The following is a 144,179-nucleotide window of genomic DNA, read 5'->3' as shown; positions in this document are numbered from 1 at the left end:
CCACAATTCTAATTATCTCAAGTTCTTTTTAAGTTGTGATTATTTCCTTTTTATGAATTTTAAAGTGCACATAATGTATCCCAGGATAGTTAGGTTATCATGAAGATTCATTTGACACACAAACACGCTTCTTACGTCCCCCCATTCAAAAAAACATTAATATGTACCTACGAGTCAATAGCGTTAGACGTGGGTTCGCCATCTGGACGACAAAAACGAAAAAAGTGAGCTCTGCGCATGCGTGGAATTTGGGCAACAGATCGGCAACGAACATCAAAATACATTTCCTAATACCTGTAAACTCATATTTTTAGACCAAAACTTACAACCTTAATAGAAATCAAAACTCATAACTCAAGAGAATTTTTCAATTTGCAAATAAAAAAATCGCATTGGTGATAACACTGAAAATAACAAATTGATGTGCTTTAAAAGAAGTAAAATTCTCAGATATCAATAACATTTGTGTGTTTGTTACTACATCTATAGCAACTGGTATGACGGTGTTACGAAACCATTCACTTAAAAAGGGTTCCGTGGTAATTTACCTCTCAACTACATAGATTTCACCAGTTGCTACGGATGTAAAATGGTATCCGACATTATCTTCCGTATCCGACAACCCCCGCCATAAATCTACATTTAGGCATTGAAAGATACAGCTTGCAATAAAGCTTCCATTGCAAAAAATTTTTTGTTTAACCTAGCATAGAACTTATCTATGGATATTCGTTGAGGTCAATACTTGTGAACTGGTGTAATTATCACGATAGTTGTAGTTGCTCGCGTAAAATAATAAGTTATTGTCTCGCAGCGCTTAGAGGCTATGCGGTTACAACAATGTATAGAAATTCTGGGAGATATGATTTATGCCTTGGCATGCCAAATATTGAGATTAAAAGCTCAAAACGCAGAATTATAGCAAAAATACTGAAAAACTCAAATTGCATGTCCTTATATCCCTTACAAATAGTTATTTTTTGTCTAATTGTATCATGTTTGACTCTTTAAAGTTCATTTCCCGTGTTTCTACAGCTGGGCAACGCATTCAGTTTAATTCATATAGGGTAACCATATTTGAAAACGATAAAATTCCACGACAAATCTGAAATAATAAAAAAAATCTATATATTTAATTTGGGTGAAGTCGAGAATTAAGAGCTAAGTCCTATGACACCATAAGAAGATAAAGAAACAGAAAACTTGGTTTGGTTTAAAGAGTTTTTAGGACATAACAATAGCTCATCGTGTAAAATTGAAAAATTTCCTTTCGTTACGACAGAATTTACTCATAAATGATTTTACTGGCCCTATAAAAAAAAAGATATCTATCGATTGTAATTACAGTTTTAATCGTTCTCAAGGGAAAAAAAACGAGGAAAAAAATTATACCAATTAGTTACTTCTTAATGAAAACGTTTGTAGAAGTAAGTTACCTTTCACTTTATGCGCTCAGTTAAATTGTAGGCTATTATGCTTTAACGAATACCAGGTATCAAAAATTAAACTCTTAAAAACCTGCTGAATCCAAAATAGCGACTTTCTGTTATGATATCTTCAACCTTAAGCATTTCTAGAGGAGAAATAACCCCGATTTTTTTTTCCCCATCTTCGACTGGACTGCGTGACTCGGGTCTGTCTGTCTCTCTCTCTCTCTCTCTCTCTCTATCTATCTATCTCTCTCTCGAAGTCTCCCGCGGGGCGAGGAGAAAGGAGAGAGGCCATTCGCTTTTGGAGAGGACTGTCAACGTCCATATATCACCCGCGGTGTAAACAGCCTTCGGACACGGTTCCCAAGGATACACACAAATCGTCCATTTCCCCTTCTCCCCCAACCTTCTTTCGCCTTCTCCGCAACGGTGCGTTATTCCAAATACCCTGAACATTGTCCAACATCCCCTCCCCGACCGAACTTCATTTGTCGGGTCGGAATCACCCCTTTTGAAAACATTCCACGGTGGTCCTGGTCCCCTGGCTTGATTTACACTTCAGGCGGTGTCGAGTTCGTCCGCCCGCCGTGAAACTGCAGCGGTCCTCTGGCGCGACCTAACCTCAAAACCACATCACGAACAGTTCCGAAGTTTACCGAAGTAAAACGTAAGCTTAAGTTCGTTCAGTGTAACCAATAATAGGTGTGTGTGTGTGTGTGTGTGTGTATATATATATATATATATATATATATATATACTAGATAATGCCCGGCATGCGTTGCAATGCCTCAATCAATTTTTTTTTGTAATTTTTTAAACGTATACTAAGCATCTCTCTTTATCTCTCTAATTCTCTATCTCTCTATGTATATCTCTATAACTCTCTCTATCTTTCTATTTATATCTCTATCTCTCTATATATCTTTCTAGCGGACCCGACAAACATTGTCCTGCCCAAATGTACTTTTTGTGAGATATGGATATGGCGGTAAGTATTTCTACGCTGGACATTTTGTATCTTCTCATTATGCCCTCTTGGGCACGCCACTGCCGTTAACAAAAACCTTTCCCGTGGTTACGCAGAAGGCAACAACAATGCAAAAGCCCGTTGCCATGGAGGCTAATTATCAACAATGCTTAGTTTTTTTGCTTTTAAAGCGTGTTTTTTTAGTTTTTCTTAACTCAGAATCAAGATAAAATATCCAATTGTGAATCTAAACCATCCTCGAATCCCCGTGAACTCACACACAAAATTTCATCAAAATCGCGTACAAACAGACAGACAGTAAAAGTACTATTTTATTATAGTAAGATAGATAGATTATTCTTACATGTTCGCATCCATGCAGTATATGAAAAATCAGCATGCATAGCCCCACACCTATAACTATACGTATCTGCTGCCCACGACTTTTTCCGCATGGAATTTTGTATTATCTTGCACCATTTAGAAATTTAAACATTATAACATAACAGTTGATACAGTTGAAGTAGTTTTCTTATGTTCAAAAATGATAACTTTCTCACCTCTATTTCAGTCTTTGCAATAAAAATATGTTACTACCTAAATTTTGAGTAAATATGTTTCTACTTTCAAATGTAATGACGGGAAGACACTTCATAAAATGTCTTTGTAAACCACATTTACTGTTTTTTCCGTCTTGAGCTAGAATGTAAAGATTGTCCGCATTACTGACCCGCGAGCAAGCTACATACATTTCAGAGAGAGAGAGAGAGTGAGAGAAAGACACCTATTGAATGTCTATCCAACTAATTTTTTTATGACAGCATATTTTCATTAAATAAATCATGAAATCATTCAACGATAAAAGCTGTTTATTTAATTAAGCGGACGGGTTCGCTCCAAGGAGAAAATTGACGCGGGGAGACCTCGTGGACATAGAGAAATGACACACACTCACTATTTGTGTGGCTATGAAACATGATTTTTTTTCTGCAATTTAAAATGTAATATACAAAAAGGGTATTGAAAATTGAAACAAATATGGCGACACTATAAACTGTCAGGATCTTTATTTTTTTCTTACTCTCTACTTAGTTCCTTACAATAGCAAAACTTAATGGCTTCTAATAATGCGTTGCAATTTTTGCTTTTAAAGCGTGTTTTCTTAGTTTTTCTTAATTCAGAATCGAGATAAAATATCCAATTGTGAATCTAAACCATCCTCACTATTTGTGTGGCTATGAAACATGATTTTTTTCTGCAATTTAAATTGTAATATACAAAAAGGGTATTGAAAATTGAAACAAATATGGCGACACTATAAATTGTCAGGATCTTTATTTTTTTCTTACTCTCTACTTAGTTCCTTACAATAGCAAAACTTAATGGCTTCTAATAATGCGTTACAATTTTTGCTTTCAAAGCGTGTTTTTTTAGTTTTTCTTAACTCAGAATCGAGATAAAATATCCAATTGTGAATCTAAACCATCCTCGAATCCCCGTGAACTCACACACAAAATTTCATCAAAATCGGTCCAGCCGTCTAGGAGGAGTTCAGTGACATACACACGCACACAAGAAATATATATATATATATATATATATATATATTACCGGGAGGTTAGGTTATCGTTACTAAAATTTCAGTTTGGTTAGGTTATGCTGGTTTTATTTAAAATACTCAATGACCATAAAATATATGTATTTTTTTTGACGTGAGAACGTCTAATAAATCTATGAACGCCGGCTGCACGCACGAAAAAGTGTCCCGTTACGCACATTATCTGGTTTCGCTGTGTCCCGTTACGAATACTTTATATTGCTCTTTGCTAACCTGAACATCCTAGCATTGCGACCGAGTCCGTGGCGTAGTTCTGTTTTCATGCATTTCAATGTAACATTTTCATTGCTCTTTGCTAACCCGTTCCTCCTAGCATTGCTGCAGAGTCCGTGGCGCAAATATATTATTTTTGACTGCATCTTGGTGTTGGGTAAGCCATTTTCCTTCACACCATCCTTGAAACACTCCCATTCGTTTCCTACTTTTCCTATCATCGTCCTATCCGTAACAGAATAACACATATTGGAAGAAGTTAAATAGCAAACATGTATAAAAGTTATAGTTAAAATAATCTCTTCGTTAAAGTTATAAACATATTTGAATTAATGAGTGCAAATAAAAGTAAATGTATCAATTAAATTGTATATTTCATTTCACTCCTTCATTGTATCCATACAAAATAGTGATGATTCAATAAATATCATTCAATTTTATTAATAAAAGTATGCAATCATTTCATCAATGTTTTGTTATGACGTCACGTTAAACTATCGTCCGTAAACTGACTTTACAGACAACCAATTTTTTTTTCCTGGGAGGTTAGGTTATCGTTACTAAAATAAAAGTTTGGTTAGGTTATGCTAGTTTGATTTAAAATACTAATGACCATAAAATATATGTATATATATTTTTAACTAGTTTTCTGAACAGTTCGGTCGTGGTTTCTCATCACTGTGATTTTTAAACTTTTACCTAACCTCACAGAAAAAAAAATTTGAACATATTTTTGCGTGACTTTTTTTTTGTAACTGGCCTATCTTATTCTAACATAACATAACCTATTCCAACATAAACTAAATTATCTTAACCTAAAAGTCCTACCCAAAGTTTATTATTATAAAAATGAATGTGATAGTATTTAGTTTTTGGTAGAAATTTCTTCTTAAACATAACAAATATTTCAAAAACAACTATGTTAATAGCTACTTTTGAGAACTAGTAAGCAAAATTTACTATGTAGTAAAATAAAAGCGGTGATAATTTTCGTCTTTCAATGCTATTCGTTTACATAACTTTTTTGTACAAATAAAATTTTATGTTAGTAAATGTTTTCTAGCACTAAAAATTTAGTTTCATGTAACAAATTATTACTTAAAATAGGAAAGATATAATTATTTAGTAATGTCTTAATTTAATATTTTAAGAGTTACCAAAATTAATACATATGTAGTTGTACCAGATATTTGTAACCAACATTTTATCATATTTAATATACTGCCGGTCTTAAACGTTTAGTGGAACCTATTACGTTTAAATAAGCAAAAAAAAAATAGTCGAAGATACACGAATGCGGAATATTCGGACGTTTGACACGGGGTCACAGAACATCGGGTTTCTTATATTGGAAATAAACGACTCTTTGCTATAAAGCAGCTGTGATTAAAAGCCCAGTGAAGACTTAGAAACAAATATTTTAATCACGGTAAATTACAACAAAAATGTTTCACCAAGTCAATTTTACACACCAGAATGCACGCCGAAGTGCTTATTTCAAAATAAATAAAAAGTAAACAAATTAATACAATACACAAAGAACAATTTAAAATTGTATTCGAAATGTTGTTAAAATAACCTTATTTAAAAAAAATTCACACAAATTTATATTATTTTTAATTTAGTTCACCTTTCCTTACATATACTATACCAATCCTAGAGTCATTTTATAGTAGTAAACCTTTACTCTTTAAATGTTAAAAACAGTTATCTACTTGAAAGTATCTACTTACAAAAACTATTTTCATAATTTTGTCTTAGTTTATGGATCCCCGTACAGACCACCCCCCCCCCCCCCCTTTTATTTTTTGTGAGATGCGGGTTGCAATGTGGCGTGCAGGCGAATGCTGGACAAGAGGGCTCGTCCAGGGGAAGATTTGGGCTGGGCCGGAAAGTTGGACATCTTGGGTCCTCAGACATTGTTTCCACCGCCCTTGGGATCCCAGGTCGTTCACCCGGCCGGACACCGTTAGTTCCCGAGAGGACCAGACCACCGACGAAGCTACCCCCCCCCCCCTCCCCCCCCTAGGGTAGTTCGACCTAGCGCGACATCCTTGAGGAATAACCACACCGTTGAAAGTTTTCAGGAAAAATTGGTTGTCTGTAAAGTCGGTTCACGGACGATAGTTTAACGTGTTAACGTCATAACTAAACATTGATGAAATGATTCCATACTTTTATGAATAAAATTGAATCATTTTTCTTGAATTATCACTATGTTAAAAGGATACAAAGAAGGAGTGAAATGAAATCTACAATTTGATTGACAAATTTACTTTTATTTGCACTCATTAATTCAAATATGTTTATTACTTTAACGAACAGATTATTTTAACTATAACTTTTATACTTGTTTGCTATTTAACTTCTTCCAATCTGTGCTATTCTGTTAAGGATAGGACGATGGTAGGAAAAGTAGGAAACGAATGGGAGTGTTTCAAGTTTGATGTGCCTCGAAAAAGTCAAATCGATGGTTGTTCCAATCGAGTGGAAGAGAGATAGAATGCGGCGCAAGCGTACAATGAGTGTAACGGGACAATGAGTCATCATTTTTCGTGCGTGCAGCCGGCGTTCATCGATTTAATTGACGTCGCGTCAAAAAGAAAAATAAAGGAGCGACGTGTGACATCTAACATCGGTAACCAGCAAATTCACGTGTTCTCATGTTGCAAATACAATCATAATACGAAACACGGGGCACTAAATTTAACGTAGAATTCTTCAATATAATTCCTAGCGTGATAAATATATACGCAAATTGTGTTTTCAACTACATTTATGGATGCGAATCACGCGTAGTTTCTGCACCCGCCGCTAGAATTCGCTGCCGCAGCAGCAACGTCGACTATCGAATCATTTGGTTTGCAGACCGAATTGGTTAACTGTATGATTAAACGGTTCCGATAAAAGCGAAGAGGACTGGAAAAAAATAATTACGAAACCCCGGCTTTGGATCTGTTTTCCCGACAAGGGATTTTATTTAAATACTACTCATAATGTTAAAATACATTAAATAGTTCATAATTTAAAGTTGTCCTTTGTCTTTGTGAACTTTAGTTCGCGCCATCCGCTACAGATGGCAGAACCATGGTTGTTACACATAAACAAATTATTAACATGATTCCTACTTTAAATATTGTTTCATAATGTACAATATTTATGTTCGAAAATTATTCATTACCAGATCGGTAATTCCGTAGGGCCAAAAGTGTGTTATTTGTCTTTGTGATTTTTAAGGATTTTTTTCAATGAGAAACATTATTGATTAAAAGTAATTTCACAGACCAACGCATTTGCTGATTTTCACTTGTTATCAAAGAGCAACTTCAAGAATGGACAACCGAATATTGTCCAAAGTTGCTGTTCTTCTGTATTTGCTGTTCTTGTTGCAGGTCTCGTGTTTGTCAGACCTTTTGTGTTCGTCTGTCCTGTAAATTTTTTCCTGGATAAATTCCTTATAAGGAATTCTCTGTGCTGTGTAGGTGCATTTAACATTTAAAAATAGCTAATAAATGAATTGTTGTTCGTATTCTTCTTTGTTGTCAAGTCTAGTTCATTTTTTTTTCTATGGCAATAGGTGTGAACCAGCAGTGTCGTGTGTCCATTAATTATTTTAAATCAGTACTATTAATTAGAGGCGGCAAGTGAGAGGACACGAAAAGATATGAAAAGAGTCTTAGACTACTCTACATTCAGACAAATTGTTTGTCAGGATCTCAGCCACGCATAATTGGCTCTAAAACGAACTGATCCAGACGTTAAGACAATTGAAACATGTACATGGCTTCCTTCAAAAACCGGCTGAAAAGTATCTTTGGAACACCTACTTCGCACAGTTACTCCGCAACTTCGGTATCTAGACTGCATGAATCCGTGTGTGTGTGTGTGTGTGTGTGTGATGGTTATTAGTGCAATCCCTCTTTTTACCTCATTTATAGGGACCTGCAAAATTCGCAGATTCATTTCGTGATATGCTACAATTCAAATATATATACCTTAGCGCTGCTTCTACCACTGATCCACGGTTAAACTGGATTAATGAGAGCCAATTAGAGACCCTCGCTCAAAGAAGTGTCGAATCACAGACACTCAGTCGAGACGACTCACAAGTCAGCAGCCAATGAACAGGTGGCATTTGCCCGAGTGTGTAGAGTGTAGTAGAGTCTATCCTGGAGGTCATTGAACCCGCGAATTTTTCAGGTCTCTACTCCTTAAGATAGGCAAAGTGCGTTGTTATTCCTTAATTTACCTACAACGGTTTTATGCGTTTACCTTATTTATAGAGACCTGAAAAATTCGCGGATTCATTTCGTGATAGTCTAGAATCCAAAAAGTTTGCCTTTTTACTGCATCAGTGATTGGGCCACAGTTTATCTGAATGATACTCGGCCAATGAAAAACCTTAAACAAAAGAAGTATCGAATCACTAGCGTCCCAGTTAACAGGTGTCCCGAGTCAGTAGCCAATGAACAGATGTAATTTTCCCGAGTGCATAGAGGATCATGGAGTATATCCTACAGGTCATTGAAATCGAGAATTTTTCCGGTCTCTACTAATTTACAGTAGTATGTAACCAGATTTTTGGATGGATTATGTCAAGATTTAACTCTCGTCTCTCAACATTTAACAATTTGAATTTACTAACCGGAATATTACACATTATAGTGTAAGCTCTTTCTTATGCCAGATTGTTTATTTCCAATAGCCTATGCAATGGAAGTTAATTTACAATCTTAAACACAAAACGCTCTTTTATACATGGCTAGAAGGCTAAAACTTATTATATAGGCTTTGGGTGATTACTTCACAGATAAACGTCGTATCTTTAATGTCACCGAGACTTGGTAGCTCAAATAATAATTATTATTATCAAGCACTCTTAGTTAAATTTTCCGTAGGTTTACGGAAAATAACTGCTGGAAAATATTCTGCAGAAACCTATATACATGTTTATAAATTTTTAATTCATAAAAAATTCCATAAATTGTTTAAGTGAGTTTTGGAAATATGAAAAATACATAGTATGTCTATATTCTTTATCAGACAAGTGCTTTGTATAAACCAATCAAGCAAAAAACATTTCTGAGGTGGTTTGGATGTTTACTTGAACAAAGAAAGAAACTAATTAAAATGTCAACCATTATTCTGCAAACTCGTGGATACTGAATTGCGAAAAGTTTGTGTTTATATAAAATTGTCTCCGCAAACAAGCAATTTTATGTTACGTTAACAGCAATATAACATACCATTTGAATAGTGCGTCAAAAAAACTAATAACCAATCCGGTTGCTGAACTTAACTGGATCGAAAAAAGATTTTTCATATCACAGTTAGCTCAATATTATCTCTAACATACAAATTACTCCAATTTTTGATAATGAACAAATAGCTGTTAAAATACACAGAAAAAAAAATTGTAAAACAGGACACTAAAAGAAAATGCATAGATATAGGTACAGTTCCAAAGTGGTAATAATTACAAGTCTGTAGTTCAGAAATGTGTTCCTTTTCTTTATGCAGTTGAAATAAAATATTAAAAGTAAAGTTTCAGTAAGCCTCTATAAAGATTTAACGTATTATATATATATATATATATATATATATATATATATATATAATTGAACTAACAGTACCAATATTTTTGTTAAGTTTATTGTATCATAGACATGCCTGTGAAACCCTACTTACCCACGCGGTAAAACAAAGCAAAAATCAGTTCATATACAAGAATTTTATTTATGTAATAGACATAACCTATAGGTTTTACTTAAATAGCAGCAATAAAAAAAGAACAGATGAACGCGCATTAGGCTGGATTTAAAATTAAAAAAAAATAACAGCAATAAATAGTAGGTAGAAACAGGAAAAATTCGCGAATTCAATGACCTACAGGTTAGACTCCAAGATCCTCTATGCACTCGGACAAATTACTTCTGCTCATTGGCTACTGACTCGTGACACGTATTAACTAGAATGCTTTTGATTCGATACTTCTTTCGTTGAGGATTTTTCATTGGCTCTGATTCCTTCAGACAACCTGTGGCCCAATCACTGAAACAACAAAAGGTTAAACACGTTTTCATTCTAGCCTATCGCGAAATGAGACCGCGAATTTTTCCGGTCTCTAATAGTAGGTCATGTAGCCTACATGACATATGACGCCATGTTGTCGCACGCACGGGGGAGAAGTGGTGCGAATGGGACGGAAGTTACACATTGTTCTTGTTACGGACTCAAGGCGCAACAGCCAACGAGAGCAGAGTATAAATGTAATTTTGGCGGTAGTCAAAAACTGGTAAAATTTCATATTTTGGAAGGAGATATAATTTTTCCCAATGTAATTCTTATTTTAAAAAAATTATCCATATTATTTAGATAAGCGACACATGATAAATATATGTAAAAAATATAATTTTTTTATATTCCTTAAATGTTATTTTCATTTTTTTTTGTTTACGTTATCACAACCTAAAAAAAAATTTGTGAGTTGAAAATTTGTTTACATAACTAAATTCATTTGGCTTAGAAAATTAACAAATATTTCAGTTGCGAATCGATTTCCCGCTTACTTTCTGAGCCTTTCTGGCTCAGGTGTCACCGAAACCACAGATTCTCGGGAAAGTCACAGATCGATGGATCGATCGAAAGGATCGATGGAAGTCAAACGACCGGTCGCACACGCACCGCAAACCAAACGAGCTTCCGGCTGTGTGACGAAGCGACCGCTCGTGCCGCGAGCAAACACGACTTGAAAAAGCAGCCCGTGTTGGGGGGGGGGGGGGGTAGTGCGGGTGAGCTCTGAGTTAAGCCCTTTGGCGGCGCGTCCCGCGTTTACACAGTTGTTGTCGGCGGCGGGAGTCCAAAAAAAATATATGAAAAAAGAAGAAAAATCTCCAGCTTTCGGAAGTGATAATCGACCACTTTAGATAAGACCTGGTGTGAACTGTGCTCGCGAGCAAACATTCGATTAGTTGTGTAAACATCGAGAAAGATACTGCCGATTATTTTTTTTTCCTGCTGTGCGCTTTGAATTTTAAATGGAAGAGAGGGTTGTCACCACATTTAAATTTAAAATCAATTTTTTAAAAAAATATAGGGCCTATATTGACTCTTCACATGCTTATGCGACTAAACAGTTGGTATCCTTTTTTTTCCAACTGCCACATGCATATAAATTATTTGATTTTTGTATATTTTTTTCTGTTTATGGAACAGAAATTTCAATGTAAAATCACAGGTTTTTGTAAAATTGTACATTTACATGGAAACAAAGGTATCACCGCAGAATAGTGTTCTCAGTAATTTTGGGTTTTGGATTCTCACCTGGAATTTATGTTTTGTGTTTTCCCAGTACCTCCAATAGTTCAAGTTATTTGTAAAGCTTTCTCTGAATATCTTTTCAGTCTTAGCTATTGAATATTAAATTATATTTTCCATGGTATCAATAAATTATGCTTGAATGAATCATCAATTATCATACAAAAGTAGGCGCTGTTTTTCGTAAGAAATATACAGTATCATCTCGAAAAACATATTTCATATATGCAAATACAACCACAGTCACGTTTTGTACAAAGTTACAATATCTTTCTGTCATTATTAATCTCTTGGCAAGTGGTTTCTCAAAGGAATATTTTGTAAAGTTCCAGACAATTATTTTTTCTTCTTCGTACAGGACACAATCTATAAAGTTTTTTGTACTAAAAGGCGGGTTAAAAGGTTCGATTCGCGGCTGGGTCGTTTAAGTTACAGTTAGCAAGAATCGGGACTACTTGTAAAAGTTCTTTTGCATGACATAAATTAACTTTCGCAGCTGAATGCAGTCAAAGACTGTTTGAGCCATGTGGTCTCGTACCACGTAGTCTCGTAGCTAATTGAAGCCTTGTAGACTTGTAGTCATGTAGTCTCATAACCTCGTAGCCTCGTCGTCTTGTAGTCCTGTAGCCTCGTATTCTCGTAGCCTTTGAGCCTTGGAGCTATTTTTAGCCTCGTAAACTTGTAGCTTCGTAGCCAAGTAGCCTTTGTTGCCATGTAGCCTCATGAATTTGCAGTCTTGTAAGTCTCATAGACTTGTAGCTTTGTAGCCAAGAAGTCTGTATCCCTGTAGTCTAGTAGTCTCGTAACCTCGTAGTCTCGTAGTCTAGTAGCCTTGTAGCTTCATAGACCTGTACTCTCGTACGCTCGTAGCTTTGCAGCCTTGTAGTCTTACAGCTTCGTAGCCAAGTCACCTTGAAACTAAATGTCGCTGGAGCAGTTAGGCTTAAGACTTTTGGAGTCAATGACTTTTAGAGTCAAAGACTGCTGTACTCAAAGACTTTTGAACCAATGCAGTTTTGGAGCCAAAGACTTTTTTTGGAGCCAAAAACTTTTGGTGCCTAAGACTTTGGGAGTCAAAGAATTTCGATAGGTAAATGATCTTTCATTTCATTATTTCGTTCAAACGAGACATTCTGCTTCTTAACGAACTTACTAATTAAAATAATTTTTGTAATTTATATGAAATGAGAATTTTAGTAGTATTAAACTTTCAGTAAAGAAAATTTAAATTTCTTGAATGGCTGGACATTTTGAAAACAATATTTTTTTTTTTAAATTATTTTTTTCAAAAGTTGCACTTTACGCCCTTTCACATTTTATTTAATGCGTGATTCAGAAAATTGCAGATTGGTCAACAGTCTCGTTTCAGCTCGTAATTTTTATTTTAATTGAGATAGGTAGCCATTTGTTTGTAATAATATTATTGATTTTTAGATTTGGTTGTAGGCATGTTAAAAATAAATTAGGAGCTCTCCGAATGTGACTTTAGACATGATATTCATCAGTAGGGGCATGCATTTTTCACGAAAAGATCTGAACGCCTATTAGACTGCAACAAGGTATACCCGCACCTGTGGTTTCTTCCTTGTGGTTGGCGGCCGTCTGCGAGAGAAGTCGTTGCCTTATTTGACCGAGCCACTCAGGACGCGTTTGCTTCCGCACTGGATTATCGTGATTGGTGTTGTTACGAAATACGTGTACCTGAAAGAAACTCACCCAATCACGAAAAGAAACTCACCCAATCACGAAACACAGACGATGCTACAGTGTTTTAACTTTCAGCTAGTCTCGAAACCTTTTCGCGAAATCTGCATGCCCCTATTCATCAGTGTTTTTATGAATGTATTTTTTTAAGAAATTTTAATATTGTTATAGTTTAGTCTCGGGCGCCATGATGGATTTCGTGGTGGCGTGTCGTCTTGTGCAGCACTTCGCGGTCCGTGATAAAAATTAAATCCCCTACTTTTTCACGCCGGCGACATTTCGTTTTTTTAAGATCGCAACAGTCGATGACCTTCTGTTGCGACACGCGAAACGTTCACAGCTTTTGGTAATATATATTTAATGTACATACGTCATTACTGTTTTACACTGGTTGTGATAGAAAATTTGACGAAAAATGAAAAGAAAAAAAATATGATCGAGTGTTTTAGTACCCGCCAGTGATGGGCAAACATCTAATCTAACCTCGGTAACGAGAAAATTCACGTGTTCTCGTGTTGTATCTACATGTCGCTAATAAACTTAAAATGCAAAACTCGGACACAAAATTGAAGGTGTTATTTTTTTTTTAATAATGCCCAGCGAGATAAACAAAACTTATAAATAAAATATTTGCGTTCAAAATCCTAAAATTTTTGGATGCGAATCACACTCATACTTTCTGGCCCACCACTAGAATTCGCTGCTTGCATCGTAAACGTTGCTTGCCACTATGCAGACAGCAGAGAGCAGCACGAAACAACCGAAAATTTTAAGCTATTAGTAGGGACCGGAAAAATTCGCGGGTTCAATGTCCTGCAGGATGAACTCCATAGTTCTACATACACTCTGTAAAATGTCACCCAATCATTGGCTGCTGTCCTGTGAGACGTCCCAACGTAGCAGCATGTGATTTGATAAAGCTTTTCTCGGGCGTTTCTCATTGGCCCAGAGTCATCCAGGTGAGTTGTGAGCCAATAGCAGAGGCAGCACTGAGGTATAACTATTTGTATTTTAGCCTATCACGAAATGAATCCGGAAATTTTTCCGGTCTCTAGTTATTAGAAACGGCTCCGATGAAACCCAGGCTTTGGACCTGATTTTCGACACGAAGTTTTATAAAAATACTGCTCTTCTTGTTAAAATTAACTAAACATTTTATATTTTAAAGTTATCGCACACGTCGGAAGTTATACTTCTATGGCATTACTAAAATATAAACCTGAAACATTTTATAACACACAGAAACAAATTATGAGTTCGTACATTTGGTTTCGTCCGCACGACTGAAATCAGTCTTTAAATTGTTTCCTACAGTGAAATCTTAACCTTATTAAGCTGATTCAACTTTATTATTTAATTTATCCCTGTTATGAAATTATTTAAAAAATCCAATGACGAGATTTGAAGCGTGTCTATTGAAAGTTAAGAAGCTGGCGCTCTACTTCTGTGCTAATAGGCCTGTTAGGAAATTAGGCCAACATGTAGATAAGTATTATTGCATTCTAATGCCAGTTAGAGATAAAAGTTTTTTTTAAACTTGGAATTACTTTATAGTACGAATACTTTTGTTTACCAAATATATTTAAGGGTAGTTTCACTGTCAAAGTTTCATTTGGCAAATCAATAAGTTTGGTATGTACCTTAATGTTCCCGTAAGTGACCATGTACGAGTTGATGTTGTTACACGTTGGTCCTCCATCTATGCGTCACATTTCCGTTCGTCGACTTCCACTCCGTTTCCACGTAATTTCTCCTAAAAATGCCGCATACTGAGAGCTATGATGCTTACACAAAAAAAAAATACACTTGTAACAACCCATTATCAGCTTATGCCAGACACTAAATCTAGACACCACAGATATTTCCGTGGCAGGAATACAATCCGAAAACGGACAGAATAGTCAAACACAGTGGGCCGACAATGACGACACAGTTGCAACAAGAATAAGGCATAACAAAAAAAAAAAACTTATTTCTTCTCATGATGAGGCTTGGTTGTGAATTCATTCATTTTGTCAATTATTTTGCATGTAATAGGAAACGAAACTCGCAGGACAAAATCTTTTTAAAAGTATTTTTATTTTGAAGTTACGTCATGTATATAATATTTTGTACATGTAACTGAGAAAACACATCAAATAAAATATAATGACTTTGTAATGTACCTACGTATTACTCATGATAAAAAAATATTTAATGCCAAAAATAAGAATTTACTGAAGACAATTCATAAATTATTTTCATTTAGATATGTAATATGAAAATCCTAAATGTATAAAATACCAAAATCATCCCTGCAATAAAAATATCCCATTTCGTTTGGCAACAAAAAATTCTGTTTTGATATCCTATTGTCACGGTAATTTGTATTTGTCAGTTGCAATACATATATTGATTGCAATAAAAATATTTTAATGTACCGTTTTGTGTATAATTTTACGTACTATTAAAGGCAGGAATTGAAATACCAATAGGTGGTCAATATCGAACAAATTTAATCGTTGATTGTCACCCTTAAATTAATAGTTGTCTATATATTGCAATTTATGTTTAAGTTGCATTTGTTAAATTTTCTGCAGTATACATATATATGTATATCTAAACATTTACATCATCATTTCTATCTACTAACTTAGGCTGTAAGTTCATCACGAAAAAAATAAGTTGAAAACCTCCAATACGTCTTATGTTCTTAAGTTCTTACCAAGCCTGGTAGATATTAGTCTTCGAATTTGGAACTGAACATTTTTCATGTAAATTATAGAGAAATTATTTATTATGGAACACTGAACGTATGGATTATTTTTAAATCGAATACGTTCAACAGCCAATGTGAATTTTGTCGCTGTCGTAAAATGAATTCAATTAAATAATTGGGAGTAGTAATACGTCACAATGATATGTGAAAAAATAAAGCAAAGAAATAATTACTTTAGTGCTACAAGTTTGGCTGCGTTTGTATAAAATTGTTGAATTAAGCATAACCCAAACGTTAAGTGTTCTATCTTAAATACCTTCTCTACTATTTACAACAAAATTATTGTTCATCTCGAACTTCAAAGGCGTAAGCATTTTAGACTATAAGTTTTCAACTTATTTCGTCGTTATGAACCTGCAACAGATGTTTTTCGGTTGAATATAGACATATATAAGTATATAAAGAGAGTGAAATGGAAAAGGGAGGGGCGTGAGAGAAGGCTACAGTAGTAACTATCAATGTTTTAAATTTTTTGCTGTCCAAATTTAAATAAAGTTTTTTCTTAAATACTCGCTCTTCCTTCCAAAGTTCTACGTAGTAACAAGGATACGGGAGAGAGAAATTTTATTGTGTCCCGTAACACTCGAAAAAAAAAGTTATGTCAAGGCAGCTAAAATTTTAAAAGCTTTCTCGGGTCATAATTTACGGCATGTATAAACAATTACTATGCAAAACACTTCAATAGGGCTTGCATCTGCCATGCGGGTGATGTACAGCGGAAGGAAAGATTGCGGGAAGGGGAAGGGGGGGTAAAATGTGATAATCATCCGATGATTAGTTCTTTTTAGCACTACCACTCAGCTGTCACGGCACTCTTCCATGCCTGACCAGGAAAGAAAACAAAAGAATAGCGCTTTGAACCCATCAAGAATACTGTTGTTCCATTACATCCCCCGACAGCTGATCTTTTTTTCTTCTTGCTTGTAAACTAGCTGTCAAAACTCGCGTCCTTGGGAGGAAAATAATATATATACCCTTAAGTCGTGTTCATAAATTAATTACTGCTCGGTACAACATCAGCGTCTCCTGTTTTTTTTTTTGGACATAGACGTTGATCGTAAGTTGATAGTATAACAAGGGAGGAGGGGAAAAAAAGAAAGGAGAGTCAAATGGCCAGTTATTTCCCATTCCATGACTCAACAGAAACATTTCTGGTGAGTCTTTATTGTGCTCTGAAATAAATTAATATTAAAAATAAGGTTTAGTTTCGTGTTGTTTATCGTGTAGTTTCACTTACCGCATTTCTGTACCTCTTGGCCAAAACGAGCCCGAGTCCAAATTTGACCAAATATGCTTTATTGCGGGATACATCTTAAAAGTTCATTTTCAGTGGAGTCGTATAATTTTAACTCACTCACAAATGGTTCTACAGCCTTTAGAAAAACGTTTTAAGAATTCAAGTCTAATATTTCTGTTAAGCGAGACAAACATATGATACCTGTTGATGTTGGGAAATGTCCCTTATTCGGAAGAAATATATAATTTGATCCATCTTTCTGACAATACGAAAAAAAAATATTTGATGGGAAACATGAAATCATTTAAAGATCAGTTTATTTACTCTCCCGTTTAACTTGCCTAATTGTGACTAAAGCTCATTCAGTTCTTAGGTACTGATTTGTGTTGATAGCGAAATCTTAGTACAGGATGTATCATTAAAGGCGTTCAATAGTGAAACCCAGAAGATCGTATACCCTAAAAAAACAAACACTTTTGAGTTAAGGAATCATGTAGCCTGCTGAGACGTTTTAAGGATGTATATCTGTAAACATGTCTTACACTATATTATAGCCTACTATAACTTTTGGCTCCAAGCTTTTGATAAATAATAACCAGTATATGGCTGTTGTACCAGACGTTGGAAGAAGTGGGTGTGTACATGTATGCATAAAGAAATCAATTCCATGTGTATAAATATTTATATAAACGTTCCATTACCATATTCCTTGTCAAATTTTGAATATATATGTGTGTGTATGTGTGTGTTTGTGTATCAACCTAGGAGGCTTAAGCACTATAGTCACTTTTGGGCAAAATGAACTTAAATATTTCACATGTTTTTTGTTAGAAAATAGTTCAGTAAATATGTGAGGCACTATTTAAAATTCTTCAAACTGCTCTCTTGAAAATGTATATTTTTTTTTTAGCGACGTAGAGTCTTATGCCTCCGTGTTACATATTATATAGGTATTAAAATTGATAATTTTTTTATAAAAGAAATATCAAAGAATAAACTTTCGTGTAATTTCAAGAGAGATCTCGCATACATACTTTTTTTTACGCGCGAATGCATTTTATTTATTTTTCTTGTGCCCGCTATCTCATTCTTGGCCGTCGCATATTAGCGCTATCGCACGCCCTTACTCGCAATGCCGCGAACATATTTAAGGGTCGTGCGGTTTCAAGCCACTGTTGTTTATTACGACACCAAGCTTTATTTTCCTTCAGACATAGTTTACGCCACGGACACTACCACTCCGGGACGCCTCAGTAGCGAGGGGGAGCAGAACCTCCCCGAAATGTGGTCCTGACACAAGGGGGGAAAGTGTGTGTGAAGTCCACGCGCGACAGAAGTTAAACTTCATGCTTATTGGATATAGACAAATATTAATAATTATTAGAGACATTAATAAATCCGCGGGTTCATTTCGTGTTACGCTAAAATTCAAATAATTATACTTTAGTGATGCTTCTGTCATTGGTTCACTGTTAATCTGGAGGAATGAGGGCCAATTAGAGATACTCGCTCATAGAAGTGTCGAATCACAGGCCACACAGTCGAGACGACTCACAAGTCAGCAGCCAATGAACAGTTAGCATTTGCCCGAGTGTGTAGAGGAAATTGGAGTCTATCCTGGAGGTCATTGAACCCGCGAATTTTTCCGGTCTCTAGTTATTAGTAATTATTTCTATCGAACTAGAGAAAATAATTGATAGTATTAAGGATGCGGATACGATCTCAAATAATAATAAAAAAGAATTGTGGTAGCATCAATGGTTTGCCATTACGAATACTGAGGTGTAGACAAAACACAAGCAGCGTTACGAGAATTCCGTAGCATCACCGCTGCGTCATTTCTACCTCTACCCTGTCGGTATACCCTTCTGGCCTTTACAATTAGCATACAGCATTATACGCTTAGAAAATATTTCCCTTCCCCCCTTTTTCCGTAGTCCCATTTAACCGCTAGCGCATGCGTTGGAGTGGCGTCGCCGCTGACGCACTCTCCTCCTCTATCGGTTCCCCCACCACGTACCTAATTATTCCCCTCATGGGATCGGAATTTTCGTAACGCTCGAAAATTGTATCCCCTCCGAGCAAAGAAGTTTCACTTCAAAATTTCTCTAGAAGTCACTTTTCCAAAGGATGATTACACCTTCACCTTTTTCCTGCTCCTGTTGAAACAGTGGCCCCGATGATATTCTCTCCAAGTTGTGTGATTCGAAGTCTCGTCCCTTGGCGGTTATAACAGAGGAAGCAAAGGAAAGACCTTTCTTTTCTTCTTTTATTATGTACGCCAGCAATAAGTTCAGCAAAAAAAACGTTTCCCCCTCCCCTTTTTTCCTGTTCCTCCAGGAGCGTCGCAAAAGAAGAATGCACCGTTCCATGACTCTACCTGACGTAACACTTCTTGGAAGACGAGACTTTGTTCTGGTGGTAATTGGGGGCACCAAGCCACCGATTCGCTTATTTTCCCTTGCAACGCTGTGACGTCATTATTCAATTTCCCGAGCGATTTCAACATTCAAGTCATTTTTGCATCTGGTCGTTCAGTAACAAAGCGAAGTCAAAATTGATTATAAGTTTATAACTAATCGACAAATCAAACCCGAACTGCAAGAAACTCATGCAATGGCCGTTGCCACGGAGATGCAGAAGGTATCAACAAAGCAGAAGCCATTTACCGATAATACAGCACTCCAGATCTATCCCACAGGAGCCGTGAATTATTTTCGGGATAAAAAGTCTACTATGTCACTCTCCGGCCCATTAACTATCTCTACCTATGCAAAAAATCATGTCGATCCGTTGCTCCGTTGCTGCAGGAACGAAAGACAAATCAATAAAAAAACTTTTGAATTTATAATATTAAGAATGGATACGTCAGAATTCGTCCGACACACTTTACATGCAGGTTTTATCACAAAAAAAGTTTCTGTTTAAAGTGCTTTCCAAGGGTGGTATACGTCTATATAGTTGGAATAGAACAACACTTCGATTGCAAATAATAGAGACATTTTTCAAGATGGAGAACAAAGCGTCTGAATAATTGTTAATTGAGCAAATTTATACAACCCCTGCAGAATTTGTCACGAACGCAAACTGATTTCATCGAAATCAATGTTGAAACAAACACGTCAGAAAAATGTTTGGGAAAAAACTGTGTTACCATTGTATACATTTTTTTTAAAATTTATTTTATAGTTTTAATGCTTACATTGCTATGAACTAAGACCCAAGTCACTCACATTTAAAAACCATAAAGACCATAATATAAAACAATTTCAATTATTTACAAATCAGAACACATTATACTGCATACAATTCCCGCGTACAGTAGTTATAAAAAGATTATGATCTAACTTAAAACAATTCTTAGAACACCAGTCTCAATTGCCTATCTATTACTAACAACGATTCAGATAAAGTTTATTAACAGAGTAAACTTATTCACGAACATTTTCATTTTGGAATCATCCAAAAATTTAGCCTTCATTTCTAATTTATTTTAGGTAACCATACAGCCTCGAAACAGCAGTCACGTATTTTTTAAGTTGAGCACAAAAACGTTGACATAAATATTCTGTGTTTGTACCAGTCAGGCATAATTTAAGTTCTTCAAACAGTGTTGTTTTCGATGTGCCAGGTATTTGTTATTCACATTGTGTTGCCCTCAAAGTTTTCGACATTTGTTTTTCACATAGTGTAGTTCTCCATGTATCAGGATTTGTTCTTCAAATAGCATTGCTCTCAACATTACTGGCAATGTTTCTTTACATAGCGATGTAAATGTATCAGACATTACTTCACAAGTGTTGTTTTTAATATGTGGCACATTTGTTCTTCACATAATATTGTTCGCCTTGCTATACATAGCATTGTTATCGATGTGCTTGGTTTTTTTTTCTTTCAATAATTTTTGTCCACACATGTCAGGTTTTTGTCTTCACATAATCAATAATACAAATATCAGAAATTTGTTCTTCACTCAGTGTTGTTCTCGACATGCCCAGCATTTGAAATACAAATAGTATTATCCACACATGACTGGCATTTGAACTTTACATGGTTTTACTATCCAAGTATCAGGCATTTGATTTTCACATAGATTTGTCTTAATGTAAATGGAAATTGTTCTTCACATAGCATAGTTTTCAATAGCGGTATTTTATCTTTAAAAGTATTGTTCACAATGTATCATACATTTGTTCTTCAGAATATAGCGGTTGACCATGTGCAAGTATTAGTTATCAGGCATTTGTTCTTCACTCACAGTGTCGAGTGCGGTGTTGCAGGCGCATGTTCCCCACGTGTCGGGAGTCCTTCACGGGAGTGCGGCCCGAGCAGCGGTACGCGGTGCTCATGGACACAGTGCCGGGCTCTTGTTCTCTGTTCACAGTGTCGCTGTCTAATTCTTCACTCACAGTGTCGAGTGCGGTGTTGAAGGCGCATGTTCCCCACGTGTCGGGTGTCCTTCAAGGGAGTGCGGCCCGAGCAGCGGTGCGCGGTGCTCATGGAAATAGTGCCGGGCACTTGTTCTCTGTTCACAGTGTCGCTGTCTAATTCTTCACTCACAGTGTCGAGTGCGCTGTTGCAGGCGCATGTTCCCCACGTGTCGGGAGTCCTTCACGGGAGTGTGACCCGAGCAGCGGTACGCGGTGCTCATGGACACATTGCCGGGCACTTGTTTCTGTTCACAGTGTCGCTGCCTAGTTCTTCACTCACAGTATCGAGTGCGGTGTTGCAGGCGCATGTTCCCCACGTGTCGGGAGTCCTTCACGGGAGTGCGGCCCGAGCAGTAGTATGCGGGGCTCATGGACACACTGCCGGGCACTTGTTCTCTGTTCACAGTGTCGCTGACTAGTTCTTCACTCACAGTGTCGAAGCGGTGCTGCAGGCGCATGTTCCCCACGTGTCGAGTGTCCTTCACGGGAGTGCGGCCCGAGCAGCGGTACGTGGTGCTCATGGACATAGTGCCTAGCTCTTGTTCTCTGTTCACAGTGTCGCTGTCTAGTTCTTCATTCACAGTGTCGAGTGTGGTGTTGCAGGCGCATGTTCCCCACGTGTCGGGTGTCCTTCACGGAGTGCAGCCCGCTCAGCGGTGCGCGGTGCTCATGGACATAGTGCCTAGCTCTTGTTCTCTGTTCACAGTGTCGCTGCCTAGTTGTTCACTCACAGTGTCGAGTGCGGTGTTGCAGGCGCATGTTCCCCACGTGTCGGGAGTCCTTCACGGGAGTGCGGCCCGAGCAGCGGTACGCGGTGCTCATGGACACAGTGCCGGGCACTTGTTCTCTGTTCACAGTGTCGCTGCCTAGTTGTTCACTCACAGTGTCGAAGCGGTGCTGCAGGCGCATGTTCCCCACGTGTCGAGTGTCCTTCAAGGGAGTGCGGCCCGAGCAGCGGTAAGCGGTGCTCATGGACTCAGTGCCGGGCACTTGTTCTCTGTTCACAGTGTCGCTGCCTAGTTGTTCACTCACAGTGTCGAGTGCGGTGTTGCAGGCGCATGTTCCCCATGTGTCAGGTGTCCTTCACGGGAGTGCGGCCCGAGCAGCGGTACGCGGTGCTCATGGACACAGTGCCGGGCACTTGTTCTCTGTTCACAGTGTCGCTGCCTAGTTGTTCACTCACAGTGTCGAGTGCGGTGTTGCAGGCGCATGTTCCCCACGTGTCGGGAGTCCGTCTCGGGAGTGCGGCCAGAACAGCGGTACGCGATGCTCATGGACACATTGCCGGGCACTTGTTCTCTGTTCACAGTGTCTTTGCCTAGTTGTTCACTCACAGTATCGAGTGCAGTGTTGCAGGCGCATGTTCCCCACGTGTCGGGAGTCCGTCTCGGGAGTGCGGCCAGAGCAGCGGTACGCGATGCTCATGGACACATTGCCGGGCACTTGTTCTCTGTTCACAGTGTCGCTGCCTAGTTCTTCACTCACATTATCGAGTGCGGTGTTGCAGGCGCATGTTCACCACGTGTCGGGTGTCATTCACGGGAGTGCGGCCCGAGCAGCGGTACGCGGTGCTCATGGACACATTGCCGGGCACTTGTTCTCAGTTCAAAGTGTCGCTGCCTAGTTCTGCACTCACAGTATCGAGTGCGGTGTTGCAGGCGCATGTTCCCCATGTGTCGTGAGTCCTTCACGGGAGTGCGGCCCGGGCAGCGGTACGCGGTGCTCATGGACATAGTGCCTAGCTCTTGTTCTCTGTTCACAGTGTCGCTGCCTAGTTCTTCACTCACAGTATCGAGTGCGGTGTTGCAGGCGCATGTTCCCCACGTGTCGTGAGTCCTTCACGGGAGTGCGGCCCGGGCAGCGGTACGCGGTGCTCATGGACACATGGCCGGGCACTTGTTCTCTGTTCACAGTGTCGCTGCCTTGTTCTTCACTCACAGTGTCGAGTGCGGTGTTGCAGGCGCATGTTCCCCACGTTTCGGGTGTCCTTCACAGGAGTGCGGCCCGGGCAGCGGTACGCGGTGCTCATGGACATAGTGCCGGGCTCTTGTTCTCTGTTCACAGTGTCTTTTCCTAGTGGTTCACTCACAGTATCGAGTGCGGTGTTGCAGGCGCATGTTCCCCACGTGTCGGGAGTCCTTCACGGGAGTGCGGCCCGAGCTGCGGAACGCGGTGCTCATGGACACATGGCCGGGCACTTGTTCTCTGTTCACAGTGTCGCTGTCTAGTTCTTCACTCACATTATCGAGTGCGGTGTTGCAGGCGCATGTTCACCACGTGTCGGGTGTCCTTCACGGGAGTGCGGCCCGAGCAGCGGTACGCGGTGCTCATGGACACATTGCCGGGCACTTGTTCTCTGTTCACAGTGTCGCTGCCTAGTTGTTCACTCACAGTATCGAGTGCGGTGTTGCAGGCGCATGTTCCCCACGTGTCGGGAGTCCTTCACGGGAGTGCGGCCCGAGCTGCGGAACGCGGTGCTCATGGACACATGGCCGGGCACTTGTTCTCAGTTCACAGTGTCGCTGCCTAGTTGTTCACTCACAGTGTCGAGTGCGGTGTTGCAGGCGAATGTTCCCCACGTGTCGGGTGTCCTTCACGGGAGTGCGGCCCGAGCAGCGGTACGCAGTGCTCATGGACACAGTGCCGGGCATTTGTTCTCTGTTCACAGTGTCGCTGCCTAGTTGTTCACTCACAGTGTCGAGTGCGGTGTTGCAGGCGAATGTTCACCACGTGTCGGGTGTCCTTCACGGGAGTGCGGCCCGAGCAGCGGTACGCGGTGCTCATGGACATAGTGCTGGGCACTTGTTCTCTGTTCACAGTGTCGCTGCCTAGTTCTTCACTCACAGTGTCGAGTGCGGTGTTGCAGGTGCATGTTCCCCACGTTTTCTTTGTCTTTCACAGGAGTGCGGCCCGGGCAGCGGTACGCGGTGCTCATGGACACAGTGCCGGGCATTTGTTCTCTGTTCACAGTGTCGCTGCCTAGTTGTTCACTCACAGTGTCGAGTGCGGTGTTGCAGGCGCATGTTCCCCACGTGTCGGGTGTCCTTCACGGGAGTGCGGCCCGAGCAGCGGTACGTGGTGCTCATGGACATAGTGCCGGGCACTTGTCCTCTGTTCACAGTGTCGCTGCCTAGTTGTTCACTCACAGTGGTGAGTGCGGTGTTGCAGGCGCATGTTCCCCACGTGTCGGGTGTCCTTCACGGGAGTGCGGTCCGAGCAGCGGTACGCGGTGCTCATGGACACAGTGCCGGGCATTTGTTCTCTGTTCACAGTGTCGCTGCCTAGTGGTTCACTCACAGTGTCGAGTGCGGTGTTGCAGGCGCATGTTCCCCACGTGTCGGGTGTCCTTCACGGGAGTGCGGCCCGAGCAGCGGTACGCGGTGCTCATGGACACAGTGCCGGGCATTTGTTCTCTGTTCACAGTGTCGCTGCCTAGTTGTTCACTCACAGTGTCGAGTGCGGTGTTGCAGGCGCATGTTCCCCACGTGTCGGGTGTCCTTCACGGGAGTGCGGCCCGAGCAGCGGTACGCGGTGCTCATGGACATAGTGCCAAGCACTTGTTCTCTGTTCACAGTGTCGCTGCCTAGTTGTTCACTCACAGTGTCGAGTGCGGTGTTGCAGGCGCATGTTCCCCACGTGTCGGGTGTCCTTCACGGGAGTGCGGCCCGAGCAGCGGTACGCGGTGCTCATGGACACAGTGCCGGGCATTTGTTCTCTGTTCACAGTGTCGCTGCCTAGTTGTTCACTCACAGTGTCGAGTGCGGTGTTGCAGGCGCATGTTCACCACGTGTCGGGTGTCCTTCACGGGAGTGCGGCCCGAGCAGCGGTACGCGGTGCTCATGGACATAGTGCTGGGCACTTGTTCTCTGTTCACAGTGTCGCTGCCTAGTTCTTCTCTCACAGTGTCGAGTGCGGTGTTGCAGGTGCATGTTCCCCACGTTTTCTTTGTCTTTCACAGGAGTGCGGCCCGGGCAGCGGTACGCGGTGCTCATGGACACAGTGCCGGGCATTTGTTCTCTGTTCACAGTGTCGCTGCCTAGTTGTTCACTCACAGTGTCGAGTGCGGTGTTGCAGGCGCATGTTCCCCACGTGTCGGGTGTCCTTCACGGGAGTGCGGCCCGAGCAGCGGTACGTGGTGCTCATGGACATAGTGCCGGGCACTTGTTCTCTGTTCACAGTGTCGCTGCCTAGTTGTTCACTCACAGTGTCGAGTGCGGTGTTGCAGGCGCATGTTCCCCACGTGTCGGGTGTCCTTCACGGGAGTGCGGCCCGAGCAGCGGTACGCGGTGCTCATGGACACAGTGCCGGGCATTTGTTCTCTGTTCACAGTGTCGCTGCCTAGTTGTTCACTCACAGTGTCGAGTGCGGTGTTGCAGGCGCATGTTCCCCACGTGTCGGGTGTCCTTCACGGGAGTGCGGCCCGAGCAGCGGTACGCGGTGCTCATGGACACAGTGCCGGGCATTTGTTCTCTGTTCACAGTGTCGCTGCCTAGTTGTTCACTCACAGTGTCGAGTGCGGTGTTGCAGGCGCATGTTCCCCACGTGTCGGGTGTCCTTCACGGGAGTGCGGCCCGAGCAGCGGTACGCGGTGCTCATGGACATAGTGCCGGTGGACAACAAGAGGTACCGCTACGCCTACCACCGTTCCTCTTGGCTGGTGGCGGGCAAGGCGGACCCGCCGGCGCCTTGCCGGCTCTACATGCACCCGGACTCGCCCTTCACGGGGGAGCAGCTCAGGAAGCAGGTCGTGTCCTTCGAGAAGGTCAAGCTCACCAACAACGAGATGGACAAGAACGGCCAGGTAATAGTTACTTAATTTACTATATATAAAATAATATTTTTTTGAACCTTTTGAAACTCTTACACTGACTGACTGAGTGTGTACGCACAGCTTAAACCGGTGTGTCTAGAAGCATGCAATTTTTTAAAGGATTTCTTTCGTTATTGTTGTGTATTATGAAAGGATTTAGGAAAATTCTGAACTTATGTATATTTAAAAGGGATGAATATTTGTATGGAAGTTGTAATTTTTACGTTAGAAGTATGGATATAGGTGTTAAGGCTATATTAATAAATATAAATCTGTTGTATCAGCTTTTTTGTTAATTTTTTATTAAATTATGAGAATTTGAAATCTCTTCGGGCACACGGCTAGTTAACGTGTAATTAATATGTTTAACGAGTGTTGAATGCGACATCTTTATGCATAAAGTATTTTATTGTTTTCAAACATCAGTTATTAGCGAGCCAAAATGTGATTTACTAAACGGACAGAGAATGAGGGTAAATCACACGACATATGCATATAGCTGTGCTACTATGTTTTACATGTTTTGCTGCGCTGACTTAAAAAAAAAAAGTTTCGCCATGCTCTTTTCGGATGTTATTTTCAAATTACCTATTTTCGTTTTTTTTTACTTTATATTCTACAAATTTATCACCATCTATTACTAACAAATTTTGAGATAAGTTTGTAATGACATACTTATAGCTGTTTTGTAAATCCATTACCTATATTCCATTTTTTATCGAAATTGTATAGGAGTAAATACAGCTTAGAATAAAAAACAATATAACTACCAAACATCCATACTTTCATATTAAATTAACAGTAGTATGAAAATTTGTTCAGGCGACAAAACCCACCTACACACAAATATTTATTTGAATATATTATATTTTAATTTATTTATTTGCTAATCGAGTTCTACAATTTTAATGGGCGTAAATCCTGTCTCACAGAATGGCTCTTGTGAGTCACGTTTTACTATAAAAAATGGGATTAATTGCATAACATTAAAAAAAAGATAGAAATAAACTTGTATCGCAAATTGTTAAAGTTCTTAAGTGGCATTATTATGAATATTTATTTCTAAAACCTTAAACTAGTTTAGAAATATTTTTCTTTTGAAACATTCAGAATGTTTGGATGCCTAGGCTGTAAAGTTTCAAATTTTCGTGCTGTTTTATTCTATTAATAATAGTGTCATCTGAAATTTTCGCTAAAACATTTAACATATTTGACTATGTTTGTTGGCGTGATGAGTTAGGCCTATATCAGTAACAACTTTTCTCAAAATGCACCGACTTAAATAAAAATTGCTTCGAAATTTTAAAATGCTGTAGCGAATTTACTTCGGTGAACAGAAAAGGACCAGAAATAATGTGTTACAGGTGAAGCTAAGAGTGTGTGACGGATAAAATGAAACTTGTCAAACCATGTGCCATGGCATTTGAGCCCATTTAAATAATAAATAGACTCGGAGAATGTAATTTTTTGTATCTTTACTCTCAGTAAAAATTTTTCTTACCTCTTGAGGGGAAATAAAAATAAAAATAGATTGAGACTTTAAGTATTCGCCAGAGATGTTTAACATCTAACTTCGGAAACGAACGTGAAATTTCACTTGTTCCCGTGTCGCAAATAGCTACTCTTATGAAACAGAAAACTTGGACAAAAATTTTTAAGTAGAATTATTTAAGATAATGCCGTGCGTGTTAAATATATATGCAAATTATGTTTTTAACATTTCTTGACGCTAGTCACACGTAGTTTCCGCATCGCCCGCTAGAACTCGCTTCCGGAGCAGCTACGTCGACTATAAATAATTTGTTTAACATACCGATCATTTAAATTATTTACGGAATCAGCTTCGATAAAAGGAAAAAAAGGACATGAAAAAAAAACTAAATCCTCACCTTTGGATATGATATTCGACAGTAAATTTTATTTAAATACTGCCTTTCTTGAACCTTTGGCTTTGTGATCTTTGGTTAGCGCCAACCGTCACCGATCGCAGCACCGTGGTTGCACATTTCCGTTCCATGTGACTTCCGTTATCAATATAACTGTTACGGGAAAAAAATTAGAGATAGCAGCACCATCGCACAAAAATTTAACCGCCTTTCTAATTTTCTCAAATACAGATACAATTTATGTTGCGATTGTTTCTTCTTATGAACGTTTAAGTGTACAATATGTATTCCAGGATAGTTTCGCTATCTTGAAGTCTCATTTGGCACACCAACACGCTTGGTACGTCCCCCGATGATCACGAAAGTGACTATGTACGAGTTAATGGAGCCAGACGTGGGTCCGCCATCTGGAGGAAATCAACAAAAAAAGTGAGCTCTGCGCATGCGCAGAATTCAGCCAACCGTACGACAACGAACAGGACACCAAAATTCGTTCCTTAAAAATAAGGGGTTGGCAGTAGTGTCCAATTGTGCACTAGGAATACGGTTAGGGAACAGGTGTAGCATATTCAACACTTAGAACCTTATTTTTTTGTATCTTGGAATACTGGCCTAAGTACGTGTTCATCAAATGTCTGATAGAAATTTGAAAGGAAGATTGTAGGAACTGTTGTGTGTTATCAACACAGAGATGAAGGCGTGTTATATGTTAACAAAACCTTTGAAAAGATTTTTAATTGTTAATTAGCTCACTATTTATTTGTCTTATAATTTATCTGCGTTCTTCGGGATACTGGTTATTAATCCCGAACTTTCTGACCAAACAGATTCATGCAGGCACACTAAATAACTTGTCTTTTATACTTCCTGCATTGAGGTCACCGTAGTTATTGACAAACTTAGAATTGTAAAAAAAAAATCAATTTGCAGCCTTTAAACACTGCAGCCAATGCACAGACGACATTTGCTAAGAACTAAAGCCAACATTTCATTGAACCCATAAAACACATAGGCCTATATAGCATGCAGTACAAAATGATTGTGCCTATTAGAATGCTTAGTATAATAATGATCGAAAACATGTAATACTTATTAATCCAAGCCTGTAATAAATTTGTCAAAATTACTACTTAATAGAAAATAACGCCTTTTGAATATATTTAAATAAAAATAGCATAAATATAATTAGAATTATTTTCTGAATTGTTAGTCGTTTACACATATTTTTAACTTATTATATTTTTTAAAACATATCAGTATATTATGACAACAAAATATAAAACGGACAAAAGATACATTATTTTAAAACCATTAAATTTACTAGTAACTATAACTTTTAGGTTAGTAAAGATTGTCTCTAACTGTAAAATTGTTGTGTATGTATATCTTTCACTTATTGGAAAGTAAAATTGATTGTTTTTCAATATTTAGTAAAATATAAAATGAATATTAATTTGAAAAATAAAATTACTGTTAAAATTGATTAAATTTATTTTTTGTTATTTTTGACCAAAATTTTACAACCAATATATTATCTTCTTTAATCTTAAACTGAATTAAGTTTTTGGTTTTTCGGAAGAGACAAATTTGTAAAAGCTGTTTTTACACATCGTTCAAGTTTTCTCAAGTGCCTCTAATTACCAAAAGCATTTTGAAGCCTCTGCACTCTTCAATAAGAGTTTCGTTTCATAGTATGGTGTTTAGCATATATACGCAGAAACGAGTGTTGTTAGGTTAAAAAAAAAACACTGCTTTGTGTATAGTGGTTAAAGATTTCGGCTCAAAATTATAGAGTAAAAAATACCACAGAGAAGCGTCACCGACACAAAAGACTGCACACCATTTCTGTGCGTGGCCCGTAGAGGCGAAGAAGCGTGCGGTGTGAGCGCCAATGTCGCCCTTGACGCTCAGCCGGGCGGCTCCCTCAAATGTGTTGAAACCAAGATGGCGTCTTTTTTTTTTAACGACGGAGCGGCGCCTGAGAACTTAGCACGGCGGCGGCGGCGGTATTATGATATTGAAAATGACGCGGGGTGCTCTTTCTTGCCTCTTTACGAGCGGCCTTATTTTGTCTTCCGCGACAAACGACGAGGGAAGTATAAAAAAAACATAAAAGGGTGTGTTTTTAAGGCGAGAGAGAGAGAGAGAGTGGCGATGGTGCTGGTTGGGGGGGGGGGGGGGGGGGAGGCTATTAAGCGGGCGCCATAGAAGAAAAAATATATATCGGATGAAGGCAGACAGAGGAAGACTGTCGCACATGTACCGTTCTGGAGGGGGGGTTTTTCCGGCGTCGCTGTTGGAAGCTGAAGAGAGTTAAAGAGGGGAAAGAATTGAGTCTTCAGATAGGACGCCGCCGTCTTCAGTACAACCCTCTTACTCCACCTCCCACTTCGGCCTTCTCCCTTGTAGTCCCCTTGAAGGTTGAAGACTCTTGCTGCGGGTCGGTGCTCGCCGAAAAGGGAAGGCGAACGCTTGTTCCGTTTCGCGCGTCCGTGCGCGCATGCAGCGGTGCCTGAATCCTCCGTCTCTTGCCACGCCGGCTCTCAAAGAGCGCCGCGGCGCAAGAACTGCGTGGGTCCTCGCCAGAACAGTCAGACAACACAGTACTTATTTCTCTCTCCCCCAAGACTACAAATAGGTTGATCGGGGAATCCACACAGTCTTTCAATATCTTTCGAATTCATTTTCTGGAATGACTACCCCACGTACTGCCAATACTAGTCATTTTTGACGTGATAACGTCTTATAAATCCATGAACGCCGGCTGCACGCACGAAGAAGGATGACTCATTTGTCACGTTCCGCCTGAGCCGAGCGTGCAAGAACCGGCCAACCATCGTGCGAGAAAATCTTCTGTAATATCAAAAAGGTTAAGACGGGATTTTTAAATAATTTTTCGTGATTATAATTAAAACAAATTATTTATTAAATTTGAAATTTCACGAAATGTGTAACATATAATGGCTTGTACAAATACATTCAATTTTTTTCCATACTTATCTCCTGAAGTGGTTTTTTAACGTCTATATATAAATTGAATGGATAGAGAGGACCAAGTGGAATTAATTTCATTGCTACTGGCTACTTACTTTAATGGTAAAAAATCAGAAAAATCTTATTTAATTAAACTAAGACTATAATAATTCTAAAAAAAAAAAATTAAAAGTCTGGGTAGAGTAAAATCAACTTAAACCATATCAATAAGTAGCCAGAAGCATTGTTTTATTATATTTTATTTTGCTTATCCACATTGCACAACTTAAAAAGATCAATTTTGACATTTGATTACTAAAAAAAATGCTTTATACGTATATTTTTCATTTTTTTTAAAGTTAAGCTAATAATGACCTTGATCATGATATACCTCTAACAAAGCCAAAATTAACCAGTGGTAATTTTTTATGGCCTTATGGGTGCATACCACGCTGTCATGGATTTGTAAAACTAGTTTTGATATCGTTACAATTTTTTATTATTCATTCCAAATATTTACATAACAAAGCATTAAAAAAAATTTATTTTCTTATTTACTTATTTTTATAACAAGGTATTAATTCAAAGGCTTCCTCGTGTAAATTACGGAGAGAGAAAAAAACGGAATAGGCTATTCCAAGTGAATACCGTCATAGGTATTGCTCAATAGTTACACTGGGCTGCTAGTATCTACTTATCAGGTAAAACCATTGTCTTCAGTCATACAAAAGAAACCAAACGGAAATACAATGCTAATGACTGGCATTAAATTATCTGTGTTAAATATCTAAAATTTATTTTTTTTAAAAAGTTTTCAAAATTACTCATATCACTTCCCCCCCCCCCCCCCCCCCCCCCCCCCCCCTTTTGGCGGTTCTTATTGTAAAGAAGAAAAAACCTGTAACTGATGAAATTGAGATTGAAATTTCACGCTTAAAAGCTCTCGAATTCTATTTGTGTTCACACATCTGTCTTTAAAAAAAAATCAAGGGCAGTTTTCAAAAGGCGCGTTCACACCCGAGACCCTGTGTTCCGTTCTGGCGAACAGCTGGGGTCAGGTATACTTCCCAATGCATGTCAAACGGCCGGCCGTCTGGAAGAGAAGCCATTGGCTTATTCGGTTTGACCAGTCAGGATGCGTTTGCAAATTGCTGTGATTCCGTGTGCCGACAGTTGCCGTGCACCTGTATGAAAACCGAACAATCACGAAACGCAGACAAAGCTAAATTTGTTTTAACAAAAAAAAAAAAAAAAAAAAAATCAAAGCAGTCATGAGGATTGCCGACAGAAGTGAAAACTTTTTCGCAATTTTTACGAAACTTTTTTATCATACAACAAATTTGTTTTATCACGTTAGTAAAATAACTCCTAAACAACTATAAAACACTCATTGCATAGTAATTGTAGGTATTAAAAAAATTGATGTTTTTAATTTTTAGGTTATATTGCTACAAAGACTCCGTTTTCTTCGATATTCAAACTATATATCTATATGAGAATATTAATATATTTTACACTCACTTTTTACTGCACAGTAATCGTATACTTAAGATTTTAAAGCGCAACAAGTTATACTAATAGGAACAGATATAGTGTTATCGTTAACACGTCACGTGACCATGTCGACGACGACTTACATGAATTTACTCCCTATCCAAACCTTCCCATAGAAGTTTTCACTTCAAAAAATGCGCGAGTCTTTCAGTACTCGCCAGTGATGTGTAACATCTAACCTTGGTAACGAGCAAATTCACATTGTTCTCATGTTGCAAATACATTTAATAACACGAAACTCGGATACAAAATTTAAAGTAGGATTTTTCGACGCGAACCACACGTATTTCATACACTCGCCGCTAGTATTTGCTGCCGTAGCAGCTTTTTTTTCCTCGAATAATTCCTTCTGCAGACACAAAATTTTAACCATGCAATGAAACGGCTCCGATTAAAGAAAAAAAAAATCTTCAAAAAATATTGAGCCCCAGCTTTGGATCTGATTTTCGAGGAGGTATTATTATAAACATACGGCCCATCTGGTTAAAATTGAATAAGCAGTTATACTTTAAAGTTCCCCTTTGTCTTTGTGAACTTTTATTCGCGCCATCCGCCACAGATGGCAGCACCGTGGTTACACATTTCCGTTACATGCGGCTTATGTAGAATTTACGAAATCATATCTACGAAATGTCGCATAACGGGAGCGAAGTTGTTTACAAATCAACAATTTTCGAAAGCTTTTCGCGAGAAAAAAAAATGCCCCTGAGAATGGGGGCTAAGCACAGTTTTGCTGGTACAGTGTAAGTTTTCCTGAGACGTGATTCACATTTGCAAAGTGGAAAGATGCTGAAAGTTGTAAATATGCCATATTCACAGCACTATGAACCTGAATAATTTTTATTTTGTCTTTGGACTCGAATGAACGCTATGAGAAAAGATTATTTTATGTGCTTTGTTTTTGCAAAGGAGTGTAATATCTTTGCTTACTAGTAACGTAGAATGTTTTAAAATGAAAAATGGAAGTTTGGATCGTTAATAGTTAGCTCGGAATAAAAAAAAATTCTGTATGAGATAATTAATGAATTGTATGCCAAGAACTAGGTGATTTAAATTGGAATGAAATCACCAACCTGGTATAATAAATGAAGAAAGAGTGTCGAGATGTCGATATGATTGGCATTAATGTATTGGTACATGAAGTTTCATAAAGGTATGTGTGTTACAAATATGAATGATTGTAACTAGATATTATCCCAGTGGTAGAGAAATAGAGGACTCATGGCTCCAACAGAGTTATAAATTAGCCGGCAAAAACTTTTAAATTTTGATATTTTTCAAGGCAACGTTAGATACTAATATTTAAATATTGCTTTAAATTACATTCTGCAGTGATCATATTTCATTTATGTCAAAGTTTATATACACAGTCGATAGTAATATAGAGGTCAAATATTAAAATTTATCTAAGTAATAAAATCTTTCATACAAATTTATGACACTCATCGTTACACTCGCAATATTTGTATTTAAAAAAAAATATCAATTATACTGTAAGGGTTAGCTTCCCCGCAAAGTACTTAGCGGCTGTATAGGTTGGTGACACCTAGGTTAGTTATGCATAGATAAACGGAGGCTTCAAAGCGATAGCGGGCTCCAACTACACTCAGTGACGTAACCAGAAGGGGGCAGTCGAGTCTTGTAACCAAGACGCTAAACTGGCATAGTAATTTTTACTATAGATATTTACTTGAATATCGTAGTGTTAGAACACAAAAAACAAAACAAAAAAACCATTATCCTAGGGTTGATGAACTGAATTATTTGTATTTAAAGATACACGCATGTATATCGTCCAATAGTTAAAAACGCGTATTTTTCATGTACTATCCAACTTGCGATGTATTGAAAATGAAATGGCTGCAAATGAATCTACTTATTTGCCATCTAAGTTAAATGCAAAAATATTTGGAATAGTGTAATAAATATATGATGGCAACGTGAGGTGTTATCGGGTAAGGCTTTGGTTTGGTGGGCTTGAAAAAAAAAATTTGGTTAGCCAATATAAGTTCTTGACCCGGGTGGAAACTAGTCTTAGTTATGTAAGTTCCTGACTACTCTTCGTCAAAGTCTTGATACTCGCGTAAATAAAACTATGGTTTTGATTATGTAAAACTTCTATATAATTTTAATCGTTAGTACTTCTGAATATATTTTTAACGATTTTTTTTTTTTTTGTAAAATGTGGCAAGTACGTTTCACATTACCTGTTTCCGTATGTAACCGAGGCTATAATTTAAAAAACAATTTATTTAAAGGTTTGTCCACTGTTACTTGCATTTATTCAAAAGTATTTTCACTCTGATTTTAAATTTAAATATTTTACCCTCACGAAAGAGATTTACGCATATTAAGTAATGGCCAGGACTTTTATTGCTGCGCTCCATAATACGTAGAATTTAAACATTAAAACCCAGTGCCTATTTAGCTGCCTCATTTTTACTGTTTTAAGTGCTGGCTAACTTGTTCCAGATAATTTTTCGACTTGTGAGAAAACCCGTTAAAACGCAGCGAACAAATTTAATGTCGTTACGAAATTAGAACTTGCAAGCAACGCAGAAAAGGAACACTTCTTGAATTTCTTGTCAGCCTCATAGTACATTTAGTGCTAATTAGAGAGTTGTCTGCGTGCTCAACTTGTGAATAAGTTTTTTTCTTCGCAGTATATAATTTACATCGTTAGTTGCAGGAATTGCGTGCGGAAAAAAAGTCGCGGTGTAATTAGGGAACGGTATGGGCTTAATTAGAAGATAGTGGAAGTTTTTTACACCTAAATACAGCAGCAAATGTGCCAAGTACGATAAAAAAAAGCAGTAGTTCTCAAAGAACGTGTTGTTCACACGTCACACAAAATTCCCCAAACATTTCTATAAAATAATATTCATTTACTATGTGACATCCCTTATAGCACTGGAAGATAGTTTCTCATTTTACAAATTGTAAAGTTTTTGAATTGGTTACGCTGTGAAAGTTATGTAATATTCTTAAAGTTGTACTAGACTGTTTACAATTTTATTGGTGTTTAAGTTAGCATAACTAAATTTATATGCACAATTTAAACGTTACTACAAACGTATTTTTATATAACTTTCTAAAAAAATTTCACACTATTATTAAAACTTTCTTACTGGATACACATACTATGTTATTCAAACAATTAGGACTTCAGCTAAGGCTTTAACATTTCTTGTAAATTCCTAGAACCTAAATATTAATTTTTGTGTGTAAAATGTATTTCTTACACTGGAAAATTACTCATATTAATTGTAAATTATCAATTATATTCATTAAGTGTTTTACAAATAAAAAGTAGCAGTTATGTTAATATACAACCTTTTTTGTTTCGTGTTAACACAAATATATTTTGTGTTTGTCATGTTTTTAATTTATGTACAATTATTATATGTTTTGAGAAAAAATTACATTTTATTATTCAAACACAATAATACATTTACAAAATTTTTTTTGAACTAATAAACATTGTATATTAAGCTTACTTGGTTTATAAAATCTTGATCGTGCGAAAAAATCAATACCGACTCCAAGAAAAATCAGAAAGTATAAGTTCTAAACCTTCTGTTATCAAGACCACTTCCTTTCTTCATTTTAAAGGGATAGTTTCAAACATTATTTCGCATCTGTAAGAGTGTATTTTCCGTGTTTTAAATTGAATTAACTATTAAGTTGGTAGTTTATAGATGTTATTGTATCTTCAATAACATTGAAAGTCGCACGATATTTCAATTTAAACATGAATAGAGATCATGAAATCACGTGTTGTATGATTTAATAATTCTCATTCGTATGTTTGATGCCTTTAGGCTCATCACTCATAGATGTATAAAAATTCTGTTTTTCCCAAATTCTGAAAATCTCACGTATCTAATTAAAATAAATTGTATTGATTTACAAAAACATATCCTTAAAATATATCTACAAATGCTACGTACAAACCTTTAATTCCAAACCGTATACCACACTATAAACGATCTACATTTGTGCAAGAATTGAAATAAAATTTGTCCTTTAAATATTTAAAAATCAAAACATTAAATAACCACTTGTTCAACATGAAAATCGTTTAATACACAACTATGGTAATATTAAGTAATTTTTGAAACTGAAAAAAAGATTGCCTTTATAGAAACATAATAATTTGGGATAATATCCCCTTGAGGATTACGCAGATACATATTGTTGCGAACGCGGGAGTAAGGCGTAGAGCGGCTGGTTGTAAACATCTAGAAAAATGATAATGCTAATTTTTGCCATCCAACTTAGACTTAGAATCTGCATCTTGAATTCCCGACGTCTTATATTACGTTTAACGCCAACAGGATTATTCTAAACCCCGGGTGTAATGGATGCCGCAAACGAGCGTAATAACGAAGACCGTGGTTACGAAAGACCTTAAATTAAACAAGTTATGAAAGTCGCCTGTTTGAGGTTACGACCTAGGTAAGTGCATTGTCTCAGTCTGTTCACCCAAAACGTTTTAAAACTACTCCTTTTTTTCCCTTCAAATGAAGGCGTAAATAATGTAATGTTTGTTTTGAAATGTCGAATAGTAACGTACCATCAAATATGAGCGGGACAGATATGGACAAAGCGGAACTTCATTAAAATTTAAGAGAAAAATTCTATATATATATATATATATATATATATATATATATATATATATATATATATATATATATATATATACACAATTACGGTCATCACTGACTCGCTGACTCCGTAACGCCAAAGAGATATGTACACCTTGGAGACAGGCGTATTATGAAGCACAAATGATAGCCTACTCCATAGAGATATGTATAAAATAGAAAATGTAAGTGTAACAATAAGTAACATTTGAAATACAGCTACATAAGTGGAACACGCCTTGATTATTGAATTTAAGTGTTTGTTATATTCATAATTTTTCAATGCGAAGCCTGAGATGCACATAAAGTTCTGCCATTCCCGATTACACCCGAACAATTCACCTTCGGCCAACCTCGGGTTTAATTATTAATATTTATATTTCTCTGTTTATTATAATGTAGCTATACTAACCTAACTAACCGTCCATAGTGTTTTAAAGTGTTTTAATGTAACTAACCTACCCCGACCACTTTTAATATTTGAATTCATTTTTCCTGCGCAAAAATAAAACAAATCCCGAAGTTGGCCGAAGGTGAATTGTTCGGGTGAAATCGGGAATGGCAGAACTTTATGTGCATCTTAGGTCTCCCTTTTTCAATGGGTGCCTTAGGTGCCTTACGAAACACTATGGTTACAATTACAGTAGAACCACTCATATGCGACCATTACGGGATCGGGCCATGGTCGGAACGACCAAAAGATCGGATAACCGTATAGGAGCAAAAAAACGCCTTTCCCAGGTATACAGTCTGTACAGCAACACAACTTTATTTGAAAAAATTTTGCTGTATACATTTCAAACATTTACTGTTGCTAAATTATAAATGAGAAGATGAATACAATGTAGGCCTACCTAAGCATACCTTATTTTAAGAATTCAGTAACGGATTTTTGTTTCAGATTTGTCAATCTTGATTTTGCGGAAGTGTTGCGATTATTTCTTGTTATGACCATGTCTTGGAATTCCGGCCTTGGTGCTAATTTATTGAGATCTGTCAAATTAGGGCACTACCTATACGATTGGTGGCTTCCAGCGTTTCGGCGTTATGTGACGTAATAACGGCTGACATCTCAAACACATACTCCTATAGCTTTTTAGAGCATACGGCGTACCGATATAAGTTTTGAACTTAGCCGAAATTTATTGGTTGTATTCTTACTATACTCATGCTGTATGTCTTTTCTACTTCTTCGGACATGTTTTTTTTTTGTTCTTTTGGCTGGAGGCTGTAGCTAGAAAACGGGAAAAGTATAGTTAATTTTTTGCATACAATACTTTTCTTTACCGTCGATATTTTTTTCTTACTAATTCTTTTTTTCAGAGACTCTTATGTAATGTAATCCTCAGCATGCGTCTTATTGAACTATCCTAATACAATATTTTATATGTTTTTATATAGTATTTTTTATAAAATGAGTTGGAACTTAACACAAATTCTGACAGCATGGCGCGGTTACACCAACTTTCATTGCCTTTAAGGTAAAATATTTCTTTACACACAATCATGCAAAGTTATTTCCGACCGTTTCGCTGTTTCACTAATCATCTGTTTCGGAATTTTCGTGTTTCACGTTTACTATTATTTTTTTACTTACGTTTCTGAAATATACGTGCAAAATAATTTTTTTTTGTTAAAAAAAAATAAACTTCAAAGTTTCTTAGGAAAAACATTGTTGAAGAATCAATGTATTGATAATTCTTTCGAAGCTGTTCACAAGTCAGTATCGATACATTACATTCGATGGCGTGTCCTATATGTAGACTTTCTCGGAAGAAATCTACCTCACAGCTGCCTCGAGATGAGGGTGAGTTGGGGGGGGGGGGGGAAGGGAATAATAACTGCGCATCTCCGCAAACTGGGACTATTAAAGAGAGGTTATGACCACGTGGCGTCACAATGGGAGCCTCCACACGACGCCGATAGAGGGTTCGGAGCTGGCTCGCTTCCAAAAAAAAAAAAAAAAAAAGTCCGCGCACGCTTTTACGACACTCGGAAACCAGGCGATATTCCGGGGCTTAGCGCGCTGTTCCGAGACGTCCGTGCAAAGGTAGCGAACAACATGCAACCGTATCCCAACTCGCGGGCCCGCATTCCAGAACGTACGTATTCCAAACCGAATCCCGCGGCAAGGGAACAAATCGGCGACCGTTTCAATGAACGGCGCCCCTGCGCGAGGCTATAAAAAACTGGTTCCAACGCATTCTAGCGGACCATCGATACAATTAAGACGGTAAGGATCCTAGGATTAGCAACACCGTCGCACTATTGAAATGGTGTTGTTATAATTTTTGACGCGATAACGTCTTATAAATCGATGAACGCCGGCTGCACGCACGAAAAATTGTCACGTTCCGCCTTGAGCCGAGCGTGCAAGAGCCGGCCAACCACCGCTGACATGCAGCCTCGCTCGGGGCACCGTTTATTAAAACGGTAGCCTATCTGTTACCTTACTGGTGATTCGGTTTGGTCGTGTTCTGGAATACGGACCCGCGAGTTAGGTTACGGTTGTGTTCCAACAAGGCAGTGCTTATTCGCTACCTTACCTGCGCGTCTTGGAATACCGTTATATTATTCTTTTTCTACAAGAATAAAAAAGTTTAAAAAATTTGTTGTGTTTAGAGCCACAAAAAAATTGTGAGAATGTCTACACCCATGTATTCTGTAGGTATGTACTTTAGTTAAATCTTATTTTTCTCGAGATACTCATGAACAAAATGGTTTTGAATACCAATGCTTGCTTTGATTGACAAACATGTAATTTTCTGTCAGTTTTTGAGCAGACTGGCTATATAGATTTACAGAACGGGAATACAGTCTCCATGCCCGATTAGTATAAATGTAATGATTTTCTTCCCTCCAAGACAGTTAAACGTGCCATTAAGTGAGATCAGAAAGAAATTGTAGTGGATCGAAAAACGCAAATCTAACAAACGAAAGTTTCTCTGCACGTACAGACAGTAGAACATTCGTGTTAACATACCAGAATACGACATCCACCGATACCTATGTGTGTCCCGTTATAAACAGGATAAGCATGAAATTGTGCTGCTGTGGACTAATGAGTTTTTGAAGGTTTCTTCAACACCGAAAGTTGATCTTTGTTCGTCATCAAAGTCGGTAAAGAAGTGAACTTGGTATCCGTCAATTTTACGAAGTGTCCCGTATAATTTGACAACAATTTTCTTTCGTAAGTTCAAAGTGAAATTTTAAAATTTCGCTGAGGGCCGAAAAGTAGTTTTGTTTCGGAATGAAGTATTTTTAGAAGAGTTAAAAATGGTTAAAGCGCGTGTTTTCAGAGTAATTTTTTAAGGCGTAAAACAACCGGTGCAAATATCTTGAAAGTAGTGAAGGGACTTTCATTTCAGCTTTACCTTCATTTCTCGGCCGTATGATGTCACGGTCGCCGCTCAAACTTCTCAGTTGTTCTATGGACGACGAGGAGACTTCGCGCCGGTTAAGAGAGGCGACACCGCGCTGGAAGCGCCAGCGAGCGTCGCCCTTATCATCCCCGACCCCCTTGTGGTTACGAGGGGCATCGAGGATTCCGGAGACGGCGCCCGAGGAAGAGGTTCCGCTAGAACTTCTGCCGGGACGGGTTGGAGTGGAAGCGGGCAGTGTCAAGAGGTCGAACCACGAGGATGGGCAACGAGGGGGGGGGGGGGAAAGGGGCAAAAAGGCAATCCCGTCAGTCGAGAAGGCAGAGGGGGTGTAATTCCAGTAGTACCGCAACAAAAGCGGGGCCTCGGCGCAACTTCTGCCTCAACACCGGGTCCGGACTAAGTTATCGCACCCCCTCCTCCCCCCCTTCTCCACCCTTTCCCCTTCTTCACCCCGGGGCTAATAAATAGTCCCTGCGACTCCGGGCGTGGGCGCCTCAGCGCAACAACGACGCAAGAGTCTCGCAATCCAAGCCAAGAGCCTCGTGTCACACGGTACTGCACTTACACGCACAAGTCTGAACGGGTTTCGTTCAACAGGTAAACATTTCTTTTTGACGTGAATACGTCTTTAAAATTGCTTCCAAAGTGGAAGGCAATTAAAAAAAAAAAAAGAATGATAACAAAATCGGGGGGATACAGTCTGGTGATGCAGCTAAACATCTGTCATCTCCATCCAAAATTTAATTACACCATTGGATAGCTATAGGATCAAAGAATTTGTTACGCTGAGGACGCATCGCGCGCGGTGGAGGGGGAAGCGCTGCTATTTTGAGGTCATTTTGCTGCGTTTCGAGATTTCCATTTGGTATAACTTTTGAATTGAGTTTCAATCTTGAACTCTCGTAAAAATCTATCGCTTTCACGTATAAAACATTAGTGTAAAATAGTTACAGTGAATATATATATGGTGTTAAAATTAAAAATATATATAATCAAAAATATATAATGTCGGCCTATACGCGATTTCTTAGTGCCCAAACACGATTATAACATAGTACATAAAATAGCGTATTTTATATTTTGTATATAAAATATTACCTGTTACGTACACATATTTACGTACAACACACGGCCGTGTCCATGACACAGCCACACCCCATATATATATTTTTTTAATTTGATGATGAGGAAATTCTTCAACAGAGGTATCGCTTGCTCAAATAAACAGGATCCACAACACGTTCGTTCGATGACGGTAGACAATCGGTTTTGAAAGTTGATCACACTTTGTACCTAACTTTAACCGTTCACTTTCGCGTTTTGTTAAACGTGCTTACGTAAACCTGTTCATCTGAAGTTTGTTCGGCATTCCGTGTACCACTTGCAAAATTCGCGGTTATCATTTACCTAAATTTTTTCTTCTACTTTCAGGACAGAAGATTTTAGATTTGCTGTAATTTTATTTAAAGATATCGGTGCTACTGAAGAGTATTAATTTAAAAAAAAATATATTAACACATTAAAAAAATACTCGGTGGAAACAGTCGAGTTTTATTGCATTGTACAGTAAAACTGTGGGGATTTCCTAAAGTAGATGCTCGTGCAAAAAAAAAAAAGACAACAACCGAGTATGGTATTTTTCGAGCTTTTAAGTATTATAAAGTTCGTGAACCCTACCTGAGCCACTCTTTACCATAATTAATAGTATTTTTTCATGTAGGTAGCTAAACTAAAGTTACCAACCGTTGGAACGATGTAACAGTAGTCTATTTTAAATGTGGCAAACCTAACCTGCCCAATTGTCTACAATGGTTAACTACAGGTAAACGACCTGATATTGCGACGTGGTTCTAAAGTATCATAAAATAGAATGGAAGAACTGGGGAAAAAAATTGGAACGAATTTTTTATTTTATTTTTTGTGTGTTCCCCTATCTAGAATATTACCAAACTTCGTATTACGCACCTGCATAAATCTGGTAATTCTGCGGACAGTTTATCACATTGAAACGACTTCGTCGACTAAATCTTAAAACTATATTCCGTGAAACTTACAAGAGTGAGCCGTGGAAAAAAAGTCATAGTTTTACAGTAAACGGTTAGGCAATAATTTGTATCCGCACAGAAAATTATTATATTTTTTTTTTTATTTTTTTCTCCTTACTCTAAATGTTATAACACAAGCAGCAGCGTGTTTTCATTAGGAACTAGTTTTACAAATAATTATAATAATAAATTAGAAGCAAATGTAAAGCTCACACCACTGTACATATAAGAGATTTCGCCAATAGCCCCACTGGGATATAAACTGTTTGAAGACTGTAGAAATCGAGAAAAGTTAGTAATTGTTCACTTGTACCTACTTGTAGTAGTGTATAATTTATGTAATACATTTATTTTGTAAGAGAACTTGTGTTTTCTTTATTGAACCTGTTACTTTTATTGTATTTTTAATAAAATTTATTTTTGAATTAACATGAATAGAAGCAAGGACAGAAATCCATCGATTCAATATTCATAGTTTCAGAATAGTTTCAATAGTTTCAGAGTAGATTCATAGTTGCAGTTGTTCTAGCCAGCAAGTATCAACATCCTTAAAACAAAAGTAGATACTCAGACTCGTTTCCAGGTCACTGAACGTACGAAAAAAACAACAACAGAATTTAAGGCATTCCGGCCCGAACGAACTCGACTGGTGTTTACTGCACGGGTGGCTTCACCTCTTTCCCCCACTCCCTTCCTAGGGGAAAAAAAATGAACGTCACATGCAGAATATTTTGTAAGGCAAAGAGTTACGCTCCCACATGAGACCTAGCTACGTGCTATAGTCTCTCAGGAGTCTGCGTAAAATATAGCCTGTTTATTTTACATAGTTTTTTTTTTACCTGCCTACTTTCCTCTTATCCTCTCGCTCTCTCGCTCTCTCTCTCTCTCTCTCTCTCTATCTCATCTCTTTCTCCTCGCCTACAGCGACCAACTCCGTTATAAACCCATCCGAGGATGCGTATATGTGTGGTCCTTTCCCCCCCCCCCCCCTTACACCTGGGCCATTCAACAAAAGTGGAGTTTATTTTATGAGCCCGTGGGCGATAATTCTTCGTCGCTTGAAGTCGCTGTATTCTTCGAGTTGGTAGGGAGTAGGGTTTTTTTAGGAAGGGAGGAATTGGTGGATAAAAAACCCCGGGGGGGGGGGAAGTGAGAGAGAGCAAAAGAGGCGCCTACACCTGGCCATCCCAATCAAAAAAAAAATTCGTAGCCAGCACCTGCTACCGACGTAAACACATACATAATAAATATATCAAAACACTTGTACATAACGTTCTCACTTTTAGGGCAAGCGCAATTGGCTACACAATCTGTAGCCCAGTAGTAGGCTATATAAATGTTCCTCCGGCTACAGGTGCCAGGGCGTGGATTGTGGATTGTGTACGCCATCTTGGATCCTGATGTCACGGCGGCCATCTTGGATGACGTTGACCTTGACCCCGGCGGCCATATTGTACCCGCCATCTCGGATCCGCTATCTGGGATTCCGTCATCTCAGATTCCGTCATTTTGATTTTTTAGAACTTCACGCCATTTCGAATTATGACATCACATTGCAATTTTAATTAGGTACGACCATCATCTTGAAAATCCGTAATTAGTGTAAAAATAGGAGAGTTTTAAAATTTATAAATAATTAATTATTAGAATTTTAAAAAAAATTTAATTAAAAATGTACTAACATCATGGAGTCCTCGGTTCAAACCCCATGAGGGCAAAAATAGCCATGGATACTTTCCCCATGGTAGCCACTGGCAGACTGACCTCCCACCCCTAATGCCAAGGTATATATATATAGTTTGCTAGTGTGACGTTACATCCGCCATCTTGTTTTCGTCTGCTAGGATGCAGTAATAATTTAACTAAAAATTAGAGAAAAATTCAAAAATTCATAAAAAAATTTTACTTAAAATATTAATTTCAATAAGTATGGTGAAAAGTTCTAATACCAGTCTCCAGTAAACCGTTTATGACATATATTGTCCGTCATCTTAGAAATTTATAATTATTAAGATAGAAATTCGGAAAAAAATTCTAAAAATCACCACAAAAATCAGTCATTAATATACTGATTGAATCGATGGATTTCTGGCCTTGCTTCTATTCATGTTAATTAAAAAAACAATTTTATTTAAAATACACTAAAAGTAACTGGTTCAATAAATGAAACTACACAAGTTCTCTTACAAACAAAAAAATTATTACCTAAATTCTACACTACTACAACTACAAATAACAAATGACTAACTTTTCTCGATTTACACAGTCTTCAAACAGTTTATATCCTGGTGGGGCTATTGGTGAAATCTCGTGTAGCATGTTGTTTAGTCTTCCGATGAGATAGGTTACACTTGCCAATTGCAGTATATTTGTATGACATTCACGGCCAATATGTTTACTGCTTGCGTAGATTCGTACATTTTGCCTGCATCATACACCTTTGGTTAGAATCCTAGCATCGTGCCTATGGTACCAGGTTTTGTAAAGTCGAACATGTGCACCGCATGTTAAGAGTGTTTTATTGGGAGTTTGAATTTGCACGCAGTCGAAAGTCTACATCCTGTGGTAAAGTTTCCTTGATGTAATTTGCATTGTCGTCAATTTCGTAAGAGCCAACAGATAACTGTATTTCTTCAGCTATCCCATCACTTTTCGAGATGGATATCTTGCAGTTATCTTCGTTGATATTCGGTATGGCATTAAACGTTTGAATATCTACGAGTACAACACACCATTTACCATCTTAATCCAGAGGTCTGCAGCTCCAATGAGTGACCTGTCAATATAAATGTAATTGACATTACTCTTTTATTTTCATAACTGTACAATCTTTAAAAACAAAATATACTAGCTACAATTATCATTATTTTTTAGTTATAGAGCGAAGGAACAGGTGACCACAGACTATTTGGTTAGGCAACTGTTCGGTTTCGTAATTATAGCACAGCGTTGTCCCACTCAAGTAATGTCATAATTCTGGCGGAGGTCACAAATTACAGAAACTATCGTAGTATTCGGCCTTTTTTCCCCCTACTTTATGAATGCTACCCAGTGCGTTCTATGACCTGTCTACGCATCTAAATTAATAATGGCATACTCGCTGAGTCTTTGGCTTGCTAGGTAACGTGTCTCGCATAAACACGCTTCGGAAATTACGTATTTTCAGTTTCCGAGCGTATTTTCAGTTTCCGAGCGTACTTGATTAGATCTATATTGGTGAGCGGACGTATCGGCAAAGAACTCAGAATTTTTTCACTCTTTTTTGTTTCTGATGCCTCGACCTAATTTGTGAGGCTGCAAGTAGAGTCCTGCAACTTTCTTTTTACCCACGGTTAAAAATAAAATCATTTAGTGAATAGACGTGAACTAAGAAAATAGAATAATAACCCACTGCAAAAATAAGAAAAGACTTAGGAGCGACTGGGAGAGTTAGGCTGAAAATGTGTGATTCGAAAATCGCCCGAGAGAACGGCCATATAGGCAGGTCTGGCAACTTGCTATCCTTTGCCTTGGTGTGTCTATGTCGCTTAGTGAAAATCTCGCAGCGGCCTGCAAACTAACGGCGCTAGTAGTAGCTGGGCCCATCATTAACATTGTGTCAAACGGACATTTCGTCCATGATTTCACCAATAATGTTCGCAGGCTTTCACGGCCATTGTCTGAAGTAGCTTGGCTTCTGGGTTGTAGCCGTGTCCTTGTCAAATAATTCACCGACGTTTCGGTCGACATTGCCGTCGCCATCATCAGGGAGAAGTTACCTACTGAGTAGGTACCTGCAGTAGGTAACTGCTCGCTGATGATGGCGACTGCAATGTCGACCGAAACGTCGGTGAATTATTTGACAAGGACACGGCTACAACCCAGAAGCCAGGCTACATGATTTCACTAGCTGAAGTATCCGGCGTTGACCCGGGGCCAAAACACATCATAAGGAACATCACTAGCGAGCTTCAAGTCTGCAGGACACACGCTTGAAAAACCGGAGCAATTTTTTTTTATTTATAAAGTCGCATTGATTACACAATCTCGGTGCATCAAGGCTACGCATCAGGAAAAATACCGAGACGCTAATATTCAGCTTCATCTTGTGGGAAGTCAGGTAGTAAGTAACCCCTGGGCCAAGACGTGACGGAACGCAACAAAAACGATGTAGCGCGTTACAAATTCGAGGCAGTGCCGTGCGTTGACGGAAGTTCCCAACTAAACTGTTATTAGCGCCTTTGGTTCGCTAAGCGGACGGAGAAAGAAGTTAAGTTGCCAGACACATCCACGTGATCGTGCCTGAGATGGACGGGAAGCTTTTATTTCACAGACGAGAGAGCCACACCCGAAGTTCCCCGGAGTTCTTTCTCGCTTTTTTTATCCCCCGTTCTATCTCATTGTATAAACCGGTGTGGCATTAAATTTTGCGGTCGATTAGGATAGGTTAGCTACATTATAAATACTTTAAAAAACATTATGGATGGTTGGTTGTATTAGGTAAGTATAGCTACATTAAAAATACTGTAAAATCATTTTATGTTTGCTTAGCAAATAACCTTTTTAATATGTAGCTATCCAGGGCTAGGAAACCGTTTACATGATTTCACAGTATCTTTAAATCCTAACCAAATCAACCGTCCACAATGTTTGAAAGTATTTATAATGTAGCTTACTTAACCTTTTACAATGAACAAAAAAATAACGAAGATGCACGATCGGGCGTTTGGCTCTCTCGTCTGTGAAAAGGCTTCCCGAGATGTACACAAAGCGATTATACGGGCTTTCTTTTTTTTTTTTTCCAGCTGACGAGTAGCTAATAAACGCTTCCAGTGTAAACGAGCCCGTAAGACGGGAAACACCTGTCCTGACATGATGACGTCCCTCAGCGACGTAACAGAGCCAATAATGGCTCAATCGCTAACCCTTTTTTTTTTCACGTCTCCCAACCTTCCGACCAGGGTGATAGATACAACATTCGATAGGAAAAAAAGGAGGGAGGGTGGAGAATTGGGATAAGAGAAACAAAACAGATGAAGATAGGACGTGGCAAAAGAACGTACGTAATATTCACTGATTCCTAGTCAGGTCCCAGAATAATCCTCTTTCTAGCATCTTCGTATTTCTATGTGTCCGTTGGGTAAGGCCAATTCTTACAATGCGTGAAAACTTAACAAAACGGCAACAAACGTGTTTGAAATAACAAAAAAAAATTAATCCTTTTTTTTTTAGGTCCGAGAGCAAAACAGATCAGGATTTATATACGTATTTAATTAATTATATATATATATATATATATATGAGCGAGACTTTCAGTAATTACCAGAGATGTGTATCTATAGGCTACGTCTAATCTCGGTAACAAGAAAATTCATGTGTTCTCAAGTTGTAAATAAACTTAAAATACTTAACTTGGACACAAAATGTTACGTAGAATTCTTTAGAATAATGCCGATCATGATAAATAAATCATGATAAATACTTGCATTGTGTTTTCAACTACATTTATGGCCACGAATCACGCGTAGTTTCCGCACCCGCCGCTAGAATTCGCTGCTGGAGCAACTACGTCGACTATTTAATCGTTCGATTAGCAGACCGAAATATTAAACTATGTGATGAAACGGCTCCGATAAAAGCTAAAAAAAACTTGAAAAAAAATTGGTTGTCTGTAAAGTTGGTTCTGACGATAGTTTAACGTGACGTCATAACAAAACATTGATGAAATGATTGCATACGTTTATGAATAAAATTGAATCATTTTTATTGAATTATAACTATTTTGTTTGGATACAAAGAAGGAGTGAAATGAAATCTACAATTTAATTAATAAATTGACTTTTATTTGAATTCAAATATGTTTATTACTTTAACGAACAAATTATTTTAACTATAACTTTTATATATGTTTGCTATTTAACTTCTTCCAATCTGTGTTATTCTGTTAAGGATAGGACGATGATAGGAAAAGTAGGAAACGAATGGGAGTGTTTCAAGTTTAAAGTGCCTCGAAAAAGTCAAATCGATGGTTGTTCCAATCGAGTAGAAGAGAGATAGATGCGGCACAAGCGTACTATGAGCGTAACGGGACACAGTTTAACGGGACAATGTGCGTTACGGGACAGCGATTTATTAGACGTTGTTACCTCAAAATACCTAAACCCGGCTTTGGATCTGGTTTTCATCCAGGGATTTTATTTAAATACTGCCAATCTTGTTAAAATTGACTAAACAGATATTACTATAAAGTTTCCCCGTGGCTTTGCGAAATTTGGTTTGCGCCATCCGCCACAATAGCAGCACCGTGGTTGTTACACATTTCCGTTCCATGTGACTTCCGTTCTATTCACGAAGTTACTCCAACTAAATGCTGTATAAGGTGATCTAAGAATTTACATACCAATAAACCACACAGTAATTATATGACAGTAGATATTTTTATACGTGAAACAATTTTTGTCGTAAGTATTTAAATTGTAAACATACATGGCTACCACCGCGGCCAAATACTCGGCTTCTATTGGTCGCACGGAGTAAAAAGTCCGCATGCGAGCCATTTTATAACTGAACTAAGTCACAGGTGGATTAGTTAAGTTTTTCTTCTATGGGGAGGGGGTTGAGTTTTTATTAGTATAGAAGATCCTAGCTAAAAAAAAAATTGACATTTTTAATAGGTACCTATTAAATTACTGGCCTAAAATCTTTCCTATTCACCTTTACCCCCCCCCCCCCCAGGAGTCTTAGTTTAACGATAATGTTGGTTGATTTAGGTCAGACACCTAAAAAATAGTAAATTAGTGAAAATATATGAATTCTAGCAAAACATAACTTTTTTTAAATATAACTCATAAAAAGCCAATAGTGGAAGTTCCGGCAACAATTCAGAGAGTAAAGAAATGGGTAACTCTCAGGAGTGGGGCACTCGATGAAGGAGAGGGTGAAAGGTAATATTGAGCACCCCACTCTTAAATCTCCGGCAAGATAGAAGCACAATTTCTAAGAAGACCTATTGACTGTCAGATCCGGAACGGATACCGACGTATAATTACCTACATAGATGTTTGGATATACTCTAATCACGAAATTATGTATAGATAATATTTTAGCCTTCATAAACACATTACTTCAGTCTAAAATTCCAATTAAATCATTGATAATTGTGAATTAAGATTTATTTTTGATGCATAACTTCACGTGATCCAAAACTGTGCGTAATCTAGAGTGAGAATTTCCTAGCCCTTTATTTCCATTTTGACGTTTAACTTTAATGCTGGGTTTATAAAGAACCCAAGTCGCAAGACGTTACAAACTCGTAAAAAAATATTTTTAAAATGTATAAAACAAATTTCTACCTCGGCGATCTTTCGATAATTGATTTTTAACATGAAAACAAAATAATTTATCAATAATTAGATTTAAGTGTAATTTTCTTTCACCGTGCGAAAATGCAAAAAAAAAAAAAAGAAGTGATAAACGTGATGTGCATAATAAACAGAGCACCGCAGGCTTGAATGCGCGTAACGTTGCGTCTTTTAACAGTTTACGAAACAATGATCTCCCAAAATGGTCGTCGGAAAACGCAAGCAAAAACGCAGGAAGTTTAGAAGTTGAACAATACTTGCTTTGCGTTATTTGCGCCGTACGTAGTTTATAAACGGGTCCTTTAAAATTGGGGTTGCTGATAATTTTGTTCCTTGCGTTCTTGCACTGTTACGCGGTTTATAAACCAGGCCTTAACGCCCGCGAATTTCCACGAGCGTAGTCGTAAGCTTCGAGTTGAGTGCGGTGACTGATCGGGGTTAAGTGAGTCTCAGGGCTTCGGTGAACCACGGGGGTATGTGGGCTCAGCTGTAGTGAGTAGTGGGAGAGAGGAAGTCCGAGGCCACTAACAAGATAGCTTGGGAGCATTAAGTCCAGTGCGTGCGCTTTTTTTTCCCTCCCGCATGAAGAAGGCCGCACTCAAATAAATAACTGTACGACAGGGCAAAAGTGTACCAAGTCTCAATTAGGCAAAAATTTTATTTTACCAAGGGGCCCGCCTAGTCAGGGGTGGTTTTGTGTTAGTAAAGCGGGATGATAAGGGTGAAGATCGCTAGTGCTTCCAGCGCGGTGACGCCCTTAAGCGTAAGACATGCAGAAACTATGAAATATCAGTGGTAGCCATAACATTATAGGTATGCCTGATAAATTAAGATAAAGTTGTAATGTAAAACCCTCGCGTTCTTTCACGTGTCTCCAGTGGTTTTATGCCTGAAAATTTTATTTTTAAAAACACGTTTTTTATAGCTATTTTTTTTTAACTCTTCTCAAAACACAGTTGAAAAAAAGAAATACGGTGACAGAATTACTCAAACGCCGTCAGTATATTCTTAAATCCTTTTAGTAAACAGATGCCGCTCTGATATCTTGAGTAGTTTTCAAATCGCACTGCATATTTCTGAAGCTCTGCACACCGTAGGTGTGCCCGGGTAGGCGGAACCCTTAAAACTTCCTCTTCTATCGCACTATAACATCGCAACGAACACAAAAATATCTCGAAAGCATTTTAGCAAGTATAAAATCAGTGTAAGTTCAAAGCTGATGTTGAACCAGACAAACTTTAGTCCATTTTTATAGTGTAATGTACATACCTGTTCGTTTTGGGAAAATTCCCCCACGTTGAAGTCATAAATCATAAGTTTCTTTTTACAGGTTGTTAGGTCCATGGAAAACACAGTGTCGTTGGAAAATTATATATTTTTAAAATTCGCAATATATTGTGACATAGCCTCGTTTGGTTCTTTGATACAGATAATGGAAATAAAAAAATAACTAACACCTGCTTTTATAACTGATTATAGTGTTGGTTGAGGAGGAGGAGGGAAAATATTAAAAGCCAGCTAAACACCTGCCGTAGCAAAGAAAAAAAGTCATCTTACAAAGTAGAACACTTTTGCAAACATTCCCTAAGTATATGTTTTGGCTCTATATTTATTAAATAGACGAAATGTGAAAAGCACATGAGCATTGGACTTAATGAGGCACACTTAATAGTACAGGATGTCCATAAAAGAATATCCCAGTTTCAATGGTAGATATTATAACAGTTTGATTTCGTATTTTTACAACAAATCTTAGACCACATTGAAGGTAAACTAACCTAGTTTTTATTAAAAATGTTTGATGTGTGCAACTTTAGATACAGGCACAAATTCAACCTATGTAGTCCAATTCTTCCTAAACTTAGGTTAACAAGTCCGGAGTAATGGAAGAAATAGGCTCTTGGATTCTGTGTCTCAACTCTGGTAAATAATTAGGTAACGGCGGAACGTAGACACGATCTTTTATAAAGCACCAAAAAAAATAATCGTATGCTGTTATGTCAGGTGAACGTGGAGGCCAGCGAATAAAGAGCTCTATCGTCTCGACCATTACGACCAGTCCAATGGTCAGGAAATTCGACGTTCAACCACTCTCGTACAAATACATTCCAATGGGGAACGCACGTTGAACTGAAATTACAGATTCACTCTTGGCAAATTGCAGAACACAAAACGCTTTACGCTCAAGAGCCGCCATTTTGTGTAGGTGGCGCTGCAAGCGAGAAAACAACAAAGCATTACTCGCGCATGCGCGAAACTGTTCGAGTTACTCTTTAATTGTGACCTTGAACCAACACTCTACAATGCCTACAGTGGATACTATCAAAATTTATAACTCAGGATTTTTTTGTGGAATTTCTGTATATCTACTGTAAATTCGCCTTTATCACGTCTGAAACAGTTTAACTTGAAAAACTGTAGTTTTGCCACATTTCATTGTTTCCTCAGTGCATTATGTAACAAAATTTGCAGGTTAATAAGAAGGAAACTGACGTTTACTGCAAAAATAGTGGCGGAAATATCCGTCGTACGATGCGTCCTCGTGTAGTTCCTGCAGACAATAAAACATAGAAAAAAAGATAATATTCAAATAATTGAAGACTTGTCTTCAAATACATTAAATAAAACAGGTGGAAAAACTAATTGTTAGTCACAACTCGATTAGTAAAATTCAATACAATTTTAATCATTTAAAATCTAAAAAAAATCTCAGTGTATGTTCGTTATAAGATCTTGTGCCCATATGTTTTCGTTGTTTAACACACGCTACAGAAACAAATCTATTTTCATTAAACAATTTTCATGACAATCGAATATTCTTGGTCATTCACCTGGTCAGACTGAATAATGTTTGGGAGTTTAATTTTTTTTTAGTAAGTTGATATTACATTTTGCCAGCCTAGGTTAAATGTCATGAATGGCAATGACAAGAAAGAAAGCAGTTCCTTTTGGGAGTAGGATTTTATGGTGAATTTGACGTGTTATGCGTGGCTGAATGTGTTTCGGTAAGTATTTGTTGTTTAATATATATATTTGATATTATCTTGCGAGATTTATTGATGAGGCAGGTTAAAAAAAAATGTTTGGTTGGACAGGAAAAACTTAAGAAAATTGCTGAAAATCAGTGTGTGTAAACCCAAATCGGAGTATGGACTTAATCGTTGCACAACATACGTTGCGAATATCCCATGAATTTAAAATGTTATTAAGTTAGCACTCGTCTGTGAACAATATGTAGATGCAGTTATTGATGCTGTGAAATAATTAAAAAAAATAGTTTTGTTGCAGTAGGCCATTTTTAGGTGTTGAAAGCAAAAATTGTTTCCAAACGGTTGCAAAAATTATTTGGTCTATAATCATGTAAAAATAAAAGTTCTGTCGTCACTAATACAATGTTAAAAATTTTCACTTTAAATATACTAAGGACACTAAATAAATTTATACCAAGATTTTTGTCAATTTACGAATGCCTTCGAGAATTCCATGGTACACACAATTTTTTTTTTAGGGATAAACATACCTACTTAAATGTACTTAAGTCTAAAATTAAACCCTTCTTTCATCCACAACAAAGTAGATATTTCTTTCGTCAATGCAGAACAGTTTTGTGAGGTCGATGCTGTCAAAATATTTTGCAGTTTCATGACTTATTTTTTCGCGTTTTTAGTTTGATCTCGGCAGTAGAAGGTGAAGCAAAATTTTCAGTGAATATAAACTGTAATGTTTTTGACGGATAACCGTTTTGAGCATATTTCAGTCGACAGTCATTTGCAGAACGGCTGGGACTTGGAGTGCTTAATTGATACCCGCATACTTCATGCCATCAGGCAATGTTAATTATGTTCTTGTACATACGTTCATGCCTCTCATTAGACGCATATAGTTAGTGCCATTTTCAACTTGGCACATAACATCCTTCAATTATTGTTACTCCAGGGCGAACTTTAAGAATTTATAACAAAAGTTATACAGAACAATGGTCACAAATAATTCGGGAACTTTCGTCAAACAATTATACTGACTCCAGTGCGAACTTTAAGAATTGATAACAAAATTTATACAGAACAATGGTCACAAATAATTCGGGAACTTTCGTCAAACAATTATACTGACTCCAGTGCGAACTTTAAGAATTGATAACAAAATTTATACAGAACAATGGTCACAAATAATTCGGGGACTTTCGTCAAACAATTATACTTACTCCAGTGCGAACTTTAAGACTTTATAACAAAATTTATACAGAACAATGGTCAAAAATAATTCGGGGACTTCCGTCAAACAATTAACCTAATTGACTTTCGTTTGCACGATTTTTTAAAGAATCATTTTGAATAATTGAAATAATTTGAAAACACTGTCAGGTATACAACAAGTGCATGGCAACCGAGCTAGAGCAGTTAACAAAACGAAAGTACGCAGAAAATCTTTCCTGTAGTACTTTTGAAAAAAGATTCCATTGGAATCTAGTTGGCAAGAAAATATTGTTACTTTGTACAATTAATGACTGTTGTTATTTTTCCATACGTACAATACGTTTTTGTAGATAAAACTGAGTATTTATTACTAAAATTGGTGCACAATTTTATATAATAATTGATGTTTAATTCAAGAATATTTTTTAAACAATTGAAAAGATATTTGACTATCAAATAATTTGACTTTATTTTGTCTTATTATGCACTGATAATACTAGAAAGTTATCAAGGGAATGTTTTAAAAATAACTTCTAATACTAAATGTACTGGGACAACACAGAGAATAAACTACCGGAAAAAATCCTAACCAACTATTACAGCGAACACTGGTACAGTTGTTTTCACGTAAATGTAAAAATTTATAAATATCTTTATTTTTACATGAACCTTTGTTCCATCTACAAAAAAAATGTGAATTATAGTAAAAAAAAATAGTTTTTTTTTATTCAATCAATTGACTTTTGAAAATATATTTGTCTGTGGTTATGAAAAAAAAATCTGCTATCTCTTCAAGACAAATTTTCCACTGAGTGCAGACTGAAATTAAACGATCCTTTGATTACGTCTGCGTCAGTAAAGGACAAATTAATTACTATTCGGAAATACCACATAAAATTAAGTTTCTCCTGCAAGAGCAAACAATGAAACAGTTTCCAAGCGTCCAGTTACTACGAAACGCAGTGAACGAAAAATCCTGTGTCCGTACGAAACCCTGAGACCGCTCGCTGCGTGGGTTGAAGCCAGAGATTATGACAAGAAAATAAAGAAAAGGAAGTTTTTTTTTAAAAAAAAAGAAGGCGGGTGGTGTTTATCACACCCTGGAAAAAACAGGGGAGTGACCTCAAGTAAGCAACGAAGATGTCGCTGAATAATATAAAACTCGCTGGGAATTCCAGTCGTTCTTCATCCCAACCTGTATGGTGGCAGAGGGACAAATTTCTTCGGGTATTTATCTCTGCTTGTCATCTGAGTGTATGTGTGTTTGTGTGTGTAGGTGTGTGTGTGTGGTTGAGTTAGAATTATCTTTGTTCGTGTGCGCCATGCCATGTTGAACTCGTCTCTCTCTCTCTCTCTCTCTCTCTCTCTCTTGTTATCTCCGAATCAATGACAATAGCCAAGTAACGTTTTGTTTTATGTCACCACTATAACTTGCCCCCTCCCCTCCACAATCGTTCCTCCACCACCAAAACACTTTTTCTCTCTCGTCCACTCCATCATCCATAAGCATGGAACCCCGCTGTAACATTCTCCTTCGTAAAATTTTCCTGCTTTAATAATTTCACTTCATTTTCTCTCCATTTTTCTTTTTAACTGGTAAAGTATCGGGCTTTGCACTGATGGATAAAATATCTTACATTGAAAATTTTCATTTAAGAATCACCACAAAATTATCGTACTTCTACTGCGAATTAGAATATTTAAACAAGTTTTCGTCCATGTGATAACAAAGATAATTACAAAATAAGAATGGGTTAAGATCTCAAAATTATGACCACGTACCAGATTTATAAAAATATACACACGGTATATAAGAAAGCATATTTTGAACGTACTTACGCATTACGTACCAGGAAACACAGTTTTTTTAAAATATATTTAACGGTTTAATCAGCGTCGCCAAGAATGCAACTAATTTCGTATTCCCCCCCCCCCCCCCCAGTGTTTAGTCCAAAATATTGTTAGACATAAAAAATAAAAAAGTAAAAAAAAGTCCATCTGTAATGATGAAGATGCGTTATAGTAAAATGATATTTTTTTAAATCTGTACAAGCATTTTCATGTTTGCTTCTAACACTCTCTGTATTTATTACGTTGGCTTAGGTAAGGTAAAAGCACCTATTATGAGACCTTTCCTAATATGAGACCCTACACTTTCTCAGCCGGGAGCTCCTCAACTCTAGCGGACAATACACTAACTCGGTGTAGGGAACGTTTTATTGCGTGTGTATTGTTTTCATTAGCGAGCGAATGTGCAGACAAGCGTGGTTACCGATTTTGTGTTTTACGAGCTATCGAGTTTTCCACCGAGATAACAGAAACGGCTTACATATAAATCAAGGTAAGGTTACTTGTTATAACATTCATACATGCTGATTGCTATATAGATGAGTGGTTATGTGCATGCTAGTGAGATTGTGTTTCGTGCACTTTTTGTATCTGCAACACAAAGACTTTTGTTGCGTATTGATGGCTCCTATTATGAGACCTACAGAGTACCCTTTTATGGGATACTATCTCATATTAGGAACCGGGTCTCATATTAAGAGCTTCCTGCTAAATAAAGTGTTATGCATTTAAACATGAGAGTATCATTTAACTATCGCCTTGTTACAACAGAATGATGATTTATTATGTTATAATGTAATTAAATTGCTTCATATCTAATGTATAGCAATATAATTCTCTTTATTAACAAACTGTAATGACATATTTCATAAGTAATGCTGGACTTAGGATATTAATTCATAGGCATAGATTAACAGTTTTCTTTGCTTAAAATGACATTGAATTTAACTTTATTATTACCTTTCATATTAATGTTTTGCTTTTAGAGGGATCCTAGCCGAAATCCGAAAAGGAAGAAATGGACAAGGAGCAGATGATCCTAGCTGTCAAAGCTGTACAAACAGGTACTATGGGTTACAAGTCAGCAGCGAAACATTTTGGGGTACCAAAAAGCACAGCGGAAAGGTATATGAAAAATACTGAATTGCGTACTGATGATTTGGTAAATGTGCCATTAGGAAGAAGGCCTACATTAAGTTGTAAACTAGAAAATGAACTCGTACCGTACTGCATTGAGATGGATAAAAGGTTTTATGGGTTGAGGAAATGTGATATTAAAAGGATGGCCTTCCAACTAGCCATTGCTAATGGTATCAAACACCCATTCTCAGAAAAAATAAATCAGCTGGTAAGAAGTGAATGGGGTCTTTCTTAAAGCGTCATCCACAGTTGTCATTAAGAGTTCCCCAAGGCATTTTTCACGCCAGAGTAAAAGGTTTCAGTCCTGAAAATGTGAAAACATTTTTTGAGCTCTATGTAACTGAATTTGACAAAATTAAAGGCCGTCCTCACAGGTTGTACAATGTTGACGAGACTGGGGTAACTGTGGTACAGCACAGAGCTGAGAAGGTAATATCCCTGAAAGGAAAACGAGAAGTAGCTGCACTGACATCAGCTGAGAGAGGGTCACTCATAACAGTCGTTACTTGCATGAATGCAGTTGGTTCTTTTGTCCCTCCATTGATAGTGTGGCCAAGGAATAATATGAAAATAGAACTCATGGATGGGGCACCAGCTGGTTATATTTGGGGATGCCACCCTTCTGGATGGATTCAGGGGGATTTGTTCACAAAGTGGTTTGATCATTTTTTGAATATACAAAGCCACCACTTGAAGACCCTGTTCTTATTCTCGATGGCCACTACTCACACACCAGAAATGTTGATGTGATACGATTGGCTAGAGAGAACCACGTATCAATCTTTTGTATCCCTCCTCACAGTTCACACAAAATTCAGCCACTGGATGTAGGCTTCATGAAACCACTGAAAACCTATTATGCCTCAGAAATACAGGCTTCTTTAAGAAACAACCCTTACCGTATTGTAACACCACTCTTGGTTGCAAAGTTGTTCAGTGCAGCATATCAACGAGCTGCAACAATGGAAATAGCAGTCAATGCATTCCGCTAAACAGGATTTTACCCATTCAACAGTGATGGGTTTCGTGATTGTGACTTTGTAATTCACAGTTGTCACGAAATTCCTGATAGATATGTTCATACCAGTGCAACTATCATCGCCACTTCGAATGACACATAAACTGGTGCAGGACCATCTAATTCTCACCCTGTTCTGCCTATGGATCACCCACATTTTTTTGGCACAGGGCCTTCTGATGCTAGTCCTGCTCAAACAATGGACATCACACCTATCTCTCCTAAAGACATTAAGCCAATTCCTAGTCTTTCAGCAAATTTATAAAGCCGAAGATGTGGCAAAGCATCTGTAATAACCTCATCGCCTTACAAATCCGATCTCCTGAAGAGTTTGGAAAGAGCTACAACAGCAAAAAATAAAAAAAAGAAGCTGCAGGGAAATGTCATAAAACCCTGACAAAAACCTTCTGCCAACACACAAAAGTCAAGATCACGATGTTGTACAAGAAGATTAATGGAACAATCCAGCAGCGACGAGTCGGATGATGATTTCGACATCTTATCAGATAGCTCTGGTGAAGAAGACAACTATGCTGAATGCCTCTTCTGTGGATGCATATTTTCAGATGACAAACATGGCGAACAGTGGATACAGTGTACTGTCTGCTGTCGTTGGGCTCATGAACATTGTGGTGCCACTGACAGTCACTTTGTGTGTCCTCATTGCCAAAAGAGGATAAAGAAATAATGTGTCCCATATTAGGAACCCTTTTTTTTCCTTTGGAAAAGTGCAGTGTCATCCGTTTTTTGCAGAGGACATAAATTTATTATTTTTAAACAATATGTATGTATTGCATTTTATAGTTAAACATATCAAGTAATTTATCATACGTTAAATGTTAATTTATGTTCACTTAATAAAAATATATGAATTTTATTTAAAAGGGGTCCCATAATAGGTGCCTTTACCTTACTACTTAACGCTCCTATAACATATTCACTCACTTTAAGCTGAAGTTCCTCGTTTCCTTCAGAAATTTACTAACCGGTTTCCATTGAATAGGTCCTACAGCTAAGGAAAACATGTTGGTTTCGAAAAAAAATTCAAACGGTAGTTAACAAAATTTTTTTCTTATAGTAATTAATATATATTTTCTATTGAAATCATTTAACATTGGTTTTTCACGACTCGCTCTTGCAAGTGAAAAAAAATATATATATATCACATGTTTGGACACACGCAGTAATAATCCTGCCCTGTAGATCTTTCTTTTTTTTTTTTCGGATAATCGCTACGCCTATTTTTTTTCCTTGGGTCGCATTTGTAAGAATATTCTGTGGATGTGCGAATTTTCCAGTATTGACGACTCAAATGACATAATGTCAAACCTTGCCTGAGACAGTTTAAGTGCTGTTATCAGATTACGGTTTGTGTGTATTAAAGCAGCATTGGTTTCTCAGTAGCGATACGACTGTTACAATGAACTTTAATAAAGGATACACAAATTGACTTATTCCAGTTTTCCTGAGACTTCGCAATTATTTTGCTAGCCCCATGAAAATATTTTATCTAAGCCATTCTCTGAAAATATCTCATTTAAGCCAAATTTTTTTCTAGGTTGGAAAATATTTATTTTTGTATGAATAGTCAAAGTTACTCGAATAAAACTATTTGCTGATGTCTTACAAAAAAATATTTCTCCAAAGTTAATTTAACATATTGGATTTTATTTTTGAATATTTATCAATATTTGGTTATTCATGATTGTGTAACAAAAATTTGTATTTCCGGTATCTAATAATTTGGTGCAGAGTGGAAATTTTATGACTTTAGAAAACATGCCTATAACTGAATGGCTATGACTTATTTTAATTGTTCTTTTTATACAGTACTTTGATTAATTGGCCTGTCTACTGTTCTCAGCTTGAGGTTGAGTTCTGGAGCATCATGTGTAGAGCCACTGAATTTTCGCGCATTCATTTAGTCGCAAGCTAGAATGCAAACCTCCACACTGTCGCACTGTGTTCATGATTGTACCGCAGTTATCTGGACACGCCCCTCTACGACCGTGAGCCAACGATGTCCAGCTAGGAGAGAAGTAAGCGAATCAGGTAGTGCCAAATAACAAGGATAAAAATGTTCTCGCTAAGAAATCAACCAATGGGAAAGCAAACATGGGTCGAAATTGACATTCGAAAGTTTTAAAATAGATCAGAGTGAAAAGATTGATATTTTGGCTAAGTCCGAGGTTTTGATATAATTTTTATCTTAAGTACTTGCAATATTTTAATCTGCAGATGTGATTTACTATTACGAAATACTTGTCCCGAATTCACACGGATGTTACTAATGTGATGATATTTAGATTTAATAAGTACTTATAAGTATCAGGTGTGTAGTTTTCTTCTCTTCAAAAAATATATACATACGAACCCGCTGTCCTCATACCTAAATAAAGCATTTGTTTTTTAAACAATGTTGACAGATATTTTTCTCATAAGACAATACAAACATAATTGGTTTGAACATTCCTTTAGGCCTTTTTAAGACCTACAAATCTGTATTATATAAAAGTCATTGCAAACCATGTAAGCGCCCTAAAAGCGTTATTTCATGACTCGACTACAGAAAATCGAGATTACCCTAATATCATTAAATTAAACCTTTTTCGATGAAATTCTCTAAATGATGGTGGAAACCACATCAAAAGTAATTATGTTGTTTAAAAGAATAAATCAAAAAGACAGACAAGACACGGATAGCGAAATTGTTTCATACTATTTAGAGAATTTTTTTTGAGGATATAAGTTAGTAAAATATTTTTTTAACACTATAAATAAGACTATGTACATATTCTAGCGTACTTCCGAAAAACATACAAGCGTAATAAGATGATAAACTGATAAACCAGGTAAACACAGAGTTGTTCGCTAAAATAAAGCTTTACGTTTTGTCTGATTTTCAGCACACAGTTAGGTCCTTTCCCTTGTGGTCTACTGGAGTCGTTCAGACGTGAATAAGATTTTGATATATATATATACCTATATGTATATATATGTATAGTATTAGCTTCCCTGACATGTTACTTCATTTATAAATAAATAAACTTAACCTCAGAAAAAACACTAACCTACAAAAATCTAATAACGGCTTTTCATTAAGAACACAACCTATTGCAATTTTCTTAATTATGTCTAAGTATGTTATGTAAGATGCGATCGTATGTATACATTATTTTGTCGTAACTTTGTAAAAAAATGAATTTTATCTCTTTATGAGTTAACTGCAGTAACGTTTATACTTAAAATTATTTAAAGCGTGTACTGAAATTCAAAGAACATAAACGTTTTCCAAAATGGCGATGTTTCTTTGCCAGGAATTAAGTGAGAAATACAAAGATTAGTTTAATTGCATACTTCACTTGAACAGCCCTCATTATATCACTATTGGGGACAAGCCCATACTCCAGGAGATTTCAGACATTGTCCTGCTTTTACATTTCCCAAAACAACATAAAGTAAAACTAAAATTGTTACTAAGAAATATTAAGTAACTCTTTCACAAAACAGGATGTCCATAAAAGAAAGTCCCAGTTCCAATGGAATATTATAACAGTAAAATGTATACTATTTAAAACAAATTATACATCACACTGTGCGTAAACTGAGTTATTCTTACGAATGTTCAGTATGTAGTTTAGTTATACGGCATACATTCATCCTAAAGTCCAACTCTTCCCACACTTTGGTTAACACGTCCGGAGTAATGGAAGCAATAGCCTCTTCAGTTCTGTGTCTCAACTCTGGCAAATCATTAGTTAGCGGCGGGACGTAGACACGATCTTTTATAAACCACCAAAGGAAAAAAATATCTCATGGCGTTATGTCAGGTGAACGCGGAGGCCAGCGAAAAAGATCTCCGTCGTCTCGAATTGCCTATGCCTTCCCTGGATGTTTTTGCTACTTGGGGGGTTAACAACTGAACTTTATACGAAGCTCGCGTTGAACTGAGTTCACAGATTAACTATTAGCAAATTGCAGAACACAAAATTCTTTACCGCTCAGGAGTCGCCATTTTGAATATGTGGCACTTCAAACGAGAAAAAAAAACAAAAAAAAAACAAAGCAGTACTCGCGCATGCTCTTGTCTTAAATCTGTTTGAGTTACTCTTTGATTGTGACCTTGAACCAAAACTCTACAACGCTTACAGCTGATACGATTAAAATTTATATCTGGGACATTCTTCTGTGGACATTCTATATATAATTATTTTATGATTCTTGCTATTTTTATTCTGTGTAGACGTGTCTGCTAGTACATTAAGTTAGTATGCAAGCCGTTTCCAACTAAGGTCGCTGGTCCGATGTCTTCAGCAAGTGGCCTAAGAGGAAAAAAAATCAAGGAATTGGCCTGTAATTGGACGGCGCACGGCGTGTCGGGATGTTGTTAATGCTGTCATTATCAGGTGACTAATCTGGACAGGTGATGCCCTGGTAACAAGGTTGATGTGCAAACGATGCGTCATTACCGAAAGATTTATGCAAAAACCCTGTTCGTCAAGACGGGACTAAAATTATTACACCGTTTATTTCTCGGTCGCTCTACGACCATCGTGTGATCTTCACAGAAAAAAAAAATTAATTTCCTTCACACTTACAAATATTCATCTGGAAACCATTTGCCAAGATATAGCTTGTAACACTACAAGAAAAACAGTTTGACATTGGGCAACAAATAGCTATGGTTATTTTTACACAAACTAAATAAATTCGTTTTGCGGGATAATAATGCGTATTTGTTACAAAAATTGGCGCATTATGTTATACTTTAGTTGATGTTTCATTCAAGCATAATTTTTGACGTGACAACGTCTAACAAATTGATGAAAGCCGGCTGCACGCACGAAAAAGTGTCCCGTAACGCACATTGTCCCGTTACGCTGTGTCCCGTTACGCTCATTGTACGCTTGCGCCGCATCTATCTCTCGTCCACTCGATTGGAACAACAATCGATTTGACTTTTTCGAGGCACATTAAACTTGAAACACTCCCATTCTTTTCCTACTTTTCCTATCATCGTCCTATCCTTAACAGAATAACACAGATTAGAAGAAGTTAAATAGCAAACATGTATAAAAGTTATAGTTAAAATAATTTCTTTGTTAAAGTAGAACATATTTGAATTAATTAGTGCAAATAAAAGTAAATTTATCAATTAAATTGTAGATTTCATTTCACTACTTCTTTGTATCCATAAAAAGTAGTGATAATTCAATAAAAATAATTTTATTTTATTCATAAAAGTATAAAATCATTTCATCAATGTTTTGTTATGACGTTGTCACGTTAAAATATCGTTCGTAAACCGACTTTACAGACAACCAATTTTTTTTTCAAACCATGTAAAAAATATAATCGAAATTTCAATGGTTGGAATTTATTTTGTTTTATAATGGTTATTTATGTGCGCAGTCAATACTGGAAAGCTATTCAGGGAACCGCTTACAAATAACTTTTAACTATTGGAGGTACTGGGACAACACAAAGCATAAATGCCTGGGTAAGAATCCGAACCCAGTATTACTGTGAGCACTATTTTGTAGTGATAGAGTTGTTTTCATAAAAATGTTCTAAATTATAACTATCTGTATTGTTACATGAATATATCTGTTCCATTTACAAAACAAAATTCAGTGTACACTTTATGAAAAAAAGTCTTAACGTGAACTTAGGATATGTAGTATAATATTTTAATGCAAAAAGTTTTGTATTATATTTTTATAGAACTTATATAATATATGCTGCAACTCAATGTTTTTAATCATAACCGACGGCTACAAAGCGTGTCTTTCAGATAAACAGCCAGTTTTATATTTTCCAAAGGACTTTATTAATTTGCACTGTTATATTTGTAGATTTATAAAAAATACTATATATTATATTAAAAAAGATTATGACTATAAGTAAATGAATATAACATAATATTTGTAATAAGTGGACTATAACTTCTAAACAAAAAAAAATATATATAATTCTGGAAAAGGTGAAGTCGGCCATGATTCCTATTTGCAAAAGTTTCAATGGACTTGCTCTTATGACCACAGCGATTAAAGCTTTATATTAATTATTCATTAATATTTGTATTAATAATCTTGAAATGCATATGCACATACATTTAAAAATGTGGGCTGGATAATTTAGCTGATTATATTTCTGTTATGCTTACTTAAGTATTGTTTTCTTCTCTCTTGTAGCTTAAGCAAAGTTTTATTTATTAAATTAATTATTTCCTTAATTTTAAGTTAACTGTATCATCTAGGCTTACCTAGCAATAACATTTTTCAAGCAATAAAGCCTTCAAAATAATGATGTAGGATATTTGGGATTTTATTTCAAACAAGGTTATAGATATGTACGTAGTAATAAAACCACAAGCAGACTATTAAATGGTAAATACACACAAACTAGCCTTATTGGAGCTGTTATATTTCCTGTAAAACTCAGTGTTATTGTGAAGATGATGTTAGGGAAAGAGGTAAAGTAAATAACAAAAATTAAATAACCGCTAATCCGAAATACTGGGCCATTAATCGGAGCTCGCCAATTTTAACAAAGGAACAGAGATTCTTACCATATTTATTTATTCGTTTTAAGCTACATGTGACGAAGTTAAGGCCCTATCTTACACTCAATCACAACGATTACTGTTACAAATAAAAACAAAACATTAAATATAAAAATAAAACTAATGTTTCCTTAAATATGACTTAACTAATAGAATAGCTCACACTTGAGATAATAAACTAAAAAAGTAGTTATTAAAAACATATTTTTATTCCAAAAAGGACAAATAACTTCTGGTGTAATTTCTTAGTCAAAAATACAGTTTAAATATGAAAGTAATATTGGTTCCCCAAAAAATGCATGGGAAAAAGACAATATCAAGCATTAAAAAAAATGAATATTTATCTATTAATAAATAAAATCCCAAAAAATAAAGAGTTTTACGACAAAAACTTAATGCAACATCTAACAAAAGATTGTATTTCACATTCATACTCTCTATTCGTGTTAGACTGAAAAAAATAAATTGATTTTCCAGATTCTCAACTACATTAAACAACACCTATTGTGGTGATGGAAACCGCGTACAAACTATCAATTAAAGTTTGCGAAATAGTTTATGAAACCACTCCCTCAACGCATCTGAGCACGACAATGCGACGCTAAACTACCATGGATACAACGCTGCAGAACTATCGCACAGGTAGGTACCGTGCCTTTTTTCCCAGGGATAAAAATTAGCCAAAGTCACTCTCCGACCCATACACAATCTCTATGTCAAAAAAAAAATCATCATGTCGACCTGTCACTCCGTTGCTACGTGAAATAAGGACAAAAAAAAACACGCACACTTTCGCATTTGTAATATTGGTACGGATACGGATATGGATATGTATATGGATATTTATGTGTTTTTCAAAGAGTGAAAATACCATGAGCAGTGTGCCACCCTGAGGTGGTAAAGGAATACGGGGACAGAAACCGCCGTTGTCACACCTTCCCTTTCACATTCCTGAACACCTTTGGGAGGTATTTATTGAGCGTATTTTTTTTTGGAGGGGGGACTGGTTGGGATAGTGTAAGGGGGGAAGAGGGTTATGGAAAAATGGATGGCTCAGAGGCGGGCGCGATGCTAATTGAAGGGGCGGGCGTTTGGGGTCGTAACGTCGGTAAGGGCAGGAGGAAAAAAAAGGAGGGTGGGGAGATGGTGGATGACTATGTTGTGATGGTGAAGGGGAGAGGGGTTGAATTGATTACGGACCCCCCTCTCTCCCAATCCCGGTGGGGGGAAAACGACAGCGGTGGCACTCGGTTGGGGGGCTTCCGAGTGTGCGTTCGTAGGGGGTCACCATGTTTAGTGGGTTGAGGGGGGGGGGGAGGGTAGGGTGGAGAGATAAAATTTACTGCCCACAAGCTTCGAGAAGCGCACACGCGTGCGGGTGGTTTGGGTTGTACACAGAATGGGCGAGAATTCAACTGCAGGGTTCATCACCACAAATATGTACAAGTTGAAAACAAACTATACTCGTCTAATGGTTAGAGACCTGCAAAATTCGCGGGTTCATTTCGTGATATGCTGCAATTCAAATAATTATACCTTAGCGCTGCTTCTACCACTGGTTCACTGTTAATCTGGATTAATGAGAGCCAATTAGAGACCCTCGCTTAAAGAAGTGTCCAATCACAGACAATCAGTCGAGACGACTCACAAGTCAGCAGCCAATGAACAGGTGGCACTTGCCCGAGTGTGTAGAGTGTAGTAGAGTCTATCCTGGAGGTCACTGAACCCGCGAATTTTTCCGGTCTCTACTAATAGTCTATAATCGTGTCTTCCAAGGCTGTTGTACGTCTTTTGAATTTGGTGAACAATAAAGAGAGGTATTCAAAAGTTATAGCACTTGACCGCCTGGCTAATGTCAAATGGAACAAAGTTCTACAACCAAAGGAAAACTTGTCTCCGTTGTAAAATTATTTAATTGGACTGAAAGCGGGTGAAGAAATTTGATATTAACACAATTTTTATTCTGTGGGAGTTACCAACGCTAGTATTATAATGAAATCATTTCCCGACAGCGAAAAAATTTCGTAGAACTAAGTTCAATTAAACTTAGTTCAAAAGTTCAGTGTACACTTTCTTTATTATTTACAGTAAAATGTTGTTAAGTTTCAACTTCAAAGCCGTACTTATACCAGAACTTGGAAGCACTTTAGTCCACTATTCGTTTAGATTTTTTCAACTTCTATTTATATCTATGTTCATTAAATGATTCATACAATGGGAATTTTTTATTTAATATATTTTCTTGAACGTACGCCATTCCAGTTGAGCACTGTTTGTCATAGAAAAAATTTCAAGAACGCGAAGTAATAATTAGAAATGAAAACATAAACCCACAAAGGACAAGCGACAAGCCTATATCATCTGAAGTCAAACCGAAGAATCCAACGATGAAACTAATCAGGTACGATGACAGTAAAGACGAACACATTAAAACCCAATATCAGACAGCACAAGAATTCCATGGAAGGAATTTAGTAATGAATAAAGATATATATATATATATATATATTAACAGCACATCAGACGAACACAGTGGGCTAACAACAGAGAGACAGTTTCAACAATAACAGTAAATGCAGGTGTACAAATATATACGATCACAACGATGAAGATAGACAGACATTATTGACAACACAACGATGACAACACCAAAGGACACAGTAGGTTTTTGTCATAGAAATATCGTTACAGGAAATTGCTTCGTTGGTCTTTTCGTCGTTGTGTTGTCCATAATATCGGTTTACCTTCGTCGTTGTGTTCGTATATTTTTTTGCTTTGTTAAGGTTTTGTTGTACGGCTGCATATTGTCTAAACTGTCTCGTCGTTGTTAGCCCACTGTGTTCTCCTGTGCTGTGATTATTTTTTTTCACGACTGAATTATTCCCACGGTATTCTTGTGCTGTCTGATTTTTATGTCTGAATGTGTTCGTCTGTGCTATCGCCGTTGTTTTTTGCATGATACCTCTTGAGTTTCATCGTTGGGTTTATCTGTTCGACATCAACTGATATAGGCTTGTTCTCTGCGGGTTTATGTTTTCATGATTCATTCTTGATCTGCGTTCTTGAATTTTTGTTCTATGATAAACAGTGCAAAACTGCAATGACGCATGTTTAATAACTTGTATTGAAACTTATGTTTACGTCGTGATGTTCCTGCGTCCGAAGATTGTCGGTAGAATTCAGACTTAGCGTGTACTTATAGTCTGTGTGGTGTATGTAACATGATTAAAAATTTAACGGATCTAGAAAGTAGTCCCAGTGGTCTACTGAGTGATGGCAGACTGTCAACCCGCCTAAAAATTATTTCAACAACTGTATATTACCTATAGCGGGTTGAACTTCTGTCGTGTATTAGCCGCCCTGGTTTGCATGAGCGTAGAATAAAATTGTCAGCTTCAGTGTTTTGAAGCTAGAGTTTTCTCAGTGAACAACTATAGAAAATAAAATTACTTATATTTGTGTAATCTATAGACTACAATGTACAACAATTATTTTTATTATGACAGTTGTTATTGTAAATACTATTTTCGTATGCGTTATTATACACAGAAAATTTTTTTCTGTACTTTTACAAAAGATTCCAATGGTTATTTTTTTGCATTTATGAAATACGTTTTTTGAGATTGTACTGAGTATTTCTTACGAAAATTAGTGCATAATTAAATATTAAAAGTATTTTCCATCCAAGAATATTTTTTATCTAAACCATGAAAAAGATATTAGAATAGGTATACAATATTTAGCATTTATTTGGTTTCTATATGGTTATTTATGTGCGCAGTTAATAATAAAAAGCTATTCAGGGAACAGTTTACAAATAATTTTAACTATTGGAGGTACTGGGACGACATAAAGCATAAATTTCCGGGTAAGAATCCGGACCTAATATTACTGAAATCTTTATTGTGTAGTGATACAGTTGTTTTCATATTGAAGTTCAAATTTATAAATATCTGTAATTATACATGACTATTTATTTTCCATTTACCCAAAAAAAAAAAAAACACGTGTAATCGCTGATTACATGACTCTCTGACGTCATGGGTGGTAAAGGAGATAGTTCGATTCTTCCTGGTACGAATACATTGGTCAAATTGAACTTTTTGATATGTACTACAGTAGCATAACAAAACAGCTATAGTATTTACTGTTTCCGGTTCCCTTTTAATTAAATCAAACCGAAAATAATGCACGATGTGGTAGGAATAGGAAACAAAGAAAACCAAAACGAAATTCTGATTAGTGCTGTATGCTTGCCATTGGCGTTTTTCAAAGGCCGAATACACAAATTTATATTTGAAATGTGATAAGAATTCATTTACTAGCTTCACCAAATAACGAAATATTTTTGAACCTTTACAACTTTCACAAGTAAATTAATACTAAAAACTTAGCTGTGTACTCATTTCAAATGCGTGAAAATAGTGCACTAAAACAATTGAAAACACTTATTTTGGATTTCTATAATAACTGCGTTCTATGGACTTATTTTGAAATAAATGAATTCGGACATCGCAATTGTAGACCGGGCAGTTTTACGTGCGATCATGTGACGTCATTCGAATGAGGATGAGGACACAGCTTCTGACTACTGAAGACGGACCTTTAGCGGGCCCACAAATAAATTAGAATCACACAACTTAGAACAGTCATATGAGAATCCACGAAAAAAAAAATTCCACATAACTTAGAACTGTCATAAGTTAGAACGATCATAGCTTGGAGACACGTAATTTAGGAACACACGTCGTCGAAAAACAAAACTTCGAAACGTGATTACTTAGAAACACACAACGCCAAAAAACATTACTTAGAAACACACAACGCCAAAAAACATTACTTAGAAACACACAAATTAACACGGGCATAACTTGGAAAATTTTGTCTTGTGTGCTTTGTAAGTCACGACAGCACATTTGGACGTGCGGACTGGCACCGGTGCTTGCGCGGCTGTTGCACGCGGCTCGGACGGCGGCAGTGATGCGCGCGCATCCCGGACCGCCGCTCGCAGCGCCAGAGTTTCCCCTCTCCGCCGCAGACGGCGCGGAGCACCGCAGGAGGGCGGACGTGTGGCGTTCTCGACCCGCGCGCGCGGGCGCTACAAATTTTTTTCTCACCTACGCATTTCCCTCTTTCCACCGTGTCAACCTCTCCCCTCTCGTACAAATCTTCCCAAGCCTTCTCCCCCCCCCCCTCCCCTTCGCCCAGAGGAGGAAATTATATTTCTTACTTCATCTTTCTCGCCTTTCATTCACTCCCTCCCCTACCCCCTTCACAACGAACAGACCTACCTCCTTGGACACCATCCCTTTGAATTTCATCTCGAATAATCGTGTGAAGGAGAAGGGGTGACTTTTTAACGGATGTCAAACCTTCAACCATCCTACGATTACCCTCCCTACCCTTTTTTTTCTACTTGAATACCGAACTTAAAAAAAAAAGAATAATAGACCACATACGGAGTGGGAATGCTGGGGACAATTTTTAGCATTGATTTACTGACTGGCCACGCCTTATTTAAACACTCCCACTTTTATTGTAGGTTTTGTTACCCCCTCCCTACACCGTTTCCACCGACGGTTCAACACGTTTACGAGGGGGGGGGGGGGGGTTAAAAAAGATGATATAAGTGCACGTTATTAATTAGCTTAGCTTGTTGTCGCGCATAATTTATAACTTAGGGATGTCCATGACAGTTGAATTTTTTTTTTTTTTTTTTTTGGCAAACTCGTCCGGTAGGAGGAGTTTGAATGTTTATTTGTTTGCCTATTATTACACGGTAAATCCACGTCCAATGCGCATTCTGCTTACGGGAGACCTCTAAGAAAGAAAAAAAAAATATTTATGTATTTTCCACCATATTCGTCCATGAAGATGTAGTTGAAAAGTGTTTTTTTATGGCTCAGGAATTTATTCCTGATATAAATCAAAACCGTTAACTGCGCCAGCAGGCACGAGAGCTGAAAATAGTAGAAGAGGGGAGAAATGCATACCGGTGGCACTGCTATGTAACCCCGTCACACGGAGTTCAAGAAGTAATTTAATACGGTTCGATACGTTTCAGCGTCTTAGCTAGGACTTGTCCAAGCCTACTGTTATTTTTTTTATCATGAAAGAAAATAAGGTATTTATATCTAGGTGTTTATGTACCACCCAGCTGCAAAAACTAATACAGTTAGGCTAAATCTTCTGTGATTGACCGTGACGTAATTAATCACGCAATATATTCATAAACTAACACTGGCCTGACCGTTGACAAATAGCATATTATGTTAAGCATTTAATCATAAGAAAGTGTTTTATTAGAGTTTCTAAACTTATTATTGAAAATGGTAACCTAAAATATAAAGTGAAATTCACCATATAAACAAAGTACAATTAAAAAAAAATTATAAAAAATAAACTATATCGAGGTTGGAACAAAAGTTTAATCCGACAATTAGGCTACATTACTTGATTATTCAATTCTACCTAAAATACTATTTATATATTTTATAATTTATTTATAAAATTTAAAAAATATATAACTTATTTATTATTAATATAAATAATCTTTCGAAATATATAACTATTTGCTATAGGTAAACGAACAAACTATGTAACACAAAGTTTACAATTTTAGAGAATTGTTATAACTGTTCTGTTTTGTTTTTTAAAAGTATTTGAAAATAATAAAGTTAGCAAACATGTTTGTGTATACAGAGTGAGTCGGAATTCTATCGACAAATTTTTGGCTGCAGGTTCACACGACACAATAAGTTGGAAACTTTAAACGACTTATGGTATAAAGTGCTTCCTCGGATGGTATACGTCTTTGAAATTGGAGCTGCACAACATTTTTTATTGCAAATTATAGAGAAAGTATTATACATGGAACACTATTACGTTTAATTAATTGAGTTCTACAACCACCGTGGTGTTTTCGCTGCAGCAAAATTATTTTATTGATTTAATCGGGGATAGTAACACGACCAAAAAATATGTGGTAAATAAAGGTGTTACCCCACAATATTTAAATAAAATAATTTGGCTATAGCGATTAGATTCGTTGGGGGCGGAGTAATTATCTTGATTAAATACAATTCAGACGCTCAGTTCTCTATCTTAAATACCTTCTCTATTAGGCCTATTTTTAATTTTAAAAAATTGTCTTATCTCCAACTTCAAATACGTTTAGGCTAGGCCTAACATCTTGGGAATCACTTACACCGTAATTCGTACTATATTTTCAACTTATTTTGTTTTGAATAACCTGCAGTCGAAGTTATTAGATGAAATTCAGACTCATTCTGTATAGACAAATCTCTATCTAGTAACAAATAGGTATCACAAATAATGGTAATTTGTTAAAACAAAATAGCTATAGAAAAGGAATTTTTGTAGCCTAATCGAAAAACAGTTCATAGAAAAATTCTGGTCTCATTTTATTTTTAATTTTTAAAATTTTTGCATATTAGGCCCCTTTAAATTGAATTTTTAATTATTTATTTACGGTTTATCAGTAATATATACTATGATTTTAGTACCTTACATTATGAAAATAAATCTATTAATGGTTTCAAGACGTTTGGTGAAACTATTTATTAATACATAAGATTGTTTCAATCCGTATTTTCATATCACACCCATACGCTAGTATAGCAAAATCCGAAACAAATAATTTCCTAAAGTTAGTAAAAATGTTCTTAAAAGTATTTTAAAAAATAACAATATTAAAGTTTATTTTAATGTTTAAAGTCAAGTTTGTTTGACGTTAAATAAACAAAAAAAAAACAATGCCTTAGCTATTCGGAATCTACCGCCATACTAGCCGGTAGTTTTATGTTAACGAACTCGGTTAGCACGTTTTAGTTCTATAAACAATATTTATTTTCTATTCTTTTTGAAGTACGTCGATTTTTCGAGCTACCTGATAATCATGAGCAAAGTTGGGTGATTTAAATAAAAATATACACTTACACCGCTGTAATAAAAAATCGAACGAACGTTCAACATTTGCCCATAAAAATTGCCACTTTAGCTTCAGCAGTTAATACTGGATAGCTTATCAGAAACAACACAAAGCATAAATGCTCGGGTAAGAATCCGATCCTAGTATTTGGGGTGATAAACTGTTATTTTCATTTTATTGTAAAAATTGCAAATACATATATTTTCGTTCTATTTAAAATAAATTTACATTACTTTGTGCTGATAAAAATCTAAACGAAATTTTTCATACTGGTATTATTATTGACGCGACAACGTCTAATAAATCGATGAACGCCGGCTGCACGCACGAAAATAGATGACTCATTGTCCCGTTACGTTCATTGTCCCGTTACGCTTTGTCCCGTTACGCTCATTGTACGCTTGCGCCGCATCTAGGCCTATCTCTCTTCCACTCGATTGGAACAACCATCGGTTTGACTTTTTCGAGGCACATTAAACTTTAAACACTCCCATTCGTTTCCTACTTTTCCTAGCATCATAGTGAAAAAGCGTCAAACATTCTCGACGATCTTGAAGTTAAATAGCAAACATGTATAAAAGTTATAGTTAAAATAATCTGTTCGTTAAAGTAATAAACATATTTGAATTAATGAGTGCAAATAAAAGAAAATTTATCAATTAAATTGTAGATTTCATTTCACTCCTTCTTTATATCCATGCAAAATAGTGATAATTCAATAAACAAATATTCAATTTTATTCATAAAAGTATAAAATCATTTCATCAATGTTTTGTAATGACGTTGTCACGTTAAAATATCGTCCGTAAACCGACTTTACAGACAAACAATTTTTTTTCGATTGCATTTTTTAATCTTTATAAATACACACACACACACACACACACACACACGACGGCAACCCGGGCCCTAAGGGCTATATAAACACGTTCAGTAAAGGAGAGGAGAGGAGAATTTTTTTTTTTCCGTAGAGGTCGAGGTTCAACAAAGGGATCGAGCCGTCGGCATGCCCCGCCCCGTGTCAACAATCCGTTGCCATGGCGACCACGCGCCCGCAACGCGCGACCATTGGCGATTAGCGCCCCAGATGGTTGGCTGCGCGCGCACCTCGACTCTTCCGGGAAGCCTTCATTTCACAGACGAGAGAGCCACACCCGAAGTTCCCCGAAGTTCATGCTCGCTTTTTTTTCTCCCCGTTCTATCTCATTGTATAAACCGGTGTGGCATTAAATTTTTCGGTCGATTAGGATAGGTTAGCTACATTATAAATACTTTAAAACATTGTGGATGGTTGGTTATATTAGGTAAGTATAGATACATTAAAAGTACTTTAAAATCATTTTAAGGGTTGCTTAGCAAATACCTTTTTAATATGTAGCTATCCAGGGCTAGGAAACCGTTTACATGATTTCACAGTATCTTTAATGTAGCTATCCTAAATTGCAGTCACCATCATCAGGGAGCAGTTACCTACTCATGAAACTCCCTGATGATGGCGACTACAAACAATGTCGACCGAAATGTCGGCGAATTATTCGCCAAGGACACGGCTACAACCCAGAAGCCAAGCTACTCCAGTCAATGGCCGTGAAAGCCTGCGAACATTATTAGATAATCTTAAACCCATATGGTGAACTTTTTCAGCAACGAACGACCACAAAAAAAAAATTAAGGTTGCCAACATTTACTTTCGAAAATTTAACGACTTTTAGGTAGCTAGGTTGCGTATATATACCGCACGATTCGCTGAATTCCAAAGAAAATAAGAGCGTTGTTTGTAGCACTCAGTTTCTACTCTTTATCTTCCATGCTTTGAAACATAGGGCTTGCTTCCACAGAACACACATCCCTACGTACCTTCGCAAAGGCAGCCACAATCTAAAGGACGTATTACTTAAAGATGAATAGTACCCGAATACTTTTGCTGCTAGCACCACCTGGTTGGTCGTGTTATCTGCGTATAATCAGCAAAACGTAAATAAAAATGACCAATTAAAAAAAATATTAATGTAACGCAGTGGTGATAAATGTTAGCGATCAAAAAAAGTTGTTATTAATATGAAATATTAAAAAAAAATTGAAATAAGCATTCAATAACCCTAAATGTTACTTTTATTAAAGTTTTTATGTCTCGTTTAGAGCTATAGTATTTTATACAAATATTTAGCCAAATAACTGAAGTAATATTATGTAGAGAAACTAAAACACTATTCCGAGGCTAATTGACGTAGGGACGCATCAGTGGATGCGAGTGTCGCATCCATGAGAACCTCGAGTTCAGTGGACGGATGTAGGGGTGCATCGGCATCCCTCGTGGGAATTCGGAAGCAACGCAGAGTGGAGTGCCCAACCACAACAATGCGGGCCGCAAGGCCCAAGCACCCAACCCCTGCATGGTTGATTTTTCAGCCCCGCCCAACTCTTCTTACCTGGACCCTCTTCCCTCTTGTCCAGTAGTTACCTGCTTGCTTAATGCATGATATTTGATCCCCGCATGACCCGGCCCAGGGTTTTCCCTGTGTCTATGCAGGTTTTACCTGGGTCACATTAGCTAGCTTTTAATCTAGACTTTCAATGGGGCGTCAGCCATGGCGCCAATTGCTGCCATGGCTGGCCAGTAAACCCCAATTAGCACATGATGCATGCGCCCTTGTCCTGCATGGTTAAAAAACCCGCATGGTAGAGTGTATAGGCTTCGGCCTGAGACACACTTAGGTCCTCACCTAACCTGGACCCTCCCCTTACACACTTAGAATAATTTAGGCTAGGAAAAAAAACTACGGCGTCCACTACGATGCCCTTCTAGTGTATCGCTCAGCTCAGGGATACACTAGGCTAGCATACGGACGCAGCTATAGTATGTGCTACGTTTTAAACTTGAATTAACAATGATCTGTCGCGTCCATACTTTTTTTTTTCCTCGAATGAACTCAAACCAATCAGAAGCCCCTACGGGAAATCCCCAGACCATCAAAAATGTTTCCCAAGCTTTTAACCTTTGACGGACGGACGGACGAAATTATAACCTCCGAAACGTTAGCGACGTATGGCCGGCGAATTTTTCAACATTTTAAGTTTGTTCAGCTGCTTCCATTAATAGTTTTTAATCTTCAGTTTGAACACATTTTAATTTTTATGCTAGATACGAAAATTCACCAGCGTAATAAAATACGTATAGTCGAACTGAAAAAAAATATATATAAATATCAGAGCAAAATTAATTTATTGTAATTACTTACAAGAGGTTAAATTTAATGATGGTCAATCTAAATAACCTATAAAAGAGAAGTTTTGGCCACCATTTAAGCCTTCTATTGTGCTGGCAGCATCAGAATGGAAAAGTAGCGGACAGACATGGGGATCATTGTGAATAGCTCGGATTGTTGATGAACGGATGGACGGATGACGGATGGACACGAAGCCTAGTCAGGAATGTGTGTGTGTGTTATTGAGGCGGGATGATAAGCGCGACGCTCGCTGGTGCTTCTAGCGCGGTGTCTCCTCTGGACTGGCGCGCAGTCTTCTCGTCGTGCACAGGACAACTGTGAAATATGAGCGGTGACCGTAACATTATATGGCCGAGGAATGAAGATAAAGGTTTAATGCAGGTCCCTTAAGTGCTTTCAAGAATCTGTACCGGTTGTCTTACACCTAATAATTAGAAAACACGCCTTTTAGTCTTTTTAACTCTTCTAAAAATACAGTTTAAAAACTTAATCCGAAATAAAAAGTACTTTTCGGCCCTCGGCGAATTCTTAAATGCTTTTCGTAAACAGACCCCACTCGGATATCTCGAGTAGTTTTGAAATCGCGTTGGTTTTCCCTGAAGCTCTGCGCACCGCGTGTGTGCCCGGGCAGGCGGGGGCCTTAAAGAGTCCACTTAAAATTGGACATTTCTCGGAAATATTGGCAACGATAGACATTTCCCCAACTGCCACTTGCAAAAAATTTACTGTTTTTTTGTTCACGAAGACTGACAATCACGTGAAAGTTGTTCACAAACACAGTTGACAGAGAAACAGAGGCATAAGTATGCGTGGACCATTGTTACCTATTACTTTTGAAAATTGTTTTAATTGTGTCAAGTTACGTAACACAGACTATAGCGTCGAACTTTAGCAACATTTCACCAGCGCTTGCTCACTTGTGCTAATTTTCTTTTTTCTCAAGTCTAGCATATTGGTTTGAATACAATTTCCACGAAGTTTTTTTTTAACAGTATGTGTGAACTATGTAATAAATGAATATGTACCTGGGAGGCATAAGAACCTTTGTCTATCCTTGGGCAAAAATTGACTACTGTTTGGCGTTCTTTCTGGTGGCATACAACACTGATATCTACGAAATGTTGAAAATTCGCATTTTTTTTGGGTAAATTTTGGAAAGCTATTCAAGGAACGGATTACAAACAACTTTAACTATTGTAGGTACTGGGACAACACACAGCAAAAATTCCCCAGTAAGAATCCGAACCCAGTATTACTGCGGACCCTATTTTGTAGTGCTACAGTTTTTTTTCCATGTAAATGTATAAATTTGAAAATATCTGTAATTTTACACGAATATTTTTATTCCGTTTTAAAAAAAAAAAAGATGAAACATTTACAATGTATTGTGACAGGATTAAAAAAAAAATGTGTTGGATTTTATATTTCCCACATTATTTATTGGGGAAATAAAAACGTACCTAAAATTTTGTTTGAAAATTACTCGTGCATACTTTGTTCTTGAATAAAGTTGAAGACGGAAAATTTGGACGGTGTAAGATGACCTTCAGTGGTTTCTCAGAAGGCTCTGAAGGCTGAAGGAGTATGTATTTAGAGTGGTTACGCTAAAACCTCTACGCGAACACACCCAGCCAACCATGCAGACCACTCCGTGGGCCCTCGCAGAGTGAGAAAACACCGTGTTACTTTTAGCGTATCTCGCACACACACGTTGAGGCCTGCTTATCGCTATGGAAGCCCAAGATTCACTGACTCACGATCAATTTACCCCTCCCCCCTCCCGCAGCTAACACATCCGCAGTTCGCCGCTCGGAATAGAAAATAATACAATTCCGTTATTTTTAAGTAATTTTTAATGCCGCGTGACTAAACAAAAAAAAAACTTTCGTTTTTAATGTGTAACATCTTAGCTCTCGGTATACGGCATTTGTTGGGAGTAATTTCGTAAGTACGACGGATGTCTACACACTTCAATGTGTAACAATCACGGTGCTGCCATCTGTGGTGGATCGCGCGAACCATAGTTCACAAAGACCAAGGGGAACTTTAGAGTATTGGATTTTCAATTACAGTACACTTCCGATTATCCGCGAAATTAAGTGGCAGGGCCACCGCGTATAGTGAAAATCGCGAATAATCCGCAAAAGAGCAGAAAATGGGAAACCAAAAAGGAAACATTAATTTGAACTTAAAAATATAAAAATTTATGTACAGTAAAAGTTACAAGTACCTAATAGTAAAACAATTTTAATGATGCTAAAATGTTATTATTTTATTGAATAATTAACATACAATACATTTCAGTAATGTAAACATAGAAGTGCTCAACAATACGACTAGAAACAAAGTGCGACAGAGACAAAAATAGCAACGCATGCCGGCCTACTGCGTTAGTTCCGAGAAGGCCTGTGGAGTTTTACTGTATCCCGCACACAATACACTCGTCAGTAGAGTTAAAATTTGCTCAGTTGTAATAAAATACAGATATACATAATTATGTGCTGTATTTTTTCGTAGCATGCGCGGATAATAGGGAGTTTACTGTAATTTAAACAAGACGTATAGTATTTTAATAACATTCATTTAGTAACTTAAGTATTTTTTTTTTCGCTTTCATCGGAGCCGTTTCATTATACAGTTTAAATTTCTGTCTGCAAATCAAAAATATCCAGTAGTCGACGTAGCTGCTCCGGCAGCGAATTCCAGCGGCGGGTGAGGAAGTTGCGTGTGATTCGCGTCCAGAAATGCAGGTAGTTGAAAACACAAGTGCCGTAAACTTATTAACGCTCAGCACTATTTTAAGAACTAAACGTTTAATTTCGTGTCTGTTTTCGTATTGTAAGTGCACGAGAACACGTGAATTTGCTCGTTATCGAGTTTATATGTTACACATCACTGACGAGTAGGTACTGAACGACTGGCTCAAGTTTATTTTAAAAATATATATATATATTTTTCAGCTATGCGTGAGAAATCCTACCTCCTTAAAAAATGTTTAAAGTACAAAATTTTGATGTAAGTTTTAGTACTTAAATAACGGTTTTACGTTTTGTTTACGACTCTAGCTTGCTTAACCAAAAACTTCATTAACTTTAGATACTTTTACCCAGGCGTACACGAACCTACCTTTAATAAAATTAATTAAAGAACCAAAAACAGTGAAAATTTGATTTATGAAACATCCTACAGCCTAACACGTCTTTACATTAAAAAAAAAAAAGAGAAAAAAAAATCCTAAGGCGAACGAAACCAAATTATCTGGGCACCTGACTCTGGGTTAGTGAATAATGCGTTTCTCTTTATCTATCGGTGGAGACAGTCCGTTGACGAGGTACAACTCACAGCGTTTAAGAATTTGCGTAAACGTTGATAAACCTAACAAAAAAATAGGCTATGCTGACTGCTCTGTGACAACTCGCGATGGCCGAAGTAGGTGTCCAAATAGGCAGACAGGTGTCGAAACACGTATCGAAAAGCGAGAAAGGTTTAGGTTACAACACCCTACCATATTACACCATTTTGAAGTAGCAACAACAGAAAATTCAAAATCATTTAAAGAAAAAATCTTTCTACACTTTTACAAAAGATACCCTTTGGAAATCAGTTTTCAAGAAATATTTTATAATATTACAATAAATAACCTTTATTGTAACATTGTACTACAACACAAGGTTATAGTTATTTTTGCATAGATGAAATTCTCTTACGAAAATTGGTGGTTAATTTTAGTTTCTCACGTAGCCGAAGCGGAACACTTTTTTTTTGGTAAATGCAACAAAAATATTCATGAAAAAATACAGATATTTGGGAATTTGTACATTTCCATGAAAAAAACTGTACCTATCACTACAAAATAGTATCCGCAGAGTTACTGGGTTATTATTATTTTTATTATTTGCTAAAATATTTAAGCATTTGAAACATTTGGTATTATTTTTGGTGTGTAGGTACCTACGCATTATTAATTTAAAATAAACTTTTATATGAAAAATGGGAACTTGAAAAGTAGCGGCGTTATTGCATACCATTTCCAAACATATACGAGAATGATAGATAGCGGTTGCTTGTTTCAGCTACAGACTACCGTTATACTGTAAATGTTTCTAAAATTACAGAAATATTTTAATTTGTATATTTACATGAAAACAACTGTAACTGTGTTCACATTCTTACCCGCGCATTTATGATTTGTTTTTTTTCCCAGTACCGCCATAAGTTAAAGTTATTTAATAAACCGTTCAATTGAATATCTTTCCAGTATTAATTTCACACATAACAAGCGTGATACAACAAAATAAAGTATTATTGAATATTCGATGATTATTCATTGGTTTTAAAAAATTTCTGCTTGAATGAAACATCAATTAAAAATATAAAATCATACGTCAATTTCTGTAATAAATACTGAGTTATAACTAGAAAAAAAAGTATTTCGTATATTCAAATATAAGTATAGCCAAGTGTTGCAGTAAAAAGTTACAACACCCTACCATATTACACCATTTTGAAGTAGCAACGACAGAAAATTCAAAATCATTTAAAGAAAAAATCTTTCTACACTTTTAAAAAAGATACCCTTTGGAAATCAGTTTTCAAGAAATATTTTATAATATTACAAACTATTTCTTGGCAATTGGTTTCCAAAGGAAATCACCTTGTACAATGTACAAAAAAATACTTTATTTGTTTACAATTCTACTCAAATATAGCAGCACCTCAAAGGCTACAAGGATGCATAAAATGACGCAAGTGATTCGTCGTTTGACGAATGGCTGCATCGGAGATTCTGTAAGGATTCTTGCAGCTATTTTTAAAGCAAAAATAAAACGTCTGGCATCCTTAAAGGATGAATTTTTTAAAAGTATTTTTAGGCTAGATGGTCCTTTGAAGAAACTGATTTAGAAACAGCTGTATTCAGCGATAAGAACCCGCGAAAATCTCTTCGCTTTTCCAATAAGTCACGGCTTCTCTGCTGCACTAACTCTCCTGACAAGCCAGCACCTAACACGAGATAACAGCTGGAAGCCCTTCATCTGAAGACAGGCCCGCTGCCAACACTAACTCTAAATGGATGGTGATATGTAAAAATGGGTAAACCCACAAACATTTAGAACTCAGTAAATTCAGCTCAAAGTTGAACATACAAAGGCCAGTATGTGGCAGTGTGTTGAATGTTTTACCACTAGATGTATCAGTAAATTATTGGTTAAATTATTTTTGTTTGATATAGAGTGTAATTTTACCTACACAGCTATGCCAATAAAATTTATTTATTACTTTTGTTGGTGAACTCATTTTTGCATAACACCATCCAAATAATGCACCGAACTGTGTGATTTAAAAGTTCACTTTGTCTTCGAGCAAAAATAATTGTTTTACGACAACCCCAAAAAGAAACTTTTTATTTGCATCTTTATATAGCAATTCATTATAATGTGACTGTATTAAAACATTTGTCGTGGACATATGGAAAACTATTTGATTTAATGGTCACACAGAAAAAAACCTTTCTTTACTTATACAAAAGATACTAGAAGGAAGATATTGTAACTTTGTACGACAAATATCACTGGGTATTTTTGCATACATTAAATAAGATCTTCGATATGAAACTGAGAATATCTTACAAAAATTGGGGCCTAATTTTAAATTTAATTTTATGTTACATTCAAGCATAATATTTTTTAAACATTGAAATGAATTGTCAATAATTGGACTTTATTTCGTTTTAAAATGTTTGTTAAGATGCGCAGTTAATATAGGAAAGGTATTCAGGGAACGGTTTACGAATAACTTATAACTGTTAGAAGTACTGGGGAAACAGAATGCATGTATGTATGTATATATATATATATATATATATATATATATATATATATATATATATATATGAAGGGTGTCCGTGAAAGACCGCACGCTTTTTTTGATCATACAGAGAGTCAATTTCTGAAGCAGGAAGTCTTTGCCGATTTTTGATCTGACCCATAGGTAATTAGTAGAGACATGCAAAATTCGCGGATTCATTTCGCGATAGGCTAGCATCAAAACAACTATACCTTCGTACCGTTTCTGCGATTGGCCCACATTTTATCCGGGGAACTGTGAGTCAATGGGAAACACTAAACCAAGAAAGTGCCAAATTACGGACAGCCTAGTTGAGACGTCTCACGCGTCAGTAGCCAATTAACAGGTGTCAATTCCGCGAGTATTTAAAGGACTGTGAAGTCTATCCTAGAGGTCAATGAATCCGCGAATTTTGCAGGTCTCTAGTAATTAGAAATTAATTAAAATAGTTAACCAATGATGAAGAAGAGTGGAGGGACTGTGTTTACCGGGAGAGAGAAGCGCGAGCTACTACTGCTTACTGTCTCTCACGGCGCGCCAAGAGTATAAGGGGGCAAGCAGCAGTAAGCGAGCATGTGTGTTTGTGTGTGCGTGTGTGTGTGCCTGAGTAAATGTCAATTGTTTTTAACATTAGTTTGACCAATTTGTTTATTGCTGTCAGTCTTCTGTATACGCGAAATTTCATTGGCCGAAATTAACATTGAGTTATCATTTGTGAACCGATTTCGCACGATTGGCCTGATGTGAACTCGTTCAAGACTTTTTTTTAATTCTGAACCCAGCCTTAAGCTTTTGAACCGCCCCTCAAGAGAAACCTGACCGATAAGGGAGTTGCGCTAACATGGCGGTGACACGAGTGTGTCTGCCGTCGCTGAAGCGAGCAGGAGGAAAGGTAGACCGGGAGCTCCGGGTAGGGTCGACAGCTCGACGCGCCATCTGTCAGCGGCGGGCGGTACCGCGAGGCACGGAACGCGCGCCTCGCGCGGCGTGAGACGTGGCAACAGCGCGCCTCTAGCGGCGCCAGACGTGGCACGAGACGTGGCACGAGACGTAGCAACAGCGCGCCTCGCCGGCGCGTGACGTGGCAACAGCGCGCCTCGCGTGGTGCGACACGTGCCAACAGCGCGGCGCGAGACGTGGCAATAGCACGGCGATAGACGTGGCAACAGCGTGGCGCGAGATGCGGCAACAGCGTGGCGCGACACGCGGCAACAGCGCAGCGTGACACGCGGCAACAGCGCAGCGCGACACGCGACAACAGCGCGGCGCGACACGCGGCAACAGCGCGGCGCGACACGCGGCAACAGTGCGCCTTCTTCAACCCGCCTCGCGCGTTGGCGCGCAATCTCTTAACCTTCACGTTTAAGGCTGCGTTCACAATTAAAAAGAAACATTAGCGAGTGCACAAGGCCGTAGCCAGGATTTTTTGAATGAGGGGGTCCGGTTTAAACATGATAACATTTTTTTTATGTGCGAGTTTTCTTTTTGATTTAATTTTAGAAGAAAGTTTATAGTCACGCTAAAATCAGTGATAAGAAATAATCCACGTGCACTTGTACAGCTATTTGATAATTATGAATTTAAAAACAAACTACATACTATATTATATGATATAATACTATCACATTTTTTTAAAATGAAATTTTAGTAAAAAAATAATTTTCTCAAAAAAGATTAAATAATTTAACTCTTACCTACTGTTAGTTAATATTCTCTATAACACAAATATTTGTTTGGTAGAAATCGTACACATATTAAATAGGCCTATCATTAATAAAGTAATCCCTAAGAATTTTTAATTTTAAAAACTGTTTGTAATGTTTTTAAACTCCATATTAATGAATAACCACCAGTAATCAAGTAATGGAATGTTATTTTTAACAGAAGGTTATAAGTACTGCATTAATAGCTTAAATACTATAATGGCTTCACACTTAGGTATTATGTGACCTGCAATTGTTTAGAAATTGCATTTTTTTTTGTCTCTCACGCAATTGAATAATGCGCACATATCCTGGGTACTGGCAAGATTTTAATTTTTTTACTTAAAAATAATAATTCCTTACAATATGAAATGTACCTACTGTTTTTCCAGTTTAAAAAAAAAATAAATAAAGTTGTTAACCTGACCTCCCGTTTCAGCCTAGAAACTTTACTTCAGTTTTCAACGTGCCTTTAAATAAGAATTTATCTTTCACTTGGGCGTATCCGAGTTCAATTACACAGTTACATCCAATTTAACATCTAAATGTTACTAGTAAGATAAACATGAGGTTAGCACTTATTTTTGTAAGAACAAAATTTTTTCCTTGAAGAATTTTCTCGCTGAAAGTAATAAATAACGAGAAAGTAGATTGTCCATCATTGGTAGGTATAATTTTCTTATATACTTATTAAAAATATATATATTTCATTTCAACTTGACACTGGCGAAAATTAAAATTAATGTTATTCAAAGATATTTTTCTTTTAGTTCTCACTTTGATCTGTCATATTTAATTTACAAAGCGATTTTCAAAATGGGGACGTTTATTTACCTTAAGTACACATAGGTAAATATCTCTATTAGGCAACCTGCATACGTTACTTACATTTCAGACAGTCTTTGTGATGTCACATCCGGGGACAAATAGATACAAGTATGTGTTTCAGGTGAATTCGTCTACGGTCTACGATTTACTATGCCGTAGGGATACAACAAATAATTATATGGCAGTATGTATTACGACCAACGTTGAGAACAATATTAGGTGATTTAAACTAATGTTTTGTTGAAAAAGATAGTTATGTATTATGTTATTAAAACGACAAAGGTGCGTTTTAAATAACAATTGTATTTTGTTATCATAACAAAACGAAATTCGTTGCAATAATGTATTTGGAAGTTCCTCTTATGGAAATCATATAGAATATTTTTATTACAGTTTATTTAAGTCTTCTTTTACATTGAACAGTTTGTTTTCTATTAATATTTCTGTACTATATATAAGATATGTGTATATATATATTTATATAACAATGAATGGTTTTACCATGTAGGTAACAATGATGAGACTATAGTATATTGGTAAACTTACCACAAAATATTTCGTTTAGGTATATGCGTATGAATTCTTGTAGGCCTATATTGTTTTGGCATACATATTATAAACCTTTTGGTTTAATTATGTACGTTTACTACCCCATGTCCGGTTTTAACACCTTGTACTATTTTAACCCTAGTGTAGTTTAACCCATTGTCCGTTTTATTACCTAGTCCCATTTCCCGCAATACATTAATACATTTAGTAATTTTAATCCCTGTAGTCCGTTTTAATATCTCATGTAAGTTTTAATAACTTCAGTCCTTTTTTAATAATTAAGTCCGATTCATAATTGTAGTCCGTTTCAATAACTGATCAGTTTTAATAAGTTTGGTCCGTCTAAAATTTATTATATTTTAATATCATAAGACGGTGTTAATAAATTTATACCTTTTTAATAACTTTAGTCCATTTAAATATTTTTGGTCCATTTTATTCTCTCTAGTCCGTTTTGATAATATTAATCCGTTTCAACACATTTAGATAATTTTAATCCCTGTACTCCGTTAAAATTTTTAAATTCAGTTTTGATAACATTAGTCGATTTAAACCACTTAAGTCTATTTTAATAGCTTACGTCAGTTTTCGCAGCTTTAATCCGTTCTAATTCCTTTAGTCTGTTTTTATCCCTTTCAGTCCGTTCTAACCCCTTTAGTCCGTTCTAACCCCTTTAGTCCGTTCTAACCCCTTTAGTCCGTTCTAACCCCTTTAGTCCGTTATAACCCCTTTAGTCCGTTCTTATCTCTTTAGTCCGTTCTTATCCCTTTAGGTCCGTTCTAACCCCTTAAGTCCGTTCTTATTCCTTTAGGCCTTCTTATCCCTTTAGACCGTTATAATCCCTTTAGTCCGTTCTTATTCCTTTAGTCCGTTCTAATCCCTTTAGTCCGTTCTTATTATTTAGTCAGTTCTTATCCCTTTAGTCCGTTCTTATCCCTCTAGTCCGTTTTTATTCCATTAGTCCGTTCTTATCCGTTTAGTCCGTTCTTAAGTCTCCAGTCCATTTTAATCTCTTTAGTCCATTTTAACAACTTTGGTTGATTTAAAACCCTTTAATCCGCTCTGATCCGCTCGAACGCCTGGATCCCTCCCTCCAGCCCCGCTCGGCTCGCAGCGAGTAGCGCGGCAGTAGCGCGGCAGTAGCGCGGCAGTAGCGCGGCAGTAGCGAGGCAGTAGTAGTAGCGGTGGTGACGGTGTGCGCAGATCGTGCTCAACTCCATGCACCGCTACCAGCCGAGGATCCACCTGGTGAAGTGGCGCGAGCACGGCGCGCCCATCACCGACCTGGAGGCCGAGCAGTTCCGCACCTACATCTTCCCCGAGTCGGTGTTCACCGCCGTCACCGCCTACCAGAACCAGCTGGTGAGCGCTCGACCACCGACCATCCACCCGGGACTCCCCCGTCCAGACTTGCGAAATGTCACCCCACAGTAAAAAAAAATCGGTTGTCTGTAAAGTCGGTTCACGGACGATAGTTCAACGTGACGACGTCATAACAAAACATTGATGAAATGATTGTATACTTTTATGAATAAAATTGAATCATTTTTTTAATTTTAATAATAAAAGAATAAATTCTTGAAATTATACTAGTAATCAGATTTTTAAAATGCAATAATAATTTTATTAACATTTATTGCCGAAATTGTTGTTGTAATAAGCAATGAAAACCACGTTAAGTTTTCACTTCCCTTTATAAACAGTCGACGAAACAGTTCACGTGTAGATGACTGGTAATTAATTTTAAAAACTGGCGTTTAGCTTTAAAGTTTAAATATAATTATGAACAAGTTTTCATATAAATAAACTGTAATCAAATATCTATCCTCAATTATATGAATCACCATAATTTTTTAGTCAATTGTAACATAACCTATTATTACTGCACTCGCCGACAGCGTAACGGAAAAATGAGAGTAACGGGACATAGCGTAAAAGAACAATGTGCGTAACGGGACACGTTTTCATGCGTGCAGCCGGCGTTCATCGATTTATTATACGTTGTCACGTCAAAAAAAAACAACTAACATCTTAAGATTACAAAAAAAGAATGGTGGGGAGGGGTGGGGTAGCAGTAGAGCTGGTACAGGGACGTCTAACCACCTTAGAACAGGGAGGTGTGGGGTGAGTATTGACTGAAAAAAAAAGTATTATTCATCCCACATCGTTTCAGGTTTATTTCAGGTAAACTATGGCTGACACATAAAAAAAAAGAGGTGTCAAACTACCCTGTGCACCATCCAAGCGTGCTCCGTACTCGGTCTATCTCTCTCAGTACCTGAACCCCGAGGGCAGAACCACGAAATGAAGAGTCAAAGAAAGGATCTGTTACATGCCCAAAGTTGGGATAAGAGTCCTGGCCAAGAAGCGGATACGCCATCTCAAAACGCGTTTTGGTTTTTACTGACGGATGAACTGCTACGTCTAGAGGTTGAGGAGACCAATCCCAACGTCGCGTCGGCACCACCGAAGAACCAGCCGCCAACCCGCCGTACTTCCCTGGTTCACCCCCAGTGCAAGCCCCCTTCCCCCTCCAACTGTGCCCCCAGGTAGTACCGACACGGACCCTCACCTATCACTAGAGACCGGAAAAATTCGCAGATTCATTTCGCGATAGTCTGAAATTCATACACATATACATTTAAGCTGCTTTTGCTATTGGCAAACCAAATAAGTAACGAATCACGGGCAAACACCAGTTGAGACGACTCACAAGTCAGCAACCAACTAACTGGCGTTATTTGCCCGCGTATACAGAGGACTGTGTAGACTATCCTGAAGGTCATCGAAACCACGAAATTTTCAGGTCCCTACCTACCACATCCCTGGGACCCCCCCGGTCAACACAGGCGAAAATCCGCGGATTCATTTCCTGACAGTTCAATTTCTTGCCGCATTCAGTGATTGGACCACAGTTTTTTCCTGGATCACTCCCAAGCCAATTAAAAAATCCTCAACGAAAGGAACAGCGAATCACAAAGTATTGCCAGTTGACAGGCGTCACGGATTAGCAGCCAATCAGCAGGCTTGATTTTCGCACAAGTACATGGATTATCGTGGTGTCTATCCCAGAGGTCTTTGAAACCACGATTTTTTTTCCCCAGTCCCTGGTAGTAGTACAATTGGCATTGGCGAAGAGCGAGAGAACTTAACTGCGTTGCTTTGAAGCTATTTTACACTCCGCGCCGTTGTAAAAAAGATTTTTACGCATTTGGAAGTCAGGTACACTCCACACCGCCAGGTTCGCTGGCTTCACTCGTCTCGCGTGTTTCTTATTACCAGTTCTACATATTCTCCCGCACATGAACCTAGGGAAAATTCAGGCTTAAAACCACATGTATCAAGGCTGCAGCTACGGATTCTGTAAAGGGGGCGGTGCAATACAACCAGTCCCCCCGTCTGAAGGAGTTCTACAATCACAGTCCAAGCACTTCATTGTCTGCTCTTTAACGGGTGAAAGTAATAACAATAACCGAGTAAACTGCAAGTAGCGATACGTTACTTTTCAATCATGAGTTATTTCCAGAACGCATACGTTACAGACGTAATAAATTAATGGTAACTAATATAATAAAATTATGATGCAAAAAAATTAAAACAGCAATTTTAGTTCAAAATTGTTATCATCTGTGCTACTAGTAATGTTAAAGAATGAAAATAAAATTCAATTTGGAGCCAGAAAAATCTTTATTTTGACAAAACGTTAATAATAAATATAAGATTTCGTAGCTAAATATTACTTCTCTTCGACACCAGTTAAAATAGGTTAACAGTGAAAAAGAATTGCTCCAAAAGAGATTTACATAATCGTACATTACAAATAAACAAACTTTCCCATTAAGAAACTAAAAGTATTTATTTATTGCAGTGTGGAAGTGGAGCTGTGCACTATCAGTCAGTAAAAAAAAACTATTGGAATATATTTGTGAGTGTGTACTTGGCCAAAGAGATATAAAGAGATCACTATGCTATATACGTTGCTGTGTTCGTTTTGGTTCTCCTCTTTGTGCGATGACTAGTTCTCCTCTCCCCCCTCCCCCTTCAAAAAGAACTGAGAGAGATAGATGAATGAAAGATTTAGACAAAGTGTGCGCATGCGCTTGTTCCAGAAGATATATGTATGTACCCTCAACAGTGAGCTGTGAGTGCCTTGAATTTTATATTTGCTACCAGCTCACTAGAGTTCCTCCTCGTTCGACCAGCAGCGTAGAGAGCGCTGTTGAAACAGTCCCTGCCACAGAAGCGGCACGAAGGTGAACGAGTTTGGATTCCATCCCATCCAATCACGAATTGATTCAGCGATATTTTCCGTTCCCTAACTATGCTGGGTTTCAAAAAGCTCAACGCGCAACCAACGCAATAAAGTCTCAGTCGCTTACTCAGCACGCAAGTTGCAATGCGTCACCAACCTTATTTACACCTGTAACTGTGGGTTAGAGAGATCCGTGACTTTCGTGAATTCGTTCGGGCGTCAGGCTAGAATTCAAAGCCTCGTGTATTGCATCTGCCAGCGTTTACTTAGTGAGAACATTTCGTTCTTATTTGATTCGCTCACTCACTTCTCTCCTAGCTGGGGATCGTTGTATGAAAATCGTTCCTGGGCGTCAAATCATGAACACAGTTCGAGAGTGAGAATTTTGCATTCTAGCTTTAGACCAAATGAATTTGCAAAAATTTTCCGTACCTCTCTTTATGAGCAAACATTTTTTTTGCGAGAAAAAAATTTATGAACGCCTATTAAACTGCAATAAGGTTTATGCCCAAGCTAACTTTTTCTGCATTGTGATTGGTAGAGACCTGCAAAATTCGCGGTTTCGATGGCCTTCAGGATAGACTGCACATACTCCTGTACACTCGGGCAAATAACGCAAGTTCATTGGCTGCCGACTTGTAAGTCGTCTCAGCTGGTTTGTCTGTGATTCGATCCTTCTTTGGTTGAGGGTTTCTAACTGGTTGAGATTGATTCGTCCAGATGAACAGTAAGCCAATAGCAAAATTATCTAAGAGGTATATGTGTTTTGATTATAGCCTATCACCGAATGAATCCGCGAATTTTGCAGGTCTCTAGTGATTGGCAATCGTCCGCGAGAGAAGCCGTTAACTTGTTTCACTGGGCCATTCAAGAAACGTTTTATTCCGCGCTGAATAATTGTAATTGGTGTGCTAACGGTAGACTTCTGCCTGAAAGAAACTCTTTACCAGTCACGAAACGCAGACGATGCTTCAGTGTCTTTAACTCCCGGGATAGTCTCGAAATATTGTCGCGAAATTTGCATGCCCCTCCCTATAACTTAAAATTTAAAAACCGTTAGAAGACACATTTTTTTATCCCTGGCTTCGTTTGATAATTCATATTTATCACGAAAACAAAGAGAAATGATTTGATTTGAAAAAAAAAAAATAGCGCTTGTAAAACAGTACCTATACCATACGTGATAGACATAAAAATTGTTTGGCGATACAAACCTCGACTCGTGAGTATATTGTACAAGTTAAAACAGTAGATAGATAGATAGATAGATAGATAGATAGATAGAGAGAGAGAGAGAGAGAGAAAATGATAAGGGAGGGGGTTAAAGAAGACATTTTTCTAAAAATCTTAATAGTTTTAATGTGATTTATAGAAAGTATTAAAAATATCAAAACGTAAACATTGTAGCCGATACATAAGTTAATTTTTTTGATTTTATTTCCTTGATATTGACACTTATTTTGATACTATAGCTTTATGGTAACTAAAATATTAAACGCAACAGTTCATAAGTTGCTTACAATATTTTCAATGCAGTTTACATAATCTAACCGAGCGTTTACACAAATTTATAGTATTTTCACTAATCTAACCTAAACAAATCATTAAACTGTTTATTATTGGTAAACTGCTTAAAATATTGAAATGCCACTTTACACAATGATTAGAAACCAGTACTTATTCTCTGACCTTTTCGCGTCAGAAACGTTTCACAAACAATGTTTCACGACAACGCTGCATTAAAAATTTGGCCTTGAAATTTTACTTAAATCGCGCCCAAAGAAGTTGCTTTTAAAAAAAAATTGTTTGTCTGTAAAGTCTGTTTATGGACGATACTATAACGTGACAACGTCATAACAAAACATTGATGAAATGATTGCATACTTTTATGAATAAAATTGAATCATTTTTATTGAATTATCACTATTTTGTATGGATACAAAGAAGGAGTGAAATGAAATCTACAATTTAATTGATAAATTTACTTTTATTTGCACACATATATTTAAATATGTGTATTACTTTAAAGAAGAAATTATTTTAACTTTAACGTTTAAAAATGTTTGCTATTTAACTTCTTCCAATCTGTGTTATTCTGTTAAGGATAGGACGATGATAGGAAAAGTAGGAAACGAATGGGAGTGTTTCAAGTTTACTGTGCCCCGAAAAAGTCAAATCGATGGTTCTTCCAATCTAGTGGAAGAGAGATAGATGCGGCGCAAGGGTACAATGAGTGTAACGGGACACAGAGTAACGGGACAATGTGCGAAACGGGACACACTTTCGTGCGTGCAGCCGGCGTTCATTGTTTTATTAGACGTCACGTCAAAAGTGATTTTCTATCACCGTGTGAAATTTTAACAAGTGTTATGCATGTAATACAAAACTCTATCGTGGGCTGCTGTGCACGCAATGTCTGTATCTTTGAAAAGTTTGCCGAACACTTCTCTTCAAGTATACCGTCGAAAATGCAAAGCCAAAACGCTGGAAGTTGACCAATACTGGTGTTGCGCTATTGCGCCTTCCCGTAGTTTATAAACTAGTACACTAAAGTATAATTTCTGAACATTTTGCGTTTTACGTTTATTACGCTCTTTAAATTTTTTTGAATAATAGTTTATAAACCCGGCATTTAAGGTCCCGTCTACACGGGTAAACACATGGTGTGCAGAGCTTCAGAAATAAAAAACAACGCGATTTGAAAACTGCTTGAGATATCAGAGTGGGGCCTTTTAAAAAAAAAGGTATTTAAGAATACACTAACGGCGGATGGGTAGTTCTGTTTACGTATTTAAAAAAAAATGTTAGAAGAGTTTAAATGGCTACAACACGTGTTTTCGGGGTGATTTTTATGTACCTGGTACAGTTTCTTGAAAACACTCAAGGTACCTGCATTAGACCTTTATATTTATTTCTACCGCCGTACAATGTTATCGTTACCGCTTAAATCTCACAGCAGATACCCAATATACACGACGAGAAGACTGCGCGCCAGTCCACAGACTTGCGCTTAGAGGCGATACCGCGCTAGAAGCACCAGCGAGCGTCGCACTTATATTCCCGCCTCACTAACACACATAGATCCCTGCTAGGCCATGTTGATTATTTTTTAGTTATTTTCGTCAATCTAGAGTCCTGTAAAATTCGCGGATTTATTTCGCGATAGGATAGAGTCCAAATACTTTGAGTGTAGAGTACAAATATTTTGCTTCAGTGATTGGGCCACAGTTTATCTGAAGGACTCTGGGCCAATGAAAAATCTTTAACAAAAGAATTAGCGTATCACGATCATTCCAGTCAACAGGTGTTACGAGTCGGTAACCAATCAGCAGATGTAATTTGCACGAGTGCATAGAGGATCATGGAGTCTATCCTTTAGGGATTTGAAATCGCGAATTTTACAGGTCTATTGTCATTACTTTTATGGAAGCGCTGTTCCTAAAGTTTTAACTCGATATAGGTATCATTTTAATTTGTTGTTCTGCATCAAATTATTTGAACAGAAATCACTTAACGTAATATCATGGGTGTAAATATGCTCTTAAGTCTTTGTAACTATAAAATACGCGACTTTTTACATCCATGGTATTAAATGAAAAGAATATCTGTTGAAATTTGCGGCATAAAATCAAGAGGGAGATCGAGTTAAAACTTTATAAATACATAGACATAAAAAAATAGTTGGCTACTGATGGGAAAAACAAAAAAATATATATCATGTCGATTGAGACCGAGGCTAACCAACCAATCACATTTGACACATCCGTGAAACCAGCACTATTAAAAAAATAATATTGTATATTTTCATTGTTTTGTGGGTAAGGTTTAAATGAAATATGCAAAATATATATTTTTTAAAAAATATGTTTAGACCTATTTGAGTTCGTGTATTTTTGAATTATTATTTTCCAAAATAGTTTGAGAAATAAATTTCAAACGTACACATACAATTTTTCAGATTAAACATTAAATTTTGAACAAATAATTTTTTTTCCTATAACGGTGCGTTTTAGGAACGTCTTTCGTATGTAGTACGGAAGTAACGGAACGAAAATATGTAAACACGGTGCTGCCATCTGTGACGGCTTGAGCGAACTAAAGTTCAAGGACAAAGGGGAATCTTTATTCTATTAACTGTTCTTGAATATCCAAAAAGCGTTTATAAGTAATCTTTAGAGTAAGATCAAACAAACTTTAAATCATATGTCAGCCCCGTGTTATTTAATTTGGTAATCTTATTTTATTGAATTTTGGATAGATACCCAAAAAAATCTATAGAGTAAGATAAAACAAACTTTAAATCATATGATGAAGCTTAAAAATTGGGATTTATTTTAATAAAATACCTTGTTGAAAATCAGGCCTAAATCAGGGTTTTAGTATTTGTTTTTTCAATTATCTTTGCATTTATCGGAGCCATTTCATTATATAGCCTATAGTTAAAAATATCGCTCTGCAAATGGAATAGTTTAAAAAGTGACGTAACTGCTCCGGCAGCGGATTCTAGCGGCAGGTGCAGCAACTACGCGTGATTCGCGTCCAGAAATTTTGTTTTAAACACATGTTGCATACATAAATCATTAGGGACTGGAAAAATTCGCGTATTCAATGACCTTCAGGATAGACTCCACGATCCTGTGCACACTGGAGCAAACGTCACCTGTTCATTGGCTACTGACTCGTGAGTCGTGAGGCGTCTCAATTGGGAGACTCGTGATTCGATACTGCTTTGACTGAGGGCCTATAATTGGCCCACAGTCCTCCAGGATAACAGTGAACCAATAGCAGAAGTTGCATAAAGGTACAACTATTTGCATTTCAGCATATCGCGAAATGAATCCGCGAATTTTTCCGGTCTCTACCTATATATCACGCATATCATTATTTTAAAGTATTCTGCGTTAAATTTCGTGTCCGAATTTCATATTATAGGGTGTATTTGCAACATGATAACACGTGAATTTGCTCGTTACCGAGGTTAGATGTTACACATCACTGGCGAGTTCTGAAAGACTCCTTTATTTTTTATTTCAGTGATAGTCTTTATACCATCCCTTTGGTTTTGGCTTTCATTTGAATATTTTGATCCATCGTTACGTATTTCCAACCAGATTGTAACACAAAATGTAAATGTAAATATTACGATCATAAATTAGAAAGCAGGCTACGCTGTCCTTGTATGATAAAACTGTCTTGAACTTCGAGATTGAGTTGCGTCGAAGGGTTTGACTGTACCGAAGTTTCGCTCTGCATTGCAGCAAGCATCATCAGGGTCGAAGAAATAAGAAATTCAAATAAGTTGACACTTTACAACCAGTTTAGTTAATGCTCAACTAACCCATGTAAATTCAAACAAAGCTCATAAAAATACGCAATCACTCCGCACGTTTCTGATATCGAGACAAAAACACCCCCTTCAAAATAAACCAAATTGATTGAGACTTTTTGTTTCTACTCAAGTTCTCAAGGGAAAAAAATCAGAAATTTAAATAAAGTTAACCTTTTGTAAATATTTGTATATTCGGTAAATGGGTATTAGCAATACAATTTTTGGCGTTAAAAAATACAGAAACCATTCATCTGTAATTTTATATTGGTTGCTTTGGAATAAAGCTGCCAAGAAATAGTTGGTAATACTACACGAAAGATATTGTATTTTTATACAACTTATGACTATAGTTATTTTTGCATGTACGAAATAAATTTTCGAGATGATACTGAGTATTTCTTACGAAAAGGTATGCGTAAATTTATATTTTAATTGATGTTTCATTAAAGCATGATATTTTTCAACTATGAAAAACATAATCGAATAGTAAGTGAATTTAAATTTATCAAATTTTAATATGCTTGTTTCAGATAACGAAGTTGAAAATCGACAGCAACCCCTTCGCCAAAGGTTTCCGAGATTCTTCGAGACTCACGGACTTCGACCGGTAAGTGTAGCGTCTCAAATATGGCTAATTAACGTACGTTTTACTGCTATTTTTTTAATTTCCTCAAAAAAATTGCTTGTCTGTAAAATCGGTTTACGGACGATAGTTTAATACATTGATGAAATGATTGCATACTGTTATGAATAAAATTGGTTCATTTTTATTTAATTATCACTATTTTGTGTGGATACAAAGAAGGAGTGAAATGAAATCTACAATTTAATTGATAAATTTACATTTATTTGCACTCATTAATTCAAATATGTTTATAACTTTAACGAAGAGATTATTTTAACGATAACTTTTATACATGTTTGCTATTTACCTTCTTCCAATCTGTGTTATTCTGTTAAGGATAGGATGATGATAGGAAAAGTAGGAAACGAATGGGAGTGTTTCAAGTTTAATGTGCCTCGAAAAAGTCAAATCGATGGTTGTTCCAATCGAATGGAAGAGAGATAGATGCGGCGCAAACGTACAATGAGCGTAACGGGACACCACGTAACGGGACAATGTGAGTAACGGGACACTTTTTCGTGCGTGCAGCCGGCGTTCATAGATTTATTAGACGTTGTCACGTCAAAAAAAATATTCTTATAAAACTATTTGCGCAAATACTTCCTCGCAAATACAAACACACAAGTGCACGATGAACAGTACGGGCATGCGGAATTTATCTGAAAAGACAATCATTTGTAATATATTATTCGCAGGCTTTCACGGCCATTGTCTGAAGTAGCTTGACTTCTGGGTGGTAGCCACATCCTTGGCGAATAATTAACCGACGTTTCGGAGCTATGAGATGGTAGTAGGTAACTGCTCTCTGATTATTGCGAATGCATTGTCGACCGCAACGTCGGTGAATTATTCGTAGAGACCGGAAAAATTCGCGGATTCATTTCGTGATAGACTAGAATCCAAAAACGTTTGCCTTTTTACTGCATCAGTGATTGGGCCACAGTTTATCTGAATGACACTTGGCCAATTAAGAACCTTAAACAAAAGAAGTATCGAATCACTAGCGTCCCAGTTAACAGGTGTCACGAGTCAGTAGCCAATGAGCTGGTGTAATTTTCTCGCGTGCATAGAGGATCATGGAGTATATCCTACAGGTCATTGAACTCGCGAATTTTTCCGGTCTCTAATTATTCGCCAAGGACGCGTCTACAACCTAGAAGTCAAGCTATTTGTAATATTTCAAACTGTAATAAACATTGAAGTTACAGTATAACTTTTGTCACACATCAATGACAGAAAATAAACAATACTTATGTTTTAATTGCTTAGCAATAAAATAATTTTGTTAGTTCCCAAATATATATTTTTTGTAAATTTTGCCACTTAAAAAAATATTATTTATAGCTATTTGGAATGTAAATGTGGTACAGTTTTGTGCAGGGAAATAACTTAATGGTTTTACGTGTTACTTGCAAATCTAATTTTTGTTTTATGCTTCACAAAACATAGAGAACGGCTTATATTAGTATTCTTAATAGCTATATAATATACTTTATTCATTATTCTGGTTTTCCTAGGCCAAGAATTCAGAAATGTGTAATTTAACGAGTATCAAAAATTAAATTCTGTAGTTTTTCCAGACAAGAAATAAAAAAAAACATAACACAAGTATGCGTATTCGCCACGCGCGTTAGAAGTAAAACATTACAGATGTAAGTATGAGAATAAGTAATAGATAATATAAATCTGTGCCACAAGTAACAGCACGAAATCTATTTGGCATTGAAAGTTGCATACTGTAGGTAACTATAACAGTAGGTAACTGCTCCCAGATGATGGCGACTGCAATGTCGACCGAAACGTCGGTGAATTAATTCGCCAGGAGGACACAGCTACAACCCTGAAGCCGAGCTACTTCAGACAATGGCCGTTGAAAGCCTGCGAACATTATTATGAAGATTGATTTTTCACCAAGACTTATTACACTGTACAGCAGGTTCAAGATTTTTTTTTTTTTTTTTGCTTTTATGCGAGCTCACTTAATACATTATGCACGAGTTCCCGAGTCAAGCATCGAGCTGAGTGATAAATAAAGCTAGTAATTTATATATTTTTTCGGCTCGTTCTTCATCCGCAAGTGTCAATGCATCGGTATTTCACTCTTCCCAAACGACCAGCATGAGCGATGCGACAAGAAGGACATTCGGGAGCGCCGCATAATAACCAGAAGGCCTTGGTTAGTCGGATCTGGGGGGAAACCGGATTATCCGCCTAAACGTTTTAAAATTAAAGCTGGCGGGACTACCGGGGGCCGCATTAGCGGTCCCGTCTCGGCCGGTTATAGGAAACATGTCGCTCGCCGCGTCTATTTACGACGCGCCGTGCCGGCCCAGCAGGCTGTTATAACAACACCTCCCGCCGTCGAGAGATGATCTCAATGTTTACACTAGGAGTGACGCACGTCAGCAGATTAGGCAGCCACTTCCCTAAAAGATTTTGCATGCTTAATTTCTTATTTTTGACCGTGTTTTTGACGTGACAACGTCTAATAAATCGATGAACGCCGGCTGCACGCACGAAAAAGTGTCCCGTTACACACATTGTTCCATTACGCTATGTCCCGTTACGACCATTGTACCGTTACGCTTTGTCCCGTTACGCTCATTTTTCCGTTACGCTGTGTTCCGTTACGCTGTCGGCGAGTGCAGTAATAATAGGTTATGTTACAATTGACTAAAAAATTATGGTGATTCATATAATTGATGATAGATATTTGATTACAGTTTATTTATATGAAAACTTGTTCATAATTATATTTAAACTTTATGGCTAAACGCCAGTTTTTAAAATTAATTATATGTCATCTACACGTGAACTGTTTCGTCGACTGTTTATAAAGTGAAGTGAAAAAATGTGGTTTTCATTGCTTATTACAACAACAATTTCGGCAAAAAAGGTTAATTATTCTCGCATTTAAAAAATCTGATTTCTAGTATAATTTCAAGTATTCTTTTATTATTAAAATAAAAATGATTCAATTTTATTCATAAAAGTATCCAATCATTTCATTAATGTTTTGTTATGACGTTGTCACGTTAAACTATCGTCTCTAAACCGACTTTACAGACAACCAATTTTTTTTGAAGTGAAAACTTCTATAGGAAGGTTTGGTTAGGGAGTCTAGTCATGTAAATCGTCATAGACATGGTCACGTGACGTGTTAATTTTTTTAATTTATATTACAAGGATAAAACTTAATTTACATATTCTAATTTTAAAGGTACAAGTAATTAATTTTATCTTTATTTTCCAAGGAAATTTTAATGTTATTGTGTGGTACATATTGCGAGTATTGGATATTTTTTTTGTAGGTAGTTAAGTTGAGGTTATGTTTTTTATTTGTTTTTTTTACGTTGTGAATTTCTTTAAATGTCAGGTTATTGATTTATTAGAGAAAATGTTGATTATTTGTAGATTTAAGTTCAAATTTTTTTTATTCTATCAATGAAAAAACTTCATTTCTTCTAGTTTTAAAGTTATTATTGGTAGGGGAAAAACTTATGGCTTCGCGTCACCGACATGCTAGTGATATAATACCAAAATCATTTTCTTGCGTATATTTGACGTAGAAATGATTTCATATTACACATTTAAAAACTAAATTTTAAGTTTTCACTTCTGTCGACAGTCCCCATGACCGACTTTTAGTTTTTTTTTTTAAATGTGTAACGTTTTAGCTCTCTGTGCACACAGCATGAGTAATTTCGTAAATGTAACGGAAATGTAAACCACGGTGCTGCCATCTGTGGCGGATGGCACGAACCAAAGTTTACAAAGCCAAAGGTAAACTACATAAGTGTTTAATGAATTTTTAACACAATGTGAAGCTTTGTATTAAAATTACTTGTAGAAAAAAACAGGTCCATAACCGGGATTTTAGTATTTTCACAATCATTTATTGTGTTTATCGGAGCTGTTTTACTGAACAAACTTTTGACGTGACAACGTCTAATAAATCGATGAACGCACGCACGTAAAAGTGTCCCGTTACGCTGTGTCCCGTTACGCTCATTGTACGCTTGCGCCGCATCTATATCTCTTCCACTCGATTGGAACAACCGTCGATTTGACTTTTTCGAGGCACATTAAACTTGAAACACTCCCATTCATTTCCTACGTTTCCTATCATCGTCCTATCCTTAACAGAATAACACAGATTGGAAGAAGTTAATTAGCAAACATGTATAAAAGTTATAGTTAAAATAATCTCTTCGTTAAAGGAATAAACATACTTGAATTAATGAGTGCAAATAAAAGTAAATTTTACAATTAAATTGTAGAATTCATTTCACTCCTTCTTTGTATCCATACGAAATAGTGATAATTAAATAAAAATGATTCACTTTTATTCATAAAAGTATGCAATCATTTCATCAATGTTTTGTTCTGACGTTTTCACGTTAAACTATCGTCCGTAAACCGACTTTACAGACAACCAATTTTTTTTTGTCAGTAAATCGTATGATTTGATAGTCGACATAGCTCTGCTCCGTCAAAGAATTCTAGGGGCGGGTGCGGATAACTACGCGGGATTCGCGCCCAGAAAATTAGTTGTAGGCTAAATAAAATTTTGCATATATTTATCACGCTCGGCATTATTTTATGGAAATGTACGTTGGATTTCGTAGTCCGAGTTTCGTGTTGTATGTCCATTTGACGCGTTCAGAACACACGAATTTGCTCGTTACCGAGAGTTTAGCGGATAATGAAAGATTCGCTCACATTTTTTGGATGGTTTTTGAAACTTTTAAGAAGCGAATTATAACGGTGAATATTAGCTTAAGTTGATAAAATGTTACCAAAAACAAGGATATGACAACGGTCTCAAAAATTATTTAATTCAATCTTGAGATGGCTCTACATAACTATAACATGTTCTTTTTTTTTTTTTTTAAAAAAAAAGGACAGTATTTTAATTTAAATCGGCCTTTAAGTTTCTAGAAACCATTAAATAAACTCTTATTGGTTTTATACAGCCATTAACAAACAAATATCTAATCTTTAATTGTGAAAAAAAATTAAAAATAATGGGGGAAAAACTAAATTATAGACGAAAAATATTCATAGATGCTGGCCGCTTGAGCGCAGGGTTGACAAGGGCGACATTACACAAGTCTTTTCGCCTCTACTCGTTCTAGTCATCAAACAGGTGGTCAGTCTTATCGTTGGTAACTCGCCTCTATGGGACTTAAAATACACAAACCCTGTGATTTCAAAGTGGAAGTTAAATATAAGGACTCTCTGCAGTTTAATACATCGCGCTTGACTCTACTGTAAAGTCCACCCACTTGGTCTTGTAGCTAGCGTGCCCGGCTGTTGAACCAAGGGGCCTCGGGTTCGATTACCGGCCAGGGAGGGGGGATTTTCAAACGTCCTCCCTGGGTTTCTGGACTGGGTGTTTATAACGTCCCTTTCACCTTCATCCCACCGAAGGCAGTGGCAAACCAGCGCGACATCATTCACCTTGTCAAGCACAGCTTTCATCACTGGCGTTGCCTGCTTTCACGATCAACTCATCATCAACAATACACAGGGACTGGAAAAAGTCACGGTTTCAATGACCACTAGGATAGAGTCCACGATTCTCTATGTACACGGGCAACTATCACCTGGTCATTGGCTACCGACTCGGGACAACTTTATAATGCGATTATTATGGTTATGATTCGATACTTGTTTTGTTGAGTGTTTGCCATTGGCTCAAAGTCCTTCAGGTAAATTGCGGTCCAATCACTGACGCAGCATTAAGCTAAACGAGTTTGGATTCCAGCCTGTCTCGAAAGGTATCCGCGAATTTTTCCGGTCTCTAACAATACAGTGCGCCGAGTACAGGTTTTCCATAAAAGAATGTCTCAGTTCCAATAGTACATTATAACAATTAATTTAAACTATTAACAACAAATCTTACGTCAAATTGAAGGTGAAATAAACCGGGTTTTTTTTTGTTTTTTTACAAATTTTTCAATTCGTGCGAATGTACAATGCTGCACACATCATACCTTAAAGTCCATTTCTTCTCACACATCGCTAAACACGTCCGTATAGGTGCGAGAAAGAACTCTTGTATCGACCATTACGACCAATCCATCGGTCAGGGACTTACGGGTTCAACCACTCTCGTACAAACGAAACGCAAGCGGAACTAAAATTACAGATCCACTCTTAGAAAACTGCGAAACACAGAGCGCTTCACGCTCAGAAGTCGTCAATTCACGTCGGTGGCGCTGCAAGCGAGAAATCAATAAAGAAGTACTCGCGCATGCGTTTATCTAAAACTGAGTTGAGTTATTCTTTAATTGTGGCTTTGAACGAAAACTCTACAAAGCTTACTCTTGACACATGGACATACTTTATTTCACACCTAAAAAGTCAGGAAAAAATAACAGATTCTTTAGCGTTTTTGGGTGCACGAAAAATATATTTAACAAAAAGAATCCGTAAAACGAAAATACCATAGGAAAATGCAATGGCTCTTAAAATATATGCGTAGACAGACGCATTTGTGAAATACTAAACGGTTTGCAAATTGCGCATAAACCCCACGGAGGAACTCTGAAAACCGCTTGTGTCATTGCATTTTAACTTTCATTTCCTACTTGTTGAAGTACGCGGCGTTGCCCGGGATGAATTAATTACATAATGCAAGGAACATCGCTGCTGAGATTCAAGTCTGAAGGACTCACACTTGAAAAAGGAAAAAAAATGGGTGCGTGTATTAGGTACGCGCGTGAGAAGTTATACTTCTTTGGTATCATTAAAAAATAGTTTTTAACTGCATGCAAATAATAATTCTCCATGGTAGCGTTATCCTCCATGGTAGCGTTAAACGTTTAACGCAACCTTGTTGGAAGTCTCATTAGAAGTATAACTTAAAAAATATAAATTTTAAAGTCCCATTGGATTTCACAGTCTCGGTGGATCAAGGCTACCCATCAGCAAAACCGGGACGCCAGTCTTCAACTTAATTTTTTTGGCAAGACGTGACGGACGCACCAAACGATAGCGCATTACAAATTCAAGGCAATGCCACCTATTGACAAAGTTCTGAACTAAACTGTTACCTGCGCCTTTAGTTCGCTAGTAACTGCGTACCTACTAAACTCACTGTCTGTGTGTCCATGGCCTACCTCTTAAGATTTTATAGTATTAAACTGAATTGGCCCATTTTCAACTCCCTTAGAGATGTAATTTCATAGTTACATGTAGTCTGTGTCACTATCTGCCCCATAAACTATCTATATGCACAAAATCATGTCAATCTGTTGCTCCGTTTCTGCGTGAAAGAAGGACAAAGACACAAACACACTTTTGCATTCATAATTTTAGTAGAGATGTTTATTTCACTACATAATAATTGTGTAACACTTAGTTTTTTTATTCCACACGTCATTATTTACTAAAAAAAATAAGTCCTTTAACCTTTCAGAATATTTTTTTTTACAGAAATGCATAAACATCACTGACTAAAATTAAATATCATATTCTGTGTCTTCACAACTGAGGTAATTGTTACAAACATAATTACTTTTATGGCCTCATTTTCGATATATGGTCATAAATATATGTTTATAACAAAATAAATTCGGAAGAATCATAAATGGTAGGTGAAGACAGCCCTTTTTATTTTTTGGAATTGGCGTGTTACCTTTCAATCCTGCAGCATGCCAATTCTAAATTGTAGATTTAATTAATAAAATAACAATAAAAACAGAAAATAAACGTAAAAGAATTTTCGCAGAGAAACGTTATACTATTTGTTTCTTCTTAAAATAAAAAAAAATGCTTTTACTCTGGAGCTCTATAGAAAACTCTAAACCATTAAGATTGATCATAACGAAACTCCTTACGCCAAACACAAGGTACACAAAGGTTTGAGTAACGGAACGACGGCCGAAAGCACGACGTCGTGTAACACTGGCGATGTCGTGTAACACTGGCTCGGCTTATGATCCCTCCCTGTCGTCGAAAGTTTAGCTGTCGGGGCGGCAGCGAAACCTATAATCACGCAATATTTTAACACCATCATTTCCACACTTTCCTCCTCATCAGTGCCTCCTGCCGCCCGCCCGCCCCCAAAAAACACGTGAGGTCTCATCTTTCCTTTTTTTTTCGAAAGGGGGAGAAAATATATATTAGTGTCGGGCGAGAGGGATAAGAAAGAGGTTCCCCACCACCGACGCGACGTGCGTTTCGGGCCCCGGTGTTTTGCGGGGGATGAAAGGGGGAGGGGGGGAATCGCCCCCGGGCCAAACTGGGTGTTTTTGGTCTGACTTGGGAGGTGCGATGATTGCAGTCTTGCAGGACCTCAGGTAGGAGCTAAGAGGAACTACCTGTCCCTCTCAATTCGGTTTGCGACGCGCCGCTCGCTTTGTGCTGGCGCGCTGGAGCGAGAAGACCCCTTCTGTCATGTAGCATGCTCTCGCAAGAAGACCCTCCCCCCCCCCCACCATCACCCGCCACCTAGTTGTGTGCTCGCATGAGAAGGCTTCGTCCTCCTAGTGGTGTGCTCACTCGAGAAGGCCCAATCTTCCCAGTAGCGTGCTAACTCGAGAAGAGCCTCCCCCCCCCCCCCCCCCCCTTGTTATGTGCTCACGTGAGAATGGCCCATACTCCTCCTAGTCGTGTGCTCACGAGAGATTGGCCCATCATCCTAGTTGTGTGCTCGCACAAGAAGTCCCCCACCCCTTCCCAACCCGCCACCTAGTTGTGTGCTCGCATGAGAAGGCACCATATTACCAGTAGCGTGCTTACGCGAGACAAGCCTTTTTCACCCCTAGTTATGTGCTCACGTGAGAATGGCCCATACTACTCCTAGTCGTGTGCTCACGAGAGATTGGCCCACCATCCTAGTTGTGTGCTTGCGAGAGAAAGGCTTTTAGTCCCTGCTGACAAGAGAAAACACTCCTTCGCTAGTCCTTGGATAAGTATGTGTAGTTCTGTGGTAGTGCGGGAAGGCCTCTTCTGAAAAGCAGTATGTTCACGCAGGAAAGCCCCTTCCGCCTTGTTGTGTACTCTCGTGAGATGGCCTCACTCGCTGAATAGTTTTCTAGTCCGAGAAGACCACAACTTCCGAGTAGTGTGATAATGCTTAAAAGCCCCAGTCCTTCTAGTAGTGTGTTAACGCGAGAAAGGTCCTTTATTAGTGTTGTGTGCTGAAGCTAACATCTCTTCGTACAAGAAAGTCCCATCCACTGAGTTAGTGCTCACGTGAGAAGATCGTCATCCTAGTTGTGTGCTCACCTAAGAAGGCTCCATCCTCGGAGTAGAATGCTAACGTGAGAAGGATAATTCTTTATGTTTGTCTGGTAGCGATAGAATTCAGCATCGGCCACGTAGTACGCTCATGCGAAAGGCTCCGTTTGCCTAGTGGTGTGCTAGCACGCGAAGGCTCCTCCCACATAGTGCTGATGCTGAAAGGTCCCGTTCACCTAATAGTGTGCTCACTGGAGAAGGCCATGGCTTAGTAGACTTTTGCTCTCATTCGCAAGCCTATGCTGGCACAAGAAGGCATTTCTTGGATGGCACGAGAATGTTATATTTTACCAGCACTCGCCTTTGCTTTGTATCGTGAAGGTGCTAGAAGTTTCCATCATGCTTACCAACTTTAAACTGCTCTACTGGCTTGAAAAACGACTGCTTCTTTGTTCGCAACGAACTTTACCCCCCCCCCCTCCCCCCATAGGAAGGTAAGCGAATACCTTGTCAGCATTCCTGTCCTACTTCTGTTCTCTTACAACAAGACCCTGTCACTTCAAACGTTCCATGCAACTTCGGTGATGTGAGAAAGCTCTGACTTGTCAGAGTTCGCTTCAATCATTTACATTTACCTTAGTCTGGTTTTCGTGAGTCACAAATTCAAATTTTATACAGTCATAATAAGGATTACAGGTTTTTTGGGGGGCATTTCTTGGCTTGTAGGTTTCAGGCACATCAAAACAGGAAAATTCACCAAATTTTTGGTTGACATTGCAGTCGCGATTATCATCTCCTACAGAGAGTCTTGAAACCGTTGCTTTTAAATTCTTTCGCTCTATACGGGTTTGTTTCCTGATTGGTTGTAGCTGTGGGCCAACCTGAGGCTTCTTCCCTACTGGTTGGCTGGAAGGTGGCTAATCGGGAATGAGCTTCTGCGATTGGTTGGAGATGCTGGCCTATCAGTGTCCTTTTATCTTCTGGTTGGCTTAGTAAAATATTTCCCGAGTTCACGGCTGGCACACATACCAAATCATCTCTCTCTTTAAAATTTATGCTGGATTGTTCTAAAAATAAGGAAAAAATATATTTTTAAAAAAATATATTTAAATTTGAAAAATAGGTGGCGAAAAAAATTTTTTTTTAAAGATTTCTACGTCAAAGGGTGCTGATTAAATTATATGTAATCAGCTCAGACGAAATATTCTGTATATAAAAGGCTACATACAAATAACTATTATATTATTTTGTGATAGAAATTGAATTCTTATCCACAAAATTAAAAACATTTATTTGTTTTGAAGATAAGTTATATTGTAATTATACACGTTTTTAAGTGTATTTATATCAGTTAGATTATGTTATACTTATTTTGGTGCGTTATGAAAAAATGTTATGAGAAATAATTTTTAAAATACGAAAATTGACAGGATGAAAAAAGGCTACATACATATAAAAATTGTATGTGTGTTTTTAAATAACATACTTTAGTGATTGATTTTGAATTACGAACCATAAAATGAAAAAAATATATATATTTTTTTGTGAATATTAGTGATAGAAATTGTGTTTATGAACTATTTCATGTTTTTTTAAATTGTATTAAAATATGTGAGGTTATTTTCTTGCATGTAGAATTTATTTGCATTATCAATTATATTTTTATATGATAAATTAAAAAAAATGTAATTATAATATATATTTTTTAATTTAATAAAAAAAAATATTTATTAATTATAATAAACTTTCAGCATATTTTTTTTGGTTTTTACTATTAACCATAATTGATCTCGATTATTAACATTTTTTTTATTTTATAATGTTGAATACTGAATATCTATTTAAGAAATTTTTAATTTGAGTGAATTGATAATTTACCAACCGTAATTATAATATAATTTCAGCAGGCCTATTTTTATTATTTAATTTCTATTAATTATTTTAAAGACAAATTAAAGTTATTACGTCAAGTTAGTACAACTTCATAACGTATAAATTATAAATATTTATTTGGCATCGCGAGTTTGGTGTTGTCTCTCGATAACAACGAGAAAACTAGGAGTGAAATTTCGGTTCAGCCGATATAGTCTTCCTCTTGTGCTTTAGACACCATATATTTCCCAGTCTGCCACTACGAAGTAATTTGACAAGACTGAGAAAGTAGCGCCAAGTAGCTGTCAGACCGTGGCAACTCGACCAACTGTAGAAGTTTTTTTTTTTCCGGGAGCACGCAACGATATCTGTAAACGAAAATCGACACGTAGTTTCCCGCCTGAGGCAGGGTCTACATGTTAAATGACTTTCGCTCTAGTGCCTTTCGGTTAAGTGACTTTCGGTCTAGTATCTTTCGGCTGAATGACATTTGGTCTAGTGTTTTTAGGTTAAAAGACTTTCGGTCCAGTGTTTTTCGGCTAAATGACTTTCGGTCCAGTGTTTTTCTGCTAAATGACTTTCGTTATAGTGTTTTAGGCTAAATGACTTTCGGTCCAATGTTTTACGGCTAAATGACTTTCTGTCTAGTGTTTTTTCGGCTGAATGACATTCGGTCTAGTGTTTTTCGGCTGAATGACATTCGGTCCAGTGTTTTTCGGCCTACTGCTGCGTCTCCATTTCACCCTCACCTCACACAATCTCCAGGCTGGCCGGAACGACAAGTCTGTCCCTCGGGCGGGGCAACATGCTCCTGTGAGTGTCAGCCCAATTATGTTCATTCCAACGGTGTCTTCTTATTTCCAAACACAATGTTCATTTAATAAATAGCAATAAGTTGACTCGTCGCACGGAATATATCTTAACAACCGTGTTCTTACTGATATCTACATATTTGTAGCAGTTGAAACCATACTGCGCAGTTAAGTTATTTTTTCCCCAACATTTTTTGCCAAAATGTCCTACAAACACGTGACACGTGAGCTTGACCAACAAGAATCAAGGCTACTTATGAAAATAGGAAACAGGGCACAAAAACCATAACTCCTTTTGCATATACTGCTTTGGTCGCTGGGGCCGTAGCTTTCACAGCTTCTGCACCTAAAAGTGCATTTATTGGATGTAGGTATAATTAGGAAACCTTTGTTTTTGTAGAAAGTACAAAAGTTGTAAATATTACTACCCGAACCCTCGAGGGCTAGTGAAAATGAACCAGTTTTGTTAAAATGTGTGAAATAATTTCGTGATATGTAGTCCTAGTTACTTTATGATAAAAAATTATATTTATGAGTTCCAAAATAGGTTAAATCTTTAATTTTGCATTATTTTTATCAAACTTTATTTTTGTTAAATGTCAGACATTGTTTTATATTGTAGTTTTTCCATGTGGTTTTTCAATTGTAACATATTAGCTCTCGGTATATGGCATTTGGTGGTAGTTAATTTTGTAAAAGCGACGGAAGACGCATGAAACGGAAAGTGTAACAACGATGCTGGCATCTGTAGCGAATGGTATGAACCAATGTTCACAAAGCCAAAATAAAAATGTATTAACAGTTTAATGAATGTAAACAAAATGGGCAGTATTTAGGTTATAAAATCGGGTATAATTAATTTATTATTTTAATTTTAATTCATTTTTAATGTGACGAAAAATTAACAAAAGTATATATAATGTTTTTTTAAATTTGAACCGCCGTAAAAGTTATGTTTTTTTTTTAATTTGTAGTTTTTATACATTTTTGTATACACACAAAAATTTGTTTAATGAAAAATAAACATATTGCCAGACAACTGTCATTTGATTTTTAAACGTAAATAGAAAAACAATTATGGTAAACAATAATCAGTTCATAGAAAAAGTTCTTATCATCTTTATTTTTAATATTTCTTAGCCAGACGCAAAAAAGCCTTTTAAAATTAGTTTTTTTAAAATAGATATTTATTGCTGTTAGTGATATTTACTGGCTCAGACAGTGGTTTATTCTTTCGTTGGTTGCGTGTTGAGGACTTTCGGTGTAGCGTTTCCCGCGAAGTCAACAAGACCGCACTTTATCTCCCGTCTTCCTAAATGAAACACTCCACAAGATCAAGTGGTTTTCGAGAGATATAGAGAGTAAAAGAGAGAAAGATGGCGAAAGAGAAAGAGAGAGAAATCGGATGAAAGAGAGAAAAATAGAGTGAAAGAGCGGGAAAAAAAGACTGAGAAAGAGAATGAAAGAGAGAAATAGAGAAATAAAGATAGATGGAGAATGAAAGAGAGAAGAGGAGAGAAACTGTGAAGAGATTAGGAGTGTGATAGAGAGAGAAAGCGTGAGAAATAAAAAAAAAGAACGAGAGAGGAAAAGAGTGTGAAGGAGTGAGAAATAGAGGGAAAGAGAGTTAAAGTAAAAGAAAGGGCAAGAGAGAAAAAGAGAACGAGACAGTGTGTGTGTGCGAGAGAGAGAGAGAGAGAGAGAGAGCACGCACGCTCTTCGCATAAATATCGTTCATTAGCGCCGCGGCGCTGTTAAAGAAAGGGTCGTTAATGCGCTGGAAGGGCGTAGCTGCCTCGGTATGTTAACGGTTGGTGGAGGATGGGAAGGGGAGAGGTCCCCATCACGCTTGCGATACGCCGTCTCAACAGTTGCGTCGCGACGGAACACGCGGTATCCGAACCTACTAGATTTTTTTTTTTCATATATAAACAGCTTAGCTCTCAGTGAACAGCACTTGGTAGGAGTACATTTCGTGAATGGAATGGATGTCGTTAGGAACGGAAATGTATCACCAAGGTGCTGCCATCTATGGAAGTCTCAGATATCTTGAGATGATTGTAAACCCGCGTGATTCATCCGTATATATCGCTTTCGTGAACATTGCAAAATTAAAACTGCACAGAGGTGCAAGATAATGCAATTTTTAATAATAACACTATATTTTAATACTTTGTGTAATAATTTACCGTCATAAATATAATGATGTTGAAAAAATAATGACACAGATTTAATCATATTGTAGAGACACAAGAAATGGTTGTCCTACAAAAATTTGCCGCCATGGAAAATGTTGAATCAACTCAATTATTTTAAGGTTTGTTTGTAGGCATCATTTACAAATTGTGATCTTCCGTTTAAGAAAAAAACAAATATACAAACATATATTTAGTGCTACAAGTTTAAAATTTTTCAGTTAAATTTGTTTAAATGTATGTGTCGGAATGCAACTTTGAGCTTGAAAAATACTTAACAAATAGTGCCGCGTTCGTAATGCTACGGAGAACCAACAAAATGTTAGTTATCTTTGACGCCATGTTTCCTGGCTAATAAGTTATAGAACTCTTTTTTAATGTTGCTTTTATAATTTTATGGCTGCTGAAGTTGATAAAATGTATTTCGGGATAGTTTCTTTACAATAACTTCTACATCGGCACACCAATATCGTAGTGCTTACATCCCCCAATGTTAGCGAAACATGCTCGAGTGTATGTTGCCACACAGGATTCCGCCATATTGACGTCTTCGGCTCCTGGCTATAGCAGTTTCCGCATGCATGCGCATTGGACTTTCAACCTGTTGAAGTTTCCGTTGCGTAATGCGCGCTTATTTCAATGCATTTCTGGTGCATACTAGAATTTCACCCTCAACGAACCTAAAAAAAAATTATAACCTCAAATAAGCAGGCGAAGATAATTTCGGTCTAGGGAGAAATGTCCCCTAATCTTGTCTCGTGGTAAGGCTCTGACCACTTACCACCCCTTCCTTCACTTGCCACCTGCACGCCTCTACAGGCAAGCAGCGGACAGTGGCTTGCGTTCAGCGCTAAGTTGGCATAGTGATTACATTATCTACTCTAATTATTTACATGATAAGTCTTTTGGATAACGATAGAGCAGATTCGTATTTCAGAGACCTCATATTCCAATCCTAAATCAAACATTCTTTTTTTTTTTGTCGATTTCCGAAATCACTCCATGTAAATGATGTGTTTGTACCTAAATATAGACCACGGTCGATATACTCCCAAAAATCCCCTAATTTTGAATTGCAACACCTTAGTTTTCGGCATACGGCATTTGCTAGGAGGAATTTCGTGAATGGAAAAAAAAAACATGTTTCTTACAACGTAAATGCGTAACGTAAATTAAATTACCTTCTAGTGAGTAAATATAACTTTTTTTTTCACTAAAACTTTAATATTTAATTTTTACAAATAACACGTGACAAACTGAATATACGTGGAGCAGTAATTAACAACACCATTATTTATTCTGTATTCCACTGACCAACTTTAACTCCAGGTTGGTTCATCACTAACAAAATTAAATTCAAACATATCAATGACTTATTGTCTGAAGTGATTCCCAACGCTGGTACACTCCTTCAAAATTGGAGCTCATTAACTGGTTTTAAAATGTTAAAAATTGAACACCAAATGTATAGATAATGTTAAATTTAATACACTTCGACATACCCATGCAAACCGTTTTGCTATTCTGAAATGATTTTACTAACTTAAATATTTTCCCATCAATGTTTGTAACACGGAAGTTTAAAAATGTTTTTAAAGTTGGGTTATTAATCCACATAAATTTTTAATGATATGTTTTCGTCAAAATACCATCATAAGCGTGTGCGCCTGATTTCTAGCAACTCTACCATACTAGGTGTTGTGCGTGTTGAAAACCTACCAGGCGTTACAGTATTCTCGCTCTAAATGTTATAGCAGTATATCTCGAATACGGCAGTGTTTACAGAAGTTACAAACACATTTTTCGAAGTTATTTTCTTTAGGTGCATTACGAATAAATTATGCGAATGAAATTTTAAAGATTCGCGTGCAGCACGCAACAAAAATTGACAGTATGAAAATAGGCTACATTCTAATAAAAACAATTATATTTATGTGCTTTTAAGTCATATACTTTAGTTATTGATATCCATATAATTAAAAAATAATTATTGTTGGTATTAGTGATAGAAATTGGTGCATAAACTTTTTCAAGTGTAGTTTCAAGTGTATGTATAGGAGTGAGGTTATGTTCCCGTATGTGTAATTAATTTGCATTTTAAATTATTACAGTATTATTAAATAAATAATTGCATTTTTAATTATAATTAATTTTTACATGTGTTTGTATTTAAATTGAATACTGAGTATTTATTTAAAAATTAATTTGTTTGATTTTATACTTTACCAAACGTATTGTTAATATCAATTCAGTATTTGATTTTTTTTATTTATATTAAATATTTGCATGAAAAGGTAAAGTTAGTTTTAATAACGCCAAAAAAGTATAACTTATATCAAGCGCACATAAGTTCACGCACCAATTATTTCTTTAATTTCATTTAATTACTATCCTAAATCTGTTTGTGGTTGATGAAGGGAACAGATGTCAGTTCCCAAAACATCACAACTTTTTTTTGGGTGGGGGAGGGGGGGGAAGCCTACCGTGTTCATCTGTGGCGTCTTTTATGTGTTGTCCAAATTATCTGTTTTTTTTTTATATCATCTCTGGATCCGTCTGTTTAGTCACTATGTTCTTCAAGGTTGTTGTCAGTCTTTATTTTCTGTTCTGATTTCAAAAATCTCATCGTTGTCAGCTCACTATATTCGCCTGTGATGATGTTTTTCGGACTTATTGCTTCAAGGACTAATTGCATTCATACATTTGACATCACAGATTTTTTTTTTTGGCTTGTTTTTTCGTGTGTTTGTGTATTCATCTTTCTTGTCCATTCTTGTGGTTTCTCTATGAAATTACAGTGTAAACCAGAAAAGGCGTATGCCCTAAATCAATCTTACCTATACATTGCAAGAATCATTCAAAGAAAGTTTTAAGTGTTGTGTTTTAAACATCATATTATTTGAATGAAAGAAAAAAAAATGTTTGGATCCAATTTCATTGACGTTAAAAGGCCTTGCAAGCCCTCCAGAACACAATACCTAATTTTTATTATACTCAAATTATTACTTTTCTTTCGGGGGAAATGTTCATCAGAATTTCGTCTTCAAGATTCAGACATACTTTGTTTTGTATATGCTCGTCACTCAACCGATAAAGTGCCATACACGAAAAAAAAAATGTTCTGTACTTTCAGAAAAGATTTCTTTGAAAACAAGTTGACATACAACAAGAAATATACATACTTCATACTACAAGAAATATAGGCCTTTTGTAACTTTGTAGAACACATAGCTATTGTTATTTTTGTTTATATGAAATACGGTTTCCGTGAAAATCCTGGGTATTTTATATTTTTTTAAAAATTCAATAATTGGAATTTATTTTGTTTCATTGTGCTTATTAATATGCAAAATTAATACTGGAAAACTGTTCAGGGAATCGTTTACAAATAACATAATTACTGAAGGTACTGGGACAACACAAAGAAAGATTCCGAACCCAGTATTACTAAGAGCACTATTTTTTTATATTTTCATGTAAATGTAAAAATTTACAAATATCTGTGATTATTCATGAATATTTCTGTTCAGTTTACCAAAAAAAATTACCGTTTAAAGGTTCGCAAGTGTAAGACACGCGAAGAAGAAAAAAGCGTGCAATGAGTCTTACAGTTGTATAATCCTCTTGTTCAAAACCAATTCCCCTTCTCCCTCTACACCACCGAGCATCCCACTACTGCACTTTCCTTTTGACGTGGATACGTCTTGTAAATCAGTGTGCCAGTTTTAAGAGTGTTCTTTAACGGAAATCGGATGGATTTTGAAAAGTTATGAAATATAAACTGGGCTTAGTATATTCGATGTGCACACACACACACACACACACACACACACACATATATATATATATATATATATATATATATATATAGGTAGTGTAAGGGTTTACGCATGCGTCATTATTAGAGACCCGGAAAATTCGCGGGTTCATTTCGTGTTATGCTAAAATTCAAATAATTATACCTTCGTGCTGCTTCTGTCATTGGTTCACTGTTAAGCTGGAGGACTGAGGGCCAATAAGAGACCCTCACTAATAGAAGTGTCGAATCACAGGCCACCCATTCGAGACGACTCACAAGTCAGCAGCCAATGAACAGTTGGCATTTGCCCGAGTGTGTAGAGTATATTGGAGTCTATCCTGGAGGTCATTGAACCCGCGAATTTTCCGGGTCTCTAGTCATTAATACAGATTTTTTTTTTATATTTACAGGTCACTAAGAGTAATCTTTAAGTTTCTCGAACGTTCGAAAACTGGGTGACTCATCTACTTTGAGAACAGACATTGGACACACGCGTTAACCAGTTTGGATTTAAAGGAAATTAATTTTGTGCAAAAAATAGTGGGTCCGCCATCTTTGCGTCCCTTTGGCTCCCGTTACAAGTCAAAACACGTGAACTGGTGTGACTATCAAGTAAGTTGTAGTAATGTCATGGTTGCAACAAGGTATAGAAGGTCTGGGATATATTAATTATGCCAGGACATGCCAAAAAAATTGGGATAAACTGTTTAACAGAATTATAATTACAGCATAATGTTCGCAGGCTCTCACGGCCATTGTCTGAAGTAGCTTGGCTTCTGGGTTGAGTAGGTAACTGCTCCCTGATGATGGCGACTGCAATGTCGACCGAAAAGTCGGTGAATTATGCGCCCAAGGACACGGCTACAACCCAGAAGCCAAGCTACTATAATTTATAGCGAACAGATGGGAAAAATCCAAGATTTCGGGACCTTATACCTTCAAAACACCTGGAGTTTTTGTCACGCCGTTTGGTGACCTAGCCACAGGAGGCCATCTTCAAAGTCCAGATTGTGACCGTTCGATATCAGTCGTCGTTCGAGCGGAGAAAGAAGAGAGAGAGAGAGAGATAGAGAGAGGAAGATAGAGAGAGAGAAGGCGAAGGAATCGAGGCTAATAATCAATAACAGGCCGACCACAAATCACCTCGCGCAACGTAACGCAGCGAGCGACGTGATGACTTATTGTTGGCGGGCGGAAAAAAAAAGAAAAGAAAGAAGTGTGCGTGCGCGAAGGAGCACACGGAAATGTGTAAGGGGTTGGCGGTGGAATTGGGGAAGGGGGGGGGGGGGAAGTCGCTGGTTTGGGAATAGTTCGCCCCGTAATTACAAGCAAGTGAATTATGTAGTGACGTTGATTTAGGAGAATTAAAACAAGGTAAGAGGTATGATGTATGGGGCGGCGCGGTGTAGCATTACAAGTTTTTTTTTCGTGTGGGGTGTCTGTTAAAAGGGAAAATGGAGGGTGGTGAGGGGGAGGGGGGTGATGTTGATGAGGACCCCGAAGGCGTGAAGAAATTCCCTTGCACCCCTCTCCTTCCTCCTCATCGCCCCAACGCCTACCTACTTCTCCAGCGCCGCGGCTCTGTTATTAGCGGCCGCCGAAGCCGACAACCGCCTTGCCGCTACCTCCTGACGTCACAACGCACGCGCGCGCGCATGCCCGGGAAACAAGTGACAAACGCGCGCCGAAACGACGGCAGAGCCGCGACGCGACGGAAGCCTAAGATGTCCATCGAGTTCTCTTCTGTCCCTTTCCCGAACACGCCCGAATATTCACCTTCGGCCAACTTCGGGATTTGTTTAATTTTTGCGCAGGAAAAAATGAATTTAAATATTAAAAGTGGTCGGTTAGGTTAGCTACCTTAAAACACTTAAACATACTATGGACGATTTGTTAGGTTAGTATAGCTACATTAAAATAAAGAAATATGAATAGGTATATATATAAATAAACCCGAGGTGTGTGTTCGGGCAGGGACAGAACTTGATGAACATCTTAGGCTTCCCGCGACGCGAAGCGTTTGTTAGGTAAGGCCTCTGCCAACCTTCTGCAGTCACCAACAAGTATTTTACAATACCTACTTACAAGAAAGATAACTGTGAAAAGTTTGGCGCGCGATTTTATATTATAAACTACGTGTTTTTTATTCGAGTATATTTAATTTAACCACGAGAAGAAAGATAATCGAAAATTCAAAAAGATTTGACCTTCATTTGGTTTCACCGTGCTTGCCAATGTAGGTACGCAGTTAAAACTAGAAAGCTATTCTGGGGACGGTTCGCAAACAAGTTTGGGACAACGCAAAGCATGAATGCCCGGTTAAGAATCCGATCACGGTATTACTGTGAACACAATTTTGTAAATATAAATGTACATATTTACAACTATATGCAATATTACGTGAAAAATTTTCCTTTATTTAGAGTAGAGCTTCAGAGAAGGAAAAAAAAAATTACACAAACTGAAAATTGCTCAAAATATTCGAGTTTTCTCTGTTCACGAAAAGAGTTTTAGAAGACAGAATGGCTAACATGCTTTTTATTTTCATAATGAATTTTAGGCCTCAAAAACCTGGTACAGATAAATGAACACTAAAGGGACTTTATTTGCACATTTATCTCCATTTGTCAGCCATAAATGTTATGGTTACCGTTCAAATGTCATTGTTGTCCTACGCACTGGGAGAAGACTGCGCGCCAGTCCAGAGGAGACACCGCGCTAGAAGCACCGAGCACAAACACACGCAAGACGCAATAAAAAAAGTTAAATAACGACGTTTTCAAACACACGTTTCCTGAATCGCGTGGGACGCATCGGCCAACTCTCTAGGTCCTTAGGCCGGGTTCGTTAACAACGTAAGCAACGTAACGCCGAAACACGCAACCAATGGAGAAAAAAATCACGATCATTTATAAAGCACGCAAACCGAAAAATGTTGCAAACCCTTAACTAGAAATTGTAAAACAGTAAAAAACCAATTTCTATCCCGAGGTTCTTTTCCTTTTTCATATTCATCATGAAAACAAAATATATTTTCACTAATATGATTAATTTGTTTATTTTTTTTTTTACTTTGTGAAAGTAAAATAAGTGAAAACGTTGAGTATATCTTACGGGCAATGCTAGAAGAAAAAGTAAACCTAGGCTCACCCGGATTAACTTAGTATTATCCAAATTTGTTGGATAAAGTCAGAATAAACAATAAAATTAATTGGAATTCGGCATTTACCCGCGCACAACTAGGTCCACCCACAGATGACTGGGTAATGTTTGGAAAACAAAATGATTGATAACTTTAATGTATTAAATGAATTTACCACCAACAAAACATTGATAACTTAACTAAACATAAATATTTAAAGTATTTTGATTGAGAAAATTCGTAATGAAATGTAATAACTATAATTATGACAGTAGATCACAAAATTGCACTTTCATAAACTAGTACTTATGTGTTATTAATAACAAAGAAATTGTTTTTTATTTGAGCACAAGAAACTGCCTTGAAAATTCGAAGTGCCAAAATTTTTCCCGCAACCTTGCATTTACACTTCTCTGTAACACATGCTGCTTTACAATTACACCTTCTATAGTCTCGACCTCCTGAAAGCGATTGTTCATTTGCAAGTTGTCACTGGAAATTTGCAAAGCAGTCTTTGATTTGGCTTCTTTTGCACATTTTAACAAAGCTGGTAAACTGCAAATACTGATCGTTGTTAAATTAACATATTTTCCAACATATTCGAGAGCACATCAATGTACTCACGGCTGCACACGGGTCCATCTTCCCCGTACCTGCACCTGAATAGGTACAACCAGGGTGTACAGGCTTTTCGTATAAATAGATGGACATATAATTAATTATATATTCAACATGTTGGAATCACGAACCAGGCACTATAGGCATACTTCCGTATTTAGGGGACGTTTCGAGCAGGCGTGGGCCGACCTTTGCCAGCCAACCACAACCCACCAGACTTGCTCTCACACATACCACAGGCCGGCTGCACCTTGGTGGTTCCCCCAGCCCCAGAGTTAAGCCCAAAACCGCGGGACAACCCCGCTATCAGGAGATACACTATTTCCAATCGCAGTCGGGATGTGGCTAACCAGAAAGTTCACCATCCTTGCAAACCTGAGGACGATGCTTCTGGCGCCTTACCCAGGACCAAAACTTCAACTGGGACTCCTCAGTTAGCCAGAGAACACAGTGGTCCGGTAGACGGCCTACCCAACCTCTCACCAGGCTGGTGTGTCCGCTCACCGCGTCAGCTCTTGTAAGGGCTCAGGAACCCTCCGAGCTTGCTCCGAGATGTAGAAGCACCACTACACCGAGTGCGAGTCCATCCCGATATGGTCCGGGGCCGATAAGGAAACCTCAGCGGGGATCCTCTCGCTTCAAAAGACCAACCCGCACTGCCATGTACTTTTGGTGAACTTGCGGGCTTCAGACTGTCCGCACTTTCACCACTGCTCCGGCTGCTGAAGCCAAAACCGGCCTTCAGGACGCAGGAGCACCTCGGCACTCTACCCCCCCCCCCTGTCCCAGGGTCAGGAGCTTACAACAGAGAAGGCCCGAGCGTGCCAGACCCACCAACGGCACACCCTGTCCTCTCTACTACATTGGCGCCAAAGTCTCTTCACCAAGAGACAGGATTTTGGGATCCAATGATCATCAGGCCTCGGCAGTCTAAACACCCCATTGGCGCCAAAGTCTCATCACCAAGAGACAGGCTTTTGGGACCCAACAGTCACCAGGCCTCGGCAGTCTAAACACCCCATTGGCGCCAAAGTCTCATCACCAAGAGATAGGTTTTTGGGACCAAACAGTCACCAGGCCTCGGCAGTCTAAACACCCCATTGGCGCCAAAGTCTCATCACCAAGAGATAGGTTTTTGGGATCCAACAGTCACCAGGCCTCGGCAGTCTAAACACCCCATTGGCGCCAAAGTCTCATCACCAAGAGACAGGATTTTGGTATCCAATGGTCACCAGGCCTCGGCAGTCTAAACACACCATTGGCGCCAAAAACTCATAACCAAGAGACAGGCTTTTGGGATCCAATGGTCACCAGGCCTCGGCAGTCTAAACACCCCATTGGCGCCAAAGTCTCATCACCAAGAGACAGGCTTTTGGGATCCAACCGTCACCAGGCCTCGGCAGTCTAAACACCCCATTGGCACCAAAGTCTCATCACCAAGAGACAGGCTTTTGAAATCCAATGGTCACCAGGCCTCGGCAGTTAAAACACCCGCCCCCTCCACAGAAAGGCTTCTTTCGCATCTGCCGTTGTTTGCAGATTCAGCCCTTCCAGCACATCTGGTACCCTTCCGGCAAGTGAGGATGCCTGAAGCAGTGTTCCTCTCAGCAGGGTCATCTTTTGCTGATCTTTCGATCACCCAGTGGTGCCACGTGGAGACGGAGGATTGCCGTATGTGTCGAAGGGTTGTATCTTCGCGTCAGACACCCTTCTTCGTGGAATTTTTGGGTCATTTTTCTCGGATACTAGAGCTGGCAACAGCTCAGCTGGCAACAACCTGAAGGTACAATCACCGTCTCCTGAAGTCAGGTCCATTGCCGACTGTTTAAGTAACAAGCAATTCGATCTGTTAGCAGACAAATACCTCTTGAAACGTTTTTGTAAAAAAAAAAAAAATACGCTCACGGAAAGCCGTACATGCACTTCTGTTCGGCTGCCTTTTTGTCACCGAGCGGTGGGTGAGGGGGGGTGGGGTTGGGAGGGGGGGCTATGTCGGCGTCTGGGAGAGTTGTGCCACGTGCTCGAAAATGACGTAACACCTAAAAAGACCTAGGCGTACAAGGGCGAACGCCCATTTAAAATTTTAGTGATTATTTGGACTTTACCCAACAAACATGGATTATTTCTAAGTTAACCCGGGTAAACCTAGGTGTTAATTCTTCTTATAGCATTACCCTTAGAATAATAGTAAACAGAACACCGTGGGCTACTATCTACAAAACATTTTGGAATGGTTCTCTTCCAATATGGAAATCGGAAACGCAATCCAAAAGGCAAAAAAAAAAAATAAAGTTTGAAGTTGAAAAAACATTTTTTGTTACTGCGCCTTGCGTAGTTTATAAAGATGATAAACATTTTGCGTCTTATGGTCTTGCGGTCTTTCTTAGTTTTAAAACTAGGCCTTGGTTTCGGCTTGAGTTTTCTCCTTCAGTTTACGAAGTGAAGTGTTCCGAAAACATTGAGTTATAGCCGTTATGTCCATAGAAGTCAACGATATTTTTTTTTATCATGTGCAATACGTTATCACTTGTAATACATTCGCGCAATGAGAGAAACAAATCTTTCAAATGAAATTATCAACAATCCCACACGTATGCATGACAAAAAGGAATTATGAAAAGAAATACAAGGAAATATTTTGATTTCTTTGGTTAACAATTTTCTAATTTGACTGTCATACTTTACAAACGACTGTCGTTTTTTTTCTTGCGTTTTTTGCGGTTTGCGTTATTGCGTACTTTCTTAGCTTATAACCCCGGCCTTAAGGCTCTGTTTCACGCTGGGGTGGTTGATTTATTTTATTTTATTACTACGAAATATGGCATTTTTTGGTAAATTTATTCTATATCAGGTACTTCAGAACAGGGGAAGCCTTCATTTCACAGACGAGAGATCCACACCCGAAGTTCCCCGAAGTTCATGCTTGGTTTTTTTTCCGTTCTATCTCATTGTATAAACCGGTGTGGCATTAAATTTTTCGTTCGATTAGGATAGGTTAGCAACATTATAAATAATTTAAAACATTGTGGATGGTTGGTTATATTAGGTAAGTATAGCTACATTAAAAATATTGTAAAATCGTTTTATGGTTGCTTAGAAAATAACTTTTTAATATGTAGCTATCTAGGGCTAGGAAACAGTTTACATGATTTCAAAGTATCTTTAATGTAGCTATCCTAACCAAATCAACCGTCCACAATGTTTTAAAATATTTTTAATGTAGCTAACCTAACCTAATTGACCATTAATTATCATGAGTTACAATAAACAAAAAAAAAAACTGAAGATGCACGATCGGGCGTTTGGTTCTCTCGTCTGTGAAAGGTAGGCTTCCCATTCTTTCGTGGTTAGTCTGTACTACGACGATGGAATGTCGAGATTTCACCAAGAATAATTAAATTATGCTTTACGGTTTTGTTTTATCAAAATATTATCCAGACAGTGACCTTTCTCTTGTTTCGAAGGTCAAGTGTGTTTAGTTTGAACACAATTGGATGAACGATTCGTGAGTAGAAGACGAACATTCAAACATAAATTTTTATATATATGACGATTATATCAACCTTTAAGCTGTAAAAAGTCATTGAATAAATGAAATTTCGTTATATTTAGTAGAAAATACATATGTTGAGAAAATTTGCAAAATATACATAGGAATAAATCAACACGCAAACGCCTAATTCGAAGTTAGGATATGAAAAGAAACCAATGAAACCAACAAAACCAGGATGGGATAGTAATCATTAGGTATCTGTCACGCTGTCATACTTTAAATTCCAACACTCACTTCCGACACCTTCCAAAAAAAATAAGTCAAATAATGACGACATAGAAAACGTCACGAGTGCAGCCATGCTTTGATTGACAATTTCAGTGACTTAAGATACCATCAAATTCGTTTTTGTAGTACTGGCTTTACTATATGTTGGTTGTAAACGGTTCAAGGAATTAGCCAATGAGAATCGGTTTCCAGTTGAAACGAAAAAATTGCGTGCGATTCCATCGAAACGATTTTTTTTTTTTTTTAATTTTTGTATAGAATAGGCTTATAGGAGCATGTTTTTAGTGTTCACCAGAGATGTGTAACATCTAAACTTTTTAACGAGCAAATTTGTGATCTCATGTTGCTAATACACTAATACATAACTCTGAAAAGCAATGTTAACATAGACATTTTTTAAAATAAATTTGAGTTAAAAAAAAATACAATCGCAAATTGTGTTTTCAACTACATTAATTTTTGGACGCAAATCCGTGCCCGCTCCTAGAATTCGCTACAGGAAAAGCTACTTCCACTATTAAATCATTCAATTTGTAGTTAGACGTTTAAATCTATATAATGAAAAGGCTCCAATAAAAGCAAAAAAATAAATTCCAAAAAAAAGAAAATACTAAACCCTGGCTTTGGACCTGACTTTTGACAGTGAAATTTATTAAAAATACTGCACATCTTGTTAAAATTCATTAAAAGGTTATAAACAATAAAGTTTCCCTTTGTTTTTGTGAACTTTGGTTCGCGCTAACCGCCACAGATGGCAGCACCGGCGGTTACACATTTCCAGTTCCATGCGACTTCCGTTCCATTCACGAAATCACTCCTACCAAATGCCGTGTACTGAGAGCTCAGATGTCACACACCAAAAAACCACAATAAAGCCTAAATTTTCAATCCGAACTGAGATCAAATATTTTAAATTAAAAAAAAAGAGATACATTTGAAAAAAAAGAAGTGATTTAATTAAGGACGATAACGAAAATGATGTCCGTAAGGGCGAATGTGTCATTTGGGCGCGAGCCAGTGTCGCCCTTAGCGCAGCATCCTAAAGTTCGGAGCGCCAAAAGCCGGCTCCGAAGACACCCGACGGATCCAGCCCTGTCTCTGTCTCTCTTTCTCCGCCCCGGGCAGACCAACCTGTTATTACTCTCCATTACAGCAGATGGGGGAGGAGAAAGTACGTGGCGGGACGGGGGTGGTTATAGGTTTGTAGGAAAAGGATACGGATGGGGGGGGGGGGGGGGACAGAGAGAGCACGCAAGAAGCATCACGCGAACCTCCCAAAAGCCGCAAAGTCCCGAAGTGATTTCTCACCCTCACACCTCTCCGGCATGCGAGGAGTAGTATCCACCCATTTCCCTCCGGGGGATGGAGCGGGCGGGAGTTGGACAATGATCCTCAAGGACCCCAGAAGGGAAAATATCGGGAGGGGGGAGAGAAGGTTACCGTTGGCCAGCCTGCTTTGTAAATCAAATCCCGCTCTCTCTCTCTCTCTCTCTCTGGCCTCAACTACTTCTTCCTCCAGCTCTCCTCCCGATAATTGATTGTCCGTGAGGCGGTCCCGACAAAAGGCGCGCGGGCCTAATCACAAAGTAATTACTGTTGATAGCCGCGCGGTAAGTGTCCGTTTTATCGCCAAAGTCCCTCCGGCCACGCTGGTCAGCCTTTTTATTTTTGTATTCCTCCTCGAAGTAAAAAAAAAAAAAAAAAAAAAGGGAGGGAAGAAAATTGACCCCTTTGCTCACTTGGGAATCTCCTTACTCTCTCTCTCCAAAAGTACTTCTACTCTTGAGAAATGTTGCCGCTGGGGCATCATCACTCGTGGTATCTGTCATTTGACCGAGTCACTTGTCCTAAATGTCAGAGAAACCACTTTTGGTCAAAGTACTGTCGGTAAAGTGAAATTTTTCGGTCAAATGACTTTCTCAGCAAAAATAAAAAAAACTTTCGGACTATCGCTTGTGGGATAGCAAAATCTAACAAATAATTTTTTTTTCCAGAAAAAAAAAATATTTTTTTTTTTTTTTAATTTTTTCGGTCAAATAGTTCTTGTTATTTTGGCTTTCGGCGACAAAAAAAAACCTTTTTCAGTCAAAGGATTTTTCGTTCAATTTTCCGTCCCAAAGTCGCTTTAACATAAGATGACCATTAGATGACTATCTTCGAAATATGACTCCTACACAAACATTGGTAACGTCTGGTACAAATAACCAGGCACTAGAATGTGTACCCTAGGGGAATATAACCAATTATTTCACCCTATGCCACGAATGTTTTCTACAATGAGAGCCTGAAAATATTTTCTGATCTTTCTCTGGCCTATAATATGAAATGTAGAATATGTATCACAATCAACATTATATTTTTAACATATTAATTTGCAATGAATAATTATTAAGCATGGCCATTGATACAGTTTGCTTGTCATTGACCTTAAAAGATAACTATGTGTGTAAAGAGCGTGCATAACATTTTACAGTATTAATTTATGTTTAAAACATTTCATAGTCTGTCCTCATAAAATTAAATAGAAATCTGTAGCTTAATTTTAAATATTTATCACCCAAGTTGATGCTCTAAATTGTATAGTACACACAAACACACCTGAAAACCTAAATCTATTACAAAAATAATTAAGAAATACTCTTTAATTTTACTTAAGCATATTGTTTCTAAAAATTAGCTATAATATTAGACATCTATGTAAAAAAAAATTATAACCTTGTTTGCGAAGAGATATCTGTACATTGCATAGGTTTATAAAAAATACATTTTACGAATAATTATTTGCATTACTTAAACATCAAAAATATTGTTTCTAAATCTTATAATTGCTTTCTGCTTTTCTGATCGTCTTAATGCCTGTTTGTTCTGGTATCATACGAAAAATACTTAACGGATTTCAATGAAAATTTGTTTGTTAGAACGGTAGGTATATGACTAACTTAAACAATTTATGATAAATACGCAATCATACCGTTAAACGTGTGCAAGGTATAAAAATATTTTTAAATCAAAAATAATTTTTCTGAAGTAGATTAATTGGAATATATCCTACTAAAAAAAATGTTACGTCATTTTTTAAAACGTTCAAATTCAACCGCTTAGGTTTCATTAAAAAACACATCTGAAAATAATTATGGTAATTAAGCTGATGTTAAGATAGTGGGTCTGAATAGTAAACATAATTAAACTCAATCTTTTCTTATTCTTTCGTGCAATTTCTCATGTAATTTGAAATAAAAGTATTAATTTTTCTGAAAAATAATACATCTCCGAATCAACCCATTTGGATTTTAATTAGGAAAATCAATCATGCATTAAATACATTTGAACTCATGGAACTTGTTTTAATATTTTTGAAAATTCATTACGTAGTGGATGAAAAGAGAGTGTGGTTCGGTTTTATAATAATAATTACTACCACCTAACTAATCAAGGATAAGAAGAATGAGTAACTTATTAATAATAAACATACAAAAAGGACAAATTTATGTTAACTTGTTACCAAATTTCACAACGAAGGCTTTAAAAGGAATAATTTTATATTATGAAGTAAACTTCATAGACCCAATCCAACTTAGGTAGTTAACTGGACATGCTTTACGCACATAAAAAGTACATACGTATTTTATGTACATGTATTTTACATACATGTATTTTATGTTTTACTCTGGCATTTCCTTTTCTAATGTGGCAAAGGAATTTTTTTTATTATGTTAAACATATAATTGTTTCCAATAAAGAAAAAACTTAAATTTAGCATTTAAATATAAATTTAAATTATCTATAACTGTTTGTAAATTTTGTTTATAAATTTACCCGTAATGTGAAAAAAACGGGGTCAGTTCAAATTCACTAGTGCAATTGATCTCACTTAATCAACAAAAGTTGAAGTATTAAGTATTTTTCCACATATTTCTATAAAGAAAAATCTGGCAAGTTATTAATTAACTAATTAATTTATTTATTTATTTTTACTTTACCTCTGAGGTAGAAACGATAAGACAGAAAATTTGTGAGTTTGGTTTTATTATGTCCAAGCATGTTTAAGAATCAACTTATACCCAAATTTATATATTTGATATTTCAAATCTACATTAAAAATAGTAATGCAAGTGTTCAAAAATCATTCAAATTTGTATTCCTACTAATATTAAAAACAGAAAATTTGAATTTAATTATTTTATGATAATAGCCAAATCTAATGAAACTGGAATAGCCAATGTATAAATATTCTGCATTTAAAAATAATAGGCACTCATATTACCATTTTTTTTCTAATTTGGTCCGTGATGAAGTAATAAAGGAGTTTGATTTTGTGAAGGTTTCATATTACTTTACATACATTGGAAAAAAAAAATTTAACACGTAATTTGTTTTAAAATAATCAGGTGTAAATATGTCAGCACTTTCGAATTTCTAATCCCAAATGCTTTTTTTAAGAACCAAATCTTATAAAGATTTCAAATTCAAATCAATATAATGCTTTTCTAGGATTTTAGATTTTTTTTTATTTCCTTTCAATGGAATAAGCTTTATCCTAATATCTGCGCAAACAAAAGCCGTGGGTGGTAAGCTAATAGGGTAAAAATATGACGGTTAGTTGATCTTACGAAATTATACGCAACAGATATTTTTCATTTAGTGAAAGTCTACAGATTGAAAATTAATATAGGCTACTTATTATAACATTAAGCTAATGAGAGAAACGTCATCTTTAAATATTTCAGCCCGGTTATTTGGAAATTCAGTTTGGTTTGATAAAATTTGTACATTGAAATGTACGAAGATGTCTAAAAAGGCCATACCTCTATTGTTACAGGCGAATAAACTATTAAAAATGAATCATTTAATGGCATCTATTTACTGGGGGAAATCTTTATATCCAGTGGATCACAATAAACTCTTGCCATTCTACTGACTAATTTAAGTGATGTGATGAAAATAAATTTTATTTCATATGATAAAGAATAAAGTGCACACAAAAAACGTATGCCTCTGAGATGGCTTTGATAAAATTTATTTCCTTAAAGATTAAACATAAAGTTTAATTATTAATTTTTGGTTTTTATAGTGGGTATTAATTTAGAAAATATGCCAAATCATGTTTAGGTGTGTGGGTTCATTGGAATCACGAAACAAGGGTAAAAAACTTATAATGAGAAGTCAAAATTAAAATTAATTAAGATAAACTTTAAATATAGATACCTGCCAAACATTTCACCAAAGTAGAAAGGTAGAAGCCAGGTTTAGCAACAAATTTTGACAATACTTACTCACAGAATAATTGATAGAATTCAGTCGACGTAGCTGCTCGGGCAACGAATTCTGGTGGCGGGTGCAGAAACTACGTGTGATTCGCGTCCAGAAATGTAGTTGAAAGCACAATTCTTGTATATTTACTACGCTTGGCATTATTTGGATGAATTATACAACCGAGTTTCGTATTACAAATGTATTTTCAAGTGAACACATAAATTTCCTTGTTGCCCAGGATAGTGGTTACACATCTCTGTTAGGTATTGAAAGTCTCTCTCACATTTTTGTCGTGACAACGTCTAATAAATCGATGAACGCTGGCTGCGCGCACTAAAAAGTGTCCCGTTACGCACATCATCCCGTTAAGCTGTGTCCCGTTACGCTCATTGTACGCTTGCGCCGCATCTATCTCTCTTCCACTCGATTGGAATAACCATCGATTTGACTTTATCGAGGCACATTAAACTTTAAACACTCCCATTCGTTTCCTACTTTTCCTATCATCGACCTATCCTTAACAGAATAACACAGATTGGAAGAAGTTAATTAGCAAACATGTATAAAAGTTATAGTTAAAATAATCTCTTCGTTAAAGTAATAAACGTATTTGAATTAATGAGTGCAAATAAAAGTAAATTTATCAATTAAATTGTAGATTTCATTTCACTCCTTCTTTGTATCCATACAAAATAGTGATAATTCAATAAAAATGATTCCATTTTATTCATAAAAGTATGCAATCATTTCATCAATGTTTTGTTATGACGTTGTCACGTTAAACTATCGTCCGTAAACCGACTTTACAGACAACGAATTTTTTTTTTCAATTCCTAGCACTATTTTTTACAATACTTCGAGCGACCAATAGAACCAGAGTAATTCGCCACGTTGGTGGCCTGCTTGCAAACCGTTTTTATACTATCGGTTCTCATTTTATTTCCTGGTTTAAATTAACCGTTAAGATCAATATCATTTTTGCCATTTGTTACGTTTCTTTTGCCACGGAGGTAGCAGATGGCTAGCGAGACGTTAAGTAGGCCTACACACAGTCTTAGAAATTTTCAGTAAATGTACGGAATTTCCGTCGAAGAATTAAACATAATAAAAAAATTCTTCGTAACTTAAAAGTAACTGAATCTTCGTACTTTGACTTCAAGAGTTGTATGCTTCGTAAATGACAAAGGTGAATACACACGCGTGGACGAAAAAAGAAGACTTAACCAGTTTTTATTTTAATATTTGGTTTATTTAACAAGATTATTATGGTATGTTAATTAACTAAGATCCCTGGATAGTTTGTAATCAGCGTTCTTCGTTTATTGAAGGTGAAAAACATTTTTTTTATCAGCGGTTCTTGAAGTGTCGCTATCCACATAGGTTTGTTGGGTTTCCCGTGTCATTCCAGGGATCTGGCCTTACACGAGACAGACTGTACACCTATGTACTCGAAACTGTTTTAGAAAACTATTGTGTTTGTTTCGTCTTTTCGTTTTTGTCGTGTTTTTGTCTCGTTTCAACTGTTATGCTGAATTTTTTGGGGTTCAATATTTTTGTGCTGTCATCATTTGTGTTTTTTTTTCATTCTCTTCTGTTTTTTGGAAAACTATTGTGTTTGTTTCGTCATTTCGTTTTTCTGTGTTTTTGTCTCGTTTCAACTGCTGTGTTGAATTTTTTTTGGGTTCAATATTTTTTGTGCTGTTATCATTTGTGTTTTTTTTGTTCTGTTAGTCAATTTTCTTTGTTTTTCTTTGTTTGTTGACCATATTTCTGTTATGGAATATTATGTGGTGTTCATATCCTGTTGACAACAGCAATTGTTTGCTTAATTTGTGTTTTTGTCTTTTGAGTTTTTGTTTTCAGTTTTCTTCTACAGACATACATGTGCTTTAGCAATGGCGTATGTCCAAAAGCTTACATCAAGTCATGCACTCCTATTGCACAAATCTTTCAAAGATTAGGTAGGTACTCGAAAATCTAGAAAATCCTCCTCGGATGCTTCCCGCTTTGTTATGCAGACCGCAAGTCGTCAGAGCGGCACGACGTTTTTCTATCCGGCGCCCTCCAGCCCTTAGCGCTGCAGTAAGGCCCTAAGTACGCCTCCTTCAGCCCTGGACGGTCTGGCAGGCGCGCGAAAGGGCTTGGCGCGCCTTTGATTGAGGGATCTCGTCTCCTTGCCGACTCGCCTGGAATATGCAATGAGGGTTTTGGGACCCTGAGTGTCGTGGGGGAAGGGGAGGGGGAGTATTTGCGTCACCGAGCCCTTTCGGGCAGGTGCAAGATCCCTTCGGCTCCAATGCCGCGCGTCGCAGAGAGGCGAGATCGAGCAGGAGGGTGCAACGCCTCGAACAACTACCAAGTAAATATTTTTTTCACCATATTTAAACAAATGTTTGTTTGATTCAAACAAATCTTTTTCTCTGTGTGGGACACGATATTTAACGTAGAATTCTATAAGATAACGCCCAACGTGAAAAAAAACAAAACATTATAAGCAAATTGTGTTTTTTTGACTCGAATCACTCGTTGTTTCAGCACACGCCGGTAGAATTCGCTGCCCGAGCAGCTACGTCGACTATCGAGTTATTCCACTTGCAGACCGAAATATCAAACTGTATCAAGACAGAGCTCCAATAAAAAAAAATTGGTTGTTTGTAAAGTCGGTTTACGGACGATAGTTTAACGTGACAACGTCATTACAAAACATTGGTGAAATGATTGCATAGGTACTTTATGAATAAAATTGAATCATTTTTATTTTAATAATAAAAGAATAAATACTTGAAATTAAACTAGTAATCAGATTTTTAAAATACAAGAATCATTAAACTTTATTGCCGAAATTGTTGTTGTAATAAGCAATGAAAACCACATTAACTTTTCACTTCACTTTATGAACAGTCGAGTGGAAGAGAGATAGATGCGGCGCAAGCGTACAATGAGTGTAACGGGACACAGCGTAACGGAACAATGTGCGTAACCGGTCACTTTTTCGTGCGTGCAGCCAGCGTTCATCGATTTATTAGACGTTGACACGTCAAAAAAAATTAAAAAAATTACTACAAACAGGCTTTGGACATAATTTTCGACTATTATTTTTATTAAAATACTGCCAATATTGTTAAAATTGGCTACACAGTCAATACTTTGGCTTTGTGAACTTTGTTTCGCGCCGTCCGCCACAGATGGCAGCACCGTGGTTAGGTACACATTTCCGTTCCATGCGACTTACGTTCACATTTTCACGTAATTACTCCCACCAAATGCTGTTCACCGTGAGCTAACGTATTACACATCGAATAAACACATTCAACATATTCTAAAGGACATCCTTGTTAAATAAATCTGAGTCTCAATATTACAGCAACTTATGGCAGATGAACAGAGCCTTATTTAGGTCATACCAATTATTTATCGTTTTGTATTGAATTTTTGTATTTACAATTAATCATCCCTGTGAAGTCATTGACGTTAGTAAATTATTGAAATGGTTTTCAGAAAAAATACTAAAGCTATAATAAATTACTGTCAAATATAAACTACTTTAAAGTCTCAGAATATAACTTCGTATTTTTTTGGCATTTTTATCTCTATCTAAATTATAAATATTTCTTTCCAGAACCTTACAATAAGGTTGATAAAAACTTTTTGAAGGGATTTGATGGCACCGAAAAATATTCTAACAAGTCTATGTTTGTTGGCAATATGGATGACTCGAGTTTCCGATGATATTTTGTACATAACACTGTTTCAAATACATATTAGATGTTTGACACAGCCAACCAATCATAGTCGTGCACAGTAGAAAACCAAAATGGCTTGTTCTTCCGTCTTTACTAATTTTTTTTAAGTTACGATGAAAAAAGGCAAATTACATATGTTATAAAAATATAGTGGTTAAATAACGTTAATTTAAATGTCGTTTGTAGAGTTAAGTATCTCCAAAAAGCGAATGATTCGTCTGAAACTTCTAACTACGCAACACATTCATTAATTTCTACAAAATGTATTAAGGTTATTATGAAGTCCAGATTTATAAGAAGTCAGTAAATGCATGAAAATAATAACAAGTTCAATTTTTGGGGAATTATAATGGAATAATATTTTGTTTAATAATTGTAATGTTGAAAAGCTAGTGTTAGCTTAGTCAAAAAATAAACTTTGATTGGTGACTGACAATCTCAACAATGTTTGAAACCCGAAAAATGTTTTGCTAGAGAAATGGATGATATTTTTGGACCAAAATATCCTTAAACTTTGCTGTTCAATAAATTTGGAGAAGTAAATTTGACTGTGTGAAAAGGCTTTTAAAAAACCTAATTTACAATAATTGGTTTTAAAAACACTAGTGCAAAAAAACTTTATTACCAAGATAGTGTCTTTCGAAACTCCTGAACATATGCAATGATCTTAAGATATTCCTGTCCCACACCCTTCCCCCTTTAAATAACTTTAAATAAAGGTATTAAATAATATCTTATCATCAACATACACAGCATCTACACTATGGCAAAAAAATTACAGATTTAAATTTTAAAATATTGAATCAAAAATCAATATTAGTGACCCCACAGTAAAGAGTTCTAACTTTTTTTTTCGAATTAAAGACGATAGCTATTTTTTTAGTATTAAATAAGTTGAGGATATAAATAACTCTAAGTCTTAAGTTCTAATGAATAAAAATAGATACAATTATTTTACATAATGCTTTATTATAAAGAATTATAAATGATTATAGTGATTGCATATTATTATATATCATATCAATGCTTTATTATACACTGTATAACGCAACATGTTGGATAAATCCTAACCCGTTTTAGAATGGGTTTGATTTTGAGGTGTTGAAACTTAATTTCTGGTGTATCAGAAACATGAATGTATCCTGACAAGCATTGGAGTGTGACAAATGACGTGGTACCGTAGAGCCTAATTGCTGGTGTTTCGAAGGAATGGTGTATCATGACAAGTACTGGAGTGTGACAACTGACGTGGTACCGTAGAGCCTAATTGCTGGTGTTTCGAAGGAATGGTGTATCATGACAAGTACTGGAGTGTGACAACTGACGTGGTACCGTAGAGCCTAATTGCTGGTGTTTCGAAGGAATGGTGTATCATGACAAGTACTGGAGTGTGACAACTGACGTGGTACCGTAGAGCCTAATTGCTGGTGTTTCGAAGACATGAATGTATCCTGACAAGCACTGGAGTGTGACAACTGACGTGGTACCGTAGAGCCTAATTGCTGGTGTATCGAAAGACATGGTGTATCCTATTGTATTGATGTATCCCGAAGGCATACAGTGATTGTGTGTTGCCGCAGGGACCCGATGGACGCCATGTTCCTGGACCAGCACTTCCTGCGCTCGCCGCTGCGCCTCTACTCCGACCTGGACGCCGAGAACAACAACAGCCTGTTCTCCGCCGCCATGATGGAGAAGGCGCGCGCGCACCTGCAGATGTGGGGGCGCGCCGGGGCCTACTCGCCCGCCGAGCTTCACGCGCTGCTGGGAGGCGGGCCGCCGCCCCCGGGGCCCGCCGTGTTCCGCGGGCCGCCGCCGCCCCCGCCCCACCCGCTGGCCATGCACCTGTGGCCCGGCCAGCAGTGGCCGTCCTCGCCGCCCCCGGGCCTGCTGCTGGGTCCGCCCCCGCAGCAGCCGCCCCCGCCGCCCCCGGTGGTGTCCTCGGGCTCCGGCTCGCCGTCCCCGTCGTCGTCCACCTCGTCCACCTCGTCGTCGTGCGAGGTGCGGCTGCCCAGGCCCATCTTCCCCGGCGCGCACCGCTACTCGCCGTACCACCTGGTGCCGAGGCAGCTGTCGCCGCCGGCGCCCGACGCCAGGAACTGACACCGGCGCTGAGGCGTCTCTGGCTCGTCCTCGCGTCGTGTCGGACTGCCCGCGCGTTCAAACACCCGCGCGTCATGTTGAAGCACCAGCGCGTCATGTCGGACTATACCGCATGTTGAAACACCCGCGCGTGATGTTGAAACACCCGCGCGTGATGTCGGACTACCGCATGTTGAAACACCCGCGCGTCATGTTGAAACACCCGCGCGTGTCGTCGGACTACCGCGCGTCATGTCGGACTGCCGCATGTTGAACACCCGCGCGTCATGTCGGACTACCGCATGTTGAAAGACCCGCGCGTGATGTTGAAACACCCGCGCGTGATGTCGGAATGCCACGCGTAATGTCGGACTACCGCATGTTGAAACACCCGCGCGTGCTGTTGAAACACCCGCGCGTGATGTTGAAGCACCAGCGCGTGATGTCGGACTACCGCATGTTGAAACACCCGCGCATGATGTTGAAACACCCGCGCCTGATGTCGGACTGCCCGCACGTTGAAACACCCGCGCGTCATGTCGGACTATCGCCAAATTCGAACAACGTTCGGTGAAAACTATTCCAAAGACACTTACTTACTAATTCACCTGTTTTTCCAGAGTTCGTGTTTCCTTTTTCCTCTCTCTCTCTCTCTGCAACTGGGTTGCCCCCAAAACGGTAAATGTTTTTTTTTTTTTTGAACGAACAGTTTTTACTTAGTGGGGCAAGCCGTCACAGACCAAATTTACGAATTCCTGTGTTTTGATCTACAACGGTGCTTCTTCAAGCACCAATTATCAATGTTTTTACTATATGTGCATTATGCAAATAGAAAAATTTTTCGCAATGGTTGCCAGTTATATTATTATGTTTCATGATTGCTTTAGATTATATTATGCCAAAATTTTGACAATACATTTTTTTAAATACATGAATAACTACTTTACTATGTGTTTTACCCTCTGTTTTATTTTAAGTGTTCTCAATTTCTCAATGGGTTGGTTAAATTTACATGAAACAAGTTTTATAAACACTAGATTGAAAATATTTTTTCACAAACATTGTGCACCTTGTGGGAATAATTTTTCTTGTCCTTCAGAAGTAAGTTACACAAAAACTACTTACAGTAACATTGTTTTGTAACTGTTTGCTATTTTGCTAGGTGTGTACTCAGTGTGTGATGGGGATCTAATATAGGGGAATAATGATTAATTAATAAACCAAAAAGAAAATGGCAAAGAAAACTGAAATGGCTGTTTTCTAGTATTATAGAGACATACACTGATTGGTACTCAAAACGTGTTCAAAGATAGTATCTGTGTAATGATGTAGCATAGCTTACATTCTTAAAGGCATAAGCCTAATTGAAGTAAACCAAAGAAGATGTGTATTATAATTATTTCATGTATATAAAGTGATGAAATACCAGTGCATTTTATGTGTATATACTTGTATATTCATATTATTATTTTTTTGAATTCGTAATTATTTGGTCACATTTCAGTACTTCAGTTGTCTCATCATTGATAAGATATCTATGCATAATTATTATGTGTTACACAATTTTTAATTTGTTACCTGATGAACTTTTATATTCGTTGTTAAAATATCATGTAGCTTATTATCGATTTAAGATAAAATTATTTTAGAAAGGTTATACTAAATATTCTGTAATTTATAACTTCATAGAATTTGATAAATTGGCTTGGGTTTTTTTACATAGATAACAGGGGCATAATTAAAATTTGATATATTTCTTTGAGGTTTCCACTAATTTGTTTTTGGGCCTGTATCAATATAATTACAGCATTTAGTATTATTTAATTAAGATATATAATCACTAAATAGTAAAAAAAAATGAAAAACTCTGACCTGATAAGTAATGATCGGTTCACAACAAAACTTAAAAAGCTTTTATTATTTATGTCACAACGAATGAGATACATTATTATTATTTATCATTTGCCTTTGCCCCTGTAAAACTATGCCTACAAGCAGTTAATATTTTTTTAATCCATGATTTGGAAATTTATTTATCAACTGTTTGTCTGTAATACCAAATACGAAATTGATTTTGTGGATAAATGTTAACTTTTTACGATTATGAAAAACACCTACTTGCTGTCTTTGGTTAACTGTTGCATACAATTGTTTATATTTTGCAACAGAACTTTGTATATCCAAGATGTAAGTAGTGTGGTGTAAGTCGTTCTGTAATTGTGAACAGTAATTATGATTGTATTAGATGGGGAAAATACATCACTTCATTTTGGAAAGTTTTTGTTTTAAAACTCCTGGGACCTTCTTTCCTTCAATGAATGCCTTAAATTAAGAGAAAATAAATACAGTGCAATTTAAAACAACCTGGCAAAATTAAATTTTTAAGATTTCAATGATATTTGTACCCTTCGATATAAATCAGATTGTGCCTACTGCAAGCTATCCTAAGAGAGAATTTTTTTTATGCTCTGTAACCCAGAATTTAAAATTGAAATTGACTTGCTGTACATGGATACTTTGTTTCATATGATTCTCGCCCAGCAAACTTACATCACGATTTCGTTTTGCCAAAAGAATGGGCATTATTACTTGGGCTAAAACCATAAAGCATCATGTCATTAATACAATTGATGTACCGCTGCTAAAATACACAGTAAGTCAGAAGATGATATCCACATGTCACGAAGTTCTGAGAAAAATCCCAAATTTAAATAGAGAGGCAAAATTAAGAAGTTGCCTGAACCTTTGATTTTGGTAACAAATATAGGAATGAAATAATAACTTACATAATAACTTCATATATCATAAAAGTTTTCACGATTTTTTATTAGTTAGTTTTGTCAGTCACTGCAGCTTAGAACTGCATGGTCGGGTGGTACCTTTAACATTTAAAGTAAGTGTTTCGAGATACTGTTTATAATATAAATGTTTTAAATTTATTACTATTTTTTTGAGATTTGAAACAAAGAGACTTATGAAAAGAAGGCAGGATTATTATAACATTGAGAATTAATTTTAAGTAATAATAAATTTTTATTTGTTCTACTTAATAGAAAATTAAAATTGGAGTAGCCTATAAAATGTTACTTTTAATTTTAGCACATGAAGTATTTGTTTAAAAGTATATAGGTATATTACTGGATTTTTTTCTTTATTAAGTTAATCTAATGTTTTTAAGTTGCATTGTTATGCAAAAACAGGAGGCTTAATATGGTGGTATATTAAGGATTATGGTAGGATATCAAGAATTACTGTGAGCTGCGATGTCTGGGTTACCTTCAACACTCATAAATATAAATTTTACATTACAGGGGCCTAGAACAAACCGTTTATCCTTAAATTTAAATAAAAACATAAAAACATTTTTCCATGGATTCCACGAATGAATCTATTTTTTGACCATCATATATGTCAGCTGAAAGTTCATCACGAAAATGTAAGTTGGAAACAAACACACGAAGCAAGATGTAATGTGCTTACACCTTTTTAATTAAGAGCTGTACCACATATTTATTTACAATAATAGATTATGTGTTTAAAAATTAGCATAGAGTATTTTGACAATTATCAATTGACTAAAAGTTGAAAACCTTTCACAAATTGACGCTAACGTAAAAATATTTCATTAAAACAATGAATTGTATGAATTTTATTTCCCATGCATTTTAGGGTAGTGTTGTAACATATTAACAATTTTAATCAAATTATTTTACGATAGCGACACGTTTTGCTGTGGTCGTAGAAATATGTTCAGTTAAAAATTATGAGGCTGTAGTTCGTTAAAAAATAAGTTTCCTATTATATGCAACAAACCGGTTGTTCAACTCCTGCGTTAAGAGCCTATACCGTATGTTCTACTAGTGTTTTTAACCTTTAATTTCGTGTTAAAACTGCGGCCGAAAATTGTCAGTTGAATTCGATCTCAATATGTAAAAGTCCGTATTAATTGAATTTTTAAAATTATAAACTGAGTGACTGATAATTTATTACTCAAATTTGTAAAATTTTCACAATTAGTTAGGACTTTTATGCCTAGCAGCAATTAGCAATAAGCACAGACTCATTTGCAATAAATATGTAAGATACAATGTTTTTAATAGAGAATTAATATAATATTTCTCAGTCGTAGAAAAAAAGAGGACAAACATTAAAAATAATAAATTGGGTAGCAGTCAGTAGACCTAAAGTCGTTTGACAGAAATGTCGGTCTAGTGCCTGTAGATTAGATGTCCTACTTCCTTGCTCTCTTGTATGTAAAGTTTTACTGTTTAGACTGAAAGCTATAGGTACCTATGTGATAAAAAAGAGTGTGCAGATTATTAAAAAATATAAATTAGAGACAGTCTTTCAGTACTCGCCAAGGTTTTGTAACATCAAACCTTGGTAACGAGCAAATTCATGTGTTCCCACGAGGCAAATACACGTATAATACTGGTACTTGCGCATTGGCAGACAATCTACACTTAGGTACTATCATGAAGGTCACGAGGATGATACTGGAAATGTTGGGGGTTTGTACCTCTTTCTTTTTATGAACTGAAAAAAAAAAAGAGGTATCCAGGCGAAGTATGCTAAGTACAGTTTATATTCACAAAAATCCTCATTCTCCGTTCGGGTTACAAATATCTTAAAGCACCCATGTGAACGGCGCTCTGTGAACTCGAGAGGGTTGTCCCCCGACAGACCTTATATTTTGATGGGTCGAAGGCTCCTTCACACGAGGCGCTAAAACGGGACAATTTCACAAAATTAAACTTTACCATAAAATTTCATTTCACGTACAAATCGAGACAATTTTACAAAATTAAACTTTACCATTACATTTTATTTCACGTACAAATCGGGACAATTTCACAAAATTAAACTTTACCATTACATTTTATTTCACGTACAAATCGGGACAATTTTACAAAATTAAACTTTACCATTACATTTTATTTCACGTACAAATCGGGACAATTTCACAAAATTAAACTTTACCATTACATTTTATTTCACGTACAAATCGGGACAATTTTACAAAATTAAACTTTACCATTACATTTTATTTCACGTACAAATCGGGACAATTTCACAAAATTAAACTTTACCATTACATTTCATTTCACGTACAAATCGGGACAATTTTACAAAATTAAACTTTACTATTACATTTTATTTCACGTACATATCGCGTGCACCCTTTTTTAAAAGAAGCCTTTCACAAACAAAATGTTACAAATAAAATTATTTGTGGTGACATCATACGGCTTAGGGTTAAACTGTTTAAATAAGACTCCAGCTTAACATACAACATCAAAAGGCTTAGGGTTAAACTATATAAATCAGACTCCAACTTAACATACACCATTAAAATTTGTGTGTCGCTCTCATCCCTGCACATTCCACGTTGCGACTAGACGTAAGAAATAATTAATGTCCACTACAAACTGTGAAAATTGACTAACGGGCTCAACGCTTACTTCATAAGAGGGTCTCGTTTGTTTCTTCAAAATGTTATGTTATAGAAAATGTGACAGGCACAAAATTAATTTTGACCTGACAACGTTTAATAAATCGATTAACGCCGGCTGCACGCACGAAAAAGTGTCCCGTTACGCTCATTGTACGCTTGCGCCGCATCTATCTCTCTTCCACTCGATTGGAACAACCATCGATTTGACTTTTTCGAGGCACATAAAACTTGAAACACTCCCATTCGTTTCCTACTTTTCATATCATCGTCCTATCCTTAACAGAAAAACACAGATTGCAAGAAGTTAAATAGCAAACATGTATAAAAGTTATAGTTAAAATAATCTCTTCGTTAAAGTTATAAACATATTTGAATTAATAAGTGCAAATGAAAGTAAATTTATGAATTAAATTGTAGATTTCATTTCTTTCCTTGGTATCCATACAAAACAGTGATAATTCAATAAAAATGATTCAAGTATATTCATAAAAGTATGCAATCATTTCATCAATGTTTTGTTATGACGTTGACACGTAAAACTATCGTCTGTAAACCGACATTAAAGACAACCAATTTTTTTAATTGCAAATTGATTTTCAATATATACTTGACGGTATAGTTTGCCTTTCTGTACTAATACCGTCGAAGTTATTTTCTTTAACTGCAAATTAAACTTTTCATGTGGGACTCTACGTGAAACCCCGCTGATGCTTGCGGGCAGGTACTCGTCGTCACTTGTCTTGGCCACGCCTCCACTGGTGACGTCATCCGTCATAGTCCCGCCCCAGACAGCTGTAGTGGTGTCGCGGTGTTCCCCGTAGCACGGAGTAGGGGCTCCAGCCACACCTGGACTCGGAGGCCCGCACCTCCTGAGCTGGTGCCGCCTCCCCCCTCCCCTGCTCCTGCCGCTGTACTCCGGCGACGTCAGCCTTGTTTCCACTGCTGCTGGCTCTCTATAGGGCTCGGATCTCCGTCTCCTGGCGTGTCCGCAACAGTTCTGCTTGTGGCACCTCGCTACACGTTCTCTAGCGCCGCTCAGTCGTGTGCCGACATCCTCCCCGTCAGACAGCGACACCAAGTCACTATTCTCACGCGTTACGTCTTACGTCACTACGTAATTTTCTTAACGCGTCTCGTTCCTCGACGTCTGACTGGTCCGAGTATAACCTATGCGTAGAGACTGGAAAAATTTGTGGTTTCGATTACCTCCAGGATAGACTCCTCGATCCTCTATGTACTCGGGAACATTACACCAGCTCATTGGCTACTGACTTGTGACTCCTGTTAACTGGGATGTTTGTGATTCGATACTTCTTGCGTTGAGGGTCATTCATGGGCTCACAGTCCTTCAGGCATACTGTGTTCCAATCACTGAAGCGGCAATAAGTTACACGCACTTGGATTCTAGCCTATCGCGAAATGAAACCGCGAATTTTTCTGGTCTATACCTATGCGTAAATTTCGTGGTGCGTCTTACGCTTCCGTGTGAACCGCGCTTTGTTTAAGTCTGGTTCTGTCTCTTTCGTTCGGGTGACTCGTCTCACTTCTTCCTGCAGCGACTCGGAGTCGGTGACTTGTGTCGTTTTCTGCTGCCGCGGGGCCTTATTTATGAAGGTGGCCCGCGGACGGTTGTGCCGCGATACGTCATATACAATCACAACGTCGTATTCAAAAATATCTGCATTGCAGTTATTTGTGTGGCTGGTTGCATTACTCCTGGGCGTTCCGTCGGTGCAAACCTGCGCTGGTTGCCTATCCATCAGGGATGTCGCTCGTTCGCCACTCGGAGTCTCTGAACTGGCTACAGTGTGGTACTGCTGGTCACACCACAACACTACGAAACTCTGACACAATTTTTTTTACGTAGAATTATGAAAAAAAGGGGGAGTATTTACTTAGATACGCACGTTATAAGTTATACATATATGGCATTACTGATATATCAACCTAAAACTTTTAAAACACATATTATAAAGTAAATGATTCGCTCAGACGATTTAAATTGGCATGTAAATTTTTCCTACAAATCCTTTAACTTACTGAGATGATTCAACATTTATGATGTAACAGTAAAAAAATTCATTACATAATTTTTTTTTCCTGGCATCGAATACATGTAGGCTAATAATTTGTTGTGTATCTACAATATAATGCGCGGTTTCGACATTTCAATGTTAACTAAGTGTTGTCAAAATTGCAATATCAGGATTCAAGAGTATTTTTTAAGTTGTCATTTTTAAGACTATACATTGTAACATAAAGTTCTAAAGGATAAATTTACTTTAATAAAGTTTCGTTTTTAATATCTATCTATATACAGTGAAAATACTGCTATGTTCACTGAAGCAATATATACGGATGAATAACATGGGTACTCCCACCTTTTCTCGATATTTCTGAGACTAAAACAACTGGCAGCACCGTGTTTACACATTTCTGTTCAAATCGACTTCCGTTCCATTCCCGAAATTACCCCTACCAAATGCCGTATACCGGTTGCACATAGAAACTTTGGCATAACCTTCAAATACAAAAAAAAATCTGCTCTTTAAAATTGAGGACGAATTTTAAAGGGTAGATAGTGCCAATAGAAAATTGGTACTGAATATTAATGATTTAAATCTTATACGACCTGTGAAAAAGAAAACATTATATTCTATTCTATTCTAGTTTAAAAACAATAGAAAAAATACGCCTGACGATTGTAATTGCAGAACAGAAAATGACACACCTAAAGAACTTCACTTTAGGGGAATGAGTAAATCAGGGTAGATAAATGTCGTGTTACGTCTTTCAACAGATTTGTGCACCCCATGTACTTCTTATGACAGTGACACTATACAGGAGTATTCACGTGAAGTTACTGTCACTCACACGATTTATTCCTTACATCATTTGGAGCAAAATATGTAATAAAGGAGACCTGGGCTAGTTGTCACAGGGGTAAGTTGTCAAGATTCTTTATGTAGATGTTTCCAACCAATAGAATGTATAGATCTTCACCCACAGGTTACAAGAGTCATTATCTAACGGACGTAAAATGATTTACATGCTCACCGCAGGTTTTCTTTCTTCAGAATAGTCATTTTTGTGTACATAATAAGTGCGAGTAAAATGTTCTTTCTTCTTAATCAGTCACTGTGAACGTTCCTTGAGAAGTGAAGAAATTTAACAACATATTCATTTTCTATAAACGTTTTGCTTTAAAATAATGTGCATAATATTTATTCAATTGAAAAAGTTTAGATAGTGCTGCAAAATAAAAGAATTGTCTTAAATAGCTAACTTGACTATTTTAATAAAAATATTTGCATTGTTAGTATAGTGTGTTAGGGATAAGCATCAAATTATCTTCATAAATTGGATCATGACAATTGCCAACGACTTATGTCAGGTGCTTTTTTTTGAAATCATTAGACAACAATAAACCATTCAATTCAACAAGTAGATTGTATGCAATTTTATCAACTCACAAAACAATAAGGTGCAATTGTTAAGTTTTAGGCAACGAATACTTATTTTAAGTTATTTTGCTAAAATACATACATAAATATTTAGTTTCCGGACATAGCGAAGCCCATTTATTAATTTCCATACGTATTAATTTTAAACAGCATCTAATGAGGGATGGTCCATCAGGATGTCAAATCAATCTGATTGGATGAAAGAAGAAAACATTTTAGATTTCATTCATCAATTTGTTGCAAAAGTTAAGTGTACAAAACTAAATCCCAACCTCCTACTCGATATTCATGATTCTCATCTTTTATCTCAACTCTAGATTATGCTAAAGAAAATGGTGTCGTTTTGCTATCTTTTCCACCCCAATGTTCTCACAAACTCCACCCTCTTGATAGAAGTGTGTTTGGAACTCTGATAAAATTGTTTACCATTGTCTGAGATTCGGAGTAATAAACTACCTTGGATCAACTCTAAGCATGTAAGCATATAATATCCATTGATAATTTCCACAGCACTTCTGCAGGCTATCACTCCAAGCATTATGTCATGTTGCAAAACGATGGAGATCTTTCCATCCATCTAATTTCTGATGCAGAATTCCATCCTAGTTATGCCACGAGAAGACATAATACAAATGGATCTACTACATAACCAAATACAGGGAATTCTGTGTTCCATCTTCTAGTGCCGTTAAGATTCAGGGCTGGATAATTCTGTGTCTCAAGATTTATCTATAGATTCTTCAACTTCATTCTCACCGGAACATGTCAGACTATTTCCCAAGTCTGTAGAAAGGAAACAAACTGTCCCTAACGAAAAAAAAAGACAATCAGATACCCTGACTGACACTCCAGTAAAATATGCATTGGATGTAGAAAAAAATGGAATCAGAGTAAAGATAAAAAATACATATTAGATCTACATAGTGAAACAGAAATCTTCGAAATTAAGGAAATCACGAGAGCTCCACTCATGCAGTTGAATCGTCTGAAGTTACAGACACATTATATTTAGTGTGTGAAGAACCTTTCAGACGAATTGTTCCACGAGAAGAATGGGTTAGGTTTATTAGCTGTCAAATGTGGTCTCACGAAAAGTGTACACGCAAGAGTAACTCACAACTTTTCTATTTTGTGTGCAAATATTGTGCATCTGATTCCTCAATAAAATAGTTTGAGTTAGATATCTATAAAAAATATTGCTTGAATTTTTAATCACCAATCGTTTCTTCAATTTTAACAGAGACAAATGTTGAACTAAAGACTGTTGCAATTAAGTTCAAAAGTTATTTTTATGATAATTATTTTATATAACAAAATATTATTCAGTGCATTTTATTGTAACTGATTAATTTACTTTGTGACAACTTGCCCCTACATCGGGGTAAATTATCACAGTTGCTGATTGGCTTTTGGGAGTGAAGATAAATACTTTAACAGTAGTATATAATAGTATGTCCGAGATCAGGGTTTAGGGTGTGGATTGAGATTGTCGGTCCGCCATCTTGGATTTGTGACGTCACGGCGGCAAAAATTCCTCAAAATTCTTCAAAATTGACTCAAAATGACTCAAAATTTCCCGTTTTAAGAAAAAATTTCCCGTTTTCGAGGGAAAAATTCCCGTTTCGAGGGAAAATTTCCCGTTTTATTCCTCAAAAATCCCAGCGGCTAGAAATGTCCTGATAGAGGCTTAAGCATCCTTAACTCAAGCCTCAGTTAAGCCTCTATCAGGATGTGACCTTGACCTTTGACCTTGACCCCGACAGACATCTTGGATCCACCATCTTGGATGACGTCATTTCGTTTTCTCGAACATTCCGGCATTGTGTTATCCGCCATTTTTTTAATTATGACGTCACCGTTGCAATTTCCGTTACGGCCGCCATCTTTAAATTTATTATCCGATTTTAATGAAAAAAAATTTAAAAATTATAAAAAAATTAAATAATAAAATTTTTAATAAAATATTTAAAAAACAAACATTTACGACACGGAGCTCGGAGTCCTCGGTTCAAACCCAACGAGTGCAAAAAAAAAATAAAAATGGCGACCGATCCTTCCCCCGCGGTGGCTGCAGGCATACTGACTCCCACCACTTTTTTTTTCAAAGCATATATATCTTCAGGTAGTATGACGTCATGTCCGCCATCTTGTCCTCGTCTGCTGGAAGCCATCATCAGTGTATCGTCGGCGAGAGTGCGCTGACGCCATGTTAGTTTAATTATTATCCGCTAGAGTGCAGTAATCATTTATTATTGCTGTGACACCCGACATCTTGTCATTTGGCCGCCATCTTGAAAAACCGTAATTATTTAGCTAGAAATTCGGGAAAAATTCCAAAATTTATTAAATAAATTTGTAATCTATATACTGATTGATAAGGTCGACTAAGGTCCTTGGTACGATCTAGGACGATGCAAAAAAAATTAAATATAACATCAATTTAACATAATAGTAACAGGTTCGAGGAATTAAACACCACAAGTTCTTTTACAAACATAATATTTATTACATAATTTCTATTCTACTACAGGATCATTTGCGAAAGCCAGCAATCTTATAATCATTTAGTTCCGCAGCGGTGTGAAATGACTAATTCTTAGCTCCAATCGGTTTATACTAGACAGAGTCCAGCCAGAACCTTTACAGACATAGTCCACCTCTTCTTGACAGAGTTTCTGGATACCGTTTTTAACAGTTTGCTTCACATCGTTAGAACTGTAAATTACAGCAGCCGATGTCTTGAATGCACACTTCTTCACTTTGTCATCGAACGGATATGGCTTTCCATATATACAGTCCAACCACAAGTTATATTTCAAAGGTCCGTTTGTTGCTACATCATCAGTAAGCTGATTGATTATGTCCACTCTGATATCATCAAGAAAATTACAAATGTCTTTCGACTCACCTAACGTATTTAAATAATAGTAGTCCTTCAATGTTCCACGAAATGCAGACTGTGCCAAGTAGAAGCCATTATCGTTCACTTGTAATGCGCCGAACACAGTCTTAGGTTTATTTTCCTGTTCAGACGTCATACCAATCGGTTGCTGCACATCGGTTTTCTTGCTTGTACGCTCACGAGCCTTCAACCTAAACCGAGGAGTCGAAATTTCTGCAGGTAGTTCAGCAGTAGGCACACGGACTTCACCTTTACAGTTTTTCGCATGTCGTCGCAAATTATCAATTCAAATAAACCATTCATGACACTCATCACATCGTAACTTCATGCGAGAAGGATTCTTCGTGCACTTGCTCCGCTCATGTCTTCGTGCATCATGGGAAAATGCGAACGGCGTATCACAGTAGCTGCAAGGATACCGTGGTGATGAAGACGACCCTTTCAGACCCGATCCAGATACAGGCGTTGCAACAGTAGTAC

At 37.2% G+C, this 144,179-nt stretch overlaps 1 protein-coding gene across 1 annotated transcript; it reads left to right on the top strand.

Moving 5' to 3' along the window:
• Positions 1–26,205: 26,205 nt before the first annotated feature.
• LOC134540790 (T-box protein H15-like) lies at positions 26,206–134,136 on the top strand. The gene is made up of 4 exons (XM_063383709.1): positions 26,206–26,475; positions 86,387–86,545; positions 95,295–95,371; positions 131,377–134,136. Exons 1-4 carry the CDS (start codon positions 26,206–26,208, stop codon positions 131,897–131,899), a joined length of 1,029 nt encoding a protein of 342 aa, XP_063239779.1. The 3' UTR covers positions 131,900–134,136.
• The last annotated feature ends 10,043 nt before the right edge of the window (positions 134,137–144,179 follow it).

This window comes from Bacillus rossius, chromosome 17 (assembly GCF_032445375.1).
Source record: "Bacillus rossius redtenbacheri isolate Brsri chromosome 17, Brsri_v3, whole genome shotgun sequence".
Taxonomy (NCBI): Eukaryota; Metazoa; Arthropoda; class Insecta; order Phasmatodea; family Bacillidae; genus Bacillus; species Bacillus rossius.
This window is presented reverse-complemented; position numbering and strand designations above follow the sequence as displayed.

What these genes read in the sequence shown, in the direction of transcription:
- LOC134540790 (XM_063383709.1), top strand. Translation starts at nt 26,206, where the DNA reads ATGTTCCCCACGTGTCGGGTGTCCTTCACGGGAGTGCGGCCCGAGCAG. An exon ending in CCGCCTACCAGAACCAGCTG is followed by an intron (nt 86,546 to 95,294) that starts GTGAGCGCTCGA and finishes TGCTTGTTTCAG; the next exon opens with ATAACGAAGTTGAAAATCGA. An exon ending in AGACTCACGGACTTCGACCG is followed by an intron (nt 95,372 to 131,376) that starts GTAAGTGTAGCG and finishes GTGTTGCCGCAG; the next exon opens with GGACCCGATGGACGCCATGT.